Source organism: Micropterus salmoides, unplaced genomic scaffold (assembly GCF_014851395.1).
Source record: "Micropterus salmoides isolate LMB-PRFRI ecotype aquatic unplaced genomic scaffold, ASM1485139v1 Ms_hic_scaffold_18, whole genome shotgun sequence".
In the NCBI taxonomy this organism is placed as follows: Eukaryota; Metazoa; Chordata; class Actinopteri; order Centrarchiformes; family Centrarchidae; genus Micropterus; species Micropterus salmoides.
Genome location: NW_024040928.1, coordinates 15,073,559 through 15,217,737, shown reverse-complemented (window position 1 = coordinate 15,217,737; position 144,179 = coordinate 15,073,559). Strand labels below are relative to the sequence as shown.

General features: G+C 40.9%; 4 protein-coding genes across 4 annotated transcripts; 1 reads left to right on the top strand and 3 right to left on the bottom strand.

The window, feature by feature from the left end:
- Nucleotides 1-53,515: 53,515 nt before the first annotated feature.
- Nucleotides 53,516-78,846, bottom strand: rps6kc1 (ribosomal protein S6 kinase polypeptide 1). The gene is made up of 16 exons (XM_038726759.1): nucleotides 78,657-78,846; nucleotides 77,551-77,586; nucleotides 75,655-75,775; nucleotides 75,254-75,369; nucleotides 75,066-75,159; nucleotides 74,907-74,960; nucleotides 74,396-74,818; nucleotides 73,514-73,638; nucleotides 72,934-73,032; nucleotides 70,361-70,408; nucleotides 69,646-69,778; nucleotides 66,451-68,094; nucleotides 65,462-65,551; nucleotides 58,509-58,591; nucleotides 56,748-56,843; nucleotides 53,516-55,255 (listed from the first exon to the last, which is right to left on the bottom strand). The coding sequence occupies exons 1-16, from the start codon at nucleotides 78,756-78,758 to the stop codon at nucleotides 55,154-55,156; spliced, it is 3,366 nt and encodes a 1,121-aa protein (XP_038582687.1). The 5' UTR covers nucleotides 78,759-78,846; the 3' UTR covers nucleotides 53,516-55,153.
- Nucleotides 78,847-81,998: 3,152 nt separating this feature from the next.
- Nucleotides 81,999-88,717, bottom strand: moxd1l (monooxygenase, DBH-like 1, like). The gene is made up of 13 exons (XM_038726991.1): nucleotides 88,448-88,717; nucleotides 88,156-88,302; nucleotides 86,976-87,128; nucleotides 86,735-86,818; nucleotides 86,253-86,408; nucleotides 86,039-86,141; nucleotides 85,402-85,568; nucleotides 85,207-85,295; nucleotides 84,874-84,970; nucleotides 83,761-83,820; nucleotides 83,344-83,462; nucleotides 83,101-83,188; nucleotides 81,999-82,555 (listed from the first exon to the last, which is right to left on the bottom strand). The coding sequence occupies exons 1-13, from the start codon at nucleotides 88,715-88,717 to the stop codon at nucleotides 82,397-82,399; spliced, it is 1,692 nt and encodes a 563-aa protein (XP_038582919.1). The 3' UTR covers nucleotides 81,999-82,396.
- Nucleotides 88,718-90,662: 1,945 nt separating this feature from the next.
- LOC119908555 (sorting nexin-9-like) lies at nucleotides 90,663-107,710 on the top strand. The gene is given in 20 exon segments (XM_038726335.1): nucleotides 90,663-90,975; nucleotides 92,676-92,762; nucleotides 95,041-95,115; nucleotides 96,152-96,283; nucleotides 96,863-96,940; nucleotides 98,044-98,150; nucleotides 98,152-98,204; nucleotides 101,086-101,224; nucleotides 101,760-101,844; nucleotides 102,080-102,205; nucleotides 102,352-102,469; nucleotides 102,584-102,714; nucleotides 102,968-103,071; nucleotides 103,191-103,294; nucleotides 103,480-103,557; nucleotides 103,771-103,847; nucleotides 104,936-105,025; nucleotides 105,925-106,039; nucleotides 106,134-106,225; nucleotides 106,373-107,710. Coding segments are annotated over 20 exon segments (1,851 nt in total). The 5' UTR covers nucleotides 90,663-90,963; the 3' UTR covers nucleotides 106,421-107,710.
- Nucleotides 107,711-108,514: 804 nt separating this feature from the next.
- Nucleotides 108,515-114,809, bottom strand: si:ch211-203k16.3 (angiopoietin-related protein 1). Its single transcript, XM_038727538.1, has 7 exons — nucleotides 114,654-114,809; nucleotides 112,462-112,722; nucleotides 110,846-110,965; nucleotides 110,386-110,749; nucleotides 109,931-110,147; nucleotides 109,641-109,836; nucleotides 108,515-109,564 (listed from the first exon to the last, which is right to left on the bottom strand). Exons 1-7 carry the CDS (start codon nucleotides 114,807-114,809, stop codon nucleotides 109,418-109,420), a joined length of 1,461 nt encoding a protein of 486 aa, XP_038583466.1. The 3' UTR covers nucleotides 108,515-109,417.
- Between the last annotated feature and the right edge of the window lie 29,370 nt (nucleotides 114,810-144,179).

Below are 144,179 nucleotides of genomic sequence, written 5' to 3'. Positions count from 1 at the left end.
GCACACACATAACGCAGACAGTGCGAGCTGCGGTGCTGCTCAGAGCTTGACGGGTGCTTTGTGCCCATCAGTCAGCCGGCACCTGAGTCCTGAAGATACCTTCAGTCAGCGAGGCCGACTCCCTGAAAGGAGGGATTCACACAGCTCTGAAATATTGATACTCGGAGCATGCCGACCTTTTGACCTCTCCTTTACATTGTTAGAGGAGAAGAGGAAGTGGAGGAGGAGGAGGAGGCGGAAGAGGAAGAGGCCGGAAGTGTGGGGTGTGGCCAGGTGGAAAAGTTTACTTACAGTTAGTTTACAGTCTACTTTTGGGGAGAATTTGTTTTGCCAATTATGTGAAAATACACAGGTACACCAAATTGTTCCAATGTATATAACAGCCACTACGTAGAAATTTTGTCTAACAAAATGTTTATTCATACATATTAAAACGATTACCCCCATTTAAGAGAAAAATCTCAAAAACACTTACTAGAGGACAGATAGCACAGTTAGCCTTTGACTCTAGGACAGAGAAATGGAGTGACGAGAGAATGATGGAGAGGGAGGGAGCGGGGAATGGGTCGGAAGTTTGACATTCCTGTGGGCGATGTGTGTCTCGTCAGTGAACACGTTTGGATTCTTTTAACGGGAGTCGATACCCCCTTCCGCTTCCCAAGCACTCACTGTGAGCTGAGCCGGGGTAATGCCATTGAACAGGGACAATGGGGCCTCTTAAAAGGCAGCTTTTAACTGGGCGTGTGCACGTGGATATCAATACAGCCGATAGTTTTCCATGTAAGAAGATCAAACACAGAGACACTGGGTGAATTCTCAGTGAAGAAGCAGACAAATAAATGAAATGACTAGAGGGAGTTTATTTAAAAGAGAGAAAAGTGTTTCTGTTTTGCTGTTGTACAACATACAAGCGTTTCTCTCCCCTTTTTTCCCTTTTTCTCTGTTCCCCCTCTTTCCTTTTTGCTCAGACACACATGCTCCAGCGTAAGCTCTTCAAGTTTAAAGCATGCTTTTCAAAGGCGCTTGGGTGCCTGTATCACTGCTTTAGACAAAAGGGCCAGCTCTTAGGAGATAGAGGGGACATCTGAGGCAGAGAGAGCGGGGGAGACAGGAGCAGAGAGAATGAAAGAGAAAGAACGAGCAGGGTTAGAGAGACAGAGGGTGAGAGGGGAGACAGAGAAGGAGAGAGTGAGGGAGACAAGGGAAGAAGAGAAGGAGGGGGCACGATTGCAGGCTTTCAACTGCCTTTTGTGGGCCTCTCTGCAGATGTCACCAGCTGTTCCCCTGCACGGAGGGTTCCAGAGCGTGGAACATCGCCTCCGGCCCCGTCCTCGGCCACCTTTCAAGTGTCAATCAGACAGGAGGGGTTAGGGGTGGGGTGTGGTGACTGAGGGGTGGAGAACCGGTTCGAGGGAGGTAGGAGGAAGGGGGGAGTTCGGTGGAAGGGAGGAAAAGGGGGCCAACAGACTGGGCTTCGGTCACTGTCCTGAGAACAGTGCCACCGATTTGCCATTGATTAAGCCCCCCCGCTCAACCCACTCAATAACAGAGAGAGGATGGAGCCAGCCGTATGCGGCGTGCAGACAAAAGAGGCCCGTGGGCAAGGTTAGCTGGAGATCACACGACTGCAAGGCTACTGCTTCCACAGAACTACCGTTAGCCATAGTGTTAGTGATTAGCGATAGCCGATGCTCCCAAACCCAAGCCCTCCTCCCCACCATCGCTCCTTGGTTTAACCGTGAGGGTGACCTACGATTAGATGTGTATGTTGTAGTGGAGAGGAGGGTGAACAGCGGTGGGAGCAAGAAAAGTTGTCATTGCGAGTGAACAAGCAAACACAAAAGAGGCTGACATATGGTGTGATTGACACTGAGACAAACAATGTCTAATGAGGAGGAGAAGGTGTGCTTAACACCGCTTAACCTTGGAGCGTCTAGTCGGCTGACATAACTCCAAGACACTTTTATTGACGACATCAATATCTACTGTACGCGGCTGTGTGTATAACCTTCTAGCCAGGAATGATGGGGTGAAACCTGCAGCACAGAGCCATTTAATCACCCAGACAGGGTCAGTCGTAGAAACCCACAGACAGGAACCCAAACAATTCTTCCACGGTTTATATTGGCAGACAAGTCTGCGTCGAAAAATGGTGCCGCTGTCACATTGATGTGATACAATTGAAAGCTTGAAAAAACACACTGATTCCCCGGTTTTATTGACAGCCTAAAGTGAGAGTCACAGACCCTCAATGCATCTTATCAGGCAGTGTAAGTAGGTCTATTATACACACTATTGCCGCTGCCCTGCTGATAACCTCTGTGCTGAGGCCGTAAAACAAAGGCCTTTGAAGAGGAAAGGAACTGGTGGATTTCGTGTGATTTATGTCTTCTAAAAACAAGATGGCTTAGCAGAGGTCCCAGACCATGGCTGACCCTAGTGTTTCCTGTCACCTTGTCCTGTGTCTGTGTGTTGCTCTGCGGGGGATAAGTATACAAAAACAAGTACATAAATGTTTATACAGCATTAATTAACGGCTCAGTCGGAAGAATACACTTGTCCTGAAGTGTAAACTCGGTCAGAGAAGTTCACAAAATACAGCTGTACCTAAGATCTGTTGCAGACTGACTGTCTAGCCTGACGATTTGGTGTTTAGAGACTGTGAATGAGAGGAAACTGTTTAAATATAGAAAACTGTTTATATTTAGCTGTGTGTTGTGCATTTAATGTAATTTCAATGACTCATGCTAATCTTAAGGCACATCCTTACAGTAATACACATGATATCATTGTAGGGAGCACTGGTAGACAGGTTAAGGTGTTATGTAATTTCCTTTTGACAGCAAATTTACTGCTGATCTCTCCAAAACAAAATGACAATATTTTTTTTACTACTGATGATAGCAACATAGAAACAGATGTCTTTCTTAATTAAAATGTCAGCTTGATCGGTTTACTCCTACAGGTTTATTCTCATTATAAATCGATCAGAAATATATTTCCTGACCCGGGAACAAGAGATGACCCCTTATCACATTGTCATCACAAAACAAAAGGAGGCCAAATCGCTCCTGCCTGTCAGACATGTAGCAAAACACGACTTCAATCAAGGGGCCAGCACTTTTTCCGAGGGGTAATATCCTTGGGCATTAATCACCCCAGTCATAAATCAAAAGAGCGTGACCACCCCCCCACTTCAATGCCCTGCCGCATCCCTCCTTCACTTCCCACCCCCTCTCCCCCTTCCCCTCCTGTGGCGTGCATATACTCTGCAGTCTCCATAGTTAGACAAAGTTGAAAAATCATAAATCAAAAGAATGACCTCAGCTATCCTGCCACACGCCATCGCCCGCTCCCCCCTCCCTGTCCCGCTCCTGCCACACCATCACCCTCTCATCCTCCTCGACCTTCTACCCATCAAAGTTCATCCAATGCGTCAGAAATCAAGAGTGGCTTCCTCAATATTTCCTCATCATCCACATATCCCAGATTTGTAGCCACCACTCACTAAACCCTACACCCACCTCCAGTCTGAGGTCACAGGGTCACTGTGAGGTCTTGTGGCTGACTGGCTGAATGTGTCTTTGTCTCACCCGGTCTGAAGCTCTGCTCACTTGCTCGCGGAGGTGGCCCCCATGGTCACAGAGTCTCGTGTTTTTCTGATCCCCTCCAGCAGAAGTGAAAAATAGCAGGAAACGTATATCTGTCATTGTCCATTCAGGAGATCACCTGTAAGGAAACGAAGCGGCCAGCAAGTGCTGACACAATCATCCCTGTGCCTAGCAACACATCCTGGTTCCGGCCCAGACGCGAGGGACCGTACAGTACGTCTGAGCTGCTCCACTTCCTGCCCCACAAGGCAGAGGGAGGGGGTGGGGATGGACTGCAGGTTATCACCGGCTGAAGGGGGAATTCTGGAGAGAAAAAATAAAGACTTTTGTGGTCTGAGGTTAGATGAAAAATGAAAAACAAGTTCAGACACACTGAATCAGATCATATCTTACAGTTTTGCAGTCCTATAGTTGGAAAACAAACAAACACCAAAACATGGTGTATTGTGGAAATAAAAAGTCAAAAGAAGTGTTACATACGCCACATCTGAATAAAAACTAAATAAGGAAATTATTAATTGTTACATAGCCAGGACATAAACCAGATCCTCCAAATAGAACATTACTGTGTAAAACACTTGTGACACCTGCTTTGCGTGATTTGCTACCTCTTGGTTTGTCCCCAGCTCTGTCGATTTACCTCTGACAGTCACGCATGTTTTTGAGTCAACTGGAGGGTTTTCTTAACCCTGACTCAGCGAACAACCACTGTTTGATCTTCTCTGCTGTTGTGATGTCGTGTTCCTCTCATTACAAAGAGCACCAGGAAATGGTGGCCCCTGGAGAGATGAGAAAGAGACCCTGTTTATCCTGAGCAGAACCCATGCTCGTGATTACAACCCAGCCCTGCACCTGGCCCCAGTGACATGCCAAGTACTCATACTTTGGTACCCTCCCCTACCACACACACATGCACGCGCTTGCACACAAGCACGCGCTTGCACACATACACACACACACACACACTAACTTGCTCCACTCACCCAAGACGTCTAGATTGTAAGAAAGTATATGCAAGAATCTTAACCATCCACAGTTGTTGTATAATAATAAAATGTATATAATAATAATTTATGACAATTTACAATTTGGTTTTTAATGAAACCCTTTTGTTCAAAGAAACATCTGTTTTCCCCCATAATTACATAGTTATTGCCAGGTAAGAACCAATATAATGATTCAGATATTAAATACCTGTAGAAAATATAGCCATTGTTGTAATCACTAATATATGGCAGTTTTTGACTTTGGAGAGAAATATAACTTAACTGATGGTGAATTATATTAATAAGCCAGGAAGAAGCCATAACTAGCTTAATCTCTCAGAGTCAGAATTAAAAACGCATTGTTGAAAGCTATCGGCCTTAGAAAGGTTAAACGGCTCATTAACCCCTGTGGGATTCAGATCTGGCACACACACACACACAGACACACACAGACACACACACACACACAAAGAGCATGGTCAATGCTTTCTAAGTATTTTGAGGGGGGCATTTATATAGATGTTTATATGCTGGCCAGAGATGAACTTTATTCAGAAACAAGCCACATCAAGTCAATGGGAATGTTTTATTTGCATATGATCTCACCCAGGACCCATAAATTACACTCTTACTAAAAATACACTGCCAGAATCCACCAAACATGTTGAATCGGGGCCATAGAATCCTATTTGGCAGCAGAGGTTTGAATTGTGTGGCCGATGCAAAAACAGAAGTGCTGTGACATCTTGTCTTTGTGCTCGTGAGGAGTCACATTGCAAACTGGTGGAATCAAAGACTCGCCGAAAACTTTCGACAGGCTTTTCAGTCCCTTTTTGAGCTGAGAGATGTGAGCTGGGTGTAGCTCCATATCTTTCATGCTCCTTTTTTATTTACCCTTTCTTTCCTCAACAGCACTCAAGTTCACTTACTCTGTCTCCATTGCTGCTTTCTACAGAATCTCAAACTCCTTTCCTGCTTTTCTTCAAACCACTTATTCTCACCTTTGAATTGAGGCAAAACTTTGGAGAAATAATAGATTTGGAAAGTCTCTCTTTTGCTTCTCTCTCATGCACTCACAATTACAAACGCCTCTTCTTTTTTTCTCTCTTTTTGGTGTGCTGGCTGCCAGCTTTGGAGGAGCTCTATTGTCTCCTGGACCAGCACCTGTCACCACAGTGTTAAAATGCTGAGGAGAGGGGCCGTATGGTGTAGGACGCCCTCAGCAGGCCACTGGATATGTGTGTACATGCTTCAATTTGCACGCACACACACATAAACACATGCACATACTCACAAGTTATTCCTTGTTAAATTGGGGAGGGGTGTGTTGGAGGTGTTTTGGAGGTCATTGAAGCTGCGTGTGAAAGTGTGTGTGTGTGTGTGTGTGTGTGTGTGCATGTGTGTGTGCGTGTGTGTGTGTATGTGTGTGTGATTAATCCACTGAGCAAAGACAGTTTGAGCTGTTAAACAGCTGAGTGTCAAAGGGCTTTTATCAAGGCGAGTGGCGCCTGGACTGACACACAAACCCACACACACATGCACACATATTTTTCACAGCACTTGCACATTCATGTACCAGGCAAATGCATCAAATTAGGCTGCATCCGCACATACATATACACACACACACACACACGCGCTCTGTAGGTACGGAAGAGAATGGCAGAGTGGTTATCATAAAAAAAGCTGATAAAAACACACAGAAGGACAGATCCAGGTCCATCTTGCTGTCTAGATGCAGTGGTGAACGCAGCTGTTGCTAATTCTCTCTTTCAGTCAGTGGTGGTATGTAACTAAGTACATTTACTCAAGTAAAGGTACTTAAATACAAATTCAATGTACATGTACTTTACTTGAGTATTCCCTTTTTATACAACTTTATACTTCTACTTCAATACATCTCACATCTCAGAGGCACTTACTATTTGTCATACCTTTACCTTCAGGTGAAAACCATGTATCTCCAAATTTGTTGATTTTGAATTTAAATTTTTCTGGTAAACTAAAGGATGAAGTGTTCCTTCATGGGCTGAAAAATGGTCATACTTCTGCAGCCCTTGGATCAGCTGGAAAATGCATCGTAACAATGATAAAAACAGGGCTGTTTTTCTGAGTTCATGAAAAGTTCATTTTTTAGAGATCTGTGGGTCTCACAGTACAGTGGCAATACAAACACATGATGATCTTATAGAATATGATGCATTGCTGTAGATTAAACTACCCACCAATATATATAGAAATTAAAGTTAGCTAGATATCTACAGCAGTAAAATACTACATATACATTAATGCAGCAGTAATACTAATCCAGAAACATCATATATAATAGTAGAACACTGACAGGGACCATTGTATTGCACAATGAATACTTTTACTTTTACTTAATTAAGTAAAAGTAAAAGTATACAGGACATTTACTTGTATTGGACTGTTTTCACAGTGCAGTATTTTTATGGTACTTTTACTTTAAGTTATACGTCTTCCACCACTGACATGAGCATGTGATGAGGACATGCGACAACAGTGTGTGTCATCCTGAAGCCTTATTATAAACCCAATTTCATTACTTTCTTCCTATCTTCCATTTTCTTCCTTACCATTTCACTGCAATTATAACCTCAGCGAAGAAAAATTGTCTGACACCTGTTTGTTACAACCGGAGAAAACGTGAAACTTAAAGTTTGTCGAAGAGAAAATGTTTTGTATTTAACAGTGGCAGCAAGACAAATGTCTGCACACCTTAGCCAGTAAAGAATGGAATGTTAGAGATAAATTTAAATCAGTTGTGTACTACCAGTGGTAGCAGAAAGACTAGAGAAACAAAAACAATGAAAATCTAAATTGGCCCTAAACGCAGGCAAATTTATCCATCTGAATTACAAGATGCACATTGAATTTTCTTCATTTCCAGGATTCAGTCAATTGTTTTAAAGACCTCATCAATGGGCAATGTGGCCTGGATTCCAATGTATGGGACCACAAGCAGGAAACAAGGAAACAGGGAAATAAGAAACATGTCTCTCTCATTTTATGACACATTTTAACACCTTTTTTGTCCTTTTCATTACCACAACCTGATTCTGGCACTGTACTGTATAATCCCTACAACTCTGTAAGTCTACCAGGCAACAATGCAGCTACACCAAACGCCGTCATTGTGTTTCTTTAAAAGTCACCAGAATGCTGGATAGATCATATTATTTCCTCATAAATGACATATTCTTGCTATATTCCAGGTTTTTGACCACATTTCAAGTCAGTCACAGTTTCATAAATGTTGAATGGTAAAACAGTGAGTGATGTAGAAAGGTCGTAAGCTGCTTAGCATTCAGACTTGCTATGTGGTAACTACATGTCCATGTATCCATGGACAAGAGCTCCTTTGTGCATCGTTGTACATTTGTCTGTAAGATTTACATGTGCACACACACTCACACACACACTCAGAAGCAGAGCTACTCCAGCACGCAGAACCACACAGACACTTGCACATCACGTTCTCCTCCCCCAGTATAACCTACATCTTTATCTAAATAAAGGCATGTTTCAGATTATCATGCTAATGCGGAGGCATTGTTTACCAAACCACTTTCCTGTGGCCTCCTAGACCCTCCTCCTCCCCCCTTCTCTCCCCCCTGTCCCTCCCTTCCTATCCCTATCTCCGTGTGGACCTCCTGATTGTGCATTTGCAGCCACCAAGTCCTCCATCCAGCCATTATCTCCTCTTATCTCTTAAGTCCCCATCGCTCCTGCCCAGAAAATGGCCTCATGCTGTTGCTCAGGAGGACTTAAGACGCTCTTGGCTGCACTGAAATGCTCCCAGCAGATGTTTCACCATTTGAGCGCTTTTTATTGCCTGGGCTTTCTTCCTTTGAGGGGAGGAGGGAGTGAGGGAGAAAGAAGAGGATGGATGGAGGGGAGGAGGTTTTAAACATTAGAAGGCCAACAGCTGGTTGCTTCTCCCTCCCTGGGTGCATTAACCTCTTTGGCCCTCTTGCAGCAGTGCCAGTACAAGGAGCCTCTCAGCATCTGGAGCTTAAGTAGGGCGAAAATATCACTGTCGCCGCAGCGAGGGGACAGCAAATCCTGGAAAACAGGCAGGAAGATGGAAGGGCAGGATATGCCAACACAAATGTAGAAGATGAGTGTCTTACATGTAAGCAGCATAAGATTACATGCTAAGTCTTTCTACATCCTATTTTATAATTTTTATTTGTAAATAAACTTACACATTTAAAGGGATAGTACAAACTCATGGATGCCTTACGTCTCTGCATGCAGTTGATGATTTCTACTGGTCACTAGGTTTCATGAAATAGTCTAGACTGTGTACTAGCTGTGTTATTGCATTGACCTGGTTAATAGAGTCCTTTTGCACAGTATTTTTTAAATGCAGCCATTTAAATGGCTTGTTGCTGTGTTACATAACTTGTGTGTCTTTGTTAGCCAGTGTGATGTTAACGTTTACAGTGAGATTATTACAAACTACAATGCTCTAAAAAAAAAAATACATGTGCCTACAGACGTTTCAAAAACTTTTAGTTTTTAATTGTTTTTATTAAGTCACTTATTTCACTGTTAAATCACCAGTTAACATTATATAATATTCATAATGCGATTTTATATACACCTGTGGAGGCCTTTTTTATGCGTAATGTTAAAGGTGCTGCTTGTCGTGATGAACCCACAGAGAATTATTACCCGACACTGAAGTTCCCCTCAGCTTTTAGGAGTCTTTCAGCTCATTGTGTTTTGATTCATCCTCAGAGCTCAGTCAACCTTGTTGCAGATTTTCTTCGAAACAGCCCTGATGAACCCATTTTACATTGCCAGTGTTGCTCCATGTCTGGTGGTTGTGTAAACAGTCATGTGTTTGCTAAGATATTCAACACAACAACTTTATAAGGTAAAAATATGTCAATGTTTACATCTTGTTCCTCTGTCGCAGGGGTAATAATACAGTTAAACTCTTCCTTTTTGCGTTATAGATATGCATTTAATCCTCTTGGTCTTGTTTACTTACCAAATTTCATGTCACTGAGCGTTATTGTGTTAATAAAATATACACATAACGCCCCTAATTAAATGACAAATAGGAAGGTGAAGTGAAGTCAAGGATCCTGAAGCATTAATTGCAGATGGACCTGAAGGCACTCCTCCTGCACACACACGCACACGCAAGTCAGGCGCCATTCAGCAGCCGTCACTTTGAACATCCATAGTGTCCATTTTCTTGAGTAAACAGGCCGATTGTCTGTGCCTCTCTCAACCCCTCGGCAGCTGCTTCTCCTTAAGCCACTGCCATCGCTGTCATCATTACCATCATCATCATCATCATTATAATCATCAGCCTGCTTAAACACAAGACAACAAAGGTAGGGACACACAATAGTCCTCAGTAGCTTTGAGGAACATATCAAGGCTTAGTGAGAGAAAAGACAGAGGGTTTCCCCTCTTTATTTGAATAGGCAGCCTTTGCCTCATGCAGGGCTTGGCCCTTTCTTCATCTTTACTCAGTATTGGGTGTTGTGTGCTCAAGGGAAAGGTGTGTGAGTGTGGGTGGGTGAGAGCATGACAACAGGGGCAGGTGCTCCTGAGTTTACCTTCATACAGTTTGTTAGCTCAGGGAACAGACACGCAAACACACAATGCTCAAGAAGAAGCGCTCTCTCGCTGACACTTGCACCCTCGTCCATCGTCGGTGTCATCGGGATCGCTTCCTTTTGAAATAAATGTGTATCATCTCACTCGTGTCTGAACGTAACAATGCTTTGCCATTGGCACAAGTAGATGACAAGCATCCACTACCTGTGTTGAAAATGCACATAACACACTGTAATCCCTGTTTAAACGCAGTTATTTATTTTAATAAAAGGGGCACTCCACTGATTATACATGTCAAAGTCAATTTACTGGTTAAGGGGAGTACTGCACAGCCGGTGGAGACAGCTGCATAATGTCTTCTGTGGATCTGGAGGAGGCTTCAAGTGCTTGGAGACATATTTTAAAAGACGCTAAAATGTCATCATGGAAAGTGTAGGATCCAGGGTTTTTGGAACTTGACCCATGCTAGCAACTAAAAGCCATCCTTTGGTTCTCCAATTGTAACCATTCTTTTCCTATACCAATCTCACAAGGAGTCAGTATGCAAAATTATAATTTTATCAATTTTCTAATACCGGCAATTTATCAAATGTGCCACTTCACACAACACTTGGCCAGGTGTGTGAAGGTGTGATAGTAAGCAGGGTTATGCTATAAACAAAACAAGTTCATCCAACCATGTCAGAAGGTAAACTGTTTAAAGTTGTTCTGAATGTTCATGTTTGAAGGTGAGGTGAAAAGCCAAGCCATGTTTTAAATAGGGGGATAACTGCTCACATTTTCAGACTGGAAGGCGTTCATAGTGTCACACTCGTTTGAGTAGTTGGGTCAAGAATGAAAAAAGTGGAGAAATTCAAACCCTGCCAACTTTCAGACCTCCGCACACCTGGCCAAGTGCTGCATGAAGTGAAGGTCATAATGTCACTTTCAGAAATTGTTAGACACAGCGACCCCAACTCTGACATTGGAAAGGTGTGGAGGGATGTTTCTGAAGCTGTTCGACCATCCAGCAAGCACTTCTGATATACACTGCTCAGAAAATAAAGGGAACACTAAAATAACACATCCTAGATCTGAATGAATGAAATAATCTCATTAAATACTCCTTTCTTTACATAGTTGAATGTGCTGACAACAAAATCACACAAAAATTATCAATGGAAATCAAATTTATCAACCCATGGAGGTCTGGATTTGGAGTCACACTCAAAATCAAAGTGGAAAACCACACTACAGGCCGATCCAACTTTGATGTAATGTCCTTAAAACAAGTCAAAATGAGGCTCAGTGGTGTGTGTGGCCTCCACGTGCCTGTATGACCTCCCTACAACGCCTGGGCATACTCCTGATGAGGTGGCGGATGGTCTCCTGAGGGATCTCCTCCCAGACCTGGACTAAAGCATCCGCCAACTCCTGGACAGTCTGTGGTGCAACATGGCGTTTGTGGATGGAGCGAGACATGATGTCCCAGATGTGCTCAATTGGATTCAGGTCTGGGGAACGGGCGGGCCAGTCCATAGCATCAATGCATTCCGTTCGGAGATAGCAGTCCTGCTGCTGGGTTGTCGCCGTCCTACGGCCTCCTCCACGTCTCCTGATGTACTGGCCTGTCTCCTGGTAGCGCCTCCATGCTCTGGACACTACGCTGACAGACACAGCAAACCTTCTTGCCACAGCTCGCATTGATGTGCCATCCTGGATGAGCTGCACTACCTGAGCCACTTGTGTGGTTTGTAGGCTCCGTCTCATGCTACCACTAGAGTGAAAGCACTGCCAGCATTCAAAAGTGACCAAAACATCAGCCAGGAAGCATAGGAACTGAGAAGTGGTCTGTGGTCACCACCTGCAGAACCACTCCTTTATTGGGGGTGTCTTGCTAATTGCCTATAATTTCCACCTGTTGTCTATTCCATTTGCACAACAACATGTGAAATTGATTGTCAATCAGTGTTGCTTCCTAAGTGGACACTTTGATTTCACAGGAGTGTGATTGACTTGGAGTTACATTGAAGTGTTTAAGTGTTCCCTTTATTTTTTTGAGCAGTGTAGTATACTGGCCCCTTGAGGCAACTTTTTTCTCAGGATGTCTTTTTCACTCCTCACACAGGTACATCTCTCATTTTTGTACACCATGAACATCTTCAAGTTAAGTATGAGGTGACTGTGAGGTGACAATGTTAACAACTTAGCCACCAATTAACCAATTACCGGTTCTCCCCTTTCTCTGTGTAGGCAGGTATTTCACCTAGCCTTCCAGTGTGACGTGTCAGAACAGCCATAAACACTTTCTCCTTTGGACATGGTCAGACAATACTTAAGTACGTGCCGATTGTTTTTAAGTATACCACGTCCTTCACAAGTCTCCTAAAGAGGTGGTATTATGCTTTTTGGCTTTTCCCCTCTCCTTTATTGAGTTATATCTCTTTTTTGCATGTAACAGGTTTGCAAAGTGAAAAAGCCCAAAGTCCAGCCCAAAGGGAGTTCCCATCTCCCACAGAAAGCTCTGCTCTGAACCGCTTGCAAACAGCTCGTTTGTAGTCCAGCCGTTTCCCTTCCTTCACTGTGATGTCACAATGAAAACGCGTCATAAAGCTTGCCAAGCGGCTAGCGGGGTCAGGCACCTGGAAGGTTTTCATACTGCTTATCTGTCTTTACATTCTGAGTAATGTTGAAACGTTTTAACTGCTGTGTGGATCGCTGGTGTGTGTGTCGTATTGAACATTACGTCGCGGCAGTTGTGTGTGGCGTCGCTATGACGACAAGCCACGTACTATCTCTGGGTACTATTTGCAATGGAAAACGGAGCAGGGCCGAGTAGAATCGTGTCTATCGATTTGCGCTATGGTAGCATTTGGCAGCATAGATCGTCAGAACACCGGCAACAGTTCAATGTTTAGTCCTAAAAGACGATGCAACTCCGACTCTGTTTGGGCCTGGAAATTCCCGATCACAACCTGTAAGTATGCTTTTTTGGTTGTGAATTATATTTAAAATAACACAGCAATGTAACTTCACAGACTGTTCAAGTGCAGAGTTGTTGTAAACGTTGTCTAACACAGCTAAAGTTATAACTATAATGCTAACGTTACACCCGATGTGAAAGCTATTGAGCAAACGTTCAAATTGTTTTGCCAATTTTTATGTAAAATTGAGTTGAAATATGGTGATTTTTGTAGTGATTTATAGTAAGATGTGGAATAATAATGTTGTGTGGTTGTGGACTTGTGAGTAACTTATATCATCTGCTAGGTTACGGTCGCAGTCTGAAGCGGCTTTGATTTGGATCACACTACCTTGTTTCTTATGACCTGCCCCTTCTCTGCTTCTGATTGGCTAGTAGTCCTTACCTGGGAACTGCACATGTGCAACTCCCAACAAAGATTTTATACAAGTAAGATGCATCACTCTGTAGCTCAAGAGCGGCGCGTACAACACATAGGGTGAAAAGAGTACCTGCAGCAATGTACAGTATGAGAAAAATATGGTGTTTTTTGAAAATTAAACCATGTAAACCTGTTCTGGTACAACCCCTAAGATTTTGAACTTTGAACTTTATACAAATGCTGTGCTAAATCACAAAGCAAAGTGAGAGAAATGAGGCAGTTTCTGAAAACTTTGTAAGTAGCTGAATTTTAGAAGCACAAGTCAAATTCAGTAAACCAATAATGGCTCACATCCTTCACACTGGGCACCTTTATAAATCATTGAACCTAACTGTTGTGTACAGTTTCTTTCTCAGCCTTTTTTTTTTTTTTTGCTGGCCTTGTTTACCTCTCATTCTTGAAACGGAAGGAGCATTGAATCATTTTCTGGCAGCCGCAGGAGATGAGGGCTGAAATTGCAGGAACAGACACTTCCATGGCCAAGTCTCATACGGCAGCACAGCGAGAAATTAATTAAAACAGGGGATGAGAGTGAGAGGGCGCAAGAGAGAGAGAGAAAGAGAGAGAGAGGGACAGAAGGAAAGGGATCGCAAGTAAAAAATACAGACACGCACAGTAAAAGGATGTCATACAAAAGCATTGTTACTTGTGTGTGTGTGTGCGTGCTGGCTCACTTGTGAACGCCAGTTATCCTCTCTCGTCTCTGCCACAAACAGACGAGGGGAACAGTGCGATCCTGACACAAATCCTTGGTAAGGGTCCTTTTTTCTGCCCTCCCTCCCTTGCCCTTTTCTCTTTGCCATCAGTAAATCCGGGTTTCACTACAACTTAAGCACTTAGCTGTAATCCCCATGAAGAGGCGATAGCCCTGTACAAGTCACTTTTCGACCATTAAAGGCATACAATAGGGGCGTGTTAGGGACTCACTTAAATGGATTGAGCACAAAGCCTGTGCTTGATAAGTTTTTAGCTGGGAAGAATCTGCCATTTACACCCCTCCTTTTGTGCATTCTCTTAGATGTACTTGTCTCAACAGTCTAAGCCGATATTATCCCTTTTTTGCGTTTGTTTAATTCCTGCAACAGAGAAAGGCTTTAAAATATGTCCTATTTCTTTCTGTCTTTCTTTCTTTCTTTCTCCCTCCCTCCCTCCTTTTTTTTCAAACAAATGTCACAGTGAAATATTTACAATGGAAGATATCGCTATCCACTTCCTACAAACTAAACACAGGGGATGATGGCCTCTTCTTGATATTTCCAAAGCTCTCCCTTCAAATTAAGCCACTGTTTCTAATCTTTTAACATGGCGCATCAGCTGGACTGAGGGGAAGTATTTTGATACGCTTGTGTCCCTTGGACGAAGGCTGCAGAGGAAGTGGACTCCAGACTCTTCAGAAAACACTAATACCCATCATCCTCTGGGGGGAAGGGAAGAATGCGTTCCGATACTGCTTATCAAAGCAAGAACACTGAAACACAAGCAGCCAAGAAAAGAGGCCAGGGACAAAACCGGCATTGTCACTGCTCGTCATTTGCACACTGGCCATAGAGGAACATTCCAGAAAGACAATCCACAGTTGTCGCATGTGAAATCAATTAAGGATAGAGCCTATGGAAAACCAGAGTAGAGGATCAGCCTGAGGGGGGCTAACTGTGTGATTGCCATAAACAAGCTCCAAACATTTGGAGAGTGGGAATTTTGTATATTCAAGGGCATGGGAGTAGTTTTTGGGATACATTGAGGTCATTATTATGCACAAGTTGTCCAATGCATGTCCGAAAACACCTGCACATAAACTCCACTTCCTACAGTGTAGCAGGACTCAAACCTGGTTTTCTATTAAGTGGTTAATAGGTTTTTGTACATATTTGGAGTGGGATTGTTGTTGCCTTCAATAATCTGTGAAAACGTCCAATGCTGTACTCCTGTATTTGTACTTATGTGTTACTTGCATTTACTGACTTTTTTAAAAGGCCTCTAAAGAAAGTGCTTTTGGTCCAGCAGACAGATAACGCCTGACAGAGAGCAGAGAGAGAGAAAGCGAGGGGGACGCCACTAAGTAGTTGAGAGCCGATCTAATCCAGAGGTTTGAGTATTGCCACCGTGTCTTAAAGCAGATCTCAGTAGGAGGTGGTGAGATGCTCCTCAGGGCTCAGGACTCTAATGGTTTGATTAAGCTCATCCAGCCAGGCCTGTGCTGCAGAGACTAAACCTCCATTTAAGGACCAGACAAAGACAGGACCGCCGGGACGGATAAGAGTATTAAATCTGACTCACAACCAGGCTCACAAACACACAGATGTAGATTATGCACAATGTATAAACACAAACACAGTGTGTATGTGCATCACACACAGCAGCAGCAGATCTTCCCATAAGGTATGTAACTAGAAGGTTTGTTACTTTTACCAAGTTCTGAGTTACTTTACATTAACGTTAGATTACTTTTTGAGGTATTGAGTTGGAGGGAAATTATGCAGCACTAAAATTTGCATTGTTGAGTGTTTTGTTTTGCAATTTAAAACCACTGCTCAAGCCTGAAAACAGCCAGTTTTATGTTCTTATTGAAGCACAGTTTACACAAGTCAATGAAACATAAACACATAAAGAAATACAAAGAAAACTGGAACATTTGTCTGAGCATACACCAATACACAGGTATATGTTAGTAGTGACTACACATGTACACACACACACACACACACCCTACTGTGTTGTCCACGTTCAGCATTGCTTTGGAATATAAAGGGTTAAGTCCGCCAGCTCACTCTCCCTGACTTTGCTGGCTGGGCTGTAAGGCTACTAAGTAGCAGCTGTCCACCTGGCGAAGGAAGACCTTACTACTGACAGACACACGCACAAACAGACACATACACCCAAACCAAAACACAGACATACACATATATGTCCTCTTGAGGAGAAACTGCTCTCACTCAAACGCACACGCACACACACACACACACTTTCGTGGAGGAGAGGCCCAGATGGTCAGGGAGGGAAGCAGTGCCCAGTGTCAGAGAGAGAGAAAGAGAGAAATGGAAAGAGAGGGAGAGAGAGGAAAGAGAGAAAGTGAGATAGTTGGAAAGAGAGAGAAGAGGGATGGCAGCCAGGCCCAAGTGGAGGAGCTGAAACAGGAAGACAACATCGCACCAGTTCAGTAGCCAGAGCTGCAGACAGACAGAAAAACAGGGGCCATCTCTGTTACCAAACACACACAATCTGTAATCACATGCCTCCACTGAACTGTAGTCTCCACTAGCTCTTCATGCTCTTAATGTAATGACAAAATGATTTAATCTTTTAGTATTATTGGAAAATTATATTGTCTTATTTATTCATGAGAGCTTCACAACAGAGATCTACTGATTTTCTTGTTGACGCTACTTATTCAGCTTCCAAAAACATGTTCTCCTACCTATTCTCTCCTCTCCTGCTTTGCCCTGCTCTCCTCTCCTGTCCAATAACAACAATAAACGCATGAATCGTCAAATAATCAAGATAAACATTGTTTTCTCGACAGCTTCAGTGATGTTGATAGGTTTTCAGTGAGTCCCTGGTACCCACTCAAATAACCACCTGTGGGTCCTGGGGACTCAGTGAAAACCTATCAACAACACTGAAGCTGTCGAGAAAACGTTTATCTTGATTATTTGATGATTCATGTGTAAATTGTTGTTGAAATTAAGTTGGTCCCTATTAAATTGTGTTTTTTGACAAATTTGTAGTGGTGACTATTAAGGGATCTTATTGGTTCTTTTTCATTACTAAAAGTGTTAAATATAGTACTTTAAAAAAAGAATATATTCAGAACAGGATTAGAATTGATTATTTTAAATGAAAACTAAATGTTGATTCTAGAGTCTACAGTTTACAACAGCAAAGTCACTATATACTCAGGATTTACTAAATACACTTTCTACATGTTGACATTTTTTATGCTCGTTGAATAGGTGTATTGATTAAGGCTTGGCTTTTTACTCATGAAGGTTTTATTGCACTTACAGTACCAAGCATAGCTGTCGTCAACTTGAGTTTACTTCACCTGGTTCACTTTGTGTGTGTGTTTGTGTAGGAGCTCACAGAAAGCAGCATTTCTATGATGATGATATATGTAATGTTAATCACAGGAAAATTAGGGTGCGTCAATAGTGAGTTTAGTGCATCCTTAAAAATTTGAATGAGTCAGAGACACAGTACACGTACCTGTCAACATCAATGGAACTTCTAGCATACATGTAGCCAATAATGATGACAGCGCTGTCATGGAAACGCTTCTTTGGGGACTGGTTCCAGGGACCCTAGAAACTATAAAACAGGAATAAGTGATTGTGGGAAAGCTGTTCCCTCCCGACTTTTATACCGGGAATGGTGTTCTCGTGCGTTCCCCCCAATTACACAGGCAACAACTAGCCTGGCTCTGTTCAAAACACGTCTACAAACAAATTTAAAGCTCACTAATTAAGAAGTTGTGGCTTTTATTTGTCTTGTAGTTGCCAGGTTTGGTAACATCATGCCTTTACAGAGACCAGACTTTTTGATCTTAATTATGTAAAGGTTACAATACATAGTGTAGATAAGTCAGCTTTAGAGGTGTATAGCACAGAGCCAAAATAACTGTCCCCTTGCTTCCAGTCTTTATGCTAAGCTAGGCTAACACTCACTCCAGCCCTGACTTGTGTAGATTAAATATGGACTCCAGCTCCATACTTAATGCATGCAAGATTGATTTCAATCATCTCAACTGAACTGCAAAAGTGAATAAATGTAAACCCCAAACTACTCAACTAGTGAATGTTTAAATTGCATAAAATGGATTTTATCCGTAACCGTCAGGCAGTAAAACAAAGTGACAAATTAGAATGAAAAATTGTTGAATTTAGTTCAGCCTACATGCTATAGAAATATTCAACGGACAAGCAAAAACAGGGGGAAAAGGGAGGAAAAAACAAAGGCAAGCATCTGAGCAGTGAGTTGTTTCTGTGAATCCATCTGTCCAGATGGCGATATTTTTTTCCAGCTTTAACTCATTTATTTCATGTCACAGTTGTGCTTTGATCGCTCCTCTCTAATAATTAATGTGGTTTTGCTGTGCGCTGCTCTTGAAGTCATTGTTCCAGTCTCCGCTGTACCAACGCGAGCTGGCTTTGACTTCTACACCTGATGGGATAAGCACCGCGCTCTCCCCCTCAGCTCTCCCCTCAGCTCTCCCCTCCTTCCCTCTGTCCATTCATTTATCTCTCTATCACTTTTTCTCTCTTTCGCTGGGCTTTGAATCGTCTCGAAGGGGTCACTGTTGCTTTCACACATTTGTTCTTAAATACACACACACACACACACACACACACACACACACACACACACATCGGACTGTCTGGTGTCTCTCCAGAGTGGTTGGAATACAGTGGTTGGCATGTGTCACTCATCCATTATTGATCAGATCCAGCTGCCATCATCTACAGATCACTTAGAGATGCACTATTGTCTCTGTCTCACACTCACTATCATACACTCACACCCAAGCAAATTTGCTTGCTTGCTCACTAACTCATCTATCTATTTTTCTGAGCTCCGCTTACTGTGTCTATCTTACTATCTAAAAAATTCATAATTAGTTTTTGTTATAATTATTCCTACATTGATTTAAAACAAGGCTTCAGTCACACACATGAGAATTTGCACAGCAGCATCCAGCTGCTCCATCACTGAATGAATAAACAGTGTGTCAAAGATAACTGTAATGAAAACATAAGACATACATACATATAATGAATACATAGATATTTGGGTGCCACTTTCTAATAAGCCACCATTTATAAGGGTTTGTAAATTATAATTATGGCTTTATTAATTGCTAATAAATAACTTACTAATGCTTTATAGGTCAGGCATTAACATCTTCTGGGTTGCCATGATGTGAAAGATCCCTTTGGCTGGTCTCCCCCAGCGTGAAACTTACTTTGTCTTTTTAACTTTGTAATTCATTAGGAAGAACTTATCCTGGTTCCAGATCTCTGAATCGCAGCTTACATCTGGAATTTTTTCAGTGATTTGAATACCAACTGGAACAAAATGATTATCATACTAGACAAAGACAAAGGACCCTTCGACCACTTACAGTCTCGAAAAAATCTGTAGAGAATCTGGCCCAGAATCAATTTATTAAAAACAATGTAGTTTTAAGAACACTTTATCAATGATTATCAACATTTATAATCAAGTGTCATGTTGGAGGAGGATAAACACCAATTAGAGGTTATTCTTAATTGCTTATACAATAACTGATCTATAAAGCATTTGCAAATTATTAACCCACTGTTAACGGCACCCACAGTTAATGGTTTATGTGTATTATAAACCGTTAACAGTGGGTGCCTTTTTAGAAATCCCCCCCATTGAGAGAAAATAAATAAACGGATCTCAAAACAGGGCTTCTTCTAGTGTTTTTCATTACTTTACATTTGGTTGTTTTTTTGTGTGTGCACTGCTTTGTACACTTGCCTCAAGAGTGAGCGAGTGAGTGAGAGAGAGAGAGAGAGAGAGAGAGAGAGACAGAGATGCACTTGTTGGTTGAAGGTTTACGGGGTAAGAAGAGGGGGTCTGAGAGAGACATGAGGGAGGAGGGGGATTTTGCCCTTTGCAACACATCCACTCAACCATGTCTGTTCTCAACACCCCCCTCTCACTCCTCTCTGACTCTCTTTCTTTTTTTCCAAATGCAAGTCACCGTGAAAAATGTGCTGGTCCAATATTTGCACAGAAGTGGTGCTGGGACAGGCAGATAACCTATCAGTATTTGAGTTTGGCTTCCCATGCTCCAAATAGCCATCCTCCGCCTGTTTAGCTTATTGATTGGCTTGGCAAGAAACTAGGTCCCCTCAGCAGTGACCAAGGTCATACAACACATGGACTCTGTGCTACCCCCCCTCTACCCCCCCACCCCTACCATACCCAACACTACCACCACTCCACCCCTTCCCACCCCACGAGCTCTTCCTCCTCCTCATTTCTCTCTCTCTCTCTGTCTCACACACACATAATGTGCACACATGCATGTATGAGCGAACTTGTGTGGATGTATCCACTCGATCAGACATACTTGCACAAAAGGGGCATTAACACGCTGAGGGCTCAAAGACATTTGTGGTTGATTCTGAACATGTTGAAAATATTTGCTTTGTTTTGAAAAACGGCGGGATAAAACATTTGGTTGAATTTCCACATTGCATATATTGTGAGAAAAAGCTTGAAGTGCGTGAATTTAAGTAATGTGCCGCCGTACTGTACTGTTTGTGTGTGTGTGTGTGTGTGTGTGTGTGTGTGTGTGTGTGTGTGTGCATGAGTGTGTGTAATGACTCAGGGTATGGACCAGAGGCAGCGTCCTCCACTCCTCTGTGGGAATCAATGGGATTGAATTCTGAAGGTTTTCTCAGGGGCATCAGCCCTGCTTGTCAATACTGCTCTGTGTCACAAGTGCATTTTGTACACACACACACACACACACACACACACACACACTTCTAGTTCACTGTCCCAAACCAGACCTCTCACTCGCCCTTCCTCTTCTCAACATACCCCTCACATCTCCTGCTTTTCCAGTCCTTGATTAAACTTGTGTTATTTCCCTCTATTTTCGCACTGCTGATCAGTTGCATTTTATGTGTGACATCAAAGTTCCTCAACACTCTATAAGTAAAGCTTCCTTGGTATAAAACTTGATTTCACAAATATTATTGAGACTGGAATAAAATGGATTAAAAGTAGATTAAAATCTTCAAGTTGAGCGTAAATGTTCATTCTTCATTCTTGACCTTTGAAACTGAAGTTTGACCAAAAAAAAAACTACTGCTATTGCTAAAACTACTACTATTATTACTTAGGTCACGTGACAATGAACTATCTCCATGACAACTGAACAGGCTCCATCCACTGAGGAAGACTGGTTTAAAGCTAAGAGGACCTTGAGTTAAGACTTTTGATCTGTATTTTTTCATTGTATTCTGCTCTTTGCTACACACGTTGACCAGTGTGGACAGACCCCAAACCAAAAACACGCTGTAAATTAATTTGTTGTTGTTGTTGTTGTTGTTGATGTTGTTTCTGTGCATAGAGTGCAAAGGTCAGTTACAGCATCTCTGAAACTAGTGGACCTCAGGGACAGTTGAACAGAGCAGATATTTGTAACTTAAACCTGATTGCTCCAGAGGCAGTATCCTGTTATGAGTTAAGGATTCTGGTCTTGTTTTGGTTCCATTTCGTGTGTTCTATTGATCCTGTTTAAGTCTGTTTTTGGTTCTGTGTTTCTCTGTGTAGCCTTGTTTATTATTTTATTCATTTACATGTTTAAGTTTACCTCATCTTAGGTCTTAGTCCTGCATTTTAGTTCTTTGCCTCAGTTCTTAGTCCAGTGCCTTAGTTCATGTCTTAGTGTTTACTCCTGATCCCAGTTCAGTCTGTTTTCCCTGATGGTTGTAGGTTATTTGTATAATTTGTGATCCATCTGCTTGTGTTCTGGATTAGTTTATTTATATTCTGATCTGTTCTGTCTTATTTTGATGTTATCAGTGCCTGATATTTATTGTTTAATTATTTTTCCACCTGGTTATTGTATTTAGTTTCCATATTGTCGTGATTGATTTCTGTCTGTTAAATGTCAGTTTATGTTCCCTGCCAGTTTCATTTATTCATTTGGTTATGATCATTCAGTGTTAGCCTGAGTCTGTTCTATCTTGTGGAGTTACCTGTATTTCTCAGTTACTTGGTCTGTCTTCTCTGTTCTGGGTTTTGAGTTCCAGTTAGAGTCTTGTCTTGTGTTTTGCAACCTGTTAGTGTCTTTCTGTTTTCCCCTGCTGTCTCTCTGCCTGCCTGTGTCTCATTAGCCTCATCTCTGTCACCTGTGTTGCTCCCGCCCTACTCATTAGTCCCTGTGTGTATCTGCTTGCTTGTTTCCTTCAGTCTTTGTCCAGTCATTGTTGTAGTGGTTGTAGCTTGCTCTGACTCATCCTGTTTCCTGCCTGTTCCTTGTTCGTTTTTTGGATTATTCACTTTGGTTTCTTTGGACTTAGCCACTAAGTTGGGTGCTCGCTTTTGGTTTGGACTAATAAATCACTGAACTGTCAGCCTGTGTGTCCTGCATTTGGGTCCTCCAACCTGCTCTACCCTACACCTATACAGTATCCTATTCTATTTAATTCTGTTCTATTGTATTCTTTTCCTGATATGTAGTCAAGTAAAACTCAGACGGTGTAACCTGTGGCTGGTGGATGATGAGCAGGACAAGCTGTGTGATTTATGACTGATGCTGTGATATTCTGCTATGCTCCACTGTGACACACATTTTCCTGATATTCCCAGAGTCCTTGCTAGGAAACCTACCGGGCTCTGAGGGGAACAACCCCCTCCCCTCTGCAAACCCCACTCCCCACCTCTCATCCGTTTCTAATTTAAAAGGGCCCTTGAATACCTGCGGGCAGCGGGCTAAAAGTCACACACACAAACACACAGATATAGTTGATACACACTCATAATCACTTACTGTTGCACTTAAATATGGCTCTGGGGAGTTTGAGTGTCATTCTCCGGGAGGAGTGAAGGCCCCTGGGCCACAGCTGTGTGTGTCTGAGTCCGATCTGGTATTCTGCCACACAGAGGGAGGCCTTGGAGCCTGAGGCTTGCCTTGAGGCTAGCCAGGCCTTGAAGAACATGAGATACAGAGAGAGGAGATGCTGCCTCTCTTCTGCACCAAGCCAACAGATTTTGACAAGCTACTACTACTGAAAAATAGAGACTTATGCACAGTGGAATGAATAGGGAGTTTCTCTTTTGATTTCTGTTTTACGTCCTTTATGTTCTGTTTTACGTCCTTTATGTTCACTCTATAAATACATGTGCAAGTGTTTTTTCACCTGTCTTGCACTCCGCAGCCTCCTCCACATATGTGTCCCCAATACCCTCCACACACACACACACACACACACACACACAAAGTGTTAGCCCCCGTCGTTAAACAGCTGTCTGAGATGTGGCAGTGTGGCGCACCCATGCTTCATCATTGTCATCTCCCCATCACCTGCATTCCTTCTCCTCCTTTGCCTTCTCCTCTCCATCCCTCCATCCATCAGCATTTTCATACACAGGGCTCTGACAAGGGCACATCCATCCCCTGGTCATACATCACCTTTATACAGGGATGGTGGCGGTGGAGGGGGTGCTGGCGGGGACGCTGTGCTGTCCCAAACTCCTTCACAAGTTGGGACAGAGCCAAGTTTCTGTTTGTCCTTTTTCAATTTTCCTTTGTGTCTGAGGAGTGGGTTTCTTTGTTTTGTTTCTGTTAATTTCCTCTGCCTGAAACTTAATTCATTGTCTCACAAAATCAAGGAAATGTAATATTATCAGCATTCTTCAAGGTTTTGTTTTAGGCTTTTAATACGGCAAAATTGAATGTTGAAATAAATTCATTCCAATGGAATCACCGCGATCAGTGGATTTACTTGCGAAGGAAAATTTAATTTAGCGACAAGTTCAATTTTAGTGAACTTTTCATCCACAAATATCTGACGTTGACCAATAGCAAGCCCTCTAAACAGTGCTCAGCTTTGAGGTTGCAGTCAGAGAGACCAAAATGGAGGATGCTAGAGTAGCTTATTAGCTGTGTTGCGCCATCCACTTTTTTTTTTAAGTATAAGAAGCTGCACTAAAGAGGAACAGTTTGCAAACGGTATGAAAATTTCATATCACGATTATAGTGACCAAAATTATCACGGTCATCAGTATTATCACGGTATTGTAAAAATGTGCCAAAAAATATTAAAATGTACTGATACACACACTGAAACCATTTCAACAAGTTTTATATCGAAAACTACAAATAGCCATTTTGTTTGCATAAAAAATAAAATAACAGCAAATACCTTTTGTAAACAAATGAAAATCATCTAAGTGTGCATTATCAAGATTTTATATTTTATATTATATAGGTAATACAATGATCCCGTGGACAATTACATGAAAACAAATAAGTCTTTAGAAGACAACTGCAATGAGCCCAAAAACTGACATAAATACAGAGGAGTCTGTAGCGTTTCTAGACATGCTGGTTGGTTGACTAAACAGCGTAACGTGTTATCATGTGCAGTGGACAAATAGACTCTGCCGACCCACACAGCAACAGAACAACGTGTAGCGTTTTTACAAGAGCAGCAACACGGAGCTTTAGTTTACACACTGTTAGCAAGTCAGAGAGACAAACCAAAGCTAAAACAGTCACGAGACATAAGTCAATGATACAAATAGGCTACGTCTGTACAAAGTATGTAAATGTATTGTTTTGTATGTGACTGAGCTAACTTGCTACTGACTGAAAGTCAGTACATGTTGCGTTTAACATTACGTTGCGGCAGTTTTGTGTGGCATTGCTATGACGACCAGCTACATTGAGGGGGTACTCTCTGCAATGGAAAATGGAGGAGGGGAGGACAAAAATGCGTCAAGTAGAGTCAAGGTGAGTTGAGCTTGTACCAGCAATGGAAAAATGCCATAACTCACATTAAGCAAGCAGTTAGCAAGCTTGTTAGCTTGTAGTTCTTTTTTTCTCTTAAGTAAAACACTTGATTTAAGTAAGTGTTAAGTAAGACACAATCAAAGGTATCAAAATGTCACATGCGGTGTTACGGTAGCTCTTTGTTTGAATATAAAAATACAACTAAATTCTACATAAATCTAGAGGCTAGTTTAGCTGATGTAGGCATATTGTTTCTTCTACTGTTGCTTGTTGTTCAGCCTCTGCATTGTCTTTGTATCAATGATTTTATGAATCTCTAGGCCTACATTTGTAGTAAGCTAGTAATTTGTAACGGTATATATGTATGAAACACATATATGGTGACAAATAAGTAGTTTTATTATGATTATATATGGAGAACAATTCGAACAACATCTCTTTGGTTTTTCTCCATGTATTCCTTCAGTCTGCTTTAACTTGGAGGGCGACTACTGTCTACCCTGCCTCGCTCTTCCTTCAGTTTTCTCCTCTATCCTGTCCTCTCTATCCCTGTCCCTCTCACCTGTTCCTTCACTTTTCACACCTGGACTCTATTCTTGGCATTTTGTTTACTGCTTCTGTTTTCCAAAGTCCCGTCCTCCCTCTCTTCCTCTATTCCCCCTCTCCCGCTGCATCATCTATCACTCACTCCCTCCTTCTCACCTCTCCCTCTCCCTGCTACCTTCTCTCTGTCTGTCCTTGCTCTGTTTCTCCTCTGGCTCACCTCTCATTAAGCCCCTGTGCCTATTGCCACCATGCCCAGTGTCCACCCACACGTCTCACACCTCTCTTTCTCGCTTTTTGTCTCTTATCTCTGTCCTTCTTTCTCTTTCCATATTTCTATCTCACCCTTATGCATCCTTCCTCATGCTCATGCTTAATCTCCTTCTATTATGTGGTTACTTTCTTCTTTGAAGTGAGATCTCATATCCTGACTGGTTGAAATTGATAACATTTGAAATGTATATTAAAAATGCAACAGCTGTTTATAAAGTGAACTCCGACTTCTTGCTCCTCCAACAAAAAGCTTATTATCACTGCGGTACGTGCTGGTTTATAAAATTTACATCATTAATAGTGACAAATCACTTTTCCCTGTTGCCCAAAAATTCATTCTTGAGTAGTACGTTATATTTTCCATCGTTATCGAAATGCCATTCTCATGTTGTATATTTTAAACTATTCTTCTTATCTTACACCGTGTAGATAACAGAGACAACAAAACAGATAAGTACAGAGATCTTAACCATATCACATATTTCTTTTTGATACAGTAAGTTTTTTCTTTACTGATAAACTTCAATTTAAGATTGTATTGGGTTTTTTTTTTTGCTGTGCAAATAAGTATACTAAACTAAAATTAGTAATACTGTATATTTTGGATCAAACTCAAGTATGGGATAAGTGTGTGTGTGTGTGTGTGAGGGAGAGAGAGAGAAAAGAGAGAGAGAGAGAGACGTGTACATAATGTCACTCATATGCAATACAGACATTATAGGGACCAATATGACATTACTTTGTAGTACCACAACTGGTCCAAAACTCTACACGGTACATTCAAATAACGTTTTTCCAAGAGTGCCATGGAAAAAGCTTGTGTAAGGCCATTAACATGACCTATTGGTTCTAATCAACCTCTTGTCCAAACAACATTAATGTACCTTGTGTACATGTTACAACAGATCTAACTATATAAGCAGCTCTACAGAAACATGCATTCTTAATGAGGTGTCCTGAAATATACAAAATAATTAGGATGAGGCCAAGGTTGACAAACTACATGTCTCAAGAGAGCACTGGACTCTCCAGTGTTTCTTCCACCAAGTTAATTATTTACAGTATTATATCAAGACACCTTGGAGTATATTATCATGCTTATACCACAGGCGCTTATCACAAACAAAAAGCTCGCTTCGAATTGTCTGTTTTTTAAGATTTGCTTGATGTGATTTTAACCCATGCTTAGGCACGTTTAACACATGAGAATTAACTGGTGATATAGCTCCAAACACTGTTGCCATGGTTGTCTCAGATTAAAGACACAGGTAACTGCGGTTAAACTGCTGCCAGAACTATGTTTGAGGAGTTGTGTTATATGATTTTAACAGACACCTGTCAGCCAATCAGAAACAAGTATTCTCTGTGGTATACCTTTATGCATACAATAGATTATACATCAGTATCTTACTCATATCACCCCTCTCTCGCTCCCACGTATGTCTGTGTTTAGATCACCCGGCAGCCTTACCTTGACCGTACGGCACCTCCATTGATTACTGCCTATACTTCTTCGCTTCAAAACACAATGCATCACAAAGACCAAACTGTCCGTGAAGGGCTAAAATAATTGTTTATAATAGACCCTCCACTTGCAATGACAAGAGTGCTATGATGTGTTTTAGGGTGTAGACAAGAGCTCCCGCTTTGTGCTCAGGTAATTTTCTTTCCAGGCATAAGTGGTCAAGGTCTGGCGTTTTTAAACGCATGTGAGTGATGTGGTGTGGGGGAAACGTATTGTTTCAGGAGATGTGCCAATGTCCATTTGGAGAGCAGCAACACTCGTCTCACCACTTGAGGAACAATGGAATACACTTCAGAGATACTGCGTATGAAGTATGTTTATGAGTGCGCGCCGACAATGGGGGACGATGTTACACAACACAAGAAATGGGTTTGGCTCTGAGAGAAATGAGGTGGACCCAGCAGACATCCTTGACATTCACTGATAATTAAAACCCGTTGACATGGTGAGAAAAAGACTGATTCACTGGCAGTGTTTACAGTAGCATATGATTGCAGAAAGAGCTGCGGCCACTTTGAGTGCAGGAGAAAGTGGGCTGGAGTCATTTGGGGGTGGAGAATTGTTGAGGTACAGTGAGAGACAACACATTGTGTTGGTGTTTTGTTTGACATAAAAGCCTGCTAACAGCTACTGTAAACCAGGAGCTCTGCCAAGGCTCACAGGTGTCATCCAGGATCTGGCTACGTGCCACAGACAGAAGACCCAAAGGCCCTGACGCTTGCCTGGAGGTGTCACCCTGCTGCAAGATGTACCAAAACATCAAGAGGAAGGGAAGAGGTCAAGAAAGGCTGGAGATAACATCTTAAAGTGAAGTGAAGTATATGAGCAGGAAAAAGAATAGATTCTTATAAGAACATAAATGTATTTGTGACACAGACTTCAGTGTATCTAATGCTAAGGAATATGGACAGGAATTATTCACGCTAATTTGTTGGGTGATATAATGACATGTTAATGATCCCGGCATCTGGCCGTTCCATCAAAGGTGTATATTTATACCTAGAAAAAGAGGGTAAAATATACAGTATGCACCACAAATGCCTTTGGTTAGGTCAGAGTGTCTTCTAATGACCTCATTTACTAACAACAAACCCTGCAACCAAGCAGGCAAACACACAGCACAGCAAGACCTCTCCTTTATCCCTGTGTGACAGTGGACGGAGGCAAAGAAGGATGGAGGGAGAAAAGGAAAGAGGGGGCCAAGATGGAATATGGAAACATGGAGACAAGAAAGAAAGAGCAGGCGAAGAGACAGAAGTAGAGAAAGTGTTGGCTGAGAGAGAAAAAAGGAAAGAGGGGATATTAGAAGTAGAGAAAAGAGAGATGGAGACCGCAAGGTAAGAGAGCCTAAAGGAGCAATGCAATCAAACAACACAAACACAGTCTCCGTGTAACTGCTCAACCTTGCCAAAGAAAATAGGTTACCTCTGTTTCTCCGGGTGCCCAGGGGAGGTGCAAACTGGTAAGAGTTGTGCCCCTGTGTCATCCTGTAAACATTTAACCACAAAAACTGCCCCGCAACACTACTAACAACACTCCCCAACCACTTCCCTCATAACACAGGACAACGTGTGACCAAGTGCCACATTTTTTAGGTAAATGCTTACTATATATGACTTTTTTTCATGATGAAAAAGAGACTAACCTAATTAAATTAATATTTAAAAACAAGAACTGTGTTGCATTTTTGTCAACAAATAAAAACTAAACCCTAATGTGAAAGACTGACAAATGGACAAATTAACATAGTACTCTTCATAAAAAAAAGAAAAAAGTAATTCTAAATCACACATTGTATCCTTCTGATAAAAACTAAATCGTAGTCCCAAAAATATCTCTTCTTCAAAAGATTATTTACATTTACTTATTTACTAGATGCGTACCATGCCGGAGTCCAGCCTAACCATGCCCGAGCCCACCTCTTCAACATGCCCGGGCATGGCACGGTCAAACGCACTGGACTTTGAGGGTTAAACGTACTGGGGCACAGTACGGATTGTCTCGTGTAAGTATGCCCTAAAGCTGAATATAAAGTTCAATCTTTGAAAACAAGAACTTTGACGAAATAATCAACGAAAAGATAAGCTAATGAAAATTAAGCTAATGTGAACGTAACAGTATCAAGAGTTGTGGATGTCGATGTAACTTTACTTTCAGTTGGCTTTCATGTTGTAGAAATGAGCGCGGGATTAATGTAGGTGGCCAACCATCTAAATCTTCACCTAGATTTTTAATAAAGTTCTACTTTAATGATAACCCATGCATTAGCTTCTCGCCTCAACATACAGTGAACAGTAGCAAACAAAGCGAGTGAATCCAGGTTCTAAATGATCATGCTACTCTGCAGTGGAGAGCGCATACGGTAATGCTAGGTGAGCTAGCCATTTATGTAAGAGTGTTACTCTATGTTGAATGCTTTAAAGACAAACAAATTAAACATACATAAAAAAAATGGGTTTAACTTTCACTGTTGACTAAAACTGGACTAAAATTGATTAAATTAAAACGACTCAGATGTGTCTAAAACTAATATACATTTTTGTCACAAGACTAAAACTAAATTATCTTGTGCCAAAATTGCTAAAACTGGTTGGATGCAATTTCACTCAGCTCAAATGAAAAAGAGGCATGGATTCAGCTGCAAAGGTTTACTTATTTTCTTGACAGTGAGCATAAGTGCATCCAGCCGTCCCTCCATCCCTCTCTCCTTCCATCCATCTGAGCATCACTAAAGCCCATCTTAATCTCCCTCTTCCACAATCACGGAACAAAGAGCAGAGTGCTGGCAGATCCTTGTTTTTCTAACTAATGTCGATTACATATTTGATAAACATGCATTTGCATTAGCATTAGCCGAGGTCAGGATTAGCAGCGTTCATCCTCAAACTGTTCTGTCTCTATGCTTCGCCTGTTTGTTGATCTTTTTTCTGGCGGCGCCTTTTTTTTCCTCCTGTTGTTTGTGGCCATCTCAAATCCTAAAGGACACGACTCCACACAAGCAACGGCACAAATATTTGAAAGGGTGATTAAAAATCGTTTGGGAAAACAGATTATTGACTGTTTCTTTTTTTTAATCAATCTGTAAACACAAACAGGCTGCTTTAAGGAGTCAAAAGGGGTCAGAAACAGTTAACATTGTATCGGTTCAATAAGATTTCACCCCATTTTAAAAGTCACATGAACAGAATTAGTCATCAGTTTGTGTTCTATATCTCTGATATACTTGATCCCTCAGTTTCATGGACCCTTATCCCTTGATATGTAACATTTTTGCAGTAAAATATTTCAACAAGTATAGAAGCACAAAAAGATTTGTAAGTATTTCATAAATGCCTACACTTGTACAAAAGCAATGAAAAAGAAAGAATTAGACAGCTTGGCTACAAAAAGTTTCAAGTGCCTGTGTTGACCACACACAAAGACACTGATCTGCTTAGCAGGCTTAAAACTCTCTCTCTCCCTCTGTCCTTTTTCTCTGTCTTATGTCAGGCTCTTCCTAAAACCCTTCTCATACTCCCTATACACACCACACATGTGCGTGCACACACACACGCTAAGATTCCTCAAACACCACGGCCCAGGCCGCTAGTTGTGAATGAGGATCTTAAAGACCTCTTCCCAACCACCTATTATACAGCTTAGAGGCATATAATTGTCAACCAGACGCTTCTCTTCAAAATGGGGTTTTAAAAGCCACATTGTTCCTCTCTGCCACCAAAGGTTGAGTAATCCTGAGGCTTAAGCAGCCGAGAAATGGTCCATCTCATTCTGTTTTTCTCCTGCTAATAAGATCCTTCTCTCTATGAATACTCCTGCTTAAATTGTTTGACATTAATGCTAATCAAACCTTTGTCTTTCTTTGTAACTTCTCCGCCAAACTTACAAGTATTTGTTTCACATTTCACCTCTCTTCTGCTTGATCATTTTTCCTTCCAAAGGATTTTCATTTTAAAGATTTGCTTGGAAAAAAAAATTCTTAGAAAAAAGAAGGGCAATTATAGAATATTTAGAAAAGAGTATAAAGCTGATGCCACAGAATGAAATAGAGGAGTTACGTTAGTATCCAGAGTTGAACGTAATTTCATTAGTGAAAACAATATCGGACAAGAAACAATCAAGGAGTCCAGTGGTCACTGCTAATCAGATTTTATTATTGTCCTTATTGCTCACTCATGGATCACAAACGTGAAAAATAAATTAGCCGGTGACTTTCTCTGGCGGTCCGCTTGTTTTAATTGGAGAGATGACAAAACAACTGCTCTGGAAGTCTTGATATCTAGAAAGATAATTTAAGGGCGGAGTAAAAACGAAGTGAGGAGAGGGACAAAGCCACTCATTCCTTAATTAAAATGTTTTGGTCTCCTTCCTCCCTGACCAGACAATTACCATATTAAGGGCATATTAGTCTTACCAACGCAGGCAGAAAGACCCAGAAGATTCTGCCCTTAACAAAGCAGGATTGTGAGTAGCAACCCAAACAAAGATACTTGGTTGATTAAACTACATAGATGCAACCCTGATGTCTCTGTTTCATTGTCTTGGTTAGTGGACTCATTAGTCTCTGCAAAGTGCAACAACAGAGTTTTCTGAGTGGGCATATCATATATAAACTCATGCATTAATATGAGATCACTATTTTTTTCCAGCTTTATTCATGTCATTTGGTGCAAGAGCTGAAACAACTTGTCCGCTTTTATTCCTCATGTCTTCCTAAGCAGTCCATTTGTCCTGGACGACTCCACAATGCTCTCCACAGAAAGAGATTTTTTTCTTACATTTCCATAAAGACAAGTGCACCTCCAACACTGTTATTTCTGTCACCGAGAACTTAAACCAAATAAAACAATTTGAGAGATTAGAATTGTTCAATTAGCTTTCATTGAAGCCAAGTGATTGGTGGAAATGAAATCCCGGCTCTCCGGCTGGATCTCCAGGTCGAGGATTTGTAGAGAATGATTGATGTGATTGGTAGCTCGTCCCTCCGAGAGTCGTCCAATTGCTGGTCCATATGGACCCATCTGACCCCTCTACCCTCTTCATACTTCCAACTCCATGGCTCCATTTAGCAAACAGAAGCTGCTAAAGGACTGCTAAGTTGTACTTCAGCGGTCCTCCAGTCCAATCACTCATTTACCTGAAGTGATTTTATCACTCTCCAGAGATAATCATGGAGAGTCCGACACAAAGTGCTGGGTTATTGAACTGACAACGAACAATTAACAAAGTTACAAACCTTGTCCACGTTCAGGCTCTGAGTTAGAAACATCTTAATAAGGTATTATTGGGGTTAGTTTAGGGCATAAAATGTGCTTTATTTAGATGCTATGATGTAAATAAAAACGGCTGAATTAAAACTAGACATTAGTCTCTAAGTAATGGACGGTGGATATCCTCTCCAGATGGATTTCTCTGTCAAGTAGCTCTAAAAGGTTTTGGGATTTGTGGAGTGGGCATGGCCACTGGTTTTTGCATTTTGGGTGCTGCACTCGCAGTGGTTGGTCTGAGGGGAGATTTTAAGAGGGGAATTATCTGGAATGGAGAGGGTGGAATGAAGGCGATTTGTGTGTATCTTTGTGTGTGAGTGTGTATGAGAGAGGGAGGAAGAGAGAGAAAGAGAGAGAGAGAGAGAGAGAGAGAGAGAGAGAGAGAGAGAGAGACCATGCTTCAGTGGTCCCTTTGGTCAATGTGCAAAAAACTCACAGAGGGGCCTGAATGCATGGACTGTTTTTGAGAAGGCTGCCTGCATCAGCTTTGCTCAGATCTCCCCTAATCCTTCCCACTTGAACCTTAGTCTACCACAGTCTGCATGCCAACAGATTAACACAATACGCAAAGATAATTCAGCCGGCCCTGGACTGACAGTGATCTCACAAATCTCTGAACAGCCAAGGGAAGATACCTACCCAAAACCCCAGATTAAGTCCACAGATCTGAAGCCTTAGACCCTCTTAGGGCATATATTAGCATTACTGCTGGATGCTTTATTTATATATTTATCTGATTTTAAAAACAGATAATGCTGCCTGGTCAGCTTGAGTGTCCCAAAATGAGCCTTGGGTCGGATGGAGGGATGAGACCCTATCACAGATTGAGGGAGCAAGAGTGGGAGGTGGAGAGAGAAAGAGGGAGAGCGCTCTGTAATCCATATTATATGATGCTGAGGGCAAGGGAATTATTTAAGAAGCTCTTTGTTGGACTCTTTTTGGAAGTGTCACATCCTATTATGTGACAGATTATGTGATTTCAATTAAGATGCTGAAGATTGTAGACTGAAGAATTATGATTTCCAAAGGATGTAAAATGGAGAGCTTTAGATAGGAAGGAGAGAGTGAATGACAGAGAGAGGAAGACAGAGGAGATTGCATGTGAGCCAGGGGAGGTGCAACACTCACATGCCATCCACAATGCATTCCAAAGTTCTGGCAAACTTATGTGAATCTTCAGTAGTCTGAGATAAGTGGTATCTTCCAAAGGATGAAAATGCCCTCCTATTTGGTATCTCAAACTGCTGAAGCTTTATTATAGTTTCTGAATAATGGAGTGCATTTTTAAACAGAACAGGATGATGGATTTTTGCCACTGATCTTACAGTGTAGCTGTGCTACAAGACAGACAAGCAAAATCCTGCACAATACATTCAGTAACAATGTTTTTTCTTCCAATGCCATTAAACTTTTTCACATTCATGCTTTCTACAATATGTGCGCATGTCAACTGCGGTATCATTAAGGATGAGCAAAGATCATTATAGCAGTCAAATGTCAATTGCAGACCTTGATGGGACACGCGGGTTGCATTCAGACTGACTTTAGCTGTGTATGAGCCTGACGACACAGCGCAGGCCAATGCAGAGGACCTTGGCAAAAACCTTAAGGTTGTGAGGGGGAAAAAGTTCAACCTGACTGAACATTTACTGCTATGTGTCATCATGTGGCAAGGTGCTGCAGGGGACAATCATATAAATTCAACTGCACAGTGCCGGTAAATTATGGATAAAATAATTACTTTTGTCATAACTGTCCAGAGTTGTAAAATCCGTGTTTTGGCATTTGATACATCTTAAAAATCCATGGATCTGTTCCTGAAAAATGTTATGACTTAGCAGTACCTGGAACAAGACGCCTCCACCAATCCTGCCTCACTACATATAAGACACATGACCCCCTGAATTGCAACAGTACACTGGTATTGGGCTACACTATTGTATTAAGAGAGATGTGAAAAAATCCCTACCTTTCTTTGAAGAAATGCAGAAGTGTGTCTGAGGTTCATTCACACACAATTGCACATTAACTTAACTGACAACATCCAATTTGAACAGCCCCAATTTGCATCTCCACTCCCTCAACTCATAACTTTTTAAAAAATGTTTGGGAGAGGGTGGGGGTTGTGTGGGACGAAGTTGCCAAACTCCTTCCCCATTGTGTTTTTCCCAGTGCGGTGCTGGGATAGTTTGGAGAGCTTGCTGTGTTCCCGCGGCGACAGACTGCGGCCCCTCTCTGCCGCGCTCAAGGGCCCTTGAGGCGGCCATTATCTGGACGCCCGCCTCGCTGAGGCATATGGGTAATTACTGAGCTAATAGAGTGATGGAGGGAGAGGCAGAGGCAGGAGCCTAGGCCAATTAGATGATGCATTAGTGCTCTGTCTTTTGTAAGCACCTAATGTGTGGGGAAAGGATGGGGTAGATAGAGAAAACGTGTCATTTCTGAAGGGTCAGGATCCTTGAGCAAATGCAAACAGTCTCTCTCCCTCTCTCTCACACATACACACACACACTTATGGGACTCACTTGTGCACAGTAGCTGCACACGCATTCACACAAGCATGTGTGTGCAAACACACATAGACACTGAAACCACATCTGCACAATTGCACTTAGAATGTACCCAACCACACACACACACACACACACTGATTACTGCGCTTTGTTTTGCTCTTTTCTCTAAGTGTCTGAAGAGTGTGAAGTCGTAATTATTGCACACTCTGGCTCTACCTCATGCCTGCATGCGCACGTATACACATAAACACACACACACACACACACACACACACACACACACACAGACCAAATGCAGATGAGTCCAAATAAACGAGGAGACCCTGCCCAGTCTATTGAGGTCTGCTATGAGAATCCACTCCATCAATTACATTAAAGAGGCTGCCTAATGATGGCCACAGCTGTAATCACGCTCAGCTGAAGCATTTTACACCCCGCTTCTTTGTTTTCACCTATTATCATCCATCCCACAAAGGAAAGAAATTCTATCTCAAGCATCAGCACAGTGTTTTGAGTTAAGAATGTGCTTTTTGTCATCATCCAGTTTTGTCAGATTGTGAATCAGTGTTTGGCAGATGCAGCTGGAGTCATTGAAGTTGGCAGGCAGCGGGAGCAGCAGAAAGTTATCAGTTTGTTGCAAAGTTTTTTGTCTTTCCATTTTTCACTCTCACAGGTTGCTGTGTAAAATGACAACTGGTCATGCTTCAACTTTTAAAAGAAAGGTGGATTTAAAACTAAACTTTTAGAGTAGATTTACTCTCAGAATCTTTCTTACACAGTATGTGCTAAAACATTAGAGATTTCCCTTAATGTCCCAATTGCAAGATTTACACTGTAATTATCACTGTGAATTGTGATCTCGACCTCTCTAACTTTTGTAAACAGCAAGGACTGTGTCACTCATTACGAGTGCCTGTCTTTCTTAGCACCACAAACATGTTCTCTTAAATCACATGCGAAGAGCTCCATGTCATTAACTTAATTATTATTCCACTGTACAATTAGCATCAAAACAGTCTCATCAAAGGGTGAACACAGCCAGGACTTTATTGCTGGACGAAAGCGTATGATTAACACTCCAAATCGACTTCATTGTTACACCCATAACAATAACTCCAAGGACCTTTGCTTTCCTCTCCATGTTGCCTGACCGAGGTGGCCGACCACTTCAATATCAACCCCACAATTACAAACATACAGAATATGTGTGTGTTAGTGTGATGCTGAATGTTGCACAAAGCATTGTTATTCATTCAATCCCAATAGATGAAACTGTAATAGCCATGTATTATTGTTCCATATCAGAAATAGCAGCTCTCATTATCAAACAAAAGACTCTATTACTGATATCATTATCAAAAGGGGAAACGGAGGAGGGGTCTATAGCTTTCAGCGTTTAAATGACTTTGTTTCACAGCCCCTTAGTGGGATTTTACTGTTTCCGTGATTGGCATGTACGTTTTAAAAGAAAAACAGGTCAGCTTCACATCTTTGACCTTGTTGCTGCTGAGTGACAATGTGTGAAGTTAGTGGGCGATTATTGGTAATGGTGAAGCCGCGGCTTTCCTATCATGTGGTTTTTGTTTTATGGCGGCGGTGGAAATACCTTAATTGCATCTCTTTGATGAAGAGAAGGGGGGGGGGGGGGGTGAACTCAACAGCGCTTGCATTCTCGCAGATGCATTGATCTTTTGTGCGGGAAGGGGTAGATTTGGGGAGATTCAAAGAATGAATCACCTTGAGGAGCTGGCTTCAGGCGGTCTTAGCTCCCGCTGACTCACAAATGAAAGCCGGTCACAGACGAGAGCTGGCATGAAAATATGTTGTAAAGACCCTTGAAATGATATTGTGACCGCTCAACACAACCTCAGGTAGTAAGGTATGTCTCATTTGTGTTGAGGTTAATTATGAAAGTTATAGGTGCTTTTGTTTGACCACAACAAGAAATACAGAAGTAGAAGTAAATATGGAAATCAAAACTTATTTAACATAAACTTTACAAATTATTCCTTCCTTCCTTAAAGGAAAGGTCTGATTTCATACTTACTAGTTATTAGTTTATGCCAACATTCCACAGTCCTTCCAGTAATGCCAGAAACATGAGTCACCAGACTTTGTTCTAGCCATTTCGCTGTGTTCCCTGATTTCAGCTACTCTCTTACTTTGGTGAGTACAATGTTAACGTAACGAATAAACCAGATGCTTCATTTATCAACCGTCCGTACACACATAGAATCAGATTTAAACGTTTCTTCCTGTGATTTTGAAGTGTATACATTTATCACCATCACAGACCAGGCTTACCAACAAAGTGTTAAAACTACTTTCTACCATGCAAGCTTAATATCTTTCCTGAAGATGAAATAATTCCTTTAGTGTGAAATTATGCAGTTAAGGCATATATTGCCTTTCCCCCCCTCTAGTACAGCATCACTGAGCACCAGTGGCACATCCAGAATATCTGTTAATTATATTCACTTATAATCTGCCGTGGACCTTTAAATTTGGTACCATACATAGCCTAATCCTGAATATTGTTATGGAATCATCACAATTTTGATAATATATATGTACTTAATTTTGTCTGCAATGTATTTACATTCTGTAATTACCTCTCCATATTGTAATTTTTATTGGTAGTGGTGCATACAGATTGCTTAATCACTAGGGATTCACAGGAAATGATGCAGCATGTTATCTAGCACTATTTTATCTAATTGATAATAGGGTTGCCTGTATCACATTTTCACACCACTTGTTATGGCCAAAAACCACACTGTAAATGGTATTATTGTTATCATTATCATAACAATTAAAAAACCTTTCTTAGTACTCGTGGTCTAGGGTTTCAGCTATAAAAAGGTAGACAGAGACAAAGTTTGACATCATACAGTACATTTATAGATAGCAATGGGGTTGCAATAATTTAACCAATCCCCTGTATGTGTAGTATAAATGTGTGTTAGAAAGATTTACATACTTTACATAAGCCTAAAACGCTGTGTAAATACTGCTCAGCAAACAAGACGGTGGGTTTACCCTCCACTTCCACCCCATGGTTGTTGGTGATACAACTGAGTAACAGACTCTGGGACAGCCGAGCCGCAAACAAAACACATGCTAATGTGTGACCTGGCTCTCGAGCTTCACCTCCTGCGATAGAGAACCATAGTTCTCAAGTACAGCCAACCTGGTCCTTAATCTATCAATGGGAGGCCCTCCTCTCCCAACATTCAGACACATAACCGTCCTTCCATCCTCCAGACAGAGAGCTCTCTCCTCTCCTCCTGAGCCACTACCCACACGGTGGCCCCTGCCCCGGGTAAGACCAGTCCCATCTCCTCTGTGCTGAAGGGCCCTTCAGACGTCTACTGAGAAAGAGCAGAGGGGTGGGAAAGAGAGGGAGAGGAGACGAGCAAAAGAACAGAAAAGACTTGAGAGAGGGGAGAAAATGTAAAAAAAAACAAAACAGAAATGACAGAGATGTGTGAAAAGAGAAAGATTGAAGGAGGAGGTAGAGGAGATGAATATTGCAACGGGCCCCAGGGGGTTATGGCTATAGTTCATGTTGTGTATTAATGTCTGAAGCGCTACTATTCTCTGTCATGCTAATCTCACTGTGTTTCTTTGTTGTGTTGGCTGGTGTCTGCTAGTGTCACATACACTCATCTCTTCCTTTGCTTTCTTCTCTTTTTGTGCTACCCTTTTGGAGTGGACGATCAGAGGGAGTAATAGGGGGTAAACAGTGCTGTTGTCTAAAAGGATCACATTTGAATAACTAATACATTGTTAGCATTAGCATACATTAATTATTCAGCCCTGCAAAGGTGCTAGCCATTTTCAATCAATAAGCTTCAGTTGTATTTTTTCAGTTGCTGTTTACAGAAGGAATGCTTCCAGGTATCAGGATGAAAGAAAAAAGAAAAAAGGAAACTGTTAAAAGCAACTCAGCTTGCTATCATCAGCTTTGTAGACCCTGGGGCTTAACAATGCTACTTTCGTCCCCGTTCCACATTTTTAATGCAACAAGCAAAGAGGTGTGGCAAGTGTTGAATACTCAGCAAGCTGGGGGTTTTTTCAGTTTCCTCCTGATTACTTTATCGCTTTGAAATCTTGGATGGGAAGTGAAATTGTAAGAGCAAGCAGAGCCAGAATTTCCTGGAGGTAACATATCTCTCAAGTCTCAGTTGGTGTGGATGGAGGAGAGGAGGGGGATCTCCTCCTGCGTGTTTATCCACAGCAATCAGGAGTCTGTGGAGCAGGAGCGGAGGCTTGGCAGTGAGGGGACCCTGCCACATTAGAGAGGAATGAATAGCAACGTGCCAAGCCTGGCACACCAGCACTTTAGACACAGCATCCTTTCTGATTTGGTCAAAACTTTAGAAGGGAGGGAGAGAGAGAGAGAGAGAGAGAAAGAGAAAGTGAGAGCGAGCGAGAGAGAGAGAGAGAGAGGGAGAGGGAGACGTTGAGACTGTTAATCTGGAGCAAACTGGACCAATGTTTCAGTTTTGTTGTGTTGTTTTTTTCTTTTTTTCTTCTCTCCGCCCATGAACTTTTGCAGCAAAGCAATGGGGAGAAACAAAAGGAGCCGTTCTGGGTTGACAAAGAGGAGAATAGATGGTATGCGAACGACAAGCCGCCATCTGCTCTGGAGTACGACCAAAATCTTGACACACTTCAGCAATCCCACAATCCCCTGCTCCAGGAGCGTTCCAGGCGCCCCATTCATGCTCTCCCCTCAGCTCCCAGAGTCTGTGTGATTTCCCCCTTTTCTCTCCCCCTCAATTAAGTCATTAATTCCTTTCTTCGCCCCCCTCTTAATGACCGCAGAGGCACAAACAAGCCCTAGTTGCTTCCTATTGAGGCCCTGTGATTGGCCATAATTGCTGCAAGGGCCCAAGTATGGGAAGTGGGAACGAGGGAGGAGGGAACCATTGTTTTTTGGTGGCGGCGAAGGGGAGAGCAGAGAAGAAGATGCACATTAGGTGGGACCCTTCCTCTCTTGACCTGCACCACATTAGTGTCAGTGAACATTTACCTATCCTAGATGAAGGGGTGATGACAATGAATTGAACGAATCTGGACTTGGATGAAAATGCTTGAATTTAGCTTCATAGAAAACACAGGGGACTGCATAAATTTCCATGTTAAACAGCAGATCCTTTGTCCACCTCCTAATTATTATGACGAGTCATGTCTTCATCATGAAAGTTTCAAGACTGCCATGTGTTGGGTGCTTGAGGGGGAAAGGTGCTTTTGTTGGCAGCAAAGAAAACCATCTTCTAAAGGCACCCACATGACTCCAACATCCATTAAAAGACCAACATTGTTAGCAATATCTTTGTAAAGAAATGCATTTTAGGGTTTCATTTATTGCAAGATGTGTGAGGTAATCACCTGATATATGCATGGCACACAGCATGTCTTTCTTCAATCCGACTATATTGTTTCAGGCAGGCAAGCTCTTCCTCGCTCCAGTTTTTGGACTGGAGCTAGGTCCAGTTATAGGAAGATTCAGGATTGGTTGTGACTGGTGCTGGCGCAGTGCACACGGCTAACATCTAATGGCTCCTAGCTAGCAATGTCCACCAAGGATGCCCTCCAAGGGAGAGGGAGTCCAACATTCCACCCTGAAATCAGCCGTCTTGTTTGGCTGATTGTGCTTTATGTGGCCATCTGCAAAAGATTTTGCGTGTGTGTGTGTGTGTGTGTGTGTGTGTGTGTGTGTGTGTGTGTGTGTGTGTGTGTGTGTGTGTGTGTGTGTGTGTGTGTGTGTGTGTGTGTTGTTGGGCTTGGTTGGGAGGGTGGGGCTGGAGTAGCTGAGGGATGTGCAGGGAATTAGACAGTCTTTAATAACACATTTTGGGGATAAATGCATTTTTGAAATACTCACAGATTGCTCCATTTCTAGATGTGGAGAAGTAGAAACAGGGAGAAAAAGAGAAACAGAGGGAGAGGGGAACAGATATAGTAAATCTCCAGATTAGAGATTAGCCATAGTAGCAGATTTAAAGGGGTGTCTGGTCCTCGGCCAGCCTGCTCAGGCATCTATCTGGCTTCTGCTAGCGAGGCCTGCCATGGCCCTTCTAAGTAGATCACTCAACCCTTACTGGGGACGCCATGTTACCACTGTTACCTCCTGTGGTCTCTCTTTCTTTCTGTCTCTCCCTGTTGTCACTCAGCTCTCAGAACAGGAGACAAAAGGTTCTGCCTGAATCAGTCGAGGATGGGAAGGATGGAAAGCATTTTGACCACCCTTCCTGGCTAGATCTCTGGGCTTTTGGGCCCTTTCACATGATTTGCCCCCTCAAAATAAAACTCCAAAGCCCCCTCTCTAATGTCCAGATCAGAGGAGCAGTTAAGCACCACCACCGACAGCTCAGTTTGCTAGTATCGGGAGGGGTAGAGGGGATGGAGAAAGGCGGGGAAAGCGTATTTGTTCCTTTTTAACATGTAATGGTAGGAGAGGGTGTTTGCGTGATGCAATGAGTGATGTTCCCCTTGGCCTAATGATTATCTTTGACGTTTTTAGGCCCTGTAAGCAGTTCTTATTGGGAACTAATTCCTGTTTTTACACGGGTGTAAGTAATCTGCTGTAATCGTAACATTCACCCAAACAGACTCACAAATGTATACACAGAAAAGCAGTGGGTCAAATAACTATTACACACACTCGTGTTGTAAATCTCATTGAGGCTAAGCTTCAGTGGTTGGGTGCAGGGGGTGGCTCCAAAGGTAAGTGGTTAAATATTATGTGTGGGAACTTTTCCCCCCACTGTCATTTAACCCCATCATATCTTTTTAATCGGTTTTAGAATATGTTTAAACAGACATTTTGGGCATCTGTTTACTTCCCAAATCTCTTGAGCATACGAGTTCATTGTCAACAGCTGGACACAGCTGCAAGTGCACTGATCCAGAGACTTCATTTAAATAACAACACTATATTTCTAAATGATGCATCATTTAAAAAAAAACCTGTGTTCAGTAATAAGCACGGCAGCAAATGCATCCAATTAAAAAAAAAAAATAAGGAAAAAAACATTGTGGGTTAAAGATCAGGAATATTCAATTACTCTCTTGAAATAATGTGAAAAAGACAGAGCCTTAAATAAAGACTGAGCTGCGATATCTTGCCCTGCATTATTCTTCTCTAAGCTGCTTACAACCCAGTTGTGGTCTGATACAGAGATGAGATCTTGAAGAGGCGTGTCTCTGGACCCAGGAAGCGGTGGCCACTGATTGAAGAATGGAGCTCTTGGATGGAGGATGTGCTCTGGGGGCATCACTCCCACCCCAAAAGACGGCGGGACACAATGAGAAATCACAGCTCTTTCACTTTCCGTCCATCTGCCCGCCACGGAGCGTGCTCAGTGTGTGCCACTTGGCTTAATTCTGTCCCATCAGCCACCACAAAAGCCCCCCGATCCAATCGCGGGGATCAGACCTGGGCCAAGACCATGAGACGGGGAGCCAAGGAACAGACCAGAATCAACAGCCCATTCTCTGAAGATCACACACACACACACACACACACACACACACAGAAAAGAATATGGAGGGAGAGAATGGCATGTGTAAAGTGTGGACAGAAAAGTGAGGAATATTTCCACCATTAATTCTTTTTTTCTAAGTTCATCTAGCTCCAACTCTGCCTCCAGGGATGGATGAAGAGATGAGACAAAAGTCAAACAAAACGTGAAAGGAAAAGTTACCATATGTTACAGCTGGTACACCATTTAAAAAAACAGGCCAGGAGATCAGGGTAGAGATGAGGGCAGAAAAATACTTTTCTCAAATACCACACATTCTCTCTCTCTTTCTCTCCCTCCCTCACTCACTCCCTCTCTCTCTCTCTCCCTCTCTCTCACTCGCTGACTGTTAATTGTGTGAGAGCAGGTCATCAGTAGCAGTGCATTAGAATAATGGAAATAGATGGCAGAGACCTACGGATGGCAACACAAGCCATCTTCCCTATTTGCATGGCTGTGTGCTCCGGGACAATTATGTCATTATCGCAGACCTCTGTGTGTATGCGTGTATGTGTGTGTGTGTTTGCTATATGTGTGTGTGCTTGGTGACAGGTGGGCAAACGAAGCTACTAAGTGCTAAAGAAAATCTGAACTCACATTCTTTCACTTTCTCTCTTGCATTTTAAAATCGCTTTAAATAGCATGTTCTCCGTCTGTCCCAGAGGTTTCTTAACTTTTAAATACTTATTGAATTATTCAGTTTAAACGCAAAAACCTCCTGATTCTTCCTGATCTCTCACCAAAAAGTTGACTCCCCGCAGCAAATGTAAAACTTTTGTCAACCTTAAAGGAATACTTTGAAATGTATTGCTTTCTTGCCAAGAGTGAGATAAGAAGGTATAAACCACTCACATGTGTCAGCAGGCAGTTAGATTAGCTTTGCAAAAGGCTGGTAGCACGGGAAAACAACTATTTTACACATATCCACAACTTATCGATTTTACACTTCTGTTTTGGTACAAATTAAACAAAAGGAATAAATGTGTTTATTAGTGAATTTAGAGGTGCTGGTAGGTGAATATTTTAATCTTTGGATATAGTCAGGCTAGCTGTTGTCTCCCCGTGTTTCGGACCATGCCATGAGAGTGGTATCAATCTTTTCATTTAACTCTAAAACCTCAAAATCTTTGTGCTTTCAGTTCCTCTTTTGTAGGACTCCTGATTTCATGCCAGAAGCGGACATAAAGCTTTTGTCAACCCTGCAGTCTGCAGTCTGCAGTTTTCACAACACACCATGAGCTTAACCCAAACATAGGGGAATTCCCATCTTAACCTAAAGTCTCTTCCACCCATCACCTCGTGACCCTGCCAGACTATATAGGGATCCAGACATGGCCCTTCCTCCACTTTCCTTCCAGGATGCTGGTGGAAAAACCCAGAAAGGCAATAGAAAATAGTCAAACCTCATCATTGACATCGTCTTCCATCCTTCCTCCTGTTCCTCCTCCACCACCGAAATGAGTGGTGTTTTTCAAAGGTGGCAGGACCTCATCAGCGACCCCGAGACTTAAGAAAACATTGCCGAAAGAAGACAAGGATGACCTTTGACTTAAACAAGTGTCCTCTGCTGACACTTCCTGTACTCATCAAGACAGGGAAGAGAAGGCCACCTGCTAACCATGCACTGTCACCTCTCTCATGGCGGATGCATTGTGTTTGTGTGTGTCTCTGCTTCTGTTTCTACTTAGATGTGTTCCCACTATAATAAGTAATGCTCTATTGAAATCACCACCAACCGGCCGCTTTTCACTCCACTTTCAAAAAAGCCGGAAACATACAAAGTACATGTTTTGATGGTGGCAGCCGGATCACAGCGCCGTCTGAATTGAAAAAATTAGTATTGACATGAAAAATCTGAGCAGTTATGAACATGGACAACAAGAAGCCATTAAATCCATCAGCAGAGTCTTCAGGCTGTTTCGGTAGCGTCAGAGATGTTGGACAACATGCATTTATCTCACTAGCAGCAGGCATTGTGGAGAAAAGGTGCGAGGTCTTTTTTTTTCTGTGAAACCTCTTAGCGTCCCATAATCAGGAGTGATAATGTGTCTCATTCTATGCTAATGTGTGTGTTTTACAGCAATCAGGCGACAGGTGATGATAGCACGCGCTGAGAGATGTTCTGCTGTGTGCGTGTGCGGCGGGAGTGTGTGCGAGCGCGCAAGTGTGGACGCAAGGCACCATTAGTGACTTCCCAGGTCCTCTTCAGGAATACAATGGGCGGCGAAATTGCTTTAATGGAAAAAGGCTAATGTGAGACGCACACACACGTACACACACATGAACACACCGCCTTAGCAAATCACTCAAGCTGGTGAGAGGTAGAAAAAGGGAGGATATTATCACTTACACTTGAAAAAATAGAGATGGAGGAGAGAGAATAGACAGCGAGCAGAGAGTTGGCGCTGCTCTTCTTCCACTTACTTCATGCTTCCACCCACTAGAATCAGTAGTTTTCCAAAACAGAGGCATAGATTCTCAAGTAAAGATACAGCAGATTTTTTTAACCTGTCTACCATCCTTAAACATGCAGGTTTGATTTGTGAAGAGAGACAGGTATGGAAAGATAGAATGAATGGCTATATAGAGTTAGATGTAATGAAAACTGCTCTATCCTCTACCACTGTTAGAAACCAATGGTTATTGTGTTCCCATGTTTTGAAGTCATTTTCCTTTTTCATAGCATGCATACATGAAAATATATTATACATGTTAAAAGAGATTTTTAGTCTTATGCAGTCCAGGCATTAGTTTAAGCTCAACAAACGACAGATCGTACAATTCACGTAATACGACTTTTGTTAGATCCCAACTGCCTGGTAAACACCATAGACTGTATAAAACATGGATGTAGCATCCATGGCCTCACCCATAGGTTTCTGAAGAGCTATCTTGGCAGTCTCTGGCTGTTTCTCAATACAGAGTTCGCCAGGTTCAGACTTCTGTACTTGGAAGCTCAGACTTAGCAAGTCTCTGGAGTACAAACTCTCTTGAACGGGAGCACGCAGACCGTCATTCAGCAATTTGAACAGCAGCGATGTACACACAAGTCACCACTGATGCAGGCGGAGCGGGAACACTGTATTTGGCTAGATGCGGACTTTTGAATTGGAATAGTACTTGGCCTGCGACTGATGACGTTTCACAAGTCCACAAGAACACAAGTACAGACAAGAATGCAGACTGAGAAACAGCCTCTGACTCTGGCTAGTCCAACAATGGGCAAAGAGGTGGAGCTAAGATCGGCCAAATGAAGCCTGGTTGCTGCAGCTCGCCACCTGAGAGGACACACACCACATCCTTAATTATGCTTTAACTTTAAGCCTTCGTTTAATTTCAATAGGTGAGTTATACAAAATTGCACTCCCTGCACAGTTTTCACAAAGGGAGAAATTAGCTATAGTGACCAAAATGTTTTTTGTACCAAACATTATTTCTCCAGTAAGGTTGGGCATTTTGACATGGAGATTGACTCGCTTTTGGAGCTAGCTTCAATGGCCAATCGAGGAACTGCAGTTTTGGCTTCATTTTTCAGCCCTGGGGGTGACCACTTGGCATACACCCAGGCCTTTCAAACTTCATATCCCCAATTTGTAACACAAGCTTTTGCTGCTAGAAACAGCTACCGCAGCTTTAGTGTCGACTGAAAATGACAGCAGCGGGACGGTTATGTCCATCACCATCGACTAGTTAAGAAAACAAGCACCCTGAAAAGATGTCTGGCTGAATAAATGAAGTGAAACAACATTATCAGCCTAATCCTAGATAGCTCTTTCGACATCACATGGGTTTTTTCTCAGACTTGACGAAGCTCCTTCACAGCAACAGATGGAAGACCGAAATGTGTTCACAGTTTGTTTGTAAAATCAGTGGATTGTCCCTTTAGGTCATTTCAAAGAGGTTCTTGATCATCTTTTTCTCCCTCCACTGTTTTCTTGTTGTTGCCTCATCCTCCCAAGATAGAAGCTACGCATCAGATAAGTAAGATGAATCTGGGCCCATTAACCCAAATGTGGGCCAGTTTTAACACAATAAACAGACAACAACAATTTGTTAAATGTGTACCTGCTCGACCGGAAACTGCAAGGAACAATACTTCCTGTATGTCCTGGATGCCAGAGCATCATGGCCTAAAACCACTGGACCTACAATCAGCTGAAGACAGCTGATGTGCATTAGCATAACTTCAACAAACAACTCACGTTCTCTTTTCTTTGAGAGACAGGTCCACACACACACACACACACACACACACACTGCTCGGTAAGACAAGGCACGTCCCTCCTTTGCTTCTAAACGGTCTCATCTGTGCCCTGCTCAAGGCTGGCAAGACCTGCAGCATCTGTTTGACTGCAGGCCATGCCATAAGCTGCCAGGACTCCAAGGATCCTCCACACTCCCTCAAGAACACTGCTCTACGCCCTGCTAACCCCACCCATCAGCCCCTTTCACCCCATTCACACCTCACTCAGACGTAGCTCTCTCCCCCGCTACCTTAGACGCCATGATATCCAGCTAACTCTTTGGCCTCTGCTCATTACATCCCAAAACTAGCTCTCCCTCTCCTCTCCTCTCCTCTCCTTGCTCACCTATCACTCATCACTTAAAGCTTCTTCACCTCCCCTGCCACATCAAAGTTCTGCCCCCACCTTTCTCCCCTCCCCTCGTTTCTGTCTAATGCCCTCCTGTCATGATGTGTGAGATGTCATCTACCACCTTAATCTGCTGCCACTATTTCCCCAGACCCCCCTCCTTTCCCTCTGAACCTCCTCCTTTGCTCTCTCCCCCGAGGGTGAGGGAGATGTCATCTGGCAAGGACTGTAACTTGGGCTTTGTGTGAGTGTGTGGTAACAAAATGTGTCTCATCGCCAGGAAGACTTGGAGCCTCGGAGGAACAAACAGATTAGCGGGTACATTCTCGCTCCCAGCGCGACGTTCAAGCTGCATTCCCAGAAACCTCACCTTAACAAGCATCACATTCCCCTCCAGGTGGCCCGATGTAACCCCACAACCCCAAACACAAGGAGAGGAAAAAGTGATCTGATGGCACTCCGTTATTTCTCCATACCTGTCTTTTCTTAGCGGGATAGTAGAATGCCTTTACCCCTGAGCCGCAACCATTAGATGTTTCTGCGTGTGTGTTGTGTCTGGCACCGACAGGAGCCCCCGTTGAGGCCTCTTCAACCCCAGAGAGAGTGGATGGATTCGACTGAGAGAGGAGAAATAGAGAAAAAGAGGGATGGAGAATAAAGGCCTAAGAGGAGATATGGTCAGGGAGAAGGGGAGGGTGGTCTTACAACAGAGGGGGTCGCCAGCTAACAAGCGGTGCGGAGCCACAGAAGGTGTGTGTAGTCGAGCGTGAGTAAGCAGTTGAGACAGCACAGGCCCACTGAGATGACCGTGGAGCTAATGCTATGTTAGTGAGCTGCTAACGGCATGCCTGGGCCCTGGCGCGCTGCCCTTCCACACAGATCACAGAGGCCCACAGCACAACGAAAGAAGACACCTCAGGTCTGGGGGGGAGGTATTACTAGTGACACGTCTTTTGGGCACCGGTTGGGACTCCTTTACCATCTGAGCGTCTCGTATTATGACTCACAGGCAGGCATGTGGGTTATTTAAAGAGACCCCTAAATGCAATGTGGCGGGGAAGGTGAGGCAGACCAACGCTCAGAGCAGGAAAAATAACCTGCACTTCGAATCGAGGTATATGGAGGACGCTTTATGCAACAAGACACCTTTGGTAATTTGACTTGAAGGAAGTTGAGACATCTCTCAGGGGTAGCAGGCTTTTAGACTGTGCTTAGTCTCTCTCTCTCTCTCTGTTTCCAGTGAGACTCCTTAACTCCATGATGCTCAAACTTAAGAGCATACAGTTGTGCTAGTATCATTCAAATAACTACACAATTAAACATGGTCAAAATGTATGTTGGTCAAACAGAGAAAGCTTTCAGATTTCTAACCATAAAACCCCAATTAGAAAAAATAGAGAGCATTGTATAGAAGCAGACCATGGCCCTTTTCTATATGGGTTTCTTGTTCTTGAACAGGTGCCACTGATGCCTGTTATGCCCAAATGTTCTAGATAGAAAAACTGGATGCAAAATTCCCACACACTCTAAATGACTACTTTACTTTTAAAGCTTTTTTTTAGTATCCTGCCCATACTTCTTTCAAAACAATGAAGTTTTAAGGGTTCAACATTCACTTTATTTGTCTGTAATCACAGTGATCTCATCCTAATCAACCAACACTAAAAATACCCTTAAAACTATACACAACTTTATTAATTAAAAAAACTACTGCATTTTTACTAATTTAATTTCAATTCAATTTGTTTTGTGGATTTGGTTTGTGGATCTTCTTTTTCCCTAAGGTGTACAGGTGAGATTTTATTTCCTGCTGATTATTGATTGCATTATATGTCATTTATAAAGAGGACTCACTGATGTTATATACATTCTGATTAAGGTGTCATTATGAAATACCTCAAGATCCAGTATATTTTCTTTCTTTTTTTTTAAAGGGTGGCTTCACATGACGTCACAGGCCTGTGTTTCTGTTGACCTCCCAGTGACCCTGTTGCGGTCTTAAAGCAGGAAAGCAGAGCATTGCAGTACGAAGCCATACAGCTACTAAAGGTGCACCAGCACACTGTAGGTCAAAGACCTGTTTGTAAAATCGCTAAACCCTTATGGCCAATTTGTGGTTCATTTTGGGGTTGTGTTTACAGATAGTGATATTTACTGGAACTGCCTTTCACATTTACACAGTTCATCATCATTGCTGCAGAGCCTTATTTTGTTCAGTCCAGTGGAGGAGCTGAGGTAAGAGACAGAGCTGCATTGTACTATCTGATCAGATTAAGACATGAGACAGCCCAAGGCACAAGGGCAGTGACAAGTAGTATAACAGCAGTTAATTAAAATCAGACCAAGAGGAGATTTAATTAGATCTTATTTTTTCTGGGGCAGGCAACGATTGTTAAGATATGCTGTACATACGTTTTTTTTAAACCAAGAAAATACTTTTTTTTATAAATTTTGTACTGACTCTTATTACGAGCCAATGAGTTACTGTAGGTACAGTATACGATACATAGGGTGAGGATTAGATCAATTTTTGCATTTTATTTCAGGCCTTTTCTCACACATGTCAATAGATTTTATGATATATTTTGAAAAGACACATTTGGGCAGTAACTGCATGATAGTAGTTTGGTTTATGTCTCTGCTTTTCTTCTGTTTATTGACATTGTTTGGTCATGATCCCTTCCCTAAGGATGAAACTGGACACCAGCTCCTACTGCTTGTTGCACTACTAAACCACATTTGCTACTATATAACGTATATGCAATGGGTAGAGTGGACAAAATGTACTTTCTGAATTTGTTATTTATTTTAAAGAAATTTAAGGAAAGTGCAATACGCAGGTGTTTTATTGTCCCAAAGATTTGAAGATATAACGTCTTATAATATACAGTAACTTGAGAAAGAAACTAAAGCTGTACATCAATCAACTACTCTGGATACAAAGAAAATATTTTTTACACCTTCACTAGTTTTACATTGCTGTTCACCTGTACCTTACCATGTGCTGCTTCTAATTCTGTTGATAGCTTGTGTGTGTGTGTGTGTGTGTGTGTGTGTGTGTGTGTGTGTGTGTGTGTTTGTGGGTAGGAGGGGGGTAATGAAGAGGCTTTGTGTCTCTTCATAATGACATCATGGCTCTGACAGAAGCTGGAGAAGATGCCCCGGGTCTCAGTGCGGAACTCTTCAGCTTGGCGCAAGTGTGAGTGTGTGAGTCCGTCCCTGGGCTACAGGAGTCCTCCTGGGCTTTGTGAACGAAAGTCAAACCATCAAAGACAAAAACAAAACCTGACCAACAGCAATATGAAGCAGAGGGCAGGCCATTTGGCTGCTGCCCGCTTGCTGGTGCCTGTGTGTGAAAGCGATGGGTGCAGGGGGTGAGGGGAGGCACATTTGAAGAGAGAGAGAGAGAGAGAGAGGTGGAAAAAGACTACAGAGAAAGAGAGAGGGAGGTCCAGGAAGTTGCAGAAGGGGTTCAGGGGTCAATTCAGCCTGCAGGCCTGGGTGACGCTTTCAGGGCGTAGAATGAGAGGACTTTATTGCATCACGGGAGTCCTTGGCATGTCCTCTCCATCTTGCCTCTGACCAGACGAATCCTTCCCTGTGGCTTTGTATCCACACAAAGACACACATGTAAAACACATGCACCTTAGTTCTTTGTGTGTGTTAGGCCAAATGGACAGTGGTGGAATAAATACTCAGATCCTCTACTTAAGTAAAGGTGCTGGTAGCCTACAGCAACGTTAAAATACTCCATTACAAGTTAAAAAGTCCTTCAATCAAAAAATGTTACTCAGGTTACCCCATTGATGCCTTACGTGCTATTAGCTCTTACTAGTATGTATTGTGAGTTGTAGATCTCGTACTGTATTGATGCTTGTATGTTGTTCCTCTAATGTAACTTGCTTTGGATAAAAGCGTCTGCCAAATGAGTAAATGTAATGTAAAAGAACAGAATTCTTATCAGCAAAAAGTATCAAGTACTCAATCTGTAGATGAGTACCCCACTGAGCAATATGTTTTTACATATTACATAATTAGATCATTGAAACTGATACATCAATGTATTCTTTGCATTTACTGGTAGGGAATAGCTGGCTAAGGTAGAGCTAGTTTTAAAGAAATAGCTTTTGGGAGATATTCTTATTTAATTTCTGGTGAAGAGAGAGATGAGATGATCGATACTACTCTCATACCTGTCTATTAAATTTTAGGCTACGGGTAGCAACTGGAAACAAAGGGAAACTGCTAGCAGTAACAAAATCCACCAGTATCTCTAACGCTAGCAGACTATTTCTTTGCAATAAATTGTTGTTTTTTTTGTTACAGTTTTTGTACAGACTAAACAAACCAGATGCAATGTGTTTATTTTTTTTGTACACAAAAAGGTTCCTGTTTAATCTTGAACAGTGTTTTGTAATTTATAAGCTTATTTTGTTTTGTTTTTATGTAATGTAATTACAACATTTCCTTCTGACTTATGTGTAGTAGAAGTTTAAGTTTAAGAAAAATGGAAATACTACTACTAAAGTACAAGTAACTCAAAACTGTAAGTACAGTACTTGAGTAAATACAATTAAATAATCTCCACCACTGCAAATATGTCATTGTTTGAGAGAAATTTTACAGCAGGGCATCACTTTGTGCCTAACCACATTATACAAGAAAATAGATTCTAGGTTTGTGTTATATGCCGTTTAAGTCCATATCAGACAAATTTTAACCATTAGTGGAAGAACTTCTTTATGTACAGGAGCATAAAGTATGCTTGGAGGGATTCTGCTGCTATTGAGAACCGACTGAAGGCACATCTCACATCTACGCTGAGTAAGATTGACAGGTTTCTTCTCTGAGCTGAGGTGAACCTCTCGCCCTGAGTATGTGTGTAATGAGAGACAGGTCTTATGACAAGCACTAATCAGCCCAGACTCTTGACCCTGTGGCAGTCAGGCTGAAACAAGGGAATACACAGCGACACTGCTAACAACTCCCCCGACCTGTGTGTGTGTGTGTGTGTGTGTGTAGATGAGCATGTGTCATTTCAGGTAATAGTTATAGCAGGAATGAGTTCATGTTCAGTTAGATCAAGCCCGTGTGTGAATTTTCTTCAAAAGATGAAAATATTCTGATATGAAAAAGTTATCAAATCAGTTTTTAAGAGATGATTTTGAAGAATGTTGAGTGATCTTACTGACACACAAAGGACATGTGATTGATTTTTAAATGTTTAAAAAAAGCCAGGGTCCCGCCAAAATACCCACCATCACCGCCAAGTTCAACTCACATTTAAAGCTGCAGTGGTGAAGAGCTGTCCAGCAAATCAATCAGCAAGTCAAATCCTGCTAATTAAAGCAATTATTCTTTTTCTTAGGATATATGCTTATTGGCTTTCTTGTTGAGAGCTAGATGAGAAGATTGATACCAGTCTCATGGTTGTACGCTGTACAGTACATGAAGCTACAGCCAGCAGCTGGTTTGTTTAGCTTAGCATTAACACTGGAAATGGAGGGAAAACCTAGCCTGGCTCTGTCCAGTAGTTACAATATCTGCCTACTTCCACCTCTAAAGCTTACTAAACTCACATTATATATTGTTTATGTGCCGGCCAACTTCTTTGCAGGAGCAGTAACTGTTTTTGTATACTTTATTTTGTACATTGTATTTTGACTGTTTTTAATCTTTATGTTAAGCTAAGATAAGCTAAGTGGTTGATGGCTCCAATCACATATTTAACATATAAAATGGTATCAATCTTCTCATCTGACTTCTGGCAAGAAAGCAAATTTGAAAATCTCTCTAAAATATTCTTCTATTATTGGCTACCATATTGACTTAATTGCCAAAAATACACTTCTACTCCAAGTTGGCTTGTGTTTAATATTAAGGGAGTCAACCATTTTCTGCATTGCTTTGTTTAATCACGGTGAAAAACTCATTTTTAAAACTGGAAGCTGGGCATACCCTAACCCCACCCGAGTGTTATCAGTGAGTGCTTAGGATTTAACATGCCAAATGTGCGTTTGCTTGCCTGTGTGCTGGCTCGTATTATCGTCACAGTGACACTCAGCGGGAGTGACAGTGGCTTTCTAGGGGTATCATCAGTCCTGCTGATAAGAGGGGCTGTAGCCTCAGAACCACCCCCTCCCCCCGAACCTTACACATAACGATTGAATCTATGAAAGAAGCATGTAGATGTACTGATCCAGGTATGTTTATTGGTATCCATAGTGCTCGGACAGACCAGTATAGACTCACAGCACAGAAAAGAGTGAGCATTCAACAGAGACCAAACCAGATGAATAAAAAAATCTGATCTCACTTTGATGTTTATATCTGATAAGAAGAATTAATAGGTGGAATTTGGACCTGGTAATGTACAGTATCTGTCAGTTAACATGTATTAATCCGCAGTGCAGCATGTACAGTGGAGTGATTATCTGTGTAAACCTTTTAAGATGTGTTTTATATACGCACCAATAATTCTCAGAAGTCTCATCCGATTATATAAGAAGTGATATATAGAGTGTAATCCATGGATTCATTATAGATTTAATAAAATCAGCAATAAGATCTGTGTGGCAAGTTAGCAGATGTGTTGCTCAAAAATAAAACACACACAACCAAATAAAAAGGATTGGAATGATGAGGCAGTACGTAATAGACAAGTTGGACATAATCAAAGACCTGGGTTTACCTTTCAGTCAGCACATCTTTTAAAAAAGGTAAAATTATACATATATATATACACACATTATTTATTGTTCAATAGCCTATTCATTGTATTAAATATATTACATAAATCATATTCTTACATGCAGACAAAGCAGTGTTGTTCAGTAAAGAGAGTTTCCTCTGATATTCATAAAAACAACTACTCTATAAAAGGGGCTGGTTTCAAATGTGTGGTTCAAGCCTCATCCTACTTTATTCTTTTTTTCTTGAATGAAACACACTGACCACGCAGGGAGAAGGCTTATGCTGTCTGTTAGACTGGCCCTTTTTCAAGCTATAATCTATTAAATAATTCAATCTTAATGTGACTAAATTTTTAACAACAAAAAACCCATCTCCTCCTACCTCAACATATTTTGTTTATTCACCTTGCATAGTGTCCTTCTCTGTTACTGTAAGTGGGCTGGTTGGCAGTAAAAAGGGGGTTGGCAAAAGAAAACATTTGACAATGTTGTAGGAAATGATATCATATCTGTTCAGAGATCAGAGCAACACAACCCCCGCATCAAATAAAAAACCTCAACCTGTCTCGCTCTCAGCTAATCTAAATATGCTCCGTGAGGAATGATATAACTTTTATAGGTGGCAACAAACTGAGTGTATTACACATGTCTTCACAAAAGGTGACTTAAGTCAGTTTGAATGGGTAACACGCAGTACTTAATGAATGCAGTGAAAACAAAAAATGTCACGTCTCACTCTCAGGCATGTCATTTGGCTTACATCTACTGTATCAGGGGTGGGAAAGCAATAACGTTGTAGTGGATCATCACTCAGTACCAGCACTTACTGTATAAATTATTGCACCACACATGTTGTTAAGTGTTCCCTGCACTAAAAAGGTTACACAGTAAACCTTCTATGAGATAAAGACATGAGCAATTTACAAGGAAGGTAACATTGCTTCTTGGCAAATTCCATACAAAAACGAAAGTACACAGAGACTTAATGGCTGTAAACAAAATGGTAGATGTGTGCAGAAATGCATTATCTGTGTTTACTGTATATCTAGTTGTGTGTCCAGTCTGAAGAGAGTTCATTCAGGACAACCAGTGTCCCAGCATGCAACTCTGGTTTCGGCAGTCCCACAATGCGCAACGTCTATTTGGGCCACTCCACTCTGGCAAAGAAAGGGTGGGATTTGATATCATCCACACCTCCCACACCTGCCCCCAGCCTCTCCATTGGGTTGTACTGGAGCAACTGCATGGAAGACAGAGACCATAAGACACACACATTTTTAGGTCAACAAGAAACCAGGTAAAATGACTAATCAAAAAAGAGAAACAAGCAGAATTTTAAGCCAGTGACCAAAAGGCTCGTGCAGACTACACGACTTTCAGCGTCGGACGACGGCCGTGCTGTTCACACTACACAACTTGCTACACAACATGACGGGAGTCTTGAATTCGTTGTGGCGTTCATACTACGTGACTGAAAAGTAGCTGCCTGCTCCGCCAGCTACCTGCTCTCATTGGCTGGATGTGGATGTCAAGTCAGCAGACTCTTCCAGATATGTGGCATGCTAGATATCTTGCAGATATCGGCGATGTGTCAGAAATGTGTCGGGGAGCCGTTTTGTTGCGTCGTTGAGTTGTTCACACATAACGACTGCTGACCGCAGATCAGCCGCTGATTTACCCCCGATCACAGCCTGACGGTCGGCAAATTGGGCTAAAAATTGTGTAGTGTGAACTAGGCTTAAATCTATACATTTACAGTAGAGAGCCACAGGGACTCTAAAATGACACTTTGCAGTGTGACCTAACATCCAAAACCTTTATGGTTACTTCATTCAAAAGCTATTATTGCATTAACATGCATACAGGTTACACTGAGTGTAATGACTAATGAGCAAATCCAGTCATTGGGCAGTCCAAATACACTTTAAGTAATAATGAAGTAATATCACAGCATCTGCATAACCACTCCTTTACCCTACAACTACACTGGATTCATGGCAGATTTGTGCCACATTAAGCAGAAATAAATCCATGCTAACCATATTAAAATACATCTAAAGATTACCAGTGTTGAGGATTTGCAATTAGCTTTAAGATATTAGCATGGTGCAAGCTCTGTTATTGAGGACATGTCCACTATGCATAGGATGTGTGTTTATCTGTTATAATCTGTCAGAAAAATACATACATTCCTAATCATTTTAAGTTACAGTGAGTCTTTTCCATTTTCGGACTGCCATTATGTCTTTGCTGCACTCCCTAGAGATCACTCATTTATCTGATGTGCTCTGAAGACAAAGGTACAGTTTTGGTGGATGACAGCCTTTTTTGTGTCTGCTAAGCCACTGTAGCAGGTCATGCTAACCAAGCTCTTGTACTGTATTTATTTCAAACAGACCACTATTGCTGCTTGAGAAAGACTTGCCAAAAAATTGGGTATTTTAAATATCACATAATGAGAGACACACATACACATTTTTATAAGATGGGTAAACACAATAGTAATTTAACCTATCAGTGAGCGAGAGCTACTATAATTTATTTTAGCATTAGTCAAGTTCACGTTTCTTCAGTCTCCACTTACAAGTGTGTGTAAGGTTTTATAAAAAACAAATTATGCGGAATTACAAAAAAATCTTTTTAGTTGGGGTAAAGTTTTTAGTTTAAGAGGGCGACTCAAATAAATTCTGTGCATGAAATTAAAAGTTACCAGTGGCACACTGGACTCTCACCTGCTCCAGCAGAGATCTGGCCTCCTCTGAAACAGACTCAGGGATGTTGAGAGCGGTGTGGCGACCGATTCCTGCTGGATGGCACCGCAGCAGAGACTGTACAGAGGGACAGAGGGGTGAAAAGGATAGATAACTATCAATCAAAACAAAGAAAACCTGACGGACTGAGAGCTCAAGGGACAGATTTACTGACACCCGCAGAGCCTAGGTCAATATGAGGGCACAGGGACTGGACAAATAGGAGGAGACCAAAGAGCCAGAGCACCTGAAACAACACTGATCACACCAACTACAACAAGATAATGATTTCACTGCTGTTGCTCTTTCTTGGAACTGCTGCGTGTCACAGAAAGAATGACGTTTATACATTATTCATCATTTATACCGAGCAACTTTACCGGAAGGACCAACAGTTTAGCAGCAGTAAATATAAAGACTTTTTATTTGTTGAGGTCAAATCTGACCAGGTCAAACTGTCAATTACAAGGAATTGTTGCACCAACAGAAAACTGAACTAAACATAATCTGAAGTAAGGGAACACAAGACCTGCAAGTGCTTTTCCAACCACAGAATGCAGCCCCATTGTTAAAATAATTGACAATAATGACCGTAATCACTGTGTGTTGCAACAGCACATCTTTCAGTGCACCTACAACTACAAATTGAAAATGCTAGAAGAGAACGTGTGCAACAAGAGAAAGACATGAACTGTTTGTGTGTTTTGTTTTAGGGGACCCTGTGCCCCCCCCACCTCCATCAGTTAGGTCGGTTGCCTCTCTCGCTCTCTCTCTATGCTGATGCGTGCTGCAGGAGTTCTGGCTGGGTTCCTAGCTGCAGTCAAGACTGCTCCAGGCAAGATCTTATCCTGCAAGGATCAAGAGACACTATGTGTGCCTCTGTGTGTGTATCCTTGCCAGGACTGTACCCACACATAATCATCAAAGGAGACATCTGTGTGACTCCCCACCCCCCTCCTCAGGTAAGTGGGTATGTATTGTTCAACATAATAGCACTAACCTAACACCCAGACTCATGTTTGGGCCATAGATGGGAACCACTGATAGCTGATATGAAAATATGCCCACTGGCAATCAGTTAGAATTTATTCAAATTTAATAGACAATGAAAAATTGAAGGGCCGCTCTGCACCTGCACTGGGTGTCTGTATTTGTCCTTCAAGAGAGCAGCAACTTATAATTAGCATGTGTACATGTATAAAAGCTAAATATGTATCTGTTGTCTTCCAAACAAAAAACAAAATGCTCCGAGATACACCCCCTTCCTCCCAAGTCCGTCTTAAAAGATTGTCCCTCAGACAGGTCTGATCCTGGACCAGCCGAGTTCCAGCACCCTGAGAGCTGCCCTGGTCCTCACCTTCCACGCCAACCTCGGATCGGCGCGCTCAAAGCCCAGCGCTGCTTCAGGAGCCAGTAAAGAAGCCCGGGGAGAGCTGACCCCCTGGCCCAGCAGATGGAGCTGGGCTGGGGGAGAAAGTCACACCGACACCCCTGGCACTCCCCGAGAACCAGAGTACGAGACAGCAGCCAAGACGCATCCCTCGCACACATAGACACACACACACACACCAAAACAACAAACTCCACCTACTCAAACACATGCAGACACGCGCACAGAATCACACACACAACCTGGCACGGCCATAAAGAGTGTGAGAGAGTTGAAAGCCAAGACACCTACAGACATCCCACAACACCTTAGCAAACAAAGATAAAACATTTTTTTGGTACTTTTCAACTCACCATGCCTGTCAGAAGCTCAAACAGGATGGCACCCATACTCCACCAATCACATGCTGCCGTCTCCTCACTGATACCCCCCACCTCTGAAACAAGAGCAAAAGAGAGGGAAGACTCGGAATTAATCAATAAATTAACAAGCAACTTCTGTATTAGGGAAGAACAACACACTAATGGTAAAATAAGTAAATAATCAATGTGTATAATTAAATAATTTACTGATCTTAAGCTCAGAAGACCACTTATAAGAATACATCATTTTGAGCTATCTTACTTTAGGCATCTTGGGTTACTTAATGTTTCATTAAATTGATACGATCAATTCAAAATGAGCAAAAGAACATGGACACAGTCTTCCACAGACACAGACAAACAAGTGCGTGTCTCATAAAAGGGTGATTTGCATAATAAAAAAGCAGTTAAATTGAGGGAACCGTCTGCTGCAACTTCACACCATCTGCATGACCTGACCTCAAACACACACTCGCACAACACACACACACAACAAGAAATGTAAAGCAGGAACAGCTGAGAACAAATAGCATAACATTTTTGGTTCAGTTTTCTTTAACTCCTTGCACTATTTTTAGCTCCTGAAAACAACCTGCACAAAACCAGGGCTGTAACTAACAATTATTTTTATTAGCAATGTCAGGAAATTGTGGCAAATTAATAATTACAATTTACTAATGCCTAAAGTAATTTCATTAAACATCTTGTTTTGTCCATTAACTCCTTAAATTTAATCATCAAATGACAAATTGTTGCAGCCTTACCACAGAAACTGCTGACAGTCCGTGACTGTTTTTTGGCTTGACAACTGAAACTAATATAAGGCTCTCTTCCTTTTCCAAAATTCTCCATCTTTGGTCCGGTGTTAATGTCAATACCCCAACACTTCTTCTACACACATGTAAAGACCACAAAACCCGCTGAAGATGAACATTTCACAGGAAGTCTGTCCACTTTAAATCTAGTTCTCCACCTAAGGTCTAGCTCCTGGCCACGTTGTGTGAGACTCTGACCCACAACCAGCCTGATAGCCACTTGATGGAAGGCTGTTGGGGCTCCACGGTGTGTGTTGAAGTTAGACACAGAAACCAAGTGTGTTTGCTTAAGTCAAAAGTGAATGTGTGTGGGAAAGAGTGTGTGTGCTAGCTTCACTGGGTACCAGATGGCCTCTTGTGCCGCTCAGCTTCCCTCTGCTCTCTCCAGAGGGCTGGGACCCAGGGTCACGTCTGTGTGTGCCCAGAGACCAGGCTCCTCAGCTGGGGGAGCATAAGAGACAAAGACCCCTCATCTCCTGGAGGCTTCAGGGGACTCCACAGGCCTGTGTGTCTCTCTTACAGCAAAGGTTAGAGAGGGCTATAATGCGACTTGCACGTTTCGTACACACATACATATACACATACAAGCTTAAACACACTCACACAGCCAACTGAGCAACCAGTCTTCAGGGCTCCCCAGGACTGCTGTTTTGACAGCCAAGGAGAGAAGATCGTCATTGAATGGACTAGTGATACCTGCGTAGTTATGAGCTGGAGGGGAAATACTGGACACACACACACACACACACACGTCTCAGAGCAAGGTCGATGTCATCACAATGGATTAATGTCTAAGGAGCTGCAGGGAGAGTACAGTGGAGCTGGCTACACTTACCGCTCTGTCAGAGCGAAGCACGGAGAAAGGGAGATAAAGAGAAAGAGGACGGGAAGGGAGAATTAACTGCATCCACAGGCCATGGGTCATTCAAATTGGACTGTGTGATGTGTACATTTTCCAAATGTGTCCATACCTCCACTAACCTGGCACTTTCTTTTCTTGAACAGCACATGAAACACTTTCAAATGAATTATGAGAATTCTAAGAAAACAAAAGGATACCGAGGAGTTCAGATGCACCACAATACAGCGTGTTCACCTCGTGGCCTCTTCTTCTTCCCTTTCCCCTCAATAATGCAGTTCCCTCCTGCTTTGTATCTTAATCACAATCCATCTCCTCTCTCCTGGGGGCCATAAGGAACTTTCTCTCTTCTCCTCTTAGGCCGACTTCCCTAAAAACTTAACCGACAGTCATTGTTGAAAGAGGAAGTAAAATGTAAGCAGGTAGGAAGTAAGGAGGGATTGGTGTATCGTGTTCCAAGACTATGTGTGCATGTGTTTGTGTGTGCATTTCTTATAGGCTGGGGAGGCTCTGTTGAATTGTTGATTAAAACAATTAAGTAATATATTCCAAAACAAACCTATAAGTCAGCTTTACTATGAGGACAGCATAAAAAAAGACTACTACTAAAATATTAATTAGTATAAATAATAAAGTAAAAGGACTTTCAGGGCACAATGTCTTACTTAAATTTTTTTTTTAAACAATGACATGACAGTGCCATGTCAAAAGGGGAACTAAACTTTATCTTCCATTAACTCGTGCTGTGGCTGAGCAGGTAAAAGAACACAAACAAAGAGTGAAAGCCGACAGCGGGCACGATGATGGAGTCCTCGGTAACTGACTTGTTACCTCAGAGGGGAAGAATATTGAATTTCCCTTTTCTTAAACGTTAAAGACAATTGGTTTTGGCCTTGCTTCCCCCTCAACAGAACAATAAACAATTTCCATTTCTGCTCAAATTACGTTGCGTCACTCTGCCGCTTAACAGCTTGTTTTTTTTCCTCATTAGAGAACAAAACATTAGCCATCTGATGTTTATCAGTAATGACAAAATGGTGAGAAAGTAAATAAGCAGAAGTGCAGAATAAATAGATTAATACCCTGCCACTGTATTTTCCGAGTTCACTCCCGTGTTTTTTTGGGTGTGAATGTGTGCGTTTTAAAAACATGTTTCCTTCTTAAACAGACACACACACACACACACACACACACACACACACACACACATACATACAGGCGCACATACGGTCACAGCAGGCTCCCTGCTAGCTTTCTGGCAAACAGTCATAAATCTGTCATCAGGAATGAAGCCATCGCTAGAGCTGACCCTGTCCGGATAAACAGCAATACATAACAAGGGCAGGAGACACACACACACACACACACACACACACACACACACACACACACTAACCTCTGCGTTACACTGTGCGTGTTCACAAGCACATACATCTACAGATACATGCATGTACAAAACATAGGGGTTTGCAATAAATACAAGCAAGCAAAATAGGTGAGCGACATTACTTTGTAATATGTGTATACATGAATCTACAAAATCAAAGAAAGGTGGACATAAGAGACACACAAGAGAAAGAGAAAAAGTTGCCAGCCTTTGAGTTTTGGATGTGGAAGCGTTACTATCGCTCAGCAACAGCATAACACACCCCCTGCTGGCTGCTAACGTGTATTACATCCATTGATCCACATGGGATCAACAGTCGTTTGACTAGCAAGACCTTTCACACCTGGTCTCAGGTCAGTTCAATTTTAAACCCAACATTAACATTATTATTTGTGTGAGCTGAATAAAAACACCACCCAAATGTGATTCAAAGAGCAGGAGCTACAGTAGATGTGCTACTTTTACAAAAAATATATTTAATAATATATTAAATAAATATAATATTTTTTATTGCCTCCTCCTGCTACTTTCATCAGGAACAGACACTGTGTTACCAACATTGGTAATAGTTGTATTTGTATTCCAAACTACATCTACATTTTACAGGCCTGAAAAGCATATTCATAGTGGCATTAAATGGCAATTTTGAAAGTCAATTAATCATTTACATCATTTGTCAAGTGGAGAAACCAAAAGCTGCTTAAAGCTTCTCAGGTCCGAATATTTGTTTAATTTTCTCTGTTTAATTTTCTTTTAATTTTAAAATGAATACCTTTGAGTTTTTTGACTGCTGGTCAGACAAAATATGACATTTGAGGACAGCACAACATAAACAACATTCAATTATTTCATGGTGAAAATAAACATTGGTTGAAGTGCTAAAATTTTACTTTACTTGACTGATCCAGAATTGGCTTAATAGTGCTGTAATATCTATACAAGTGTATATTTAGTCATAATTCACCTTTGTTTATTATTAAATTTGAATGCCAAATTATTAAATAGACAAGACTGTTCAGCATTATATTTAACCTTTCAAACCTACCATCCATGCTCTTAGACAAGCATCTCTCACTACTTATATTAACAAGAGAATTACTACATTAATTACACAATGACTCAAGTGGCAAACATGTCTCGGCTTGGCACTTAGACTTTAAGCTACATTATGCATAAAGCACCTCCTGCTGAGCTTTACTGCTGTGTCTTTAGGTCATCTACCGCTGGCCACTATATGCCTTTATGCGCTCCGATTTCCATTAGAAGGCTTTTAAACAAGCTGTTGCTAAAGGGAATAAAAATACACACTTTGGATATTAGATCGAGCATTTGTTGCTTTCAGATTTATTACAACAGTGGCATACTGTATGTTCTAGTCACAAGGAGGATTTAAATCTGAAGTGACCTTCCTGGCTTGTGCTTGTGCGTGCGTGCGTGTGTGCGTGTGTGCGTGTGAATATATTTACGTGGGAGAGTGAATGGGTGCGAGGGTCATTGTGTAAGTCTCAGAGTGCGTCCTGTGTTTTCAGCTACCTGTTATTCATCCTGCATATTTAAGAAAGATGTAATTAAACACATCACACACAATCTATCCAACAACCCTAGAGCCAAGGCATATGTTTAATGCAACAGCTTACGTCTATAGATATCAAATGTATGTGCACACATACACATATAAACACCCCTAACACACACACACACACACACACATAAGTGCTAAGTAGGGACATGGTGCTGTAGTCTAGCAGCAGTTTGTTTTAGGCAGCTTGTAAACAGCATGCCGGAGCTGCTACAAGAGTGCTGGAGGTAACACAGAGGTTACTGCACTACTGGCTCACTGTTGCACAACACCACACTCTACAGGACATTGAGAGAACTACAACAAGATCCAGCTTCTCAAAACTAACTGCAAAGGTAAAAGAACATTTCTCAATCTTCTCCAGATATTAACCACTCTGCGTGTTAATTAAAATGTTAAATAACACTGCCATGATGATTACTGTAAGTATGGATCCTTTAGATGTGGTTCCTTTAACCATAAAAGAACAGAATGGAAAGAGCACCCTGCATATGGATTTCTGTTGATCTCTGAATCAAGAAAAAGCAGTGTTCATCTGTTTCAAGATTGGTTTGTTCACGCTTTGATTGTTTATTCATGTCTGGCTGTGAATGAGGCCCTGCATGCCTGCATAGAGTTGACCCCACATAAACATCCTGACATCCAAACAGACAAAACAAGGCTCCTAATTCATAAGTGTAGAATGAGTGCACAAGAGAAATCAGAGAAATAAAGTGTATTAGCATGTACTGGGCTCAACAATAAGTACCAGATTGGGCAAGTAAATCTAGCAACAAAGAATTAAAAGCATTGTTCTAGGGTAATTTATTACCACGCTGCAGCCTCTCCGCTGTTCTCAGGGGCTGACCTCCTCCACATCAACACATGGAGCAACGTCAGCGAGCAGATCACAGAGGTTGTGATGGAGATTACTCGATTAGGCGACAACTACACTTGGTATTTTAAGTAAGTGCTATTAAACCTTTGGGAGTAAATAGTGACATGGCTGATAGCGAATTGTTACAAACAAGCTAAAACGGAAGCTGTCTGTATGTAGTCCAACTGCTGGGCTTTGTTTGCCACGCAAGTTAAAATTTGGCAAATTCTTGTAAACTTAGCTGCTGACTGAGACAAACCAGCAGCTCCCCTTTACCAGTGGTTACCTGTAGGCAGTGAATCGCATCAGATGCAGAGGGAGGAGGAGGATAGGAGGAAGGACTGAAATGGACTTCTTCACTTTTTCCTTTAACTTTATTCGTATTACTAGTATTACAAGATCAGGTATATGATTTATTGAATTGATGTTTTAAATTTGTTTCTATTGAGATACTGACTTTATATAGTGACTTTGCTGTCGTAAACATTACTGTTGCTACTCTAGAAAAATCATTTAGTTATGTTTAAAACATTTACTTCTAATCGTGTTATGAATGTATTCTTTTTTAAATAATATATATTTTTAAAAGTAATAATTTAGTAATGAAAAAGAACCAATAACAGAATCAATAAAGAACAAAACCAATACGGAGTATCTATCTATCTATCTACCTATCTATCAGATAACATCCTTATGCGTTTATGATGATTTATTTATTACTTATTTATCGCTAAAGTAAAAAGCTTATTTAATAAAAGCAGTTAACTCCGAGCTCCTCCCGCGAGTAAGCGGCGTAGTTGTTAGAGCATAATCCACACCGACTACGGGTGTTTATTTGTCCAAAAGCTGCAGCGCTGCTCCCAGCTCCTCTCCCCCAAGTTTAGCTGCTCTCCGCCAGCCAGCAGAATTTTAATCTCCCGCTCTGCCTGGCCCTCTCCACACAACGCTCTGAAGCGATCGGTGACGTGCAGACAAGCTCAACACTGATAGGCTATTGCGACTCAGTGTCTGGAGTTGAAAATATTCAACTCACGCAAAGGCCTTCGCATTGCACCTGACAGAAAATCGCGGCTCCAAGCGTCTTTGCATTGACTTTGTATGTAAATGCACCGCCCCCAATGCTCACTTCACTTTTGGTCTGAAAGCACCTTCAGAGTAAACAAGTCCATCTCTGTGGAGAAGGAGAGGTACCTGTCACACCATTTCAATATGCAACAATGTTTGCTGCTTTGCATGTATGACACACTGTCTGATTAATTTACTTCATTATTTCTAAAGAATAAACATGACAATTAACTTTAGTATAATTTTTTTAATAACTGGTTCTAAATAAGTCTTTATAGGGGAAAGTAAAAATTTACTCCAGGCATGTATACTTCTGACCCATTTGCCTGGCAAATGAAAAAAAAAACATTAACTTTGAACCCTGACTTGTATGTATATCTCACCTGGTGCACAGTACATATTGGAAATGGCCTCTTTGTCATAGGACTCCTCCACGTCACTCCAACTACAAAAGTAGGTAAGCTGAACATGACCTGTGGAGACAGGAAGAAACAGAAAGTGTTCAGCTCAAAGTGTAAGTGTGAAACATTAATCTCATCCTCTACTTCTTGTCAACCCTCCACAGTCAAGTGTCAATCCGACTCGCTACTTTTCAAACTGTTTACTCACCTTGTGAGCACTTCCTTCCTCCATTCCTTTCTGCCTCTCTACATCTCTGCGCGAGCTTTTCAAGCACACAGCCCCTGCGATTACTCCTGTTTAGCGGCTACCCGTTAACGCTATCATTAGAACTAATGGTGTCATTAGGTAGCCGTGGCCATTAGCCTGGGCTAGCCAGACTGATGCACCACACTACGCCGTTGATGGGCCCTTTAGAACAATAATTACTACCAGGGAGACGAAAACAGCCACTCAGCTAATTAGACGCTTGTTGATAACGAGGTGGAGAGAGATGATTGCAGGACGACAAAAGAAGAAGTTGAGGGGGAATCTGTGACCTCCTGGTAAAACAACACTTTCGCCTCTCGAAGAGCCTCCATTTTAGCAAATGGATTACATCATGGTAGACTGAAAGAGACAGTCCCTCAGTCAACTACTGTCTGCTCTAAGAAAGGAATAAACAGAGATCTTGACTTCATACAAGTTATTTGTTTTTGGCTGGAGAAAACAAGCAAAAAAAATATGATCTCCACGTAGTACAGCAGCTTCAGAGGGATATGATTTTCTGCTTGGTGTAAGAGACGAGATGTCAACTACTAGTACAGTCTATAGGATTTTCATTAGGTCTTTAATAACTGTAAACTTGAACTTAAAAATAAAAAATAATATATAAGCTTAAGGAGAGCTATGAGATTGCAGAAAAAACTATTTTAAATTCTTCTCTACAGCACTGTGAGACAGAAAAAGGCAGTGGTTATAATGGATGTCAAACCTTGGTGGTCGAGCAGGATGTTGTTGGGGTTTAGGTCTCGACAGATGATGCCCTCCTGGTGCAGAGAATCCAGGGCGGTCACCATCTCTATGGCCCAGCACCGTACAAACTCCTCCGGGATACAAGCTTGGGATGCAGCCAGTAACAGCTCGTCCAGCTCCGCAAACAGCTGTGATACTTCTTTATCAAATGCGCTGCCACCTGCATTACTAATAACTCTTGATGATTCACCATCAAGACCTGATAAACTCTCACTCAAGACTGCACGAGACTCGTTTGTGGCTGGGATAGAGCCTGTGCCGTTTGGATCTGGATCCATGTCAGTATTTACTCTGGCCTCTAGTTTCTCTTTAGGTGAGTCAGTACCTGAAAGGTCAAAGGGAAGGTCATTATTTTGGCATGCAGGATGAATCACCATTTTGTCAGAGGCTTCTTGCCCAAACACCAAGCTGCAGTCATCCCACACTGAGTTGAAGGGAGAGGAAGATGCAACACTGTTGTCACAAGTTGCAGAAGCTGTGCACAAAGATAAAAGCTCCTGCTCTAGTGGCTGCTCTTCTCCTTCCTCAGACTGGCTGTGAAGTTGTAAAACATCAGGCTGGATTAACTTCTGAGGAGAGGCTGTGGCCTCGAGGCCCAGACACACACCCGAAGTCTGTAATTCCTCCTGTAAAGAGTCTCCAGTCCCACTCATTACAGGCAGGTTGACCAAAAGGTCTGGTGGGTGACCCTCATCCTCAACTACTGCCTCTTTAAATGAAATGACTGGCACTGACTCATTGGAGCCTTTATCGCTACAGTCCAACCCCCAAGTCTCCAAGCTGTGGCCCTTCACCTCCTGAGCCAGCTCTGGAAAATCCTCAGTCACGTCCGAGCCCAGGTCAGATGTAGAAAAGAGGGGGACCTGCTTATGAGAGGGTCGCTGCTCTCCCAAATCGAGACAGGTCACCTCGCTTGCGCTGTCTTTGCTGTCAATACGGAAGAACTCCATTGGCGTGTGCTTGGACTGATCCAGAGACAAAGGCACAACAGGCGAGGACAAAGGACTGAACACCTCACCGTGGTCCTGTCCCTCGCCGTGGTATTGCTCATTGTCAAGGGTGTGGCCACTTTTGTCGGACGACTCTGTGAAAAAGCCAAGTTCCTGAGAGCTGATAGGTGAAGAGAGGCTGTCGTTGCTGAGCAACGAGCGACTACGTGAGGAAGGGGTGGTCGTCGCTATGGGCACTTCCAGTGACAGCATTTCCTGTTCACTCTTCCCTTCCTCCTCTTCTAGTGCATCTGGTTCTACTTTGTCTTGTTCGTACTCATTGCAAAGTGTCAAATAACTGTTGGTGCACTCTTCATCAGAGTTGGCTCCGGAGTCTGACTGGGCCCCGATTTGTTCGATAAGCCTGGGGACGAGAACACGTTTCTGAGGAGACGTGATGAGGTCCTCCACTTCCTTCTGCAGCCCTGAGACTGAATCAGAACATGCAAGCGGCCCAGAACCAGAACTGGCTGAACCTACATCCAGAAGTGGTACAATATGTTGGGGAGAGTGTACCGCCGCAGTGTGGCTCTTCTGGATGAAAGGAATGTCAAAGCTCTCCTCTGGGCTGGAATTACGAAGGTACTTTCCAATGTGAGACCATAGCTTCCCGCCTGAAGATTAAGGAAACAGGGCATTAAAGACAATGGAAAAAATAGGGTGTATCCCATACAGTGGTAAGCAGAAATAATAAGAGGAGGAAGGAGGAATTGGAGAGAAAACTGTGCAATTTCTGGATAATTACAGCACATTTCCTCTGCAGGAACTTTTCCAGGAATGTTTTTAGGAAATCAGCAACTTCACCTGTGTTTCAACCAGGGGTACACCTTGGTCTAAATTTAGTACCTAGGCCATAATTTCCATTGTCCAAAAGGTTCGTGCTACAGAGGTAGCACCACTGAAAGATGCTGACTCAAGGCTGCTACAATTTGTGTACATCATTCATTCACACAGTAAGTAAGCACTGGGTGCTGGTAGTATCAACACAGGGATAGGGATGGTTTACTGATTATCATTCCAAGTAACAAATTTATGTAGTAGACTTCTAATCCACTCTTGTAGGTGTTTCAATGTAGCTCAGTTCTACAGCAGAAACAGCGGCGGAAGAATGACCTGTGGGCCCCTACGGAGAAAGAAAAATAGCTTTCTGCTATCTGTCTAAATGACCTAATATTCAGTTTTCAGATGCTGTGGAAAAGCAAATAGGATGTGCAAAAGAGACATTTAGTTCCTGACTTTGGTTTCTGGGGCTCCTCAGTTACAGGGACTATTTGGAAAAAGGGTCATTAGTTTCCACTTAGGAATGAGTAACCAAGGCAAACAAAAACTGTTATGATTGAGGTCAATTTGGCCAAATGGGGTTGGGGTGGATGTGTGCCTCAGGTTCCAAGTGTAATGTTAGCATTGTGACTTCTCTCTGTCTTACACACACACACACACACACACCTGTAGTGTGAGCAATTGGAAGCCAGCATCTGTTGTGTGTGATGAGAATGGATAGGGAGTTCACAGGGATGGTAATGATAGCGGGGCAGCTTGATGGTTTAGAAAGTAAAACCATCCACATGTTGTTTTGTCCAATGTCACTCAGGTCACTGCCTCCTACCCTCTGCATGTCTATCCTCATTTAAACCATCAGCTGCTAACAGCATCCTGTAGAAACATAAAGAGCAACCTTGGACTTTCTGAATCACAGAGCTAGGATAAGACTGTTGTGAAACTACTCCTTTTCTGGCATTTGATTCGCTTAATTAGATCATGTTGAACAGCCCCATATGATATTCAATACTGTCCACTAATATTAGCGCAGGGCGGTTATAGAGTGTGCCAGATTGAATACGTTACAGGGCATTAAAAAATATTGCTGCATTTCATTATACGCACTCACCCACTCACATGAGCTACACACACATCCTAGAGTGAGTGGGATGTAAGGAGGCCCAGGTGTTGGCATAGCTAATGAAGCATGGCGCCACCTGGTATTCAGAATAATGACCTGTGACACACACCCATCTCTATCAAACATCTGTCTGGAACAAGGGCAGAGAGAGGGGTGGGAGAAGAAAGGAAGAGACATTAGGTGAAGGAGTGGAAAAGACAGTTGGAGGTAAAGAAGACAAAAGAGGGGAAACGAAACAGATGAGCATGAGATGAGTGTGTCTTACCTTCAGCATACTGCAGCAAAAGGAAAACTGTGTCTTCAGAGACAATGAACTTCCTTAGCCGCACCATGTGGGGCACAGAGTGAGGCATGATTGTTCTTTTAGTCCGCCCACAGTCACTGCTCTTCCTCAGACCCTGCAATAAGGAGGGAGAGGAAAAGGAGGTGAGTAAATAAAGGTAAGGTACGCAAGAAAAAAAACAATGTGCATTTAAGAACAAGGGGAGAAAAGCCAAATTAACCCAAATAAAGAGGACATGATCAGAGGAAGGTGAAGGCAGGTGTGTTTTAGTATGTGTGTAGAACAAGGTGTAAAGGAGAAACTTCCCATTAAAGAGGTGCCAGCTATGCCCCATGGCAACCCAAAGTCACTGGATTCATCAAGCCACATACAGTGCGTGACTTTAACAGAGCCACACAAATCTATCAGCGCTACACGTAAAAGTTCACATTGGCTGCGAGTGTGTGTAGATGTATGTGTGTGTGTGTGTGTGTGTGTGTAGTCATCTGTGCCTGCGCTGTGCGTTGGCATCTGGCTCACATCTCACACCTGAGAGCAGAGGAGCTGACAGGGACAGGCACATTAGAATCAATTACACCGGTCACACACAGGGGCTTCTGGCACACTTCACACTTACAGTCAGGACGACAAGGATGCGGGGTGCGCACACACACACACACACACACACACACACACACACACACACACACACACTTACTTTTAGGATGAACGTCTCTTGTGTTCTCTTGTCCATGACCAAAAGAACCTGTGATGGAAGAGTGACATTAATTGCCAGGTATGAACAGACAATCACAGTACTGTAAGTGGTTACGTCCTCCAGTGCGATGTTGTTCAACGACCAGGTCAGGGTACACATAAGGGTCACTGTAAGATAAATGTAGGTCCCTAAATTATACTAGAAAAATTGGCAGTAACACGTCGCATCCTGCTGTGTTGACCCAGCCACATAACAATGACTAAAAGGAATCTATAAATGTCTGTAGTGTAACTACAAAAGAGGGGAGGGGTTCAATACTATTCTACAATGCTATAATATGCAATAGAAAAAAATAACTGACAGGTTAATCATTATTGAAAAATAAGTGTTCGTTGCAGCCCCAACATACACAAAAAGGGACATTAGGGATGCAGTGATTACCAGATTTTTAACCGTGCTTTAAAACGTCGGTTAATTAATCATAAAGGCTCCCAAACACCGAGTGTTTCTGTTGCATGGAACAAAACTGTGGCAACTTGCATAAAACAAAACAAAGTAGCGGTGCACCAGCTTAAGTGTCGTGCTTATCAGAGGCTACTGTACACTGGCTAAACTATGGCAGAGGGGCCAAACTGTGAAGCTTTATTTCCACCAAAGAAACAGCTGTAGTCGACAGTGTGGGAGCATTTCGGGTAGGCTACACTAAGACTGACCAGGGCATTACTGAAGATGACGGATCACCCGTTAAAAGGTTCCTGCTACAAGAGTGAATAACTACATTAAACTTGATGCAGCACCTGCGGGATCACCACATAGCTTTGAACGCCTAAGAAAGTAGTCATCTAAAGACCTTCAGTCACTGAACATTTAACGTTACATCCTGTTGTCTTCTCCTGTCTGTGCTGAGAAAATGTTGCAAGGTGAAAAACACTAACATACATCAGGAGCTTATTGACTTTCAGGACTATAGGCTACCAATTACCTGCATTTCAGTTAACACTGCACTCAATCTCTTTCTCACATTTTCACTAAAATATATGTATGGATGAGAGTTGATGACAGTAACGGTACAGTTTTGTCCCCTCCTTATATATAATAACAATTTCCCCTTGTGGATAAAAGTTAATATTCCTCTTATATTAATAATACTTACATATTATAGAAATATAAACATTAATCTAATTAAATATAAAATTAAATAAAAAATCAACTTAAGTCATTACTAGTGTTGTGAAAATAATTAATACAAAATAATCGAAAACCGTGATTATTTCTGACAATAATCGTACCAACAAAATCTGTAATTGTTATATCTCTAGGGACATATAAGCAATCTGCCAGCCAAACGGCTGGTCATGCACATTTATGTTCAGATATAAAAGGTGCACTCATTTCTTGCTTGTGCTGCTAAATGTTTTGATTTTGGAGCGCATGTGTTCCTTGAAATACTACAGAGCGGTGCAATGCTTCATAGCAGACATAGAATTTCTAGCTGTGCCATCTCCAAATCCCTCCTTTCTTTCCATCTGTACCCCCAAAAAGGAGCTCCTACCATCTCTCATTTCACTTCCTGATATCTTTATTTCCTCCCTCCTTCTCTCTGACATCTCCATTGCTCCTCTGCTCCCTCACCTTCTCAGGGGAGAGCCTGAGCATATGTGTGTGAACTGGTTTGTGTTTGTGCGTCGTAGAGTGCGTGCGTATGTTTTGTGGGTGCATTCTCTCCATGTGACCCTGGCTGGGACCAAACAGGTGCAGGCTAAATGGATATGAATGGAGCTGTGAGTAAACAGAGTGGCAGTGCTAGCCAGGGCGCTAATATAATTAAGACACAAACATCAGGGAAGGGGGGAGGGGGAGAAGAGAGGGGCAGAGAGGGGGGCATTAGGGTGAGGAGCTGTCTCCATCTGTCCCTTCTGTCCCCATTAAAAGTGAAAGGAGGAAGGAGGAGGAGAAAGAGGAGAGGAAAGGCGGGCAATTTCAGGATAGCGCAATTTTCTGCTAATGGTTTTATTTTGCTTTGTCTCTGATTTGTTTCTGACATATTTTGGAGTTTGCATGCACCTCTGTAGTGTAACACATGTTGGTATTGTGTCAACATTTTCCTTGGGGTTTTGTGTGTGTGGAGGATGAGCATCACTGATTCAGCGTTGTGTGCCGCTCTTGTTGTTGTGAGCTGCTTGCCAAGTCATTTCATGGCTGAGTGGTGAAGTTGCTTCGCCGGCAGCTGGTTGAGAGGACCAGCAACCTAAACTGACCTTGTGGTAGTCATAACTGATGCTGAACATACAAACACTCAGCCCGTACCATTCCATCCAGTAAATCTATTACACTTTATTGCTCCTGATTAAATAGATGGTCAAAGAAGGAAAGGACACAAGGAGGAGAAATCTGGAGATGGATACCATCCACTTAGAGTGTCTGCCAGACCTAAGTGTAATTACTTTGTTACGACCACGATTACTGTTTCAAATTAAGAATACTCCCTCTCCATTTTAACTATGTTACTGTGTTTATTATTATTATTATTATTATTATAATAATATTAAAATAAATTGCAATATTAAACTGACCTTATCTATGACGCCCAGCACCCTGAAAGCTCTCAGCTCCTCAGATGGACTCTGCTGGCCTCCTCTGCTGGTGGACGGGCAGCACTGCGCCCCCAAAGCCTTAAACAGAAAACCCCAATTATACAGTTTTGTCATTAAATTATGGTTATATTCATTAGGTATCATGACATCGAGCAATCAGTCAGCGTCACGAAGATAAAAAGATAACCTCTAGTCTGTGATCATCACAATTTAGACTAATACAACTAAATTGACTGAACTAAATTGCATGTTAAGGAAATCACTCATTTGTGTTTGTTTCTTTAAACGTGCAATAACTGAATTTTTTTAGCCACTTACTGGGCAGCACACACAAGTTGTTGGACAGCTAACCAATGAGTGCAAAAATGACAATAATATATAAATAAGAAATAACAATAAGAAATAAATGGGTTTAACGTGTTTCAACACAGACTTGCTGTAATGTTTTCATATGTAATAAACCCAACCACACTCGGGTTTGAGGACCCTGGTGGATGCATGCATATAAAGCTAATTTGCATAATCTAACACAGACAGCATACATTTCCCTCCCACTCACCACTGTCTGTGTTGACCCTTGACCCATGTTGCTTCTCAGATGCTGACTGGATATCTGTTCTGCACGCATCAGATACTCTGCAGTCTTCTTCTTCACTGCCTCTCGCCGAGTGGGACTAGGCTCACCTGAAAAGAGGGTGACTGAGATCAATCATTTTTCTTTACAAAGCAGTTTTTATGGTGCAGGGTCAAAAGCTTCTGTACAAGCATTTTATTTACTGACTAAAAAGAACATCAGTGCAATGACTAATAAGCTAAAATAGCCACAAAGTAAATATGAAAAGTGATTTTGGTTTAGCCCCTCCACACTGAAGGATGCAACGTCAGGGTCACAGGTTTTTATTGGTAAAGAGACGTTCCCAATGCCAAAGCAAGTGTGAAATAAAAGCAGAAGAATCCTCTCTTCTCCCAATGATGTTGCTAGTTTTGACACATTCTTCAATCCAGTTGTGTTGCCTGTAAAATATATCTGTTCAAGACCACCAGCGGTTCGCAAAACCACTTTGGCCAGCTTGCCCGTCCCCACATCCACAAACGTTTTAAGGATTGTTTTAAAATTCTGGCTCATGTCTGGCAGTACTTTTTGATTTACTTTTTTGAAGATTTTCAATGGGTTCACAAGTAGCCATGACAAGTCTGACTTTGTCTGCGAAAAAGGTTTTATAGGTCTGTGACCCTGGACAGAGCTTCCTCATGTCTGAATCTGGATGCGGAGACTACAATTTTTAAACAGAAACCCAGCACTGCAATTTGGGGGCAGTTTGAAAGATGTGGGTGTTCACCAGACAGGGAGGGTCAAATGTGACTACACTTTAAACCAGCTGTCACAGTAAAATACCATGTTATTTGTTTTGTCAGTAAAATAACTCCCTCCCAAACTGACCTTGCACTCCTTGCAGCAGCAGGTCCACTCCGCTGCGATAGCAGGAGAAAGCTGCCTGGAAGTCCAGCTCTTTCTCCTTCTGTACAGCCAAACAGATGAGCTCACTGGCTCTGTCCAGGTAGTCTGACTTCACGTCCTTAGGGTTGCCACCGCTGGTTTTCTTCAGACTGCCGGAGAAGTGTGGCGTTCGGCCTGGCCAGCTGACCTCTGGGTTAGGGGCTGAGGAGGCAGGGACTGGGGCAGGAGACGGGGTGCGGCGTGTGTGGAGGGAGGGCAAGCGAGGGCTCCAGCTGTTGCTAATGTTGGTGGCTCCCCCCTGTGTTTGGTTTGGGGAGGTGCGGCCTGAGGCCATGCCATCATCAAGCCCAGCCAAAGAGTCTGTATCTACAGCCAGGGAGGTCAGGTCGCTGTCACTGGATGGGCCTGGGGAAGAAAACAATGCTAGGCTCAATACAGACAGATACACACTTCATATTAATATGAATTATTTTGATGCATAGACAAACCTTACCTCCATACTCAGATGTGATGGTCAAATCATCTGCACCACTGATGTCTTTTTGAACTGAAAAACATGTGAGCAAACATCTCTGAGCAAATACGAATTAACAGTCATTGTAAATTATGGGGAAGATTGTTTCTGAGGAACAGTTATTGTGTGTAACCATACCGTCAGAGCTGCAGTCTGATAAACTGTCCGCCAGGAACTCAGAAAAAGGTTCAGCTGGTCCAATGAGCTCTGAGCCGTCGTGGACCTCACCTCCCTTGAAAATAATGAAAAACATTGCAGTCTATTGTCTCTCTGAGAGTATGTTTGTGTTGCCGCGTGTGTGTGTCTGTGTGTGTGTGTTTGAGTACCTTGAAGAAATCTTGGATGTGCTGACTACTATACAAAGCAGGGATATTGGCAGAGAACTGTAGCAGATCCTCGGAGCACTGTCTTCTTTCTTCAATTACAGAGTCATCAAAACGACCTGCACATGCATAAATGCATAGAAAGATACGCACACATAAAGAGCGGGAACGCCTTTAAGCAAGTGGTTACCGAGTAATAACACTGAGCTGTCTCAAGGTGGCAGGGGCATCAATACTTCTCCAGTCCTGAACCAAAAATATCAATCAGGAAAAGAAGACTCTACACAGCTATGTAGAATGCAAGCATTTTTTTAAAAAGACCAAAGACAAGCATTTGGTCTCTTTAACTTTATCACTTTTGTGTGTGTTTGACACAGGAGAATCAAGGGGGGTTAGTTTCTTACCAAAGACTTTGGCCCTGGCAAAGGGAGGAAACAGCTCCGACTGGCTACATACATTCTTGTGCAGCTGCAAGAGGTTCTGGTGAAGCTTCCGGAAATCACTGTATCTCTTCCATACTGTTATCTACAGAAAGAGAGAGAGGAAAGATCGATGATGACGGGGGAAGGCGGATTTTGTGGTTCAAGACATGGGAAGCTTCACCAAATGGATTATATAAATACAGCTTACCAAACACTGCTTGAAGAAGTAACTTTTTTGTACTTGTCTGTAAAAGTAAATGTCCGGGCTTCCGTAGTAATCTCATTATCATGTTTTTATTTTAAATATTTAATTAATATTAATTTATTTAATAACTGGATGATTCGAATATTCATGTCTTGTTAAAGACAACATTCGAAAAACTTAAACAATAGCACAAATCATGCAAACACATGAAACAATCTAACTCATATGACAAGTTACATTCTTCATTTCACCAACATCTCATGCAATAAAACCCTAAAACACAACAAGTCACAGCACTCACACAGAAACATCGGCGAAGTAGTTCCTTCCTCTGTGGGATAAAGCGAAACCTGAATACTAAATATGTTGTAATTGCTAAAATCCTGACCAGCCTGCTGCTTTGAGAAAAAATGGACTTAGCACTACTCCCAACCAGGAGCACTGCTCAATAATGGAGGGATGTGTTTTCAGGCAAAACTCTTTCACTGTCTCTTAGAAGCATGAGTGCCGTAATTGACATCATGCCTGCTGCATTAGCGCTGGTTCCAGGCTAGACTGCATTCCTCAGTGTGACAAATATAATAGAGCATGCATGTGTGTTTTTACTGCATGTTCATTGGTACATTTTGAGAAAAGGGGAATTGTTACATGTTCTGTTAAAACATTTTAAAAGACAAAACTGTTGTTTTGAGAGAAGATGTGACAGGCATTCCTTAATATATAATCTATGGCCAATAACAGCCGGAGAGTCAGTATTCTGACGTGAGCGACAGTGAGCTTGGAACGTAAAAACAAAAGGCTAAATGAATGAATATGTGCAAAAAAGGAATGCAACAATTCTTCTGATGTAGGCCTATTTAATGGCTTATTTCTGACAACTTTTCTGGCCAAAAAAAGCTTTCCTTTATATGATCTCATGTGTAAGTAGGGCGGGGCGATATGGCCAAAATATATCGATAACAATTCTGTGATATTGATAATTACCACGATATATGTCAAATCATTATTTCTTTCAAGTTTAAACGCTGATTTTTGCTCCTGAGTGAAAACTGAAGAAACCAGATGGTTAATTATGTGGTTAAACTTTTCTTTTTGGTCAGAATGTGACACTTTATGCCAAGCAGAAGATTACTTAACAAATCTGACGTAGAACATTCAAAACTATTATGACAAAATCTTTTTCAACAAATTTGATTAGTAAATCTTTTTTCAGTCCCTTTTCCTCCTCAAACAAACAAAGTGCTAATTTGTAAGTGCTAATTTTCAAATGAATTAAACCAAATATTAATTGACGAAATATTGAACATTAATTATATTGCTATTGAGGAAAATTATATTGCGATAATTATTGCCCAGCCCTATGTGTAAGGAAGTGGACAGGAAATATAGAGCCACATACAGCTCACAAATGTACTTGTATCTCAACTTAATTTCATAAATAAATATTGTAAAACTGCACATTTTTAAATGTGTTATTATAGTGGTCTTGAAAGGCCTCAACACACTTAGTGCAGAGATAATAGATAGCTTATACTATATGTACAGCAGCAGTGCTTGTTTATCTTCCAACCCTGCAGGGGAAATTCCTTTAATCACACACTTTCAAGAAAGTCAACATTCTGCTTTGCACACTCACACAGCCACAACATAAAAACAATGACTGAATGTCTTACCTCTTGGACATCCTCTGGGTTCTTCCTGGAGATTATCTGTGTGGAAGAGGGAGAAGAGAACCCAAGGCTTTAGAGCCTCCACGGAAGTGATTCCTATCTACATGTATAATATGCCAGTGCTGGTTTCTTGGGAGGCAAGTATAAGCAGGGACACAACTCTGAGAGTGACAATGAGTGCATTATATGGCGAATGACGGAGGTCCTGAGTGTAAGAACGAGATGTCACCAACATTCATAACAAGCAGGATGGCAGGCGTAGAAAAAGAAACTCAGCCTGTTCTTATCGGCTAATTAAACTGGGATTGTGCCCATCTATCTGTAAAATCACTTCAAGCACCAAACTGGAGGTCTGACAGAAGCGTAAATGAATAACGGTAAATGTCTATTAATTTCATCATTAGAAGACTTACTTCGCTTGACCAACACCTGATCTGTGAGTTGTTGTATATTATCAGTAGAACCAAGGGTCCATGATTACAAATCAAAGGCTTATTGTCCAAAACTGCAACTTGAATTTCTTTCAGAGTATAGCAGGACCTTACTCTGGGAGATAGATACAGGGCCTTGACATTCCTTCATCCCAGCTTGAATAGCGAGTTTGATTTCATCATCATCAACGTTAATTACTTATTTCAAGGTATTTCTCTGGAAAGCTGAGAGGGAAAACTTGCCTCAAAATATAATGACACAAACCAGCTGTCCAGCTAATGTTAGAGTCTGAACTGATTATTTTATGCTTAAATGTGCTTAACATTATCTCCTTAAGGCTCGTCTATTGTAACGCAACATAAACCACTAACTAGCTAGCTACGGTTAATACCAGGTTAACACATCGTTTACTTTAGGTCGGATTCAATCTGTCCGGCTAATATTGCGAATGTAAGTTAGCAACCAGGCAATCCAATGATCATAAAGAAAAACAAATTGTGCTCACAAAAGTTATTACCATAGCCAAATCGTCAAGAGGTTAACGTTAACATTACTTGTGTCTGCATCATATTAGCTTGGTTAGCAAGCTAAACAGCTAACGTTAGTATACATTAACGCTAGCTAACAACACCTAGCATTAGCCGTGCAGTCAGACTGCCCCTCCTCCTTTTACTTACCCTTGCAGTGACTTTGTACACAGTGTAGCCTTTCTGGTGCTTTTTGGGATCTGTGACAGTATAAAACCGAGCAAGTTCTCCTCTGTCCCGCTGCGATATCATTCTGATAGTGGCAACATTTCCAAAGCTACCAGCCGGCTAGCCGTACACATTCATTCCCTGACAGCACAATGACAGGCAGGTAAATTAGTTACAGCGCCCCCTTCAGGGGAGCCTTCTTCTTCTTCTTCTTCCCTCTTTTGATTTGATTGGCGGTTGGCAGCCAGCATTTAGGATCATTACCGCCACCTACCGGACTGGAGTGTGCAACAGATTATGTGCAGACTAACATAAAAACCAAATAAACAAATAAAACAAAAAACAAACAAACAAACAAAAATTAAATAAATAAAAATTGAAAACCTATATCCTTTCCATTAATCCCGTTTCTTTCAGATATTTAATGAGATGCTTTGATATTCCCCATGCTTTATCCCCAAGGAGGTTCTCGACAGTGAACCTAAGCTCAGCTTTCTCTACATCTGCTGCTATTTTCCTCCTCGCCTCTACATAGCCTCTACACTCAACCAGCACATGTTGAATGGTCTCTATACTATTATATTTTACACAGTGTCCAGTTGGGTGTTTACCTATTTTATAAAGTGAATGGTTAAGCCCTGTGTGTCCTATTCTTAGACCAGGTAATAGACGGGTCTCTGTCTTCCGGCACCCACCCAGTTTTCTTCCCAGACCAACATGATTCTGTATACTGTAAAGATGTCTTCCAGTTTCATTTAGTTCCCAGTATTCTTGCCATATTTTTTGCATTTTCTCTTTAATGATTGTTTTAGCTTCAGATTTACTTAAAGGAACTTGTATATCAACTGACTTTGAGTGCTTGTTTTGCCAGAATATCAGCATCTTCATTTCCTTCTACCCCTACATGGGCAGGAACCCAAACAAAGCAGACAGTCCAGCCCTTATGATATAATCTACATAGAGAGCTATGAATACTAAATACCAGATCTAGCCTACAGGACTTAACAGATTTAATACTGGTGAGCGCTGCCCAGCTATCTGATGCAATGACCACCTTGCTTTCCTTATTTTCTTCTATCCACTGTAATGCCATCAAAATGGCCATAAGCTCAACTGTACCTACTGATAGATGATCTGGGGTTCTCTTTTTAATGCCTATTTTGTATGCTGGGATGTATATGGCAGCTCCTATCTGTCTGGTCTCTGGATCTTTAGAGCCATCAGTAAAGACTATGTGGTTATCTCTATAGTGCTGCTCTATGTAACTTTCTGCTATTCTTCCCGTGTGTGCTTGCTTGGATTTCTTTTTGATTATTTGCTGTATATGCAGGTCAATGGATGGATTTACAAAAAACCACGGAGGAAGATCTGGATATGGGACTACTGGGATATATTTTATACTGCACAGGCCAAGGCTTTCTGCTTTCGCATTTCCCACCCATCCAAAACTGAAACAGCTACTTTTATTGTGTTCCCAACATTCTTCTGGGATGGCTTTAGCGGGGTGAGAGCTACAGTGTCCCTGAAGATTAATTCAGTATGTTAGCATAATTCTTGTTCTTCTTATTCTTAGTGGCTGTTCCCCCATTTCCACTTGCATGGCAGCCACTGGAGAGGTCTTAAATGCTCTACTGCATGTCCTAACGCTTGTGCCTGTTCCACATCTAGTTTTTTAAGATGGCATTCTGCTGCTGAGATATATGCTATACATCCATAATCTAGTATAGATCTCATCAAGGTCTGGTATATTTTAAGCAATGATGTTGTAGTGGCCCCCCAGTCCCTTCCTGACAGACATCTTAAAGGTTATTGATTTTTTTGCATTTGACTTTATCAGTGTGCTGTTTCCAGGTCAACTTTTCAACACTCCGGTCTGATAACTTTTACTTGTTCGAGGGTTTGATCATATAATTTTAAGGACACTTCTTTATGTCTCCTGGAAAAACATATCACTTGTGTCTTTGCACCCGACACCTTAAAACCCCAGTTATTTGCCCACTGTTCCACCTCCACAATTGCTGCCTGTAATTTTTTCTGAATAAATTTCAAATTCCGTCCTCTTACCCATAGGGCCCCCATCGTCTGCATACAAGGACTTCCCAATACTTCTTTCCACTTTTTCAAAAATATCATTGATCATGATGTTAAATAGTACTGGACTACACACACTGCCTTGTGGAGTACCATTTTCAACTTTATAGAGTCTTGAATACTCTGTGCCCACCCTGACCTCTATTGCCCTGCCAAATAAAAAGTCCAACACCCAGTTGTACAGTCTACCACCTATACCTAATTTATTTAATTTGATAAGTAACCCTTCCTTCCATAACATATCGTATGCTTTTTCAATATCAAAAAAGACAGCTACCACAATCTCCCCATTTGTCTGAGCTTTTTTGATTTCAGATTCCAAACATAAAATAGAGTCCATTGTATTTCTCCCTTTTCGAAACCCACTTTGGTATGGTGAGTACAGATCTCTGCTTTCTAGAAAGAATGTTAATCTGTCTGTTATCATATGTTCCATGGTTTTACCCAAATGTGATGTGAGTGCAATACGAATTGGTGCATTCCCGCCTTCAACTGTGTGGAGTGTGCATTAGAATGAGCAGTTTACATTATTTTTTAAAAACTCAGATCCTCTTAATCATTTTTGGTTACTCGATAATGACATATAATTCGATAGCCCTCATGTTTTGAGTTCATTTTAATCAAAGTGTTTGATTCCTACTTGTATCATTCTGAGGTTTTGAATCTGCCTTCTGTCTTCTTTATATTTTGGACAGTGTAACATAACGTAGGCCTACTCTACTGATTCCTCTGGCCCGCAGTAGTCACAACTGCCTGAGTTATGTTTGGCTATTTTGAATAATGTACAGTTTAGTCCAGTGTGTCCAAATCTAAATCTTGATATGATTGTCTCATCTCTCCTGTTCCTTCCTGCACATCTCATTTCTCCCACTTTCCTCTGAACTCTGTAAAACCACTGTCCTTTCCTCTCTCCCTCCCATTGCTTTTGCCACCTTTCCTTCATTCTCTGTTTAATAATGTTCTTGATTTCTATTATACTGAAGCTAACTGTCTCATCAATGTAATCTCTTTTTGTGGCCTCTTTAGCAACCGTATCTGCCATTTCATTTATTTTTATGCCAAGCATGTGCTTGATGCATATATATATATATATATATACCATTTAATATATATATTATATATATATATTTTTATATTGTTATATATTATTATATATACTCTTTTAAATAACTCATATAAATATAAAATCAGCAATTAGTCTTACATTCCATGTAATTAACACAATACACAAACAAAGATAAGTGCTATATATTCTAATACATAATCATATTTATACACACACACACACAAACTGTATATATGTCAAGTGTACATAATAACTACAACTTTAGTTTCAAGGTATAGTACTATAGGCATAAATGTATACATTTAATCACATATGGTAAATTAAACTATCTTACTGTGTTTAGATAACTAATTTGTCTCAAGGCACATATAGCACAAGCACTTTGTGCTTTTACAAATCAGAGTTTTAAGTAAGTCAGTAATATATATCTCAGTGTGATAATCAATACTGTTGCCAAATAATATGCGACCTGATCTGTGATTAACAATTAATAGAAATTTTAATAGAGATAGAGATTTTATCAATTAAGCCCGGAAGGTTTAGATCTGTTGCGTTTAGAGCCACGTCATATTATTGCCATCCAGAGTATCAAAAGTGTGATTTCTGGTAGGTTCACAACCCAGGAAGTGCAGAGTCTGCTTGACGCATTGGTATTCTGACAAGTGACAGTCGGTGTCTTCATCATCTCCCTGATCTTTCCATTTCTGTAAGATGAGATGTTGTTCTGTGAAAAAGAAAGGATGATCAAATATATAATTTTTATGATACTGCAGAAAACAAGCATCACAGAAGAGCCTGCTTTGTTGTCAGGGACTTCACATTAAATGCCACATAATGATGAAAAATACAAATGCTTACAAACACACAGAGAAACAGAAGAGACGAAATTGGAACAAGAAGAAGGGTTGAGGGGACTTTAAATTACCCCAACAACATATGAACAATGCCCAGTATCAGACAATTTTCATATTTAAAATTTGTTAATAATGGCATTGCATGGATCTGTAATTGAGGTTATTTATTGAAGTCAAATAGTTGAACCAAAGTATGCCTTAAGCAGTAAGTGTTGACAGAAATATTTATAATCTATTAATGATAAAATAATAGCGGGTACTTTTAGGAGAATAACTGTTTGAGGAACTCGGTAGGAAACCATGACAGACAGAGGACTCTACAGTCCTAAAAATCTAAAACTATTTTACAAAATGTGAATTTCTTGATTAGACTGGAAGTAGAAAAGACAATCAATTAATTCAGATTGTTACTTACAAAGTCATCCATGATTATCTGATGCTGTGGTAGGGTCTTTAACAAACTCTCATACTCAGCAATTCCATCCTTGTTGGAAGTTGTCATCCTGTCAGAAATGAGTAGAGAACCTCTTCAGAAGGGCATATCAAGATAAATCTATATTTAAAAATATAATATATGTCTGTAGTTTGTAAACCAGCACTGGTAGGGAGCTAGATTCAGCCTCAGCAGAAATATGTGAAGGACTGCGTCGGGACTTACTGGTAGCTTGTGTTCATCGATGATTTCGTATCTGGGTAGCTAACACATGTGGTGATCTTGATTGCAGGGTAGTAGAATAGGAAGGCCAGGCACATTTCATCAGTAGTCGCTAACCCCATCTGAAGGAGGAAAATGTGAAACATGGCAGGCATTGCCACACAAGAGAATGTATGATGCCATGGGAATGATATAATCAGGCACTCTAGCATTATGTGTTGTATACTCTTAAGGAGTCTTATAATAATGTTTGAACATTTCATTGTATTGAACCAAATACCTCCATTAGGCAAATAGTTAAAATTCCACACAGTTTGACCATGTCAGATAAATGAATTTGTAAATATTCTTGGATAGCACTGATTTAATTTAAAGCACATTATATGTGTAATGACATTAGGTCATACTGTATTTACCCACCATAGTGACTTTGGTGCGATTGGTAGTACTGTAGGTGCACTCCACTGCGATCTCATCACCCTGTAATGGGAGAGAAGTAATGTGGCATCGCAAATTATAGAGTTATTATATACACTTAAATCACACGTTAGATCTCAATGAACAAAATGGTCCAAAGTTCAAAATCTTTACTGTACATTGTACAATTTTTGAGAACATTATGACGTAACAACAGTCAATGGAAACCAAAATCACCAACCGATTGAGGGCTGGATTCAGAAATCAATCCAAAATCAAAATACCAAACTTGAAATCACAGGCTGATCCAACTTGTGTGACTTTCATCACGGCAACTCATAATGTGACTCAGTAGTGTGCATGGTCCCCACGTGTAGTTATGCACTATGGGCTGTGAGCACAGATCCCACTAGAGGATGTCGGGCCCTCATGCCACCCTCATGGAGTCTGTTTCTGACAGTTGGGTCAGAAACATACACACCAGTAGCCCGCTGGAGGTCCCTTTGTAGGGCTCTGGCAGTGCTCCTCCTGTTCCTCCTCTCACAAAGGAGCAGATACTAGTCCTGCTGCTAGGTTGATGCGCTCAGACAGCTCTGTCCAGCTCTCCTCGTGTAATGGCCCATCTCCATGGTGACTCCTCCATGCTCTTAAGACTGTGCTGGGAGACACAGCAAACCTTGCAACTGCATGTATGGATGTGCCATCCTGGAGGAGGTGGACTCCCTGTTCATCCTGAATGGGCTGCAGGTACCGCCTCATGCTACCAGTAGTGACAAGTACTCCAGCAAAACTCAAAAACACAATCACTCGGGAAGGATAAGGAGAGAGCAATTGTCTGTGGCCACCAACTGCAGCCTTTCCCTTTTTGGAGGTTGTCTTGCTTTGGCCTCTCCAGTGCACCTGTTGTTACTTTCATTTGCACCAAAACAGGTGACACTGATTCACAATTGCTTATGCTTCTTAAAGTTAAGTTTAACTGACTTGATGTTGTGCTGTGATGATTAAGTGTTCCCTTTTTTGAGCAGTGCCGTTTTTAAGGGACAGAACAACTACTAACTTACTTAGAAACTGCCTTGCAACATGTGGGCATGACATATGGAGGCAATGGAGACTTACCGGCTTGATGGTCTTGATGTTTCCCAAATTAATCATCTGCTGCATCTCAAAGTTGTAGTTTTCATCCACACCCAAGAAGCCTATCTGCCTTCCATTTCTACAGAGACCAAGAAATATGAAATAAGAATAATACTATGTTTACAAGAAAACAATAGAATAATATCACTATATTTTCATTTGATTCCAAAACACAAAGCTCTAAACACATTATTTTAAATATATTGTTGCCACTGTGTATTTACATAAACAATCCAAATAAATAAATCTCTTTTATTTCTTTTTATTCTTTTAAATAGTGACTGACAAAGCAAATCCTTTATCTGTCTTTCTTACCTGTAGTGGCCAACTCTGACTTTCCTCCCAGCCAAGTGAGTGTGCAAAAGCACAGCGAACACTTGAAGGTCGGGCACAGGATTCACAAACTAGGGGTGAAGAGTAAAGACTGTCAGGAACACAGTCACAGACAAAAAAAAGACCTCGTAACTAATCTAACAACAACTGTTGCACTTTTGATGAACCACTACAGACCTGAGAAAAGACAGAGGTATTACAAACGCCGTAGGAGTGGAATTCAGAGGCTTTTGGAGGGATGTTGTACTGCAAATGTGTCAGCAAACCCGTGGACAGGATGCCCACATCATGCTGCCGGAGTTGAGCTGTATAGTACAGTCTCAGTCCTGAGCTGTCTGTCCTACCTATTCAGAAAAGGAAGGAAGTTTAAAATGTTGTATCTTGCCCATGTGATGAAGAGACTACAGAATAAAGAAAAGAAGACATTGTGCTCCAGTACTGTTTATACGGTATGTAACACTGTGTTAGTATGAGTGTATACCGTGTGTTATTATCAACACGTACTGATCACGGGAAATACATCACATTTACATTTACTCACTGAGCTGATGCTTTTATCCAAAGCCACTTATAATTGCAAAGTATATCAGAGGTCACACGCCGCTGGAGCAACTAGGGGTTAAGTGTGTTGGTCAGGTGCACATTGGTGGATGTGTTACAGTGAGGTGAGCCCTGGTCTCTCACACCAAAGGCATGTGTCTTATCCACTGCACCATCACCACCACATTGTGAGTCCCCCAACTTTATGCAAGTGAAATAATAAAGTGCTTGACGGCTCAAATGGTACAGTATGAAGGGATCTACATTTTTTTACCTGCTTCGCTGTTTGGATTGTTGTAGTGAATTTCCAGCCTGTAAAATACATCACTGTCCTCACCTCCTATAGGAATACCGGCATTTTCTGGGAGCTCATATACCTGAGGGTTCAGAGAAAAACGGTGGATCAGCTTGCAACAGGACAACACTGACATGGTGATATGCCGATTAAGACAAGCAACAAAAACAAAAGACACTTGACTCTCCCTCACCCCTCCTCCCACTGCCCATGTAGCCACCACCCCAAAGCACGAATCTCCGATGTCGCCCATGTAGCACGGCTTGTCGTACGGTTCCATCACATCAGAGGGGCAGCGGTACAGCAGGATGTGATGAACGATGTCATGGTGCTCAATCACCGGATCAACCTGAGTAAGAAGAGATTTGTTACAGAAGAATGAAAGAATAGTGATTTAAGGTAGAAATAAATAAGAAAATCATGATGATAGTTCACTTTTTAAGTGTAGGACTACTTTTGTATTAGATCATGCCTACTCTTCCACAGTTAGGAATTGATAAATAACCCTTACCCCTACATATAACCCTATTGTAACTACTTTTGTCAGATCAATTCACTCGAAAGCTGACAGTGGTGTGTAAATCAAACACCTCATGTAAAGAATAGCATTACATTGCTAATTTGGTAAAAGGTGGCTGAACAGTGTTGACGGTAATTTAAAAAAAAAATGATTACCTGATATATATGATGTTTAGTATTTAAGGTTGGAAACTTCATGACCTTGCAGTGGTAGTAGGTATTATTGGGAGGGATAGTGATCTGTAAATAAATTAAGATAAAGGTAAACAAAATAGCTACAACTTGTGTAATAGTTTATATTTTTAAATTGTCATCCATCTATTCATCCCCAAAAGAACTGCAATGTATTCCAGCTCGCCCGTAAGAAATGTGTTGAGGTGTTTTCAAATATTCTTACATTGTCCACTCTGGCTCTGAGATAGCTGACTTCGGTTAAGGTCGTTCTGGGCATATAGTTCAGCAGGTTGACTTCCTTGGTGCCTCTACGGGCCCCATGGTAACTGATCACATCTGTTAGTCCATAGGCATAGATCAGTTTAATGGGTTCAGCCTACAGTATAAAAGAGATGGCAGTTTGAGTCAACAAATATGACACAATACCAGTGACTATATGAGTGGGCTTTTATTGGGGGGAAAGGTATATGTCATGTTCCTGTGTTCCCAAACGAACCAACCAAGTATTTATTTACCTTACAAAACTAGTTATTTTTTAAATTCAAGCGATAAACAGAGACACTTTAAAGGTCCGCAACCACAAATGTCAATGTGTACAGCCAGGTTTTATTACCAAACAATGTATAGCATTTCAGGTGTTCAATGCTAAACAAATTCTTTTCTGCCTCTTTGTGTTGTTGCCTTTGTCTTCATGTACGAAAACACCCAACTGAATGTTCGGCAAAGGAACATTCAGGAGAACCTAACAAAAGAACTCATATAACAGAATTTACATGGATAAGAGCAGAAACTTGAGCTTTCCATAGCGAAGAAGATAATCAATACAAAAGACTAAAGTACTAAAAGCTTTTGATTCAGGTTAGAGGTCTTTCTCTGAAAAAGAACAACAAAAAAACTTGGAATGAGGTGTAATGAGTACATTAGGGACGTTGGCCTATTCGCACGTTATCAGAAACGGCGGCTTACTTGAGGGAGTAATATTCCACCATTCTTACAAAACATGGTTCATTAGTTTAATACTGTTTGTTTACTGGTTGAAACTTTATACAGGAAAAGTTATTTTTCCTGTATAAATTTTCAACCAGTCTGGCATGTTTCTGACTCTATATAGTGAGGACATTTCCAATCTCATCACTTATTCTGTGAAAATTCCAAGCAATTAAACTTGACTGGAAGAAATAAAAGACTTTGAAAACCAAATAAAGGATAAATCACTGAAAACTCAAAAAAAGTAAATTTTTGTATTGATGGAAAATCCTGCTGCACTTTTTAAAAAACACATTTGAATTCAAGTGAGATTGATATTTTACATAATACTGCTGCAGATGTTCATCAGTTTTGCATCTAAACACACGCAGAACATATGGTAAAAAAGTTGCAAGATTCTATCTGTAACGTCTTACAGTGATTTGGAAGTCTTGGTCATCACATGACTGAATGGACCTTGCAAATTTTACAATGGTTTGACCTTCACTTTCTGTCAGGGAGAGGAGAGTGTAGCTCTGCTGCTTGTCCACCAAAGGCATGGTGTCTCCTGTGGCGTAATAATCCTAATGGACAGAAAGACAAAACTTTCAGACAGCAGAAAGCCTGATATCGGCCTGACATTGTGCTATATTGGCTGTTGAAACACAGAACAATTAAACTCAAGACATTTTTGCTGCAATATTTAAAGAGATCTGGTAATAAGCTTACTTTGAAGTAGCTTCCACTGGGTCCAAATCCTCCCATGACAATATCTGCCCCATCCATGTCTCCTTTCGAACTGAGGCCAAAGCCCACCCAGCCTGTTGTGTTAACTACCAGTTCGAATGTAATGTTCCCTTCCAGGTTATCAAAGCCCCACATCAGGCAGACCAAACGGTCCTGGTCCAGGTACTCCATGAAGGGCATGGTATGGTCCGATGCCCTTGCTCTTTCTGTCCCGAACAAGAACAGGTAGAGGAAAGGAAGCAGAGAGCGCATGATGTCTCTGTGAAGTTGAAGGTCTGCAAACTGAGCTCACCGTCTGTAGTGTTTCCAAGTACCCTCCAACCCTCCCGCCCTCCTTCTCCTCCTTCTCCTCCTTCTCCTCCTCCTCCTACACCTGTGTTGCTAGATGAACTCAAGTGATACAGGCAAAAAGTGCTTAGTCATTTGGTATTTGCCCTTGTGGATCGACAAACAGCTGGATTTTACTTATTTTTGTGCTAAATTGTGCCATACTTTCAAATTAATAATTTTTCAAAGCTTATTCTCAGTGCTCTGCAGATTCAGGCTCCCACTCAAGTCTTTTCATGTAACTACACAATCATATCAGTCTCTCTCAATGAGCTGTGGTCAGGTGGGCTTCACCTACTTGCAGTAAACTGTATTCCCTCTAAGCTACTCCCACATTGATTTCAACCTGTTCCACCGGTTCTTTCCCATTGACAGACAAGTGAGACCACTGCTGGCCTCAGCTGTTTGATATATGAGGAGGTGACGAGGAGGGAGCAGGAATCAAAGGCGTACCTCTCATTTTGATGAGATGAACACTCATATTCTCATAATTACTGTCAATCTTTATTATTATTATTACTATTTACACATCACACACTTCAACTTGCTCTGGCACTTCAGCTTTAACAGAAATCTCAACTGCCCTCAGCCACTACACATCAACGGACACACAATATTTACAGGGAGCTATCTCTGTCGATGCAACATAAAATTTTAATTGCTTTCATCGTTTACACCTCAAATGACAGTTAAAGTGCTTTCAGTGCTTACTGAAAATGCAGAGCTTTTAGCAATTGAACTTGAATATGATATTATGGACAGGGCAAGATATATAGGATGGCCCTCATCCCTGAGAGTAAATCAAAACACATGAAGTAAGGATGGATAACTTTCACTCTTTAGTGTAAATTCAATACTAGTAATACAGCACAGCAAAGCAAGCCCAGAGTACGCATGTAGGTGTGTATCTGTAGAGGAGGAAAATATTAAAACGGCTGTAAAGAGGTGGTCTCTACATCAAGCCAGACCTGACACTGGTTTAAGAGATTCAACTTCATCCTGCCAATATCTCAGATTTAAACAACTAACATTTTAAAGACTTTTAACAGTGTTTGCACCTACAAGGCTAAAAATTTAACAAGCTTTCTAGTTTTTTAGTCAAATTATTTCTGATGTTTTGTCTTTAAGGATAAAAACCTGCAGGGTAGATGTGTGTGTATGTGTCCGATCCAGACCACAGACATCAATGATAGACCTTTCTTTGTAATGCAATAGCACATTGAGCCCAGCAGAGGCTGACTTCAGCATAGGACATAAGTCCAGGGTCGCTCCCATTCAGCCGTTACGTGGGCCTTCAACAACGCTGTCAGTAAACACACTACAGTAGCTGCCTTGAGGTTAGAATAACACACCGGATCTTGACTACTGCTTGGGAAGAAAAGAATAAAATCAACTCGCCTAATGTCGTTAGGACCTGTGAGCAAAGTTTATGTATTTCGGGAAAATGGCATAGGACTTAATAACCAATAAAAACGACTTAAACGACGATTTTCAAATGTTCAAAAACTTATTAGGATTTTTTTAAGGACACATTTGGATGGCGGCTATTGTTTTACTAGACATAGGCCTAATAACAGTTTGACTGATGCTATTACTAATTTAATAATAATAATAATAATAATAATAATTCTTCACTGGTTAATAAATAACTGTAAAAGTTTTTTTTCCTGTTAAGATTATTAGCTAAGTTTTATTTTTGTGATTCTAACATTTTGCCATTTTTTGGTTTGCCTGATGTTATTTGCGTTGTAGTTGTTCCTTATATTTTACTTTAAGTGAGACGATTTCCACTTTCATTTTAATTGTAATTTAAATAGTGACGTCTTGGAGGGCCGCTGTTCCGTATAGTCCCTAGACTACCTTTCCGGTTTCTCTCCGCGGTGCAGGTCACTCCCTCCGTGCTGTCAGCAGCTCTCTGCGCGGTTCAAACTTACAGTCGCACCGAACCAGTCTTCTACTACCGTGCTTTATGCAGGTTTCTGAGTTTTTAAGTATCACGCTGTTTTTAGTAATGTGTTAAAGTCTGTGGTACGGCGGCTCTCCACCGGGAGGAATCACCGTGTTTTCTTCGCTTTTAGTTGAAAAGCAGCAGGGGGAAATGTCCAGCTGAGGATTGGAAAACCTGAAAACTGCAGGGCCTGCTTTTGTAATGATTGATCAATGCTTCGACAATGGCGCTAAAGGTAAGTCTGGCAACTTTCCCAGGCTGTTTTAACTAAAACCCGTGTGTATTACCTGCTCCAGTTTCCCCTGACAGTTGTTTTTTTCTTGTACGAAAAATGCGGGCTAAGGACTTGTAGGAGCACAGGCAGAGTGGCTCGCATTAGATCTACACTCGACGAGCTTCATATTAAGAGTCACAAACATTTTAGTACTCTAGTTTGGAAGCGTGTAATGGACGCCTATAACACGTCTGCATGCGGTAAATGTGATACGAATGTTTTTGCTGTTACATGGAAAATGTTTCTCATTAAGAAAGTGTCTTGTGACATTTTACTACCTTTCCAGTGCGGGTCATTGCTACCTCCGCGGAATGCTGGGAAATGTAGTCTTTGGCGTGTGTTTGGCTTTTTGTTCATTCTTTGTACAGTGTGTATAAGTGAGAGTTATTGTTAATCTTCGAGAGCGATTACAGTGCGTGATCAACATTAATACAGTTGGTTTAAGTATTATTAACACAGTCATTTGAGCTACTGTTAGTATGAACAGTTTGAGTATTATTATAATTAACAGAAAATAGGTGAGTTGGTCTAAGGCTTTGTATTTGTGTGTGTGTGTGTGTGTGCGGCGGGGGGGGGGGGGTCTGATATGTTTTTTCCACAAAAAATAAAGTATTAATTCTCACCTCTTGTCATAATCAGAAATGGATAAAAATACAGCATGGATGATTAGGTAGATGTTGTTGATTTCAGAAACTGTCACTGAAAACATCACCATTGTTTAAGTTGCATATTGGACCAGGATTGGCATCCAAACTAGTTGGGATGTCACAAAATCATGCTCATCGGTGCATGTGTCAGATTTAAAGTGAGCAGTGAAGTGTCAACGGTCAATCTTCCAAGTAAAGTAATAAGAAAAACACAGATTTGATTGGATGGGGACTCCAGATCCCAAGCAGACCCCAAAGCGGGAACAACGAGCTTTCACTACATACCATTAGTAACTGAGCCAGCAGAGCTGAGGCTGTGGCCAGAAACATTCATAACTCTTTGTCTCATCATCCAGCTTGCTCGCCTCCAGGGAGGTGGCAGGCCAGCACCAAAATAGATCTCTGTTCAAGGAAGAGCAAATAGCCTTGCATTCCACGTCATTGGTTAATGAAAAAGTTAGTTAGTCAGGCACTGTGAATTAGATAATGTTTTGATAACACATGGCATGCTGACTTTTTAGTTTGGATAAGAACTAGCAATCCGAGTGAATTTGGATAGTCAAACGTATGAAAATAAATGAGTGGGTAGGCTGGGTAGTCAGCCGTGAAAAGAGAAGTCATATTTAGATTAGTTTTCACACTCTTTATTAGATGTGTTTGTTTTTGTTTGTGTGCGTCTCCAGGGGCCAAAGGGGGAAGGGAAGATTAGCAGATGTGGGTCAGTATAAGAAGAACTGCAGGCTCCTGTATTACCCTGAACCGGGTAACGTGATGGTTCTGCCCTTGTTTTTAGTTGATACTGGTGCATAGTTTCACAGAGTCCACACAATATTGCCAGAAGAACTAGTTTAGCCTGTTTCACAGAGTCCTAACTTTACTCCATAAGATTTAAAATGCTGGGTGCTTTGCTAATATATGTGTGTGCATGCACACATACGCATGTGTGTTTATGCTCCTGAGCTGTCTTAAAGCCTGTCATAAAAGCCTTGTGTGCATTTTCTTGATTATCTTCAGGCACAAGTTTTATATGACTTCACTGCTGAGCCTGGAAACAACGAGTTGACGGTGAAAGAAGGCGAGACAGTCACTATCACCAATCAGGTACATCTATACCAGCACTCCTCTACCTTCCTTCTGTCCCTAGCTCCTAGAAAGTTTGATTTAATTCATAAATTGTCAGCTTGTACTATGAAATTTCAGTTTTCTTTAAATCATTGTCTTCTTCAGTGGTGGTATTTTCTGCCTAAAAGTCTAGTTTTATTAACTATTATAGCTTTGTGTGTTGTACCCTAAAATTTAAATGTCTGTGACTCTTCTGTTACAATGCTGTTGAAAAGCAACAGTTGTGTAAAGGCCCAACTCACATGATCTCAGGTTGTCTAAAAACATGATGTCATTACAGCACTTTGCCAACAGTTCAAAGGTCACTCACTGTGTGCAGACCTACATAGTTTTCTAATCAAAGCCTACTGTATAAGGAACAGACTCTACTAAATAAACTGACAGGGGAATTTGTCCTGGGAGCATTCACTGTGTTTACAGATACTCTGGCAACCTGGTTGTTATCAGCTTTTACTTTAACCTCATTTCTTAAAGGACGTGTAAATGGGACACCGGGTTTCCTTACTTGCCATAATGAATTAAGAGAAACACGGCTATAGTAACACAGCTAATTTTTTCTGGTGAACCCTGCAGGGTTTCTGCAGAAGTGCACGTAATTGCATGTGCATGTAAGTATTGCTATAGCAGCAGAGCAACAGGATCAAAGGGAACATCGTTACCGGTAGTGTGTCCTTTCAAACAATGCCTAATTTCCGTTGCATGGTAGGGCATGGCTCAACTCAATTCAACTTTTTTGGATCTCATCTTTTTTGGTTTTCCACTGGCAAATGTTGTGCGCAGTACGTGGTTCCTGGTTCCTCTGTCGAGGTTCCAAGTGAGCTGAGATGACAGAGGGAATACGCATTTGGTGCTTTCAGACCAAAAGCGAAGCGAGCGTTCGGGGCGGTGAGCTTCACTGGAGCTTCTCAGCAGTGTTGTTGTTAGCGTCGTTAGCTCTGTAGGACAAGACTTCATATTTATATAAAAACCGGACTAAACTGGACATCACTTGGAGAAAAGAAAGCGAGGAAGTTGAACTACCTGGTGAGTTCAGAAAACGTGTCTGTAACTTTATTTCAGCTATCATTGTACTTTACTGTGACCAAGTTAGCATTGCATAGCCCTGATCGATCCAAACTCCATTCAGAAAACAAACATTTTAAAAGTTGTTGTCCTGCTGTCTTGCTGACAGACCTGACAAAGCACGAATTGATATGTTTAACAAATCTGCATCATGTTGTAGTTATTTCGGCATCAGTTTAATCCGTTTATTGCTATTTAATCACAGCAAAATGTTTACTTTGGGTTCATACAGTTGTAGTAAAGGCGAGTTGTGTATATTTACATTATCGCGTTAAAATCGCCTTCTCGCGTTGTGTGTGAACACTTGCAGCGAATGTACTCATGCGAGGAAAGTGTCGCCAGGCGAAAATTCGAGGTTGGTCTGAATGCGGCATTAGTCATGTTATGAGTGTTGTCGTTATATTGTTTATCCACCAGAGGGCACTCTGCAACCCCCTTTTGGCAGCGCACATGCTTGGAAAACCACAAATCCAACACAAAACACAGCAATCAACTGTACGTTTGTTCAACTATTTATAACAATTAAAGAAAGTTTATTTTTAAACTGCGTTATTTCGTTGAGGTCTCATAACCGCACGTAACAAATGTTAGGGATAATTGTGTTTTTCTGAAAAGAAAAGGGGGGAAAAAAGAATATAGGCAGATATAATAGATTTTAAAATCCCCAAATATCAAAATTAGTATCAGTCTTAAAAATCCCATAACAGTCGGGCTCTACTGCAGACCACTGATTGGTCAGAGAGAATTGTCACATGCACAACACAGGACATCGTTAAAATCAATAGTGACTGCAAGGTGATGTCGCTGCACTTTCATGAGACGCCGCTATGATAATCAGCAGAATCCCATACTATGCAGTGGAAAATGAAATTGAGAAATGTACCTGGTACCAAACTAACTAATACAAACCATCCAGTGGAAATAAGGCTTTAGTGTGACTTCTCACCAAGTGAGATCAACCAAATCATTTGAAAATACTGTAGGAGATATCTGACTAAAGACCAGCTGTGTGTAAATGTGTGTTTTAGTGGAATTTGGTTACTGCAGTGCATTGAAACACATTGACCCCCCCCCCTCCCCCCCCCCGTAACATGTTCTTTTTTTGTATGTGATGCAGACACCTACTCTGCTGGCCCGAGCCAGTCCAGGTCATTTGCTATGCTGACATGTTGTTTTGGGTCCCACTCTATTTCAGAATATTGGAGGCGGCTGGATTGAAGCACAGAACTCTAGAGGGAATGTTGGACTGGTGCCTGAAGACTACATTGAGGTAAGCTAGACAGTCACTTAGTGCATGACCTCTCACATCTGACACGGTATCTAAAATAGGTTACCCTCCTGGAAATTAAGATATAAAGCTGTCTGCTATCATGCTTTAAGGTCAAGATGCACAGTGTGAACCAACTATATACCAAATATTTAACTTTTCAACAGCTCAGTGCCTCTATCAGTTAGATATTTGTCGTCATAGACATGGATATGTTTCTGCATTGACTGCAGACTGTGGTGCTGTCTCTTGCTTGAAAGTAAAATCACAACAGGATGTGCCTCCTTCAGGGTTTTGCTGATTAGGGTGTGTGTCTGTGTGTGTCTGTGTGTGTCGGGTGTGGGTGTCCAGCTTGATCCAGTGACTCTGACTTCATCATGAGGATATGATTCACTCTGAAGACATTTAAGAAGAGACAGAGAGTTTGGTTAAAAGTAAAGTCTGTGGAGTCTGTTTAACAGTTCAGCCTCACTCTAAACAACACATCCAACAATGTAGTGTCTGTGTGTACGAGAGAGGCTACTTTACTTAGCAAACAAGCTCATGTGGATTTGTGTGTTTGTCTGACCTTAAGTTACCTCCTTTTTTCCTAGCTTTTTCACACTAAGTCATAAAAACCCACTGATGGCAATTGCACTTGTTTATGTAATATCTAATGAAAAACATCAGGACACATCCTGTTTCCCAAGAAAGTACTTTCTATTTCAGTGCACCCTACACTGGTAAAAGAAATCTACAAAACCAAATGGATGTTGAACTACAAACATACCCAGAATAATTTAAGTGTGGTATCTTCATATTGACAAGCAGTAGAGCAGATTTAAATGTGTAAATTTAAATATCCTTAGCCAGTGCTGTCACACTTGACTGAGAAAGTTGAAAACCCAGTTTGCGAAGCCAGGGAATACCAAAGAGAGACGATCACATTACTACAGAAGAATGTACCTTTAAAAGTCATTAAATCACACTGGAGTATCTGGATTTGTTCTCCTAATGGGACGGTTTTCTGTCTCTCCCTCTGTCTTTAATCTTTTTATAGTTCGGTAACCCTTTTCCATCATTACCGGGAGCAGGAACCACTGCACTTACTCCAAGTGTAGGAAATGTTGCACCTCCGGACCTGTCCATCTTTGATGCCTATGCTCCCCCGTCAGTACCTGCACAAAACCAGGTAATGCACTCACCTACTGAACTAGGTGGGTATATTTAAGTAAGTGAAAATACCTTGCCCAGTGCACCTGCCATGTTCCCATTCTCCCTCTCCAAAGTATGTGTGATGGGGTGATGTGGAAGAGAAAGCAGAAGTGAGCGATGATGGAGCTTTACTGACGTTCGTGCAGTGTGTGTGTGTGTGTGAGAACCCTTGAGATGCAGAAGTGAGAGCAGCTGCTGTGGAAGATATCTACTGTGGTCATGTCATTTATAACAGACACAGGTTTTAGCTCTAGTAAAATAGAACCAAGAGGAAACGACTTCAGTGAAATCTTTTGTCGTTAGCAGACAGGAAGTTCCATGAGTATGAGCGCACTGCTGGATCAGTAGAAATTTGGGTGCAGTAAGTTGTTAAGTCAAGGCAGGAAATGTGTCAGCCATCATCCCTGATGCACTCACTCTCTCTCTTCTCTCACACACACACACACACACACACAAGCACATCTGTGTCCAGCATCACTTTAACCCATCCCCAGCTGAGTGTAAACCTTCACTGCTGGCGCTGTGTGATGATGTCACCTTCTTTTCCCCCCTCAAGGTGGATGCTGGGGGCATAAGTCCCCAGCCGGACACCCCAGACACCCCAGTTTCCCCCTACCTTTCGTCCCCTGATGAGGTAACCGCCACCTGGGGGGGTGGATGAGGCCAGTGGCATGACACCTAGCCCTCCACTGTTACCCATTCTCTGCCCCAAGCCCCGTTCCTCTCTGATTGGTCTGCTCAGGCAAATTCCCCCTCCTACTCTGACTGTCTGCAGCATGATCTCACACTCTCCGTTCGACTCGCACTTCAGCGCACACATACACATGTCACCAGTCAACTACCACACTCTCTTTTAGTTGTATGAATCAGCACCAAAGTGAAACTTTGTATCTCATCTTTAATTGAGTAATTGTCACACTTACGAATCATCAGACCAGAACAAAAACATTAACTCATCAAGAATCTTCAATGATTTTCCAAGGCCATTTAGACTGACTGTGAAAATGTGTGAATAAAATGTCATCTATTTATTTACTTTGTGTACAGTAAAGGTGCTGCTACATCTGAAAAGCGCTGAGTGTTCCTCACTGCTGTGTTCCTGGTGTCAAAGTCATTGCAGCATTTTATAAAAATAATTGTGAAACAACTGGTTAATTTCCAGTACTCTACTGTATGTCTACATGCATTATGTGGTGTATTAAGTGACCCTGCAGTAGTTGGTTAGCATTAAGCTAACTGCAACTTACAACAGGCAAACATACACGTCTATAGCATGCCTCTGCCCACACGTTTCATAGTAGTGTACACAGCATGTCTGCCTTGCAAGCATGGCATGCAGTTGCGTTTTTAGCTTATAAGTTCTGAAGTTTGTGGGCGGGTGCGTGCGGAGTATGGACTTGAGAATGGTTGTGTGTGTGTGTGCACATTCATCATAGTAAGCATGTGTCGTTTTTCAAATATGCAGTATTGTGTCATATTTTGGTATTTGAAGTTACTGCATGTGGTAAGCGGCATTTACAAACTACGGTGTCACAGTCAAGCTGGTTACCTTCGCAGATTCCCGGTCTGCGTCATGTGTTTGAAAAAGCATGTTGTTTGAAGACTTCGATCAGCTTCTCATTAAACAGACTCCAAACTAGACTGTACTCTGTGTTCTCTCTCTTCTCTCCCTCTCTATACTTGATCAGTCATTTCTCTACTTCTTTCACTCACATTTCCTCTCTCTGTCTCTTCAAGGCTAGTAACGGCAATGATCCCTGGTCTGTGTGGAACGCAGACCCCTCAGGGGGCTCCAACAACTGGGCGTCCAATCCAGAGGGCACCCAGACTGAGAAGAGTGCCCGCTGACCCCTGGGGCTCCGTATCACATGGCCACCCTCAGGCTTACCAGGGCCCAGGTAAGAGCAGTTTTTCAGTTGGCAACCATGGTTGATGCTGGAAACGTATGTGTTAGTACATATATAAACCTCAAGATGATTTAAATTAGTAAATGAAGACTGCACAGTATTTATGTCATTGTAAAGTTAGTATTTTTAGCTATTTAGTGTGCCTACACTGCAACACAGTTAGATTATGTGGTTTGTGAATCATGTCCTTGTCTGATGTGAATCAGCTGTCTGTTGGGATGCTTTTTGGGGGATTATTGTAATAGAGGTTTCTACACCTCAAAAGATTCTGTGGTTTAGTACACCCTATATAAATCTTTGTTGTTTGTTTTTAAACTATAATCCAGTTGTCCAGACATGTGGTAAAAGGTGTCTGTTTGGGTGAAAATTGGAAAATATCTTGAATGTTTGAGAAGAGTAAGATTATCTTCAACTATGATAAGTGTCTTGGTCCTAGGACATAGATGATTTTAAAATGTCTTGCCTTTCACCCTTAATTTTAATCTTGAAGAAACATGACTTTATGTTTAGCAGAGTGGAATATAGGTCAAGTAGTTCTGGAAAATAATTCTAAAAATCAACTTTCTTGGTGTACCAGATGGGGTTTGCATCATAAAACAACATAAGAAATAATATTCTTTATTCTTAAGGTAGGTATCTGTTTTACTGTCCTTCAACTTAACCTGATACTAAGTGAAATGCCTTGAGAATATACAGTAAACCTTCTAATCTCAAACTCCAGGTAGTTTGATGCAGTATTTATTACTTCCAAATACTATTTAAAGCAGGTCTTTACAAAGTTGGAGTGATTTGAGCTCTCAGATGTGGTTCTGTCCACTCGTCTGCCGCTGGCCAGTACCTCCACAACGATGCTCCAGTATGTGGACAGGACAATCAAGTCATGATTCTGTTCTTGCCAGACTATGGAAAAGTTAGCCTCACACATGACTCAGAAGGACAAATTACTTAACCTGTTTTTTAAATTCTCCAGTTGTTATTGTATAAAGAGAGCTGTGGGGAAAAGATGGCAGGAGAAGAATTAACAGACATTTCCTTTGTTTCTCTTTTGCCAAAGACATCTACCCGTATCCTTACCTTATCGATAACACAGGTATCCCGTGCACGTTGACATTTCCAGCAAATAGTTTAAGAAAATGATTTATATTTTTAAAAGCATGTGGGTGAGACATTCAGTTTGTGTCTTGATATTAACCCTGTATTAACTTTACTGTGATGTTGGAACGTGCCGGTAGTGACTGACATCTGATGATGTATTAATCACAATGTGTGGAGTTTTAAGTTGCGGTTCACAGCGTGTCTGCCCTACAAAAGACAGAAACTTTTGTAGGAACTGTAGGAAAATGGGGTTTCAATTTTGTGAGGCTGGTAAGCCAAACAGATAAATAAATTATATAATTTGTGCATGGCTGTTTAGAAAATGGATGGAAATAGAGATTCCTTAAATTTGCTATTTATTTGTGTTAGCACACACAATTAATACATCACAACAAGGGCAAAGTGCAATATTTGCTACTCATTCGTGTTTATGTTTACACACTTAATAGCGATGCATGTCATTAGAGGACCAGTACATAAGATGTAGGGGAATATTGGCAGTAATGGAATATAATATTCAGAAGTAATTTGTTGGTGTATAATCACCTGAAAATAAGAATCGTTGTGTTTTGTAACCTTAGAATGAGCCCTTTATATCTACAGAGGGAGTGGGTTTGAGTTCTTTTTCTTTTTCCCTTTCAGATTTTTGACAACTCTGCCTCTGATTGGCTGGAACTCTCTGCCTCTGTTGGTTAGGTTGGTTTGGGTTAGGGTGGGGTGAGCGTTAGCCAGTCAGAGGCAGATAAGGAGGCAGGACTTAACACGAAGAAAAAAGAAGAAAATCGAAATTCTCGTGGAGAAACAAATAGCGCATCCATCAAGTCTGCAATCTTGCACCGCCGTGTTTCAACATTAGTGTACAACAGATAAAACAAGCACTGGCTGTAGAGAGTGCCTTTTGCATTTTTCACAAGTTTAGCGCCCACTGTTGGTTCTCCTTGAGGCTTGGAAGGGGATGGCGAGGAAAAGGGTTGTCTGGTTGCAATCTGCAGCTTCACAGCTAGATACCACCAAACCCTACACACTGGTCCTTTAAATTACAGAAATGCAATGTTTTTAATGGCGAGTGCTGCATGCCCTCAAGCTAGTGCATCTGCATCTGTCATTTGAAAAATCTCTTTCTAACCTAATGTTAGGGGTCAAAGAAAAGGCTTAGCAGAGTATTTTTCTATTTATGAAATAAGAATGAATTTTGTATTTGCATTAAAATATCCCTCCATTTCATCTACTTTAGATAATATTAGTCAGACTCATGCTGCAACATGTAGTTGTCTCTCTAGCCACAATGATCAATAAATGGAAACAACTAACAATTGGTTTATATTATATTTGGGTGGTGATGGTGCATAGATAAGATGCTTGCCTTTGGTGTGGGAGACCTAGGTTCGATTCCCGCTGTGACCATCCACCATTGTGTCCCTGAGCGAGACACTTAACCCCTCGTTGCTCCAGAGGCGTGCGACCTCTGACATGTATAGCAATTGTTAGTCGCTTTGGATAAAAGCGTCAACTAAATGAATAAATGTAATGTAAACAAAACTGATACAATCCTTTTAATGTCCATTCCTGCTAGTGTTTAATTAATATAATAGAGCAGAAACTGCTGTATATGTATCAGTGAAGCTTCCCCAGCAGCTGTGAATTTTCACACAACTCTTAAAGTTGGCTTCTTGCACATTTACACACTGTACTGTAAGCTGTTGAACACAGAATATGCACTAACTGTGCCTGTGATTTCATACGCATCCATGTGTTTGTATCATTTATCCGCCCTCAGGAGCAGAGGATGATGAGTGGGATGATGAGTGGGATGACATGAAGTCCGCTGGAGGTTACGCCGAGTCAGAATCTGGAGACGGTGGAGCAATACAGAGAGGAGGAGCTCATGCGTCTTCAATGAAAATCTCCCTCAACAAGTAAGACTGAATGAGGCAGTAAGACCCGAGGCTTTGAATCCTCGAGGTTTATAGATGAAGCAGAAGAACAGCGACGATGGTTGTAAAATATTACAATACAGCACATCACTGTCTTGACAAGAAAACTAGCAAAAACATAGTGATTTAAACTGTTAAAATTATTCAGTAAGTAGATTAAGCTGGTATGAGTTTGTGCAGAACAATGTGTTTTAGCTGGAATGTGCTCAGTTTGGTTTATGGCTTCCAGGAATATCACTGTTACTCTGAGAACTTATGTACATTAATTAATAACATGGGGAATTCTTTGTACCAAGAGTGGGAATCTTCTGTACCAAGCCATACATAAAAGCTGATTACTCACAGAAACCTAGTTTGTGTTTCCATGAGGTATAACAAACGAGTTGAATGCATTTCCTTCTCTGTAAAACATTTGCAAAGCTAATTTTCTTAAAGTCCTCTGCCTCTGAGTGTGGAGGATTTAAAAGAGCATGGTCAGGACCATCATTTTTCAATTCTCCTCCTTCTCTTTGAGCAGGTTTCCTGGGTTCTCCAAGTCTGGTCCAGAGCTCTATCTCCTATGCAAGCAGCTTGCTAAGAGCAAAGAGAAGCTGTCAATCTATGTAGGTTGCTTCTAAGTATCCATACAGATTGTTTACATTATATCATCAGATGTCTTTACTTGTTATGAGTCATGAGCACAATATCCACTCGTCAGGTAGATGATTGCACTAATAGACGATCCTACAGGATGTTGAGTAGTATTCCAGCATGGTTCGATGAGGTTTTCTCTATTTGCCGGTGTGAGCCTATGTTTGTATGCGTATCCGGGTTATAATCTTTATGTTTTATGCTCAGGTGGGAGAAGTTGGTCCCGTGTGGGCTTACCCTGAAACTCAGCTAGATTGTGTGGTGGCTGATCCCAAGAAAGGCTCAAAGATGTACGGCCTCAAGAGTTACATCGAGTACCAAATCACACCCAACGTAAGTATTCACTGGCATTTTCAAAATGTTGATATTTTTGACATCTGGGATTGAACTAAACTGGAGTTTAGACACCAGATAACACCAAATAATTGAAAATACACCATCTACAAATATGTTCATTACCCTATTTTATTTTTTTCCAGACCACAAACCGACCAGTCAATCACAGATACAAGCACTTTGATTGGCTGTATGAGAGGCTGCTAGACAAATTCGGGTCAGCCATCCCCATCCCCTCTTTGCCGGACAAGCAGGTGACAGGTAAGTGCCCGACTCTGTGACTAACAAATGTAAGACACAAAAAAAAGAAGATAAACATTGCTAACGACAACATGGAAATGAAATCTTGTCTTTGTCTCCTCCCCTTTCTCCCAGGGCGATTTGAGGAAGAGTTTATTAAGATGCGTATGGAGCGGTTGCAGGGCTGGATGACCAGAATGTGCAGGCACCCTGTGGTTTCCAGCAGTGAAGTGTTCCAGACTTTCCTCACCTACAAGGATGAGAAGGTGTGCTATTCCTCCTCCACTTCTTCTCCTCTGTGCTTTTGAATGACATGTGCTTTTAACATTGGATTACTGAAGGATTTAAAGGTCCCGCTTTTAATGTTAAAGTCAACCATTTGATGAAAAGTAGATAAGATTTGTTCTTCAACAGCCGAATAGAAGACCTTTCATTCAAGACTAACATGATTTGTACTTACCAAAACCTAGATTGTAGATTTTTATTATTCCCTACTTAAAGAGCGATTCTTTGGTACAGGACTGGAAGATGGGGAAGAGAAAAGCAGAGAAAGACGAGACGGTGGGCGTGATGATCTTCACCACGATAGAGCCTGAAGCTTCGGATCTGGATCTTGTGGAAGTGTGAGTTAAATCAATCTTTATTCTAAAACTACTGCAAATAGAAAAACCTGACACAGAAAGAACCGACAATAAGTGTATGGCTGACTGCATGTTCACTTGCCCTCGTCCTTTGTCCACAGGGAACAGAAATGCGAGCAGTTCAGCAAGTTTACCAAAGCCATGGATGACGGGGTAAAGGAAATCCTCACAGTGGGCAATGAGCACTGGAAGAGATGTACAGGCCGTACGTACACGCCGCACAGAAGCTAAATAAATGTTTTCCCACACATAGGCCACACCCTCACTGTGTACTGTAATCACTGTTTATATTAAAGTATGGTTTGTTATGTTGTGTGTTTTGGCAACTCAAGAAAAGTTCATTCACACAGTGTGTCTGTCTGTGCCTGTTTCATTTCTTTCCCTCTACAGCTTTGCCAAAAGAGTACCAGAGGATCGGCAAAGCCTTCCAAAACCTCTCCTCTGTCTTCACCAGCAGCGGGTACCAAGGTACAACAGTGAATACAGATATGACATCAAATGTTATTTTGAGTGACTTGGGCATTTTTCAGCCACTGCAGTCATCATAATTGTAGAGGTAGATGTAGATGCAATTTACTATGTAGTCATTCATGATGTCGAAATCTGTTTTGAAACAAATTGGCACACAGATGCTGTTAAGAAACACGGCAATGACATGTTTTAACCCCTTTCCTGCTGTAGGCGAGTCAACCCTGACTGATGCCATGACAGCAGCAGGCAAGACATATGAGGAGATAGCTCAGATGGTGGCAGAGCAGGTAGGTTCTTGTTGATATGCCTGTTGTAACTGATCACCGCCTTCAAATTCAAACAAAGGTCTTGGCAGGGGCGTTTGATGCACTGCAGTGGTTTACCTTCACTGAGAAGGCAGTGGAGCAGAACTTTAAGGCCTCTGTTTTCTCAAAATTATTTTGGACTCATTTATCAACCACATCATTGTGTATTCACTCACTCAATAATCGCAATATCTCAAAATGTCTGTGAACATTTCCTGCTTGCTGCCAGTGTTTACTTCCTAGTTGTGGCGTTTTAATGACCCCTTTATTCCAGCTTCCGGCTCGTGAAGTCTATATCTATAAAGGAAGAACCCACGGGAAAATAGCTCTAGTATTTCCTAGTTCTTGTTTAGATCCGCTATTTGCATTTCGGACCGTTCTGTGTAGCCTGATCATTGTGATGTGTAATAAAATCAAGCGTGGGCCTTTTTTTTAATGTCCCAGCAGCTTCCAGAGGGAGGATTCATCTGGTAAGCGAGTGCTGCTCTGGACACTTTAGTGCTTCTGTAGAAATGTTGGCACTAGTTTAGCGATGCCAGTGATAGTAATTGCGAAAGCCATTGTCTGCACATGGATTCAGCTTTTATAGCCCAAAGTCTAAAACAATGCAGTATATCTGTTGCATTAACCTTGGGAGGCTACATACAGTTTTCCCTTGATCAATTCAAGAATAAGGGAAGATATAAGTAGGAGTTTATATACAGTACATATAGCAAGGTATACTGCAGGACAAGTGGATATGAGCTAAGTATGATTGCCTCTTGTATTACTTTACCTGTTGTTTGCAGTGCTACAGCGACTCTTTGTGTCTGGTTCTACCGGATGCTCAGCTGAATCCATAATCTCTTCACGAGAATCTACATTATTATAAACTTAAATCTCTTTTTTTTGTGTTTCAGTTGAGCTGTTGTGTTAAAATAAAACTTTTACTCCTGTGTGTAATATTTCCCTGTATTCTTTCTTCTCTTTAAGATTCAGATATGTGTGCTATTTCCTGTTTTGGATTTAACTTTGTTCCAATTTTAGGTTACATTTATCTTTTTTTGTCTCTGTATTTGCTTCCTTTCCAGCCAAAGAAAGACCTCCACTTCGTCATGGAGACCAACAATGAATATAAAGGTCTTCTGGGATGCTTCCCAGACACCATCGGAGTCCATAAGGTACATCAGGAAAGAGTTACAGAAATGATTATTAAAAAACAAATCTAATGGGATGTCTAATTTATGTCGACTAACCTAGTTTTAAAGGCAGTTTCTTCAAGGGGCTCTGTAGCAGGAGCCAGTTGCACCAGCTGTTCTAAAGTTCAAGCTTAGTGATAACGTTTTTTAATAAGTGGATATTAATCACTAAATTAAAATGGATTGCACCGCTCAAAATAGTTGTTGGATTATTATAATTGTTGAGTTGCTAAAATATGACCCTCTTGAGTAAAAGTTAATTGGGGGGGGGGAAAGTAAGCGATAATTGGATATGGTCGACATATCTGACTTGATACATGAATAAAATGCTATTTAATAGTAATGTAAATTGTTAATATTTTTAATATTTCATAACTATAACACAATATTCCTCCATGTTAAAAAATCAAATCTGTTAGGTCAGCAGAATCGGACATTCCCACTCTAAGCTACTTCAGTATTTCTAACACTCATACATACATTTACAAAGTGTTAATATATCTTTTGGTCACTAAAACTTTTATATTAGTTATCATGTCATAGCTACAGTGACTTCCTGTTTACGTAGTTGATTGCTTTTGATTGGACAGGGATAAAGATGTTTCACAACAGCCAGTTTGCACCTTTTTAAAGTCTATACCAGCAAAGCCATTCCTGAAGTCTGTAAATCACTAGTTTATAAACGAGCTATTAGTTGCTAAGAACTTAGTAATGAAATGATGAATAGCTGGTGCAACACAGTCCAGAAAATATTGTTAATCAGGTTTTCATTAGTCCTTCACCTTATCTGGATACAGATGATTTAAATTGTCTTTTGTCTTCGTACAGTGTAACTGAGGACTCTCATGTTGTTAATCATGTGTGTTGTTTAATTCGTGCAGGCTGCCATAGACAAGGTGAAGGAGGCCGACAAGCTGGTGGCCACCAGTAAAATTACCCCTCAGGACAAAGTCACCATGGCTAAACGAGTCAGCACCATGTCTTACTCATTACAAGGTAACACACTCACTCAGAAACATTTAGGTGGTGGGGTTTACTGTAACATCATCTGATCCTAGTGCCCCCCCCCCCCTTCTTTGTCTCCGCACAGCTGAGATGAACCATTTCCATAGCAACCGTATCTATGACTACAACAGGGTCATGCAGTTGTACTTGGAAGAGCAAGTCAAGTTTTACGAGACGGTAAAAGTTTTTTTTTATTTATTGACCGTCTGTCACATTAAATTGGAGTCTGTCCTCTTTTGTTGCCTCACCAAAGATACTAAGCTATCACACAACCAACCTCTGCTTTTGTATTCATGAGAGTTTTCCTTCTTCTGAATTTGACAGATTGCTGCAAAACTGAGACAAGCACACAGTCAGTTCACTACAATGTGAAAGCAACGGCCTTCAGTCTCGCACTACAAGACAGGAGTTAAACCAGCTCAACAGCCAAAATATTCTTGCTTATTCCGCATTCTTTTCCCTCCCTTTAATTTAATTTTCACTTCTCTCTTTCTCCCACTCTTACCTCATCCCTTCCTTTACTGCTCATGCCAGTAGTCCCAGATCATGGTGTTACTTTCATGTGCTGTTCTCAGAAGTGTTTAAACATTTAATAAGCATGTGCAGCTGCTGAAAGTCTTTGACATCAGTGGGTTTATTTGCAGGCCCAGCATTGATAGCAAAACAAGACGCACTATTTACACACGCCCTTTCCTCTGTCCAAGGTCCGCAGCGAATGAGACAGGAAGTAAACATCCAAGTCACAGTTTGTGGTCATAAATTGTTACATTGCTTGAGTTGATCTCCAGAGTTTTGTGATGCTAAGCTACGTTTTGTACGACACGCCTGTGCTCACATTTTATCTACCTATTTTAAAGCAATACTCAATATGCATGTTTTCATTCATTTGTAAAGAAAAATGGTAAAGGAAAGGATTTACACGTGTTGTAAAAGATCTGTCTGCACAGTGATGTAGTGACACCAAAAACCAAAGCTAACCTCCCTCTGTCAACAGGGACAGCAGGGGGTAGATTTTTTTAACGTGGCATTGTACCGTTATCTCATATTTGAGTGAGTCCTTACATCTTCTTTGAAAGCAGTGGAGAGAATCCAAGCTTTAGCAGAGTTTGCAAAGGCAGAGTGTCTTCTGTGGGTCCAGGGCTGGCATTCCCTAGCCCCCTTTCATTCAGCACTTCCTCAAAAGCTAACAGGAAGCTCCACCTCCTTCCTGTCTTGCCCACGTGCCTTGCAAAAAATAGAAATGGTCGACTTAATAGTTGCCCCCGAGCCTTCGTTCCGTGACGCTGCAGTTTACATTTCAGGAGTCAAAATGTGGGATAAAGGATACTCAAGTTGGGGTTCATTATATTAAGAGATTAAAGCCAAAAGTCAGTGAATTAATACCTCCCTGCAGGCGGTGCCAAACTTGATTTCTCTCTCCCAGTAGTCTTGAAAGAATATGCGTCCTTTGTTGACTAGATCATGGTGTTTTAAATGAAGGCGTGACTGCAGTGTTAACTGTAAGAAACTATACTATAGGAAGAGTTTGGGATGGAGCCATTGATTATGTCATGTATGCAATTTTGCTTTTGCTTTTCACAGCCCAGTTTTCAATCAGTCTCTAATCTTGTTCACTCTTTGTTTTTCTTATCACTTCATACATGGGAAAAAAAAAAAAAAAAATATATATATATATATATATATATATCTATTGGACCTATCGGGTGCTTTTTGTCAGTGAGATACTATTTTATGTATAGAGGTATTTGCAATACAGTGTAACTCAAAGAGGAGCAGAAATTCTGTTTGATTTATTAAAGAATGATTTGTACTCATTTGGGACTTTGTGTTTTGTTTTGTAAGAAACCTTGTCTTGTTCTCAGCGTAGTTCAAGTGTACAACACACGACACACTCTCTGACTTGTGCACAGTAAAGCCCTTATTCTTGCTTGAGCAGATCCTTGCGTAGCGATGGATAGGAATGAGAATGAGTCGGCAGCCTGTGCGACGGGTCAAAGAGTGTGTTTGTGCAGTCTTGTAGTGGAGGAGGTGAAAGAGCCCTTTTACCCCACATTTAGCTCTCGCGCCCATCAGGTGCAGCTGGATGTGTAGGCCACATAAAGTAGCCAGCTGAGGGGATCTTGAACACCAGACAGTACATTCAGTCTCGTCTTTGTTAGTTAAATTTAAATGTATGTGTTCAAGGGCGTTAAGGCCTTCATTGGAGCTAGGCTCATTTCAAAGTTTAAAAAATATATACATTTTGCAATAAAAATATTCTCATGCTATGTATAATATCTTGCAAAACATTGGTCATATTATTTTCAGGTCATCTAAGAGTTTAACGTGAACATATAAATGACCTTACCGCTGCTCAGCACCAACCTGCCAATAGGCTTAAGGTCTGTGGAAACCCATGTATGAAGTAATTTCAATGTCCGTAACGCTGTATTCCACAAATAAACTGTGTACAGAAGTTATCTATTATTTCCACCTGTTAGTCACCGATATTAGTTTTCACATGAGTGCTCTAGCAGAACTTGAACCATTGTGTTTATATTAAATAGCCCCCTTTATGTCAGGTTTTGTATATATGTTTATTTTTTTTATCCATACAATGTGTATGTATACACAATCCTCAAATAGCACATCTTCTCTGCCTGACCCTAGGCTGTGAGTCAGTAGCACTTAAAAGGATGGGGTTATTATATCTAACATAAGTCAGTGTTCTTCTGTCTGACTTGAGTAATATTTAAATCCTTTTGATTTCAATAAGTTTACACAATCGATTAAATTCATAGTTTGTAGTAGCAAAATGGGATAATAATGGAGTAATCATAAATATGCAATGAGCAAACACCATATGCCGAGCGTTCGAACAGTCTCAAGTGATCTGCCTGCCAGTTGCACGTGCCTCCTCTGGTTGGTAGGAACTGTGAGATCCCTTCACTCCTCTGTCAACACATCATGCAAATGTACCTCCTTTTTTGTTTTGGCTGGGTTGCTAATAGTGTGTCAAAGTATCAAACTAAAGGTACAAAATAGTAGTAGAAAATAAGGAAGAACTCACTTCCTGTGACTGAGTGAAAAATGTCCATGTCCCAAAAACTCTACAGTATAAAGTTTTGTGTTAATCAAAAATATGCTGCTATAAAATGAGTCAGCAGTTTTGGGGAATATCAAGCTTGCAGAGTTTTTTTTCTTCCTCTCCCAAAAATAGCAGAAGAGAAGCCATTTCCACATCTCTCTGGTTGCACTGTTGTTGACATAATTGACATTCACTTCCTTCTTGATAAGCTCTGTCAATTGATGTCCCAGTGACACGCCCACATGATCACTGTTGTCACATCATTGTCCCCGCATCCTAATCGTTGTCATGAAGACAGTGGGTCAGGGTGAAAGACGGGTCCGAAAGCTGCGTGGGCGGATCATCATGCTGACTTTGCGTAGGGAGTAGTAGTCAGAGTCTCTCCAGGAGTACCAAACGATCCCATCAGGACCCAGCGGCCCCCGGCCTTTAGGGATGTAATGGCCTCCCTGAAGGATTAGGAGGAAGTAAATATCTCATGACTTTAAAAAAATATGAAGGGAAGGGCCCTCTGTGTACACTTACCCTGTAGTAGACCCCATTAAGGTTGGCATAGAAGCATTGGTTGTACCACCAACCACCGTGGGAGATCTCAGCACAGATGTTGCCACTGTCGGGGGTGCTGAAGCCCTGCTTGTCGTGGTACCAGCTGAAAGAGTCCTGCACTGTCCCGCTGAAGCCCGACACATGGAGACGATACTGATGCTCCTCGTCGTCCACACTGCACACAAACGCATACAGAGGGACAGAAGGGAAGTGATCGAAGAGGTACAGCTGGTAAGTGCATGTTTTGTGCACCTGTGCTTGACACTGACCTGAAGCTCTGGTAGAGGGCGTGTTTGTGTTTGTTACTCCAGTCCTCCAGGTCAATGCGGAGGCTGTAGTCTCCCTGGGTGCTCAGGTCATGTATGTGTTTGTTGCCAAGCCAGAACTCAGAGTGCAGGTCACCAAATCCGTCCCTGTAGTCCCTCCAGGGGCGGTCAAAGCTCACTGAGCCGTCAACACGCCGCTGGATCACAGTCCAGCCACCACCTGAGGCAAAGAGAATGAATCGCACTGGAAGGGAAAGCATATGCCTTGTCTAATGGGTTACTATATTTCTTCTCATCAGGTCAAAGGCACTACAGCAAACCTGAAGTTGGTGCTCAGTGTCTTGCTCAGAGCAGAGTGTGTGCTTGTCAACACATGGATTGAAACTCTGGCAGTTCAGTGGAAATACAGTCACAGCTAAGCCAACTTCCTACCCCTTGTGTGATGGCATGTGACTCACCATCTTTGTCCATGTCGCAATACACCTCCACAGGCATGCCGGCCAGTGATGGCACTACTGTGTAGAGACCTGATCTTCGCACTCCATTGTAGTAGATGGAGGCACAGTCTATGGGACAGTTCCTCACATGTTGAATCTCTGAAGGAAGAAAATGTGACATGAAAGTAGCAGTAAATCTGCAGTGGGGGCTTGGCGCCCTCTGCTGGCAGATCATAGCACGAGTGACTGCATGTTTCTGAGAGCGTGTACCTGGGTGAAGAGCTTCTTGAGCGCTCATCAGTGGGTTGGGGCGGACGATGTTGATCAAGCACCCGGGGCTTCTTTTTACTCTATCCACCAAAAGTGTCAGATTATGGAGTTGGTTCTAAACAGAAATACAGTGAAATTATTATCAACAATAAAGTTAAAAAACTTGCAGTGCACATAGTTGGGGGGTTTTAACGACTTATTATGGGTATACCTGGAGATCTAGGATGAGAGTGCCCTGTAGGTGCAGCAGGGTGGTGGCTTCAACATAGTGAGCCTCCATCTCATGAAAACGCTGCTCCAAGGAGATATTCAAGTGGTTCCTCTCTTCACTCTGACACCACACATGTGAAAACCCATTCACACAAGCACGCACACACAGAAAAACATTAGCTGAGATCTGTTTTCAAGGTGGAAAACTTTGTCTTGTATTTAAATGAGGCTGTATCTTGAATTAGCTCTAAATGTGTATTAATAATTATATAATGTATAGTATTTGATATGTGTTTTAGGCATAGTGCTAATTATTTAATAAAAAGCCAAAACAACTTGTAAAACAGTGGATCACAAACTTTTTGAAACTAAGATATAGTGCTTTATTTTTTTTTCATGGCAACTTCCAATGCCCACTTGCACTTGCACTTGCATTTCTTCAGCTATAAATGACACTGAATAAACACTAAATAAACATTAAGTATGCTAGGTTTAATGCATTTCATTAGTTATTCAAGGACAAAAATATGCACAAAGAAAAACACACACACACACGTGTATTAATTCTGTTTTTCTTTTGGCTCCCACCTGCTATGACAGCAATGCACCATTAAAGTGCAACATCTGAAAGCTTTTTCCTGCTTTTCTAATTTTGGCATATTTCACAAGGTTAGTTTATTTCTTCTGTTTTGACATGTTTGAAAGTGTGATTTAAATGTGGTTATTGCAATCATCACCTCATTTTGTTATGCTTATGTTAAAATATCTTTGAAGATTTCTGTCACTTATGACAATTGACTACTGAACATAAACATACGTTAATACTCAAACATGCAATGAAAGCCAGACATTCAGTATGTGGTTTATTCCTAGCCTGGACTTGGAGGATAACACTAACTCCCATTACCACAAACACTGGATCTCTCTCCCCCCCTGCCCTGTTCTCATGTAGAACGCACACAACACACAAGCCCTCTCCTTCCTCATCATCCACTTTTGGCCACCATCCAGTCCACTTGAGTTTGTATAGGCTCACTGCTTGAGACGCATGAGGCAACACGTGGAAGAGTAGAAGGCTAATCCTGTTAGAGACTAAGGTCAAGGACATGCTGGGGGGGAAGCCAGCTTGATGACGAGGCACCATGTCACAGTGCAGAACTGAACACAACTAATGTGATGTGTTTCACCAAACCATTATCTTTAACAGCAAGTCAGACTATAAGGAGAACAATTTCAGGAAAGTTGACTCCATCAACAGTTTGCCTACACATTTATTCAAACCACGATCAAGACTTACTTGATCAAATATTTATGTCTAGTCTGAACTGTCTCCAAACCAAGAGGCCCTGAGCAGAGGAAATATAAAAAAGAAGTAATTTTTTTTCTTTATTTTTTTTTAAGTCCGGCTTTGAAATGTTATATTTAATGTCACACAGAGGAACAGAATAGGTTTTCTTTCCAAATGAGCAAAAACACTACTTTAGTCGTAAAAAGGAACAGTCACATTGTTACAACATATAGTGAGATCCAGGTGGACTAAAGCAGGAACTCAAAGCAGGTGAAAGGATTGTGGCTGATAGTTGATCCAGGTCATCTAAGTCGACATGGAAATCTCACCTGCAGCTCCAGGACTTTGATGCGGTGCCGATGGTTCCTCAGCTCCTCCTGCAGTTCAGAGATGGTCTCCTTCAGCGCCGCAATCTGCTGTTTCCTCTCCTCGTTCTCGTGCAGCCAGTAGGAAACCTCATCTGTGCAGCGAAACATATCCGGGCATTTCTGCTCATCCAGCTGAGGCAGAGTGGCCACCAGCCGACACATCCCATCCTCCAACACCTGTTTGAGATGGAGGAGACACTTTTTTGAACAACTCCTAACTTCCTGAGTGTCAAAATATGTGTTAATTTCTTCACAACCACAACCAAAACAAGGACTAGCCTAAATAATAAAACGAAAGTCAGATTTTTTCTCTGGCAAATCAATCAGTTCTGTCGGATTCAAAGTTTAACTGCAGCACATTGGATTCTGACAGTTTTTTTCTTCAATGTCATGTCCTTACAAACCAGCCACAAGCTGATCTCATACTTTTACACCCTTTATTACCTGAATTACTGCTGATATAATCAGTGAATTAATGAATATTTCAGGTACTAATTAATCATTCAAATTTTGATAACTAATCAAATTAGTCACTTATAGCCTTTCTAGCAGCATGGCTTTAGGGCTGGCAATGAAATTTGGTACCTCTCAGAATTTTTTTATCCCCCTCTGAGTTGTAGTCACTAATGTGTCCAGTAGGCCAACTTTGGTTGATGACCAAATACCTTCAACTAATTAAATTCCCATCCACGTTTAATATTATTTAGCTATTAGCATGCTAACCAACTTCATTAAGATGGAGAACATTGTATCTGCTTAGCATCACCATATTAGAATTGCCAATAGCACATCACCCCTGTCTGGAAGTAGCCACATAGAGCTGCTGGCATTGCTGTGGACTCTTTGTTTAGGTAAAAACTATGAAAATTTTTCTCCTTATCAAATGCAAAGAAGAGAATCTTGTTTTCCTTCATTTACAAGTAGTATAAATTCCTTCACTATACTGTTTGTACTGTGATAGCTATCTCCTTGATATCCCTGCATGCATAAGGCCAGTGTGCAATGTTGTAATGAAATATTTTGATTTTAGGGAATTGAATTCACTAGATTGCCCCAAAACACACATTTCTATTATTTTATATGTAAATTGTCTTTAAATTTATTTCCCAAAAAGTTGAGTTAATTCAGCAAGATGTCGAGATTACGCAACAGAGGATTTTATCCATATTACCAATAACCCCTGTTGACAGTACAATATATAACATGAACACCTCTGGTGGTTGGCAGTTGATCATACAGTATTTAGTATTCAGTAAGACATCATTCTTGACAGCATTTGCCAGGTACAGTATGAACATAATATTTAGAGGTAAAAATATTATGCAGGGTTTTATTTAGTTTATTGTTGATTATTATTATTATTTTGCACAAAAAAAGCAAAGTTTCGAGAAAAGTTCTAAATATGAATATAGATTTCTGCAGCAAAATGGAACCCTTCAGAGGGTGTGAGGGTGTGATGGTGCAATGGATAAGACTCACACCTTTGGTGTGAGAGACCCCGGTTCAATCCTACACTGTGACCCATCCACCATTGTGTCTCTGAGCAAGACACTTAACCCCTAGTTGCTCCAGAGGTTTGGATAAAAGCGTCAGCTAAATGAATAAAAATGTAAAAAATTTTAAAAAAAAAATGTGACTCTGGAGGGGCCTGACCCCTTGGTTGTGTACCACTACACTAAACTACCAAACTATATCTAAAGTAGATGAACTAGCTGCAACTTACAAATACAGCAACCGAATACATCTGTAAAATGCTCCTTACACACTGATACATAGTAGTATTAAGTATCTACTATTGTGATATATAATAATATATCAGTCACAGAGGCCACAACAAGTACTTTTACTTTTGTTATTCTGAGTATATTTTAATAATACCTTTACTCAAGTAGTAGCTGTGTTAATGAAGAATATTTTAGATTGTTGTATTGGTACTTTTCCTTGAACAGGATCAGAGTACATACTTTTTCACTGTAAATATAGTAGAAAATGAAATATTATTTAAAATTCCTGCAGAGTTGAGATGCTCTTTCACAAAGCTGACACATTTCTGGAGTAAAAGGAGGATAGAGAAGGCAGTAATAAGTCTCTTTCTTCAGCAACTTGTTCAGAGATCATCACTTTGGCCTATTTGGGATGTTTACAGTAACTACCTGGTTAGTGTACTCCCCACACTGGGATCCCCCGCCATTGCGCTGAGTGGTAGTGTTCAGGTTGTCTGCTTTGACCTCTCGAAGCAACACGATGAGGATACAGAGAGCAGAGCACACGCTCCAGCCGGGAGGGTTGGTTAATGACAGGAGGGACATTGCTGCTGCCCAGTTAGTCTGTTCCTGCCTGGTCAGTGAGAGCGGGGCTGCGACACGGGAGTGTGTGCTTCACCATGTGAGGCTCGGCTGGCTCTTCCTACAAGGACAAAAACTGAGAAAATTAGTGTATTATGCTATCGTCTACCTCATAAAGACACCTTTAGCACACAAAGTCATGTTCTTTTGTTCTTTCTCTCTGTCTCCTACACACGAGCACACACACACACACACACCCTTGTCTCTAGCATATAAATGGAGGAAAGTGAGATTAATTAAGAGACAGGTGATCCCCTCAGTCTATCACATAACTGTTAGTCCTCAGGTAACTCAATATACACACACACACACACACACACACACACAAACACAAGCTTGCACACGTCACCTGCCATTAAAGCCAAACTACGGTTTTGACTTTAACTAAGCTTAATTCGAAGGCAGGTAACAGTCTTCATGTTTTCTAACTTTCAACGCCTTACTCAATAAAATACACATATGCACAGATGACATGACAAAATGTGGTATTGTGCTCCTATGGAGTGACAAATTTGCACTTGTTGCACTTTTGGAAATGGCAGTACTCACCCCAGTTACAGACCTTCTTCTACCCCATTCCCGGCCTATTTCAGGCCGAGGGGTTCTCTCCATTTTCTCCTGCGTCTTTTCTTCTTTTATCACTTTCTCTATCACTATGTGTGTCTCATGCTCATCCCCTGTCTCACCATCTCTCTCTCCCTCACTCTCTCTTTTCCTCTCTCTCCCTCTCAGTGTAGACATCTTAGTCCCATAATCCACCTCTAAGAGGATTCACAGCAACTGAGGTATGGAGGGAGGCAGACAAATAGGGAAGCGGTAATAAAATTATTGGTAAAAGCAAAACAAAAGATAAAATAATGCAAAAATGTATTTTTTATCTACTAACAATATGCATTTCTGTCTTAGTATTAGTGAAGCTGTTTTGGGTGTTGGGTAATGAGTACATCAAATGCTGTGGCAATATGTACTAAATTGGTTTGAAGGCATTTTTTATTTTACTGAACTTTGCGAGGAATAATCTGATTATTTTATATACATATCATAGACAAAGGGAGAGCACAGTTGCAATACAGTCAGTTTTTAAACTAAATTCAGAGAAAATAAGGAATAGAGTCAGTGCATTGATGCTGTATGGAATGCATGTATAATACATGCATCAGCAGAACCAACAAACATTAACACCTACAGTGAATAAGCATCACCTAGGCACAATAATCCTGCTCAAAGCTGGTGGTAATGAAGGCTGATGTGAGCGGGAGTGTAAGGGGTGCTGATCCTATTACAGTTGTCAAGCCTCTCTTTACATCTTTATGCTCGCGACTATGGCTCAGCATGCATGTTCTTTTTGTTATAAGAAAAGGCTAAATACTTTTGAAAGCCAAATTATTTGTTTTGTTCCAACTACAGTATAACATAACAGCTATTAAATACACTGTTATAAAAAGAGGCAGCCATCCACCTGCCATTTTCAAAGGATTCTAGACATCACACAGAAACATTTGTCATTCAAAACAATGCACAATACAGTTTATAATCAGAATTAAAATCTGTTGCACTGGCCACTAATAGTTACAAATACTGAAATATTGTTTGGCCGTTGCACAGAAAATTTTATGCATACAAAATGAATTCCGCATACAAAGTCTCAGAAATGTTAAATGTCCATTATAAAAATTTTCCTGGTAGTGTCTGCTGTATATATGTGAGAGAAACCGTGCATGTAAGGCCACATGGTGGCACCATGTAACAACTTAATTACCAGCAGGCCATGACTGTAGTGATAGTGAGCTTCTGCACTTAAGTGGCTTAGAGAAACAATACAAACAACAAATAACTCAACAGAATACAAGACACGTAGGGAAAGAATTCGCCGCTGGTTTCTAACAGAAGACATTGAGGCTGTGAAAGAGCAGGAGACTTAAAGCAACACATAGGGCAGAATTAATGCAGATAAGTCTGCTAACCTGATGGGTTGTAGGATCTTGGTGCCAGAACCAATGCTGTCTGGACACAGTGCATTATGTGAATAAAAAATATTATGGACATTGTGTTTGATAAACTGACGTTTGACAGTGTACTTTTCATTTCAGACTCAGTAACATAAAGACTGTCTGCTCAAGGTTCAATAACTGCTGATGGTGGTGTTTGGAAGTGTAATCAAAAAATCACAGTGTAAAAACGTTTCGGCAGCTTTAAAGCCAAAGTCCCTTTTCCTAAATAGCGGTCACAGGGGCCACAAGTGGAGCTACAGTGTAATCACATATTTGAATTCACAGGATTCCCTTGAGTGAGTTTCTTTAAAGACTTCATCATGTTTATCTGTGGCATATGCTGCGATGTTGTGTAACAGGAGCCCCGGGAAGATCTGTAAAGTCAGCAAACCTCATTCATTATTACTTACAAATAACCTTTCTAAAGCTTGCTAAGCTACCGCTCATACCAGACCAAGTAAGCTTGAGCGGGAAAACCCTTGAGTACATTGAATTGAACAGGGTTTTATTTATTCCTTACAAATTCAGCTTCATTTGTAAGGGGAATATTGTGTTATTTCTACTTTCAAAAGTTACGCTGTCTTGCTTCAAAGACACAGTTGGCTCTTTAGTTCATTAATATAGGGACTTTTTAACTCATAATTTAAGACTGCAATTATTAATTTCTTATAATGTTTTTTTTAAAACAATTTTGACCTTGTTTTCCACTTACGACACATCCTTTTGAAATTACTTAATGTCAGTGACAACTTAATGAAACTCTATTTACTTCATTTGAAACTAATCGTCTTGCTGAATTATTCATTGTGCAAAAAAGGCGAGTAACATTTGCCATGATGTTAAGTGGCTTTTCCCAGCATGTTGACATTGAGCTAAAAGCTGAGGCTGAGTGATTTGACAGTTTGACAGGATGTAGGACAGGTGGTGATGGTTTAAGAAGGAGGTGGAGACGTATTTAAGTTGCTGTGAAGGGAACATGACACGTGTGTGGAGCACAATGAATAGAGTTCACAAGCGAAAAATGGAGTTTAAATTGATTTATCAGGTGCTCTGACTGACAATACAGGACCTTTTGTTGAAAGGGTTACTGCTCATGTTGTACTGAGAGACCAATCATGTGTAACTAAGGAGCAAATGTCCATCACACAGTGTGAAATAACTGTTTTACCAAGGGTAAAGAAGCTGTTGCTCTACACTGACGTAGAACAACATTTCCAAAGGGCTTCTTCAAATCTCAGATGAGAGGCGAAAAGTGTCCAAATATCTTCAACCAGTTGCCTTTGATGTGAACCTTCCTTGGATAACTATGACCTGGATGACTGAGAATCTTCACAGACAGCTTAATTAGCAAAATTTTCCTTCTTTATTGAAATGCTGTTATCTCTCATTAACATACGAAATGGGTCAAAAATAAATGACTGAAAAAACAAGACAAATGCAGACCCTTTCCATACAGGGCACAGAGCAGGGGTCACTGAATGGTTTCATTACTATGAAAATGATCATAATGATGCTATGGCCGCCGTCACCAGCTCTCAACCCTAATGACCACCTATGAGATATATTAGTCTGATGTGTTCAAAACACCAAATAAAGGAGTGTCTTTTAGGAAGGATGATGTTTCATAGTGTTGCGGAGACTTGGAGAATCACTGCCGAGGAGTATTAAAGCAGTTCTTGCAGTTTGTGATGGCCCAACACCCACCTTCATGCTGGGTTTTTCCTTTAATTTTTCACCCATGTGTAAGTGTGCGTATCTTCACAAATCTCCACTTGCAGCCAGTCTTAAACTGTCTCTTCCAATTCATGGTTTATGTTGCTTTCACAAAAGGAGAAGAAGGAGAAGTCTAAAGAGTTGGCAATACTTTAATTTACAGCTCCAAAATTATAATTTTGCAGTAATTTCCAAGGAAAATATAATAATTGAAATAACTGCTCCATTAAACAGAAGTAAATAGTGTTTGCCTGTAAATAAGTTTCACATTTTTGCACATTCAGCTGACCTGTTGTGCAGTGCCTAAAAGACTCTATAGTGACACTAGCAGTTGATTGGATTTGATTACTTGGAAGTGTACAGGTTGAACATTGTCTCTATTTCCCCATAATTGGTAAAAAAAAAAAACAAAGCAATTCCACAGCTCTTTCCAGGAATATTTTTATAAATGTTCTTCACAGTGCTCTTCATATAAAGTTCATTATTCATGCACTTAAATTCAACAGCTAATAAAACCATGATGCCTGTTACCTAAAACAACAAATTATTAACAAAACCAGGTGGGATCCCTGATAAGTAAGTATGTAATGACCCATACATTTGTCAGCATAACAAGGAACATTTTTACAAACATTAAATGAATCATGCCTCTTCAGGGCAGTTTAGTTCCAGAAATAATCTGCTGGTTCACTTTACACTGTCGGTGTCGAGTCAGTGCTCAGAGCTGTGGTTGAGAGGCTGACATCTTCTTGAAAGAAACAACGTGACACGGTCCTCATTAGCAACAGAGAGAGAAAATGCTTTTGTCAATTAGATTCAAATGTGAGGCAAAAGTACTGAACATGCAGGACTAGACAGAGCCACTTTTAGCTTTTGGTCAGCACCCTTGTTTCCAAGAGCCACCAGCACTGATAGCTGCACACTGAACCTATTGCTTTCCAATAGGATCCCCTTTAACACAGACAGAGAAGTCATATGACCTGTTTGTGATGCAGCAAAGGGGCTGTGATTATCTGGATCGATCAATCAATCAATATGAATCAGTATGCATTGTCTGTCTGCGCCATTCTTGGGAGGGAGAGACAGACAGACATACAGCCTTGTGTCACAATCATCATAATCCCATCATTATGCGTTCTCTAGCCCCCTAACCCTCCCCTTAACCATCGCAACTAAGTGTCCAGCAGCCATACCAATGTCAACCCTGCTACTGCTGATTGACTGAAGCTAAGCCAGTTTGGCCTTGGCCAATACCTGAATGGGAGACCTCCTGGGAAAACAAAGTTGCTGTTGGAAGTGGTGTTGGGGGTGGCTGTCTTCCCTCTGGTCCTAAAAGTTCCCAGTGCAGTAATGGGGACACTGCGCTGTAAGAGCTGCCGTCCTTCGGATGAGATGTTAAACTGACCTCCTGTCTCATTGTGGTCATTAAAGCTCTCGCAAAGCGTAGGGGGTTCCCCAGTGTCATGGCAAAATTCCCAACTTGGCTTTCACCATCTGGCCATCTAATCATCCCCTGTAGTAATTGTCTAAATGTTTCCCTCTCTCTCTGCCTGAAGCTGATGTGTGGTGAGCGTTCTGGCGCTAAATGGCTGCCGTGCATCACCCAGGTGGGTGCTACACATTAGTGGTGGTTGAGGAGAGTTCCCCCCACTTATAAATGTAATTCATAATTATTAATTCATTATTATTATCACTCTACCCTGAACCTGATTCTTAACCCTCAAAGAGCCCTTTAAACTTGTGGGGCCCAGCATCTTGGTCGACATGCTGTTCGACTTCCCCCACCTCCAACACACACACACACACGCACACACACACACATACAGACAAACAGCCATAGATTTCAAGGTCTAGCTTAAACCTTCCTGGCTGTAATAAATTTGAGATCCACAACGAAATCTGTTCTATTCATCCTGGTTTACTGAAGGGAGTCACATAATGCAAATGTAGGAGTCATTTTGTGGAGATGCATTTTATTTGGTAACATACTTGTGGCAGCATTCATTTGGAGAGGGAGAGTTGAAAAGTCTAAGGCCAGAGAGTCGTGATCTGCCATATTTCTAAACAACCTTAAATGCTATATAATAGAGGTAATTTAAACATAACAACACATCCACGAAATCCAATGTCATATTCTCGTACAGTGTCTCTCTGAATGATTAATAAGAATAACCTGAGGCCGTCACTTTCCTCTGCAGCAAACACTAATTACAGTCCACTTCATAAACACCCCCTCATATACCTTCCCTCATTTAGCATGTCACTGGTGTGTTGGCAGATTCATCAAGCATACTACTGTCTCTGTCTCATTGCCTTGCCTGGAGCAACCTACGCTTCCACACTGCAGCATGGAGGAGTACAAAGCTACAACTGTAGCTAACATTTGCATATTTACACATCCAGCAGATACAGAGCAACATTAGCATTCATTTTGAGTTATGACTCTAGCTGCCTGGTCCACTTTCCACCCTTTTAGCTCTGTTTTAGTCTTCCCCCTCCTGTTAGGAATACCATACTTTATCTGCTAAATGCTCCAAATAGTTTAGTTAGAAGCTTCCATCCTCCTGCTGCTGGAAATGATGATAATCAGAGCAGTGAAAGTGAATCAAATTAGTAAAGTTGTAAGCTGGGAAACCACAACAATCAGCCAAAAGTTGCTTAAATGCTCAATAAAGAAACAGCAAAGTTAGGTGATTGTGGGTTTATCATTATGAGTGACCCCTTTAACATATATTTAATTCATTGTTGAAATGAAAACATTGATTGGTACAGCTTTAAACACAAATCATACGAAATGTTTAACACATTTTCATTGTGAAAATCAATGTCGGCTAAATATTTTGGTCAAAACTGGTCTGTTGTGTTTTACATGTAGCAGACAGATACATCTTAAACCCAGCAGGGCCCTTTCCGCACGATCCCTCCTTCCCCTCATCTCCTCTAGTCTTGTGCTGTTTGTGTCTCCAGTGGTCACACCTGACTCGACCACTGCTTCACATGACAGAAACAGCATTTCACACATACAGAAATGCACCTCCCGTACTGACAGACCAGGGAGAGTGTGTGTGGGTTTGTGTGTGTGTGTGTGTGTATGTGTGTAATTATGTGACACCAGTGTGCAGACACCATAGTCTGTATTAAAAAAAAAGGTGGGACCATGTTAGTGAGAAAAGACAGCTTTGACCAGCTGCAGATTAGCTGTACAAGCAACACTGGCTCATTTTAACTCTGCATGTACAGGTACACTCACCCTAACATTATCATGCATTATTATCGAATACAGCTTATTATCAACCAACAGAGTGAATGAGGGCACTGAGTACAGAAAAACATCATACTGTTTCTGTGCAGCATTTGTTCTTACTTGCACTAAAACATAATAAACAAAGACAACTTTGAAACTGGCATGTTTAGTTCAGCAGATGAATCTGCAACAAAAAATAGCCTCAGTAAATTGTTCTGTTCTTTCTTGGGAGTCCTCTGGAGGAGGTGCAATCTCAAAAGCAACAGGAGAAGAAAGATAATTTAACACAAAGATAGAAAGCAGCTCACAGAGGCAAAACAACAAGACTAAGAGACTACAATCATGCTAGCAGCTCTGTGAGGCTAAACTTACCATTAGAGGTAAATGGTAATGGTAACAAGTTAACATGCTCATTGCTCACAATCAATATTAAATAGCTGCAGTACCGGAGGCTGCAGTTTCAGGACCCCTGCAGTCTTGGGACCACAGTTCTAGGACGGTAGTTGTTTTGTGATAGCACCATCTAGTGGAGTGGTGGTGGTAATGCACAGCAACACGAAGGAGGTTAACCCTGTCTGCTAGCAGGTTGGACGTGAGGCAGATGTGTTTAGCTGTAGGGTTAACCTGTCGAAATGCATATAATCAATAACTTTAGGTTTAGGCACACACCTTCTGATGGTTAGGGTAAGGGTAATTGGCTTTGGGGGACTGTCAAGAGTAACATAGCTAGCTAGCCAGCCAGTCAGATAGAGATGGGTCCAGCCGCAGCCTGCAGACAAACATGACGGAAGTTGACGGAAGTTGAACTTCCATATATGGTTTGTCCCAGAAGCCACCGCACACATAACATCATGAAGTTTATCGCGGCCACTCGGCCCACGCATAGAAAAAAAAGGGGCCGTTAAAAAAGAGGTGTCAACTGTCAACGTAGTAATCAGTGTACATAATGCGTTAATGTTTACTATACTATAATTCCTGCAAACATTTATTTATAATAGCCTAATGATAATAATAAAGCAATGTTTCAATTCATACCGCTGTTGTTGTAGTTTCACAAACCAAGAATATTCTGTAATGTTAAATCACGGGCCAGATGTATCTTGATTTAGCTTAAAACTTTACAATATTAATGAGAATTTAATGTTAGAATAACAGTGGTACAAACATTAACACTTCGTTCAGCTGTTGCTGGACATGTCTGCTGTGTTAGCTGCAGTGTTCTGTGTGATAGTGTTTCGTTCATTTGACCTAATCTTGGATGTGACTCAGGAGGAACGGGTTGTCTCAGTGAGTAATTCGTTCATCTTCACGCATGCGTGAATAGTCTTGGACTCTTACGTTCACTCGTTACACAGCACTCTCCGCAGTCTCCGTCAGCACAGGAAGCAGAATTGATTAGTTCAGGACTCATAACTGTGGGTCTCTGGGTAGACAGCTCGGCTACAGGGCTGTGGTAAGCAGGCAGCACAGGAAAAAGAATTGATTAGTTCAGGACTCATAACTATGGGTCTCTGGGTTTGAGTCTTTCATTTTTCACGTGACATCTCGGCTACTATGGAGCAGGAATGAACTAATCGTTCAGCGCTCACATGGGTCCTCCTCGGAGTCTGTCTTCACTCGGCAGGCTGACTTACTGCCAGCACCGGGGAATGAGAGGCAAGTCTGTTTGCAGGTAACAGTCACCGGACTGACATATATCTAATATCTATTTTGATAACACAGCGCAGTTATGTTGTTCTACGTTATAGTTTTAACACAGCTGCACCGTAACTTTAGTCCTGCTAGTGCTAGAGTTGTTCTGGGTCCTCTCCACTTCAGCGCCCTGACAGAGTTCTACCGGGAGCTAAATAACCACAGAGGTCGTCTCCTCTCCAAAACAAACAGACCCGGACATTAAACCATTAAAACACAGCCACATAGCAACTTTAGCATTAGCCCTGAGGTTTGTTTACAGCTAACAGCTGATCCGGTCCGCCAGAGAACACAACAGACAGAGCCGTGCTGTTATTTCACAGCTCCTCACTGGTGAACAACCTGCAGTGTTTGAGATTATTATTAAATTTGTTTAATTTTAATAAGAGTATGTTTTATTCATCTAGTCTGTCAAGCTTATTACTTCAATATATTACCTGTAAATCTGAGGTTAATATATAGATTTTACTCATGGATAGGTGTTAGGCTACTGTATGAATGAGCACTTTAGAGATATAGTGATATTAATTATAAATATATATATGGCTGGTCTGGTAGTATACTCAGGAATGATTGTGAAAATGGACGGATTTAGCGGTAGTAGTGGCTTAATCGAATATTGACAACATATTTCTGTGGTTTTTACATGGTTTGAATTTGGTTGTGGCGCCATGGGGCTTTATAGAACCATGATAGAGAAAGATCAAGAGGTGAATTTGTGCATTACACTGTACTTCTATTAGAGCAAGCCAGGCAGCCTTCTGTGTTTGAGAACTGCGCTGTTTTTTTAAAATCGCCTGCTAGAGGGCTGCAGCTCCGCAATAACCAGCCTAGTTAAAATGAACGAAATGAATGAAATGACACAAAACAAGATTAGTTCATTTTAATGAACGAGATTTGGTGACTCGAGTCTTTCAAAAGAGTGACTTTTCCCATCACTACTGTGTGACTGGAACTGGGGGAGCTAACCCGGACGCTGGCAAGCTAGCTCGCTAGCTCGCTAACTATTCCTGACAGCCCCCCGAAGCATATTACTCTTACCCTAACCATCACAGGGTGTGTGCCTAAAGTTACTGATTGTATGCATGTTGACCGGTTAACCCTACAGCGGCGCATGCCGGCCGTAAGCAGATAGGGTTAACCTCCATTGTGTTGCTGTGCAGCCTCCGGTAACATTAACTGCAGCTATATAACACCCGTTGGAACCATTGTCGGCAACTCCGAAAACGTTTGAACACATTTTCAATTAGCTGTCAATTTTCGTTTTCTGAGCAGTGGCTTCTGGGACAAACCATATTTGGAAGTTAAACTTCCGTCAGGTCTGCGGGCTGCAGCTGGATATACTTGGCCAGATAGCTAGCCGGCAGTATCAAAGAAGACAAGGGTCCTACAAATGCTGTTCCGGTCCCAGGATTGCGGTCCTGAAACTGCAGCCTCCGATACTGCAGCTACATGCTAATGCTAATAGCCGGTATGATGTTTATCATGTTCACCATCTTAGTTTAACATTTTAGCATGCTAACATTTGCTAATATTCAGTAAATGCAAAGTACAGCTGAGGCAGATAGGAATGTCATTATTTTTGCAGGTATTTGGTCACAAAATCAAAGTACTTAACATCTCAAAAATTTGACCTGATGATGGCACTAGGGGAGAAGTTAAGATATCACCTAAGTGAGGGGGACATGAATGCCTACAGCAAATTTCAAGAAAATCCATCTAATTGTTGATGAGATTTTGTACATAAAACCACAAATGTCAACCTCATGGTGATGCTAGAGGAATAGTCAAGGTATCACCAAAGTGAGTAGGATTCATCCTCTTGGGACCATGAATGTCTTTATGAAATTCATTGAAATCTATTCAATAGTTGTGGTGATGTTTCAGTCTGGCTGACCAACCAATGGATGGACCATTTTTAGCCGCACTGATAGTGTTGCTAAAAACCCCAGCACCAGTGGGTCCTGAACAACCACACCATGTTCTCTGATTCTTAGAAATAGGCTATTTTTAACTCCTACTATTTTATTTTTAACTCTAAAATTAGAGGAAGACTACTGATTGAATAAGACAACTGTTGTTTTTGTCCCCTCTTGATGTCCCAGTGTCCATTTACCCTCTGGCCAGCTGTAGAACTGGAACAATCAAGGTAATAACCACAGCCACACAAACAGATAAACCAAATAATGTGCTTGAATTCAGCTGAACTATTATACTATATGAATATTTTCAAGACCTCTGCTACTAACCCAACAGTGTTCCAACAATCACACAGTGGCATAACACTGTTTTTGACATCCTTATTCACAGCCATGTGGCAACTCTCCAGCAGGATGAAGTGTAGAATGAATGTTTTATGAATGTGGAGTCTCTTTGTGTGCCACCACCCTCGCTGCTGATGACGTGAAAAGGGACTGTGACAATTGCATTATCCATACTGACTCTTTCACTGCCAGTCCATGCTTCTCCCAATTGTTAAGTTAAGATAAGGCTGTCTCCATCATAGCAACCCAACGAGAAAGAGAGGCAAGAGAAAGGTAATAGAAAGAGACATTAGAGTTCACAAACAGCTACAGTGGTAAACCATTAGAATAGAAGTAATCCTCCACTCGATGCACTTGTGAATTTGTTATGAATTTAACTGTTAACTGTATTATGTATGTATTATGTATGTATATATTCTACATCTTTAAATAATGAAATAAAGATCATTATGTAGCCTTTCAGCAGCTCTTCTCATAACTTCAGCGTCTAATCTAGGGAGAGAGATCTGATGATGATTTCTGAGTAATTTATAATAATACGTAATAAAAAACAAACACGCATTTGTTGCCAGTATTGAGTCCAATATATCTCTGTACTAAACTGTGCACTCTGTGCTCTGTTCCTGAATCTTTCCTGTGCAGATCTGTCACTGACGTCACACTGACCTCACTGACTTTCTCTTTGGACACTTGAGTGAAATCAGTTAACCACGCTTGATGTCTTTTTTCCACTTTTTGTTATGTTCTTGAGCCGGGCCGAGCTGTGACAGTGACTCACACTTGAAGAGTTTTATGTAATCGAGTCTCATGTCATTGTATGTATTGAAAATGCTTAATCACGCAATGAATGTGTTTAATCACACTTCAGTGTTTTTCACACTGAATTAGAGCAGCTGTATTAGCAGCAGTGGATTCTCTGCAGGCTCTAAGTATCGCATTGAACATCCTGCTAATTAGCATGACATTGTAGACAGGTGAAAACCTTGTATCTCCCATACGTTAGATTTTGTGACCTGGAAGAGCTTCAGATTGACCAGCATGTATTTGGAGGTTTATGCAGTAGGTTTTAAAGCAGTTTGTACACCTAAAAGATTGTCAAATTTTCTAAATGCAGATCTGTGCACAGCCTTTTGCTGTGCTTTGCATTTTCTTACCTTTGCAAAACAGGAATGCAACAGTTGAATGAATGTGATGAGGTTGCATAATGTGTACTGTATTTATGTAGACTGATGACAGACATCAGTACACTAAGAAACACTGAGACAATATTAAATGCTTCCTCATTACTTGAAACTTTGGTATAATGTTTAGATTGGACCCTTATAGCTGTGAAAGTGGATCTTTTCTTATGTTACTCACATCACAGTTCACTATGTTTTTAACAATTCACCAGGCTTTAGAGAACTTTCTGAAACTTTTTGAAATAATTGCTGGTTGTAGTAGTGCATTTATGTTTCAGGCTTACTGGCGAAATCGACCTGAAATTTCTCTGAATTCACCAAGAATGTGGATATATACCAGCAGAAATTTAAATAAATCATTGGTCCAGTTTGGTTGTGAATGCAGTCTGAGACCGCCTCAAATAATGTTCTCCTCAGTTAACTTTCAAATACTTATAGGTGTTCGACTGTAAGCACTCTACACAAGATACAATATTTATTGTCATAAGGAGAAACTGGCATCACTAACAAGTAAACAACAGTGAATTTCATAAAACCCTCAATTATCTTTATCTTGTGACTTGTGTAACTTGCATCGTGGCATGTAGAGTAACAAATAAAAGTAATTTACACTGTAGTAATTTTTTAAGCAGTAGGTCCAGAAATGTAGAAGCAACATCATATGATTAACCAGTGGTTCATTCCAATACATGGCCAACAATGTGACCCTCTGCAAATAGACAATACCACAAGACTATCAGCAAACAAGAGCATGATTCATAATTACACTCAGGCTGAATATTTACCAAGATTTAAACTGACAAACAGTGAGCAACATGCTATGAGCTTACAAATGCCATACCTGAGCTACAAATTGCATTTTGCCCTACATGACCTTGTAACCATGGCAACACTGCATTGTCATTTATGAGGTGGAAAAGAGTAGACAGTACTTCCTGCTCAGAAAAAAAAAATAAAGGGGTGAAAAACTGAGAGACCAAGAATGGATGTTTGCATCGGGCTGCAGATGATTCTGGTTCTGTTGCTGCTGTCTGCTTTCATGACTGACAGTAAGTGATGCATTTCCATAATCCTTCAAACTGTATATCAATCCATAACTACATCCTCCCACTCTGCCTATTACCTTATTGCTCCCTCTGCCCACTTTGTGTGATAATCATGGTGCGTTATTTTTTCATTTGCATAATGAGAATGACAAAAAGGAAAGTGTGTTTCTGTGTGCGCGTGCCATTCTGCAGCCTGGCAATCAGCAATTAGAGGATTCTGCTGCCTCCAGCTATTAAGTCCAGTAAAGTGTTTGTCCTGGGTATCCCCATTCATAGCAACAATGGCCTAATTACTGCTTAAAAGCTGGGAATCCAATGAATGACTCACCATTCATTAAATCAGCTATAATGGAAAATGCAATCTTAAAGCAACATTAATTAGCAGGATGTTCAATGCGATACTTACAGCTGTACAAAAAAGTAACTTTTATCTAGATTAACTGTTAGAGCTAAACATTAGCCAAATAAGTTACTTAGTAACAACAATTAATACGTCGTAATTTACTCCAAACTGTCCCAAGTGTATAGCAAGGGGAAGAGGGAGAGGTTAGACCACTCAATGAAGTTGCTGTTATTGGCTCAATTTGTGAGTGAGAAACATTTTTCATTTTATGTGCTTCTTATTTATCAAAAGTGTGAAGAATTTGTCATTGAAGAAATCACTCCGTCTTCCCTGTCTCCCCATACATATGCTGTATCGCCTTTAGCCATTTCATTTTAGACCTACCAATTACTACTTTAAGCAAGGACTTGGTGACACAGGGATGGACTCCCATTTAGGATGTAGAAACCTTGAACAGAACCATGGCTCAGGGTGGGCAGCCATCTGCCTCGACCGGATTCAGCCAACACACAATCCACACAGAAATACAAAAACTGTAAGTGGTAGTGGTACAGACAGAAAATGAATAATGATACTAATAATGATAGTAATATAAATGATAAAAATAATAAGACTAATAATAAAAATAATTGTAGCAGCATGTGTTGAGCAGGAACATGGTGGCAGCAGGAAGCCCGCAACCACAGATACAGACTCACCTGCAGAAAGCCACAGAAGGAGAGAGGAGAGAGATGAGAAAGCTTAAAACTGTGGAACAGGGAAGAAGTTGAGTTAGCAACATGCATTAATGGGATAAGATTGCATACAGATTGAGAGGGAAAGGAGGAGAGAAGAGCTCAGTGCATCTTGGGAAGTCCCATCCTAGGCCTATAGCAGTGTAACCAGCCAAGGTTGTACTGCACAGTCCTGACTCAAACTTGCGATCTCAGGTATGGGGTATTGGACGCACTAACAATTAGGCTAAATCCCACTGAACCTAGCATCTGTCGCTAACACGTCTCTTAAGGCGTCGGGGAGTGAGGTTTACTCACTCCGCAGTGCTCTAGTGATGTAATAAGATACTATGAGCTCTTTAAGACGTGATGGTGCCTGACCATTAAGAGCTTTAAAGGTGAGTAGAAGGATTTTAAATTATATTCTGGATTTTACAGGGAGCCAGTGCAGAGAAGCTAAAACCGAAGAAATATGACCTCTTTTCCTGGTCTGGTCAGTTAACATGCCACATTGTGTTATTTTCACTTTGTTATGTGGGAAATCCTGACATTAAAGCAGGAACAGTTGAAACTTCCACAACAGCTGCAGTATCGACCAGAATGGGAGAGATCAAAGGTCACTGAGGAGACAAGGATTCACATAATTTGTGTTGCCAGTCAGTTTCAGAGCTCATGCTCGGTTCACTTTCTCCAAATTTTCCCAAGACCCGTGCCACTACAGGCATAAGACAAAGATAGGCCAAATGAAAACTGCATTCTTGAATTAAATCAAGGATTATCTTACAGCCAGATGAGAAGGGTAATTTAATTTTTCATCCTTTACATCCTTGGTGACAAACACAGGAGCCCCCACTCAGTGCAACTCTCTCATCTCTCTGACTCAAAGCTACTCTTTGTCAACATGATAGACTTTCAAATAATGGATAAAACAGTTGTAAGCACTCTCAATCAGATTTTAAAGAAGGGGTCAGCAGATTTTAGAAGCTTCTTAAAATCAATGTCTTTGTTTTTACTGACAGTGTGAAAGGCTTTCCTTCTCCTACACTGCAGTGGCTGTAGTGAGAACAGTGTGTGCATGTGGAGAAGATTATATAACACACAGAGTGAAATGTTGCATGTTTCAGTGCTGCCTCAGCATGTATTTTTCATATGACGCATGTGTGCATGTATACTACAGTATGTGTTCTTGAAATTCATTTCATAGAGTAAACATTTGACATCAAACTCCATCTTCTCATTTTGGTCATATAGTTCATACATACAATTCAGCTTGTCGAAATAAAAGCTGCTTCTCGCCAGTATACTTCTACCAAAGCTCTCCTGTTCTTGGCATAGAAATTGCAGTGCTGAAAAGGTAGGGGGTTGTGATTTATCTTTTACTGCTTTAATTTTCCAGTATTTTCATGGAGTGATATGTGCAGTGCTTACCCTAGGAACTTTTCAAGTAGGAGTATAGGAATGAAAATACCAGAATACCTGGTTAGCTTACTCAGAACATATAGCCAGCATTTATTTGTTTTGTTTTGTTTTGTTTTTGTGCAATTGGTTAACCACTTCTCAAAATTAACCACATCTCCATTAGTCCAAATAGTTTGAGATCATTTCATTTTGTTACTTATTTTTTCATCTATTTTTTGCTTTAAGTTGGGAGACTCAGTGTCTTTTCCTTTTGCCCCATCAGTGTACTCAGTTTGAGGAGAATACCAAACCAAATTAAATAAAACCTATGTAGACCTACCCAGGTAGTGTTTTTTCCTTTAAATAGACTGTGGTGCAATCTTAACGCTTATCTGTACAGGTGATAAAGAGATGTGGAGTGAAACAGCCCTGAATGGTGAGATGCTCCTCTGCACACCTGCTGTGTGTCCTCTGCTTGTCTGGTGTATGTCAACGGCAATTTGCCCAACAGACAGTCTCTTTCTCTCACAAATCATCGGGGTGCAAAAAAAACAACAACCTGCGTAAGCAGGGCAACATTTGATTATTCTATATTAAATGAATATTACTAGATCTAGAACTATCTATCTATCACTCAAAAACTTGTAAATCTTTAGTACCTTCAAGATTATTATACATTAAATCCTTTTTGCTGCTGCACATGTATAACTCTGGTGCTAGCATGCAACAGAGCAATTCCTCAATTGTGCATTGTGCTTCTACTCCTATTGGTTTTTAGTTAATGTCTTATCAAAAAATCACCACATCATAAAACACACAACTCAGTTTATATGATATTAATTCTTACCAAAAGAACTCATCACTCTTAATAACAGAATACACTGAGTTAGCTAACGTTAGCTAGCATATAAAGGCAAATACTGAAACACTCACCAGAGAATGAAGTTGACAATCATTAAATCCTCGGCAGACCTTCAACCAGTTACTCCATGTAACGCATTTTGGGACGGATTTCGTTCAGAAGAACCTTTAACCTAACTTTTTATCTTGCATTTATACTTTATACTGCGCATGGTTCACTTCCTCTCATCTTTTCATGGGATTCGTTGACAGTAAGAAAAATAGAGAATATCGCCAGCTTTAGCCTTTAGTGCTAGAGAGGAAAACAGAGATGCTTCACTTTGACAGGTTTGTATCTTCTCTTCTGAATAAGCATGGCTAGTAATGCCACATTTATTACCTTTCAACACTGTGTCTCTGTAAGACAAATCACAACATTTCAAAAATGTGTACATTAAAAAATAAATTGGAAAATAATGACAAACTCATAGAGGCTAAGCAAAAAGGATTGGAGGTAACTTGTATTAAATTACTGCTTGTAGGTAACAGCAGGTGTATAGATGAATCAAAATAATAGTCTAATTTACCAGCGAGCCAGGTGCCTTAAAGTTCTGTTATAGTTTTGCGCCTCTGTGTTTTTCAATCTCACATCATGCCCTGGTTCAGCTAATGGAGCCTGAGATACCTTCAGTGTCTGGGGGTAAGAAACATTTGCAATTACGCTTTATACTTTGTTCTTTTCTGGAAATTGACTTAGGCAACTGGCGAGACACATTAGTTGTAGGGCTGTAAACAATATCCAAGTCTCGCTGCGAGAAAATGTCCGACACCTCATCACGCAACACTTGAGGCGTGAAGAAGAAACACTTCTGAGAATTACTAAGTTCATCTGGCCCTGAGATATCTGTTGCTGTAGCCATCTGGTTGCTAGCTGCTCCTCAGGTTGACAGCTACACTTGAAAAGAATGAACAGCCCACAGCACTTATGTTTCACAGTGGTGTGAAGAGATTGTGGGAGCGAGCTGTCCATCCTCACTGCAGACAGTGCTTGTTCAGAAAAAAAACATTTTTGTTCTTTGAACTGCAGCAGGCAGAAAGAAACAGTAGCTTCGGAGGAAGATGTTTTCTGTAGAGACTAATTTGCTTGCATTTGAGCATTTTGGATCTCAGTGCCTTGATGTTTTGAACTGACCATCATCACTGAGAAGAGCATACTCATGCAAGTGACCTTGTAAAAATCTGAAAAGCTTTTTGTGCCCTCACAGTGACATTTCCACTGAAAGCTTTTTTTTTAGAAAAGGCAAAAGTGCCATATTCTTACCTCTTTGTGTGTATGTAGATAATACCTTGAGTCAAAGAGGAGGAAATGGCTTTTGAAAAGTACTTGCCAGATGCATTGTGGAGAGCTCATCTACAATTTGTAATTCTTATTGGTGTTGCCCAGAAACACAAGCTGCAGTTATTGCTTTCTTTCTATCACGCCTGTGTCATAGGCATCAAGGAGCAAATACTAATCAGTCAGACACTTAACCTCCCTTTCCCATGCTCTTTAAATCAGCATCTCATTTTAAAACACATGAAAACGGATAATCATACCAGTGTTATATATAAAATAAGGAAAAATGGATTTGTTGTGAGATTTCAACTTTACACCTTAGCTGTGATTTTCACTTCTTACAATCCTATCTGTGCCTCCAGAAAAAAAATATACTGCTCATTATTTCCAAATAGCAACAGCACAATTTTTTCTTCTAAATGCAGCATCATTTAGAACGCAGACTGTGATGCAAATGCAGTGTCATGGCACCTCTTAGCAATTAGCATGCTGTCTCTCCTACAATCCATTCTCATCACATCCTGAACCCTAGCCTTTTTATCGAGCCTTGACTCATGTCTACACAAGCTGTTTTTATCCGCCGCTCACCCCATCTGTTTGTTAGCCAACCTTGACATCTTCTGGCGACCTCTTTGTTTCCATGTACTTCTTTCTCATCTCAAGCTTTAAGTTATTTTGTTCCTGGCCATATATATTTATGTGTGCTTCATTAATCAAACTAGATCTTTGCTGAACCGAATTTTTTTTCACTTTGTTGTCTGAGCACTTGTTGCCTCCAGAAATAAACTGTAAAAAGTCATGCAAGTAGACGCTGATATAACAGATGAAAACAACACCTACAGACAGGGCTGAACAGGCACAAGTCCCCTTTAAGTAAATTTAGCAGCAGATCTCTAATTCTTTTGTTTTCTACGCTCTCCTGTCTGACTGAGTGACCCACCACCAGTACCTTTTCTTTAGTCTGTTCAATAACTTGAATATGATGACTTAAATTTTATTGTCTCAGTAGTTCTACACACACAATCTAAGGTTCAACGGCACAAGAATGATTACTGTGCAGCGCGGTGAGACAGATGGACCCACAGGAGCAGAGCAAATTAATTTCCAACTTGTAGAAAACAGAAAATGATCCGCTTGAAAGTAATAAGAGAAAAATAGAGGCAGGAATAAACAGAAAAAACAGGTTACAAATACTTTCATAAAAAAAAAATAATTTCCAAAAACAGCAGTTTTAGTAAACGTTACTCAAACGGAAAAAAAAGCATATTTGTTGGGGGCTATTTTTACTTATAGCTGCAGGTGTATGGTGTATTTGTGATTTACTCAAAAAAAAACAGCGCCCATGTTCTAGGGTAATGAAGGGACATGTTGATGTGTGCAATAGTTCAATTATGTATTTTGGTTAGTTTGTTGGACGTCAGTGGAAGTCTATAGTAGAGGAAGGAGCTATGTCAGGATTTGTCTACATACTAGGTCTACCTGTTAGTAGGGTTAATCAAATGGTGAGGGGAATAATACAATTGCATACTTATATACATTCATACTTGAGCCACTGGCAGCATGACAGACTTTGTCACTGTAGCAATCGTGTGTAAGAAGAGATAATTGTTTGCTGAATGTTGGCAAACAGAGGGAAATGGATTAACATCTGGTTGGCCCATATCTGATCCATACCAGTGTAATTTGCACACAGATGGTACCTGCTTTCTGGCAAGATAACAGAAAGCACACAACAAAATGAGAGAACACCTGTATATGAACAATAAGCACTGCCGACCCATTTTCCAATTCCTAGTCATTGTGGCTGTGAGCGACAGAGTAAGCTATATTTGCTGTGACGTACATGTCAGGGATCACTGTAATCTAACACCCACCATAATCATCTAACTGATGTGTAGCACAATGAGTGTCTGAAGAGAGTGATTTTAAAGAAGCAATAAAAAGGTCCAGTCTATGCTGCAGCACAAGTTGGGAATGTAAAACACTCCCAACTTGTTTTCAAATCAGAGGTAATGTTGGACCAGAACAAATTCAGTACGAGTTTTCACCTTCAGCAGCAGTTTAGTTGTACAAACAAAATGATATGCAACTCGTTTTATGCATACAGATTAAGATGCAGTGATGGTGTTGCTGCAGAAAGAACCTAATCACAGGCTTGTGTGATCTGGATGGTGCAGTGCACTCACATGCATACAAAAGCCGCCTTCCAAATATAGTATATGCCACCAAGATGAGTGTGTTATCCCACAGATAATGAGCTGCTGTGGGTTGAAGGCTCCAAAGGGAAATGGGCACACAAAGTCAATGTGATAGGAGGAGAGAGAGCTTCTATGGATGCTTTCTTATTAAAACCCTCCTCATAATAATATCTTTAGGCAATAGCTTGTTATGCAAGGTGCAAAACCCCACACCACAGACTCACACTGAAAGGTTTCCCAGATGTCTAAAGTATTTTGCAATAAACATTCTATTATTACTATTTGTCTCCACTACAACATCATCTTTGATAAAAATCAAAAGATCTTTTTGTGGCTTGGTGATCTTGTTTAGTGGTTGTGTGTGCAGGGAAGGATGTGGTGGGAGTTGAATATGAGAGTGCAATTCCCTTGTATGGATTCCCTAGTTTAGCTCCCAGACGCGTATTGATTGGTCTTTGTCTCTGTCCACTGTGTGTCACTTGACTGTGAAGACAGAGGCAAGTGCTCAGGTGAAGCAAAGCGAATATCCTCTTGTGTAAATGTGTGTGTTGTGAGCACCTAACCTAAATGAGTGACAATCAGCGAGGGAGAAAATCTAGCAGTTATTGGACCCTTTGCTTTCTCTTCCAAAAACACCTTCTCGAATAATCAAGTCACAATCAGGAGTGAAACTCAAACCGCTAGAGAAAGATGTCATTCTGTCAGTTTTATGAACACTCCCCATAATTTCACCACACAGAGTGCAATTATTCAAAAATACGCGTGTGCATGCACTCTGCAAACCTCGCTGTCAAACAAACAACCCCCAAGGAAAAGTTCCTTCTTTTCTTTGTGACAGGATGTGGCACTGATCCCATAATAATCTTGGATCCTGCAGAAGGAAGAAAAAGGCTGGAAAGAGCAGAGTCATTGGTTAAAATGCTGTCTGTATTATCATATTGTATAGAACAGTAAATGAAGAATATGGTTAATATTATTGCAGAGCTACAATTTGTGCCATTTTCTACAACAAAAAAACCTTTATATGTGACATGCTGTATGTTACTTAATATGTGACTGTTCGGTAACAGTCAGTATTCTTAAGCTGATGATACACAGAGCAACTTTAGAGCAATCGTGCAGGGCAACATTGCCGTCATTGGTAATGAGTAAAGATTACTACCGTAATCCCCTTCCCCACCACTCCGCCACCCGCCCCGCCGATATCCGTTCAAAACATAGTCAGACTTGCCACTAGCAAGATTGCCCAACAACATTGCTCAAAAGGTTGCCCCATGTATCATCAACTTTACAGCACACTACCTGCTTCTGTGTCATTATCAGCTGATCAACCTAATACCTGCCGCCTGTGACTCACTAAAGCTCATTGATTTGTAATTATAAACCATTAAGAGACCAAAGCCAGGAATTTATTTATCCTAATGCTTGAAACATACTTCTACAGATTTGTGGTATAATAACAGAACAGTGTTTACAAGTTTTGAGTATTTCTGGGCCAAGTGTTTTCTCAGTTTGAAAGACAAAATTGTAAATAAAAGCAAAAATTTTAAACTTAAAGCTAAAGTATTGATGTTGAACCCTTAAAAAATGTGTATGAAAAGTTTTTCAATTCAAAGTATTTTGTATTGATTGATTTCTATTTTTTTTTTTTTTCATTTCATCTGTCTTCTTTCTTCAAATTACAAACAGGTTTTTATTTCAGTGTTTTTCTTATTTTTCTACAACTGACTTCATCAACAGAGAGGGTTGTGGCATCGTCGACTGAAAAAGGATGAGAACCTTGCTCAGTCATGAGCCTGATATAATCTAGCTTGTGCCCTGGTGCCATTAAGGTCCATAATCTTCAAAATGGTTCCTTAACTGTGATCAAAAACACAATAAACCATCATTAGTAGTATAACTAGCACGTGTCGTATAGACCTCCAGTTTCTAGTTTCCACTAGTTTGCTAATTTGACGAGAGAAGAGAATCTTGTTGTGTTTATTGCAACTTGTGGCTTATAGGTAGTATTGTTAATGGAGCACATCCGTAGTAACATGTCATACCACAGAAGACAATAACAATACAAAGTTATTTCAAGTGATCTTTAGGGAATGAGGATGATCTCCAGACATGTTGTACAACTACAATACTAAGTTAAAATCTGTTGTTTGTGGCCCTGGTGAGATTGTAAATGAACATTTCTGATATGTTAAACTTGTGAAAAACAACATTAATTTTATAGCTTCATGACCTTATTTTGCTGTACAGGGATCACACTCTCACTGATGCATATCACTGCATTCTGGATGCACACACTGAGTGCATGTGTGTCAGCTCAGTCAGCAATACCCTTGTCAGCCCCCACATTAATCTTAATTAACCCCCCATTGCCGAGGTGTACTGGTGTGACAGCATTGTGGGATAGGTGTCGCTGCCATCTCAGTGGGTGGTGACGAATAGGAGGACAAAAAATACATCTCCCTCTACATAAGTCTAAAATTTGAGGGTCACCGCTAGGAAACATGTTCCAGACAATAGAAAGCCACTGTACAAGGTGATTATAGAAATACCTAAAACACCCATGCAGTTTTCATCTCTGCTACTAGGTAGCTAGGCTTTTTCAGCTTAAGAACTAATGTTACCATTTTTTCACCATTCCCTTTAAGGCCCACAACGTGTCTATTTTTTTTTTGATTGAAAAGGTAGATAATATACAAACAAGTTAGGGAATGTGTTAACAACCAAGAATGAATCCATTTACAATGGTGGAAATGATACTATAGAACACTCGAACATAGCAGCAGACAACATAGGTAACTCATACAGAAAAACAAGAGAGATAAAGATAAAACAAATAAATAATTACATCCAAACAGACAAGGAGCACAAAAGAGAAAGATAAGAGACATTAAAAAGCAAGGACTTAGATATAGATGAAAACCATTATTATTTACAAAACCCATTGGCAGTGCTGCAATCAAACTCTCCAGGTGTTTTGTGCAGGCTTTACCTCAAGAGGCTCAAGATGTTGTTCACTGAATGAGACCACAAACATAACACATAAATGTAAAAAGTAGTATCATTGTGGATCTAAAAAGATCAATGACTTTCTCCACTTGAACTGTAGTTTTCCTCTTTGGTGGCAGCATAAGTATCACTGCTGAAGTGAATTACTATTTTCAGTAGTTCTTATTTAATGTGCTTTTATAGTGTTTCTCATTGCAGGTTTTCCTTTTATCTTTGCTTTTATGTTATTCAATGTTGAGCACTTTGTAAAGTGTATTTATAGTGTGTCACACTTACTTACTTCCCATAGATTTCTCCTGTTTGGACCAAATATGGTGTCAAATATATCTATTAATATGCACACCTCTTGCCTCTCCGCCACTTTAAGAATATGATTGGTCTAAAACCACATGAGCATATACCAAACTAATCTATGTATAAATGCCCAAAAGGGTTATATGTATTTTTATGTATATGATTAGGTGTTTTTCTTTGTTTGTTTAACTTTCTTTTATGCCTATTCTATTTAAATGTCATTGTAATGTTTTTTTATGATGACCCAGATGAAGGCCAAAATGCATTGGTCTCACAGTAAAGCTGTTCTCGACACCACAAGTGCTGGATTTTTGACCTCTTCAGACTATTTTCACCAGTTATGCAACAGTCCTATGTGTGGGAGTTTATTTGAAGTTGTATACAGTGGAAGTGGCCAGACAAAAAATAGACAGTGTTACACTTTGGACGCTGAAAAAAAGGAAGTGCACCACAAACCCATGTTGTAATAGGACTAAAAGCATTCATGTTTTCTTCCAGGTGAGTTTTCTCCATGCACTCTAAACACAAGGTACAGATATTATGTGTTAGCAAGTTTTGTGACATTTCTGTCATGTCTTTCTTTTGGCTAGAAATGTATTGTATTGAGAAATTAAAACACACCTGGAAGAAAACATAAATGCCTTTATTCCCATTTAGAACATTGGATAGTGGTGCACTTCAGCCTCTTGTGGCCAAAATTAGTTTTACAACAACAAAAATTTGAAAAATGATGCTGACAAAAAAGGAACTTAGAAAAGATTTGTTGACAATGTTCTTTGCATCTTAGACTGTGACACAATAATGGCAATACTAGCAGTATTGCAGCGTTACTTGGATTAGTAACTGTAATATTTTTACTGTTTTGAGAATGGTAATCCCTTACATTACTAGTTACTGGGAAAAGTAATAATATTACAGTAACGCGTAACTTCCGAACACTGGCTACGTTTCCAAGCTCTCTTTTAGTCTAATAAATAAACAATATAAACCAACATATCAAGAAAGAAAATATTCTTACACCTGTTCTCCTTATCAAACAAAAAAAATACACTCATACACCTTCTGAATATAACTGTCTCTTTTTCACCAAAGTTAGCCTTGTTAACTCATCGTAAAACACACTTCATTCAAACTCAACAGACACAAAAAAAACTCACCTAAAACATCTTGGTTAGGTTTTCCACTGTTTCAACAATCAGCAACGCTGGTTTGGTCAAAATTAACCTTTAATTCACAGAGTTAGATGTGAAAGTATTCTGGCCCTACATGCTGTCGCTGCCTCTCTGATGCCAGAGCTCGCTCTTCTCCTACTTGATGCCCCTCCTGACTTTTTTTTATCGCCGTCATACTCCTTTGAAGCCTGAACACTGACTTACACAAATGTTGATCCAACCTCACCTCCAGTAGCTCCAGACAGGTCTAAAGGATTTCAGACGTAACTTGAAATTCTACCTGTTACTGCATCTATTATAGAGATGCATTTAGGCAAAGCACTGGACCCTTAGGTATTTTTGTCTCTGTTTGTCAGGAAGGGATAGACAAATGCAGCAGTTTGTAACGATTGAGGGAACTGACTGAAGATACTGTTGACCTTCACCACTTTAGGTTATTCCTTTTCTTTGATAATCTATCATGTGCAGAAGGTTCCCTCGACTGCCTGATGAATACCTATTAAAGACTGTCAAGTAATTCTTTATGCAGTGCAAACTGCTTGCAGGCTTCAAAAGTGATTTTCCTCCCCTGCTCTCCAGGCTTTCATCCGTCAACTGAGTTTATATTCACTGTGTTAATTTAATGCCACATATGTGTGTACATTTGTAAGGTGTTTTGTGTATACATTCACGTCGCTCGAGGTTATTTTGCTCAGTTGCTCGTGATGACTGATTATCGCAGGGCTCAGTCAACAAAGCAAGAGATGAAAGACTGTTGTCTACAGTGAAACCACAATTATTCTTGTGAGCTCTGTCATTTATTGGGAACTGGAGACTGGAACAACTAGATGTGACAATCAAACGTACAATGCTGTGTTAAAACCACAGCTTAATGAGGGAGAAGCTTGAGACCAACATCAGTTACAGAGTTTCCACATGAGTGCTAAGTGTGTATGGAAATATTTATTATCTGCTCTCACTCCAATCAAAGTCACTGGTCTTTATAAAACAGAAATCATTCTGGAAAAAGACTACAGTTAATTGGACTCGTGCATTCATTAGGGCCACATGATAATTCTCGTTAGCTTTGCTCTATAAAATTCAGATCTTTATTTATTATCGCTATTTACTCTAAGATGTTTTCTAAGGACTTTCTTATGTTTATAGTCTCACTCGTAAAACGCTAAATAAAATTAAGTTATTCTGTCTCTGCAACAAACTTCAGAGGAGATTCATTTATTTTTAGCCAGATTATACCATGACTGTCAAATCTTGCCTCACATCATCTGTTTTTTACGATTTTTGAAACCAAAAAGTGAATATTTCTGTGGGATTGTAAACTACTGTCATATACTACAAATGTATGTTTTAGATTACAGATGATTGATCAACCTATAGCAATGATTTTATCCTCAGGAAAGGTCCCTGCTACTGCTGATAGTTTTCTGCTGGATGAGGAAACTGCTACCTCAGTAGAAATGATTCAGGTAGAATCAGCAGGATTTGGTGTAGAGATGTAATTAATTTTTTCATTCCTTCAGCCTTCTGAGTCTTTACAATGCAAGCTTGCAGGCAAGAGTTTGAAATATATATGTTTAATCATTAAAAACTTGTTCAACGTTCAGCATTTTTGTATGCTGATGTTGCTGCTCACTTGTTTTGCTGTCAAAGTTTGACCAGGAACATAGCTGTATGGCTCTGCAGTTATAAACAGGAAGGGAACTAGGTTGTGAAAAAAATATGTAGAAACTGATCTCCACCATCTGTTCATAAGATACAATATAAATACATGCATTTTGTATGCCCACTGAGAAAAATAATCCACTAAATGGTAGGCCTATACACCATAACAATGAGCATGTCACCCTCTAATTATCACAGACTGGAAGGCTTAGAATTTAAAGTCTAACTTACATAAGATTTCACTTTGCAAGCACATTTTGCCAAATAAAACAAAGGTTAATAGTAAAATGGCTAACTACACCAGTTTCTGACATGTTGCTGCGACACTAGGAGAGATTACTATGGTAATACAGTCAATTAATGCCACAATGTCACTGATAATAACATTACTGTCATGTAACAAAAGCCATATGTACCTGCTATGGTGCTGTCCTGTTTGAGCGTAAGAGTCAGTTTGAGTAAATTTGATGAAGTATGTGTGTATACCTCATGAGGAGACGAGTAATGAGATGACAAAAAGACAAATGAACATACAAAAAACAGATAACGACATATAAGAAGGTATCACAATAAAAAGGGAATATGGATCTGTCCAGTGTGTATTGAGTGAGAATATCAATGACATAGGAAGGAGCTAATAAATAGATTTAAAAACCATAATAAGTATTTTAAAATCAGTTTGTTTGGAAGGGAGCCAGTGCAGAGAAGTTAAAATAGGAGTGATGTGTTTAATTCTTTTGGCTTTAGATAACACTCTGGCCGCAGCTCACAAGGTTTTACCAACAGAGAAGTCAACAAAGAGTGAATCTGGGTCCTCAAACCCTTGGCACCTACTAAAAGAATCAAGTTGTTAAATGACAGATACATCTGTAATTGTTGGTAAACAACCTTTTCAATATGTTTATCGAGGAATGGAAGGTTTGAGATTGCTCTGTAGTTCTCAACAACATATGGATCAAGATTGCTCTTTTTTCCTATATCGGTAACAAAGTTCTGGGACGGTCAGTCAGGCTTCATCCCTCATTTCTTCAGAGCAGTCAGGTTGAGTAATTAAATTTTGCTTAAATTTGCTTTCAAAGTCAATGGAAACTATGTTATGCAAATTACACTCCGCTCCATTGTGTGTGACTTCACCACACAGAGTCATAACAGATAGCAAACACTTGAGCTGGCAGGCAATTTAGAGATAAACCTCCCGCGTCATTATATACCGGATATGAGTTGGGCTGTAATGGCTTCTTTAAAAACAGAGGCTTTAATTATTTTTTTTTTATTCTTTTGACCTTGATTTGGAAATGTAATTGTGTTGTCTTGCAAATTCCATCAAAGCTTGGAAATAATTAGAAGAGCAAGGAGAAGAAGAAGAGAAAACTGACACTGCTGTAAATGACAGGCTGTGGAGTCATGGTAAAAGAAAACGCTTTGCCAATACTGTCCTATTAACATTCATGCCAATTACGCAAATTTGAATTGAATCGGGCCCTGCGATGGACTGGCGACCTGTCCGAGGTGTACCCCGCCTTTTGCCCAATGTAAGATTTGCTCCAGCACCCTGCGACCCTGTACGCAGGATAAGCGGTTGACGATGGATGGATGAATGGAAAAATTTTAACATTACAAAGAGAACAATTATTTCCACTAGGTTCATATGGTTTAACATAAAAACATATGCTTCTATAGTGACAATAACAGATGAAATCTACAGCAAACGTTACAAAATAGTCCTGAATCCACACTGACAAAGTATACATATAAGTATATATTCCCACAGTGGTTTTTCTGAAGTGTCACAGTTCTGCTGGTAAAACATGACGGCATTAATGATGAAGCTTGAGTGCTCATGAATCCTACTTTTTCCTAACCTCTGACCTGTTTGATGACATCAAGCAGAAAATTCAGCCTCATTGGATCAATAGGGGCTCACAATACTTGTTGACTACAAGACAAGATTATTAACACAAACTCAAAGCCTGTCTCTGGTTTAGTGTTTGTATCTGCTGCTCAGAGACATTTCCATTTTTCTTTTACTCTCCATCTGGCTGTCAGCACTGTGGATGACTGCACCAATAACAAGCTGCCCTGTAAAGGGAGATGCACTAGCTGGTTATTAATAAAAACAGGGTGAATTAACATTAAAACTAGAGGGATTCCCTGTGTTATATATCCTGTTTATTAGATGCTGCTGCCAGAGACCATGACATGATTTACTGATCTAAAATAATCTTTCTAACAGTATCATGTCATTTACAAGCCAACATCAAAAGCATTGCAGAACTGCAAATGACAAAATGATATGTAGCTCCAGCATCCATTGCTACAATTACAGCAGAGCCGTAACCATAGTAACGTAAGCAAATTCAGAGCCCCAACCATTAATTAAAAGTGTTCGTTTCTTTAGAAGAAATTAAAGTTAATATTGGACACATAAAAAAGTTTCTTCTTGACTTCTTGAGCATACAGTGTCTTTATGTGAAGCAGAAGCAAAAGATTTAACAATGCTGTATAATGCACGCATGTGTGTCTATAAAAATAATAAAGAGAATTTGGAAACAAAGACTTGAAAATGACCACATAAATAATTTTTAACGTTGTTGCATCACACAGCAGAAGAAGAAATAGGTTGTCCACCTAATGTCAAACTGTTTACTGTCAGCCGAGGACAGTTAAAATTGTACAATTCAGACTTCATTTATAAATAAATCTGCCATTCTTTTAGCATGGGAGTGCAGATTGGATGTTTACTGACTCAAAGTCTTTAGGAGTAGGAGAGAGTAAGAGGTTTACAGAAAAGGAAAAGAAGGAGAATAAATAGGTAAGGAACGATTGTTGCATCTGACAATTTATGACTAAGTTATTGAAATCTGGACAGAATCCACTGATGCTGGTGCACAATGTGTAAAACAAATTTTATGGATTCATTATTGTCATAAGAGATACTAATAAATTATTTTCTCCAACTATTATGATAATCAATTAATCAGAGGAATATTTTAAGAAATAAAAGTAAATGTCACGGTTTCCAGCTTCTTATATGTAAACATTTTCTGCTTTGGTCCTCTATGATAGCAAAATGAACATCTTCAGGTTGTGGACAAAACAAGACATTTGAGGATGTTATCATGGGCTTTGGGAAACACTGATCAACATTATTCACCATTTTCTGACATTTTATAAACCAAACAACTAATTTTTAATCGAGGAAAATATTTGACAGATTAGCCAACAATGAAAATAATCG

Bases quoted from the DNA above. Each gene is read 5' to 3' on its own strand.
- rps6kc1 (XM_038726759.1), bottom strand. From the start codon at position 78,758: ATGATATCGCAGCGGGACAGAGGAGAACTTGCTCGGTTTTATACTGTC. The intron at 75,370-75,654 runs GTAAGAAACTAA...ATGCATGTGCAG, and splicing joins TGCCAGGGCCAAAGTCTTTG to GTCGTTTTGATGACTCTGTA. The intron at 69,779-70,360 runs GTAAGTGTGTGT...TCCTTATTGCAG, and splicing joins AAGAGACGTTCATCCTAAAA to GGTCTGAGGAAGAGCAGTGA.
- moxd1l (XM_038726991.1), bottom strand. From the start codon at position 88,717: ATGCGCTCTCTGCTTCCTTTCCTCTACCTGTTCTTGTTCGGGACAGAA. The intron at 86,142-86,252 runs GTGAGGGAGAGT...CTGAACCCTCAG, and splicing joins CATGGGCAGTGGGAGGAGGG to GTATATGAGCTCCCAGAAAA. The intron at 83,821-84,873 runs GTAAGTCTCCAT...CTCCCATTACAG, and splicing joins ACATCAAGACCATCAAGCCG to GGTGATGAGATCGCAGTGGA.
- si:ch211-203k16.3 (XM_038727538.1), bottom strand. From the start codon at position 114,809: ATGTCCCTCCTGTCATTAACCAACCCTCCCGGCTGGAGCGTGTGCTCT. The intron at 110,148-110,385 runs GTGAGTCACATG...TCTTTGCCTCAG, and splicing joins TTGCGACATGGACAAAGATG to GTGGTGGCTGGACTGTGATC. The intron at 109,837-109,930 runs GTCAGTGTCAAG...GTTTGTGTGCAG, and splicing joins GCCCTCTACCAGAGCTTCAG to TGTGGACGACGAGGAGCATC.